The sequence below is a fragment of the Oenanthe melanoleuca genome, chromosome 1 (genome assembly GCF_029582105.1).
Source record: "Oenanthe melanoleuca isolate GR-GAL-2019-014 chromosome 1, OMel1.0, whole genome shotgun sequence".
Classification (NCBI taxonomy): Eukaryota; Metazoa; Chordata; class Aves; order Passeriformes; family Muscicapidae; genus Oenanthe; species Oenanthe melanoleuca.
Genome location: NC_079333.1, coordinates 28,728,894 through 28,847,720, shown reverse-complemented (window position 1 = coordinate 28,847,720; position 118,827 = coordinate 28,728,894). Strand labels below are relative to the sequence as shown.

Sequence of the window (118,827 nt, the reverse complement as noted above, 5' to 3'; positions counted from 1 at the left end):
TTGCCTCGTGTCCTAGAGTTTGGCACCATCAACCAGAGCCTCGCTCCATTCTCTTGGCACCCCCTTTAACTGCTTATAGGCATTGCTAAGGTCTCCCCCTTCTCGAGGCTGAGCAGCCCCACTCTCTCAGCCTTTCCTTACAAGGGAGCTGCTCCCCCAGACATCCTCGTTCGCCCCTGGACCTGCTCCAGGAGCTTCATGTCTCGCCTTACTGAGGAACCCAGACTGCACACTGCACTCCCGATGCAGCCTCGCTAAGGCCAAGTAGAGGGGCAGGATCACATCCCATGACCTGCTGACAAAGCTCTTCCTCATGCTCCTCCTCACACCCGCTCCTGCCCTTCTCCTCCTGCCCCAGACCGGGCTTTGGTCCAGCCCCTACTGCCATGGCAGACCCCAGCCCAGGTCCTGCCGTGCCCAAATGGCTTCTCCTGCAGCCCCACCTTCAGCCCTGACTGCCCACTCCAGGATGCAGACACCAGGCTACTGCCACAGGTGACCGGCCCCAGCACAGCCCAGGCACCAGCTCCGTCTGGCAGTGCGGCAAAACATCCACCACCTGTTGTGCTTGTCGCTGCTGCTGCTGCTGGCATGTGGTGTGCAAAGCCAGAACCCTTTTACTTCATGTGGTAGGTAAAGCTGTGACAGAACCACTGTGACACAACCACATAACCAATTCATTTGGAAAAGACCTCTGAGATCACTGAATCCAACCTGTGACCAAACACCACCATGGCAATAGGTCATGGCACTGAGTGCCACATCCAGTCTTTCTTTTAAACACCTCCAGGAACAGTGACTCCATCACCTGTCTGGGCAGCTCTTTCCAATATCTAATCATGCTTTCAGTGAAGAAATTCTTTCTAATGTCCAGCCTAAACCCCCACTAGCACAGCTTAAGCCTATGTCCTCTCACTCGAAGTCCTGTGTGTCTTGGGTTGCAATGTGGGATGTAACTAAAAGTACTTATTCTATCACCATCTGTTGAAACTAGGTGGGGCAGTGTTCTTTATCTTTTCCACACCAATCCTTCCTCCAGGGAAGTATCTTGTGTTAACGGCCCATTGAGTCCCACTGATATCATGACTGATAAAATTACATCATTCCGTTGTGAGATGCCCCACCCAGGGGGAGGAGCCAAACATTTCTACCTGGATATAATCTCAATTTGGAGCGCCACAAACAGCACTTTTTCCACTAGATTCCCAGAAGAGGACCAGGCCCATCTTCATCACCACTGGACCTTTAGAGTAAACTGCAGTTTCTCCAGGATTGTTGCTTCAACAGAGCCACATCTGTCACTCCAGGAGGACTGCAGCCACTATTTAATCAGACTACTACCAACACCCTGACTGACGAGGTGTCAGTCAGTGACGAGGTTGTATTCTGACTCTGTCAGCGTTTTTGTTTTTTTGTTTTACTGTATCTTCATTTTAATTTTCCTAGCAAAAGAATTGTTATCCCATATCTTTGCCTGAGAGCTCCTTAATTTCAAAATTATAATAATTTAGAGGGAGGGGGCTGGCATTTTCCATTTCAAAAAGGGGCTCCTGATTTCCTTAGCAGGCACCTGTCTTTCATACCAAGACACTGTGACATGTCCCTCATGCCACACGTCATACACCATCATGTGCCTGACATACCCAGCATGCAGCCAGGGCTGCACCATCCCTCCCTGCTGTCACTTCTCTAAAAGAGTAACTGGTGGCAGCGAACAAATATGACACATGCCCTTTATCAACCGACACACCTTGTTGATCAGTTTCTGTGGCACACCTACTCAGTTTCCTCAGTGCCACGCCCTTTTCATTCACAATGTTGTATCAGCTGTATGTTTCACATTTTCCTGTGAATTTCTCCTTCACCCGACTTTCAGAACCTCTGAGCACAACACACACACAATGCACACCAGGGGGACAACATTTGTGTTACTCAATAACCTGTGTTGCGCTCCCAGCTTTGCAAATATGGGATACTGCCACTGGTCATTCCCAAACACCCATCCTACCAGGAATGTCCCCATTCAACCCGCTTTCTTCCACCTCTTCAGCATGTGGCACTGCTGTCCTACCCATCTCAGTTCTCTTACCTGAATGACAGTTTGTCCATTTTGTCCTGCAAAGATCTGTGTCTTACTCCCCAAATCACCTCACACGTGATTCAGGCAGCTCTTCTGAAAATTATATGCTTAATGAGTATGAGGCAAGGGTACCTCACAGATGATGTCAGAGGCCAAAATCCCTATTTACCAGACATCATCCAGTGCTCTTCTGTCTGCTTGGGTTGCTTGCCAAGACTTCTCAAGGATGCAAGCCAGAGACCACTTCCAAATTCCAGGTTCCTCTCCTGACTCTGTACAATATTTTAAGAAAAAAGACACTATCAGTCACTTAAAAGCCAACTTCAAAGTACAGCTTGAGAATAGGAGGCAATCGTAGCATAGGCAAGTACCAACAAGGTAAACTAGTAATAGATAATAGATGCAGATAAGAAACACCAAAATGCTAGACAGCATTTTTGTTGTTTTGACAGTAACAAAATATTACTTACTGTAATGGAATTACTACACTCTGAAGCCTTCTAGAACAGAGTTCCCATGTGCATGAAGTTTGCACTTTCAAAAGTCGTAATTTCAGGCTGTGAGGTGCACAGGGTTTGTTTACACAAAGAATTTGCTAACAAAGAGCTACTGTGGTATCCCTGCTCTGCTGAAGATTGTGCAACAACTGCACATTGCCCAGCATGCACATGTATTTCAGAGTAAGAATTCTTGTAGATTCATGCATGCTGGTTTTAAGACAGTATAATGCAAAGAGGAAAGAAAAATATCTGCATTAGGATTTATATAACTACAGTGACACAGTTATAGCAGAATTTTTTTCTTTTATATTTCAATAAGCAGCCAAGTGGTAAGGCAGGTGCCTCCGCTGCTCAAACACAGTTAGCAGTTTGTGGAAAGAGGAGAATTGCACAGCTGGGGAATTCAGGAATGTAGGTTTTTGGCCATACAAATGCGTGTTTGGTTATAAGACATCTGAGAGGAAGTAATTCTACAAGTACAGGAAAAACACTCGTCATGGTAACAGTAAGATATTTGATCTCAAACCATTTGGGATACTTCAGCTGGGTCTTATGATTATCAGTAACAATTTATTCCTTGAACTACCACTTACCTTCGTAGCTCTCTCTCATGCAAAATGTAGCCTTGTATCCTTCTTATTACTGCTGGTTGAGCTGCTGGAATTGTAATATGTTGAACTTTGTCACAGGTTGGATACCATATATCTCTAGAACATTTTCCCATCATCTAGAAACTTAAGTGAGTTTGGAAAGAGTCATGAGAGTCTTTTGCCCTTTCTTGGAAAGGTAGAACAGAACAAATGGTCAATTTATTACTTATATGTGCTCACCTAGGATGTGCCTACTGCTGCAGGAGCTTTTGAGGTTTGTTTTTTTTTTTTTTAAAGTTGCATGTAGATGTTATCGTTCCCAAGAATTAGGCAAGACTTTTTTTTTTTTTTCTTTTTTTTTTTTTTTGCCAGTGAAGACAAGGTCTCTCCTGTTATCCATAAATCTCTTCTCAGGACAAAATTCTTACACAAGAATGATATTGGACAGTGCCCTCAGTGTCAGTGGTCCAGAATACAATGCTTCACCCTTTAGGGAAGAATTATAATTGTAGTATCAACAAGGAATGGATGCCTCTGAACACTAACAAGTCCTGGCACCTTTCTTTTGAGATTTTTCCCATGCACTCTGTAATGCATAATGTAAGGACTGGTCCAAAGCCTTAATGTATGCAAAATCTGATTTCACGGTTGATTCCATGAAACATCTTTTGTCACTGAGTTCACTACAACTGCAAACCAGCTGTTTAGTCCTGAAGCCAAAGCCTGCAGGATATTATCCCATTATTCACATTGTAAAGTTTCATATACTGTCTCTGGTTGGGTGTATGACCTTGTGATGGAACAATGATGGAAAGTCCAGCCTGCAAATGTTGCTAAGCCTAATTATTTATACTCATTTTCCTGTGTGCTGACTGTGTGCTCCCCTGTGTCTCCAGTAGCTACTCGTTGGGTCAGCTGAGTCTCATAGCGATGTTTCTGCTTCCCGCTTGGATGACTGAATAGCAAAAAAAAAAAAAAGAATGTGTAAGGCAAGGTAAATGCCTGTGTTCACACATGAATGCTTGGGTTCACATATGAACACAGATGGTCCAATGAAGGGAAACAACTTCTGGCCTGTGTTTCAACAGGAAAATGGCTGCATCATTCTTGTTTCATACCGTGTAAAATAAGGACTATGCCAAATGGTGCAAAATCATCTTTAATTTCATATAACCCCAGCTTCTCATTGGTTCTGCTGTTACACTAATTCCTGTTCTGAATTAACTACTGTAAGAAAATGGAGAAACTACTGCTAACACAAAGGACTCCCAGCTAAGGGGGTCTGCAGGAAGTTCCATGTTTCACTGCCCGAATCCCATACCGTGCCCTCCAGAATGTGACGCTGGGTCTGCCGCCCGTGTGCCTGGCTCCATGTGCTTCATCACACCGAACCCACCCATGTCTGAGTAAGCACAGTCCCTTGCCCTGCACACACGGGTTTCCCGTGCCAGGGGCGGCCCTGCTCCCCCCGGCAGCTCCAAGCCCTGCTGTGCGTCGCACCGAGTGCCGAGCTGCTCTGTGCCCCGGTTCGGGCGGGGACAGCCCGGTGGGGACCGCCCGCCGCTGCTGCCGGCACGGACACACCGAGGGCAGCGGGGGGGTCGGGGCGGGGGCTCGGGGAGGCTGCGGGTCCGGCGGGACGGTCCAGCCCCGGGCTCGCCTGCACTGCCCGCCCGCACCCGAGCGCGCACCCGCATCCTCCGTGCCCGTGTGCGGGAGCGGGCGGGGCTCGGGAGTGCCCGAGGCGGGGAGCGGGCGGAGGGGCTGGGGCAGCGCGGGTGATGCTGCCCGTTCTGGGACCTCTGGATCCCTGCTGGGATGGAGATGGTCCTGGGCTGGAGCGGCGGCCAGTGCCGAACGCGCTGGCAAGGGGAGGGCGCGACTGCCCGCGTCCTGTGCCAGGCAGTGGGAAGGGAGCCAGCAGGGTACTGCGGGGGAAATAATTATATTGCTGTAAATACTGGGATAAAATAACAGTGCCGTTTGCATGTGGTGGAGTAGAAGGAATGTGAACCCCCCTTCTTCCCAGCATTAGAGACGAGGCTAATGCTCAGGGTACAATCCTGACAAGAAGAAAAGGGCTTGCAGGGGCATTGAGAGACCTTTCCTGACAGACAGCGACCGTTTGGGGACATAAGGGAGGAAAGCATGCATCTCATTGAATAGGTAACTTTGGAGAAGGTCAGAGGCTTCTGTTATCCTTATTCTGGGCACAGTTTGAGGACTGAGAGACACAAAGAAGCTCGGGCGGGCAGAGTTGCAGGCAGAAACAAAGGAATGGATGAATAGCAGCTGGTAAGTTTCAAAGACTGGTATATAACTAGCAGCTCCCAGTTCCATAAGGCAGGAGTGCATTTCTCCCAACTGAGTTGCAGTTCTGCTGCAGGGAAAAAGAATTATACTGAGGAGCTGGACAGAAGGATGAATGTGCTTTCGATGGAAACACTCATTTGAAAGGAAAACACTTTGTCTGTATCTCTCTTCTCCGAGTCCTAGTCGTCTGCCTGGCCCCTTCTCCAGCTGTTTTTCTCAGTCTGCATCATTCCTTTACCATCTTGAGAAAGTTCCTGCCTGCCTGCCTTTGTTTCCTGGTCCTTTACCTCTTTTTGACTCCTGTTTTGCCCTTTTCTGTCTCCTTCTCCATTGTCTTTTGATGAATGCTGTTGCAGTGATGACTTTGGATTTCAGTGCCTGTTGGAAAGGATCTGATGCAACCACAGGGCGGCTATATCTCGCAGGCACTTTGCTGCATTAAGTCTGATAAACATCTGCCCTCAGAGCTAAAGAGCTTTCGGCAGCAGGTTAAATGTCCTCGAGTTTATCCCAGTCGTGTTAGTGTTTTCCTCTTGTGTCCGGCAGTTCTGTCACCGGAGCTGATGAGAACTGGCAATCTGGCCTTTTTTTCTCTCATTTGTGGGGAGCGGTTTCTTCATTCTTCTTCATCTGACTGATGCCCCCTCTCGGAGCTAGCAAGAGTGCTCACACACCCAGCTCCGCTTGCCTGCCTTGAGCCGATGGAGCTGCTCAGGGGGCGGGCGCCTGCATCTCCAATTCTGGTCTCCCCTGGCAGGGTCCGGCGCCATGATGGGAGCAGTGCTCAGGAGGGGACCCCTCCCCTTCCCTTCCCCTGCGCCAGGTGCTCAGGGAGGAGGGGGCCAGAGGTGCCTCGCAGGGAGGCCAAAACTAGGTCAGTGTAGCTGGAAACCGCAGCTGGTGCACTGCGATGGGGGGCGGAGAGCCAGCTGTAGCCAGAGGGGGATGAGTGGATGGCGAGAGGGGGATGACTGGATGGCGGGAGGGGGGAGGGTCTCCCCGCCAAGTTGTAGGGGCGGGACAGCGTCCTGCGGGCTGCTCGCGTGGCTGCCATCGCTGCCTCCCTGCTCCCCATCCTCCCCAGCCCCGCGCTCCCGGTTCCCGCCCGCCGAGCCCCTTCCCAGCGCTGCGCCTGCGAGAGGAAGGGATGGAGGTAATGCTGGAAGCGGAGACATGGAGGAAAATTCTGGGCAATGGATGAGGAACAGATGGAGAAATGTATATTTAAAAAAAAAAAAGAGAGAGAGAGAAGGGAAGCGTGAAAGGCAACAAACAATGACAACTGATGTTTCAGCAGCACTTGCTATTGGCTCAGTGGGGAGGAGGTCATCTGCATTCCTCACAGTGCCCAGGCAAAAGGACGCATCCCCCTTGCCAAAATCCACAGGGCAATGACGCTGTTGCAGCCAGACGCTGCAAGCTCCACCACCAGGAGCTTCGGCCGCACAGATGTACCTCGCTACTGCCCAGAGGTCATCCTGTTACCGCCCCTCGGAGCGCAGTGAAAGCCCATTTCGGTGCAGTTTGCAGCACGCTTTGTTTGACCTTTTGGGTGTTTCTACATCAACACTGCCTCCTCTGTTACAGCTCCAAAGAAATCCAGATTGCTAAAGTTGTGTCCTTTTGTCGTTGCTGTACAACCAAAGCCTTATTTTCTCTAGCTCCGACTTTCTCTCCTCCTCCCTTTCCCTATGTCGTTTCCATTTTCCCCGCCCGTCTCCCCTGCTGCCCAGTGCCAGCCTTGCCCGCGCTGCCTGGTTCCTCCATCATTCCTGGGCTCACCAGTCTGATCGGAGCCGTGCTGCCTGCACAAATGCTCGCTCTCCCAGCCATGCCCTCCCCATCCTCGTTTTCCAATCCCCCCTTCCTCTCTCCTCATCAGCCCCGTTACACCCTTCCTAGCCTGACGCTGGCAGCGTGTCCCCTCCCTCCTTCCCTCCCTCTCTGCTTCTCTTCCTTCCTCATCCCTCCCCCTCGTCTCCCTGCAGTGCTTCCCAGCCCTCGCTGCAGTGCAATCCATCACTCCAGCAAGGTCCTCACGCCAGGGGAGGGGAGGGGAGGGGGAAGCCTGGCTCCCTGTGAGGCGGAGGGCAACTATCTCCTCCTTTGCTAGGAAGTGAGAAAAGCTCCCAGAATACAGACCCTTCTGGAAAGCTGAGACCTCCCATCTGCTTCCAGCTATTTTATTTATTCATTTACTTATTTAGCCTCTTTGTTTTCAAAGAAAAATATGTTTCTGCCAACATTCCAGTGAGGGCGACTGAAAGGGAACCAAGGAGACTGAGAGAACGTTAGAGTCAGAAAAGCTTGGTCAGATAGAAAAACCAGGAGACAGTACTGGGGTGGAGGGAAAAAGAGGAAAAAGGGAAGGAAGGAAGGAAGGAAGGAAGGAAGGAAGGAAGGAAGGAAGGAAGGAAGGAAGGAAGGAAGGAAGGAAGGAAGGAAGGAAGGAAGGAAGGAAGGAAGGAAGGAAGGAAGGAAGGAAGGAAGGAAGGAAGGAAGGAAGGAAGGAAGGAAGGAAGGAAGGAAATCAGAAGAATAAATCCAGAAGGGCTGGGTAGATTAGATGCAGGAAAAAGAAAACATAGCAAAAAAACCCCAAGAATGAAATTGGAGAGAAACCTGAGATGGCAGGCATGGCAAGAAAACTCAAGGAGAATATGATAAATAGCCAGAAGAGCCTTGCTAAAGAGATTTGATTGATATGATGAAATAACATTTATATTTTAACAAACAAACACAGTGGGCTTTGATTTGAATGCAAATATTCTATACAGCTCCATGCAAATAAAATTCCAGTTTTGTTTTTTTTTTATTCTAGGAAAAATAACATAGTGGGTAAATAGTTGAAGTTTTTTCATTAAAATATACATATAATATACATAGATAAAAATAACTTTTTTTCATAAAAAAGATACATATCATGGCAGCTGCATTGACACACAGAGGCAAGAAATTATTAGACTAGTACCAAATTAGACTTTTCAGCTACCAGTTTTGCCCTTTACAGGTATCTTGATGTCAATACAGAATGGTTTACATTTGTTGCTGTTCTCATCTCTTTAAAGCTGAGGTGAGCTAAAGCAGTGCAGGCCCTTTACATGTAGACATTTCACATTAGGACAGATTTTCATTAACATTACTTGCCTTGGTTTCAGTCTGCCATTGAGTTAGAATAGTGACTACACCTGGGGAAGGTCACAAGAAAATTCAGGTGACCTGGTTGAAGTCAGCAGTACCTACAGGAAGCACAGTGATTTATATCAATGTGGTTGCAGTAATCCCCAAAATCTTTGTTCAGAATCCTGTCATGTCAACTGTAGAATAAAATATACATGAATATTTAAGTCAGACTCTACAGTCCCTGTGAAGGTATAGGAAATGGAGGGATGCAAACCCAAAAGTGGTGCTTCCTAATTTCCCCACAATGTAAACCCTCATCAATCTGTCTGCTAACATATAACATCATTTGCATTTCTTCTACTCAGTACAACTTGGTTTTCTTTCTCCAATATTTCAGAAGCAGGGTGAGGGCTGTCAATGCTGACACAGAGAAGGATTTCAACAGTTTGAATATTTTGGATGTGGCCAGTTTGAAAAAAGACTTTGACAACAGATTTTTCTTAAACATTACAGAATTTAAAGCAAATGGTTTTTAAAGTTGCCACCTTTACCCCCTTCACCAATGATGTCTAAAAGCTTACAAGGTATCCTATTTTTAAATATAAGTAATACAGTTTTGCTGGCTTTGGGCTGTTAGGGTAGACAGAACCACTAAAATCTGTTCCACCGTGGAGGACTACTAAAAGACAATAAAATGGGATTAGAGGCTGGACTTTATGGATACTGTATTGTTTGGAAAGCTCAGCTGTGACTTGATCTGTGCTGGAGCAGCTCTGTGAACTTGATGTAAGACACAGCAGTGACTTCTTCAGCCAGCTCTGGTTACTGCTCCAGGGCATGATTGCTGTGCTGCAACAGGAGGATTAATCCTGCTGGCTTTGCTCCAGGGCTTGTGATGTACAGAAGAGATGGGAGAAGGGGAGAGGGAATCCATCATGTCCTTGCTTGTGTTTTACTTGTGTCTGCAGCCTCATCTGTATATAAAATTGCACCAGTTGAATTAAATATGAAGTTTCTGTATGCTCCAGAGTCTGTATGGACACATATAACTAAGCCTGCAGGAAGGATTTATATGTTTGTTAAGCTTAAAGTGTTATGCATCCCCTGAGACAACGATTTTGGGAAAAGTTCTCTGAGAAAAGCCGTATTTGAGCTCAGCTCCTTGGAGAGAGGATGGAGGAGCAGGTGAAACAGCCAGGAAGAATCTGCCCTGAGACAGTACAAAGGATCAGAAAGGAAGGATGTTTGTGATAGTAAGAACTACAGAAAGAGCAGAGAAGGAAACCCCAAAGCACAACCAGTGAAGAAGGAAGGCCCTGACAGCTCACCATAACCACCTTGGCCATGAGAAGCCTGAATCACACAGCCAAATCATCAGCCAAAGAGCAGAGAGCTCACTGATTTCTTCTTCTTGTGCTCAGTTCTTCACAATGCTGAACTGATTTGAAGGAACTGAGTCAGTATTAATTAGAGCATGGAGTATCTTAGTGTATTTTGTGACTGCAAGGATGCCTGCCATCTGAGCACTGCCTTGTTGATTTGGAAATTAAGGGGTGAAGAATTCCTTATTTTTGGAGATGGGACAACAAGAAGTGTGACTATGAGTAAAAAAGAGACAAACTGTGTGTCTAGGCTCCTGTACTTGGCAGTGTTCACTCTTCTACAATGTGATGAAGATGTGAAGCTCCCAAAATTGTGGATAGATGGATCTGGCCTTTAACTCATGTCCCTTCACACTGATGACCTCAGCAACTGCAGGATGGTGTCAGACTTCAGGTATTAAAGGAGCCCATCAGCAGTGGGGTCCCAAGAAAATTCCTTTCAGCCCCAGTTCATGTGCCTACTAGAGCTGCATTAGTGACATGATGCATTCACAGATCTCACAGCAGTTCATTAATTTCTTATCACTTGGATGTAACTTAATGCCCTGTTACCATGAGGATATGTGAAGGCCAGGAAAACAAAAAGGAGAGGTAAAGGCCTCCAAGACCTTTGCAAACAGCATGCCCCAGGTTCACTTAACTGTCTGTTTAGATGCAGTAGTCTACAGGGTGAAAAGCACCAGGAGATTTTCATTTCCAGGAAGGCTGATTTTGTATCTCATCCAAAATACGCCACCATTACTACAGCATCCCAGATAACAGAATGGGATCAGTACCAACTGGAAAGGTAGATAAGTTTTTGCTGAATCACTGTAGCTGCACCTGATCTTAGGTAAACGCCTACAGGCACTTGGGTCAGCACTTGAGGGAATATAAGTATGGAAGTGTTTCCTTTATGAGTCACCCACACCATTTACTGTGGCACTGATACCTGAACTTTTAGAAGAGTGCTTTACTTTGAGTCATCAACTGTAGATCTCCCCCAGGATACCCTGTGATGGAGGACAGCAGCATGCAAAGCAGAAAACAGCAGCGTGAGTGAGAAGGGAAGGTGCAGAAGTATTCATCGCTCCCCGCCATGAAGGGCGTCCAGCAATCTTTGTCAATGTCATGAGCCAGGGAGGGAGGGGGAGAAAATCAAGATTATTTTCTGTCACAAAAAACAGGTTAAACAGTTGCTAATCCAGTAGGCAGAAAAACAGGAGAGCTAAGAGGAGATGCTTCATGAAAGCCTGCAGATGCAGAGCCGCATCTCTTGGAGAATGTGCTTGGACTGCAAGAGAAAAAAGGGGCGTTCGCACGGTGTGCTGCGGCTCCCTCCGGTGTCCACCGCGAGCAAGAGCAGCAGGACACCCCCAGCTATTTCTCTGCGGCTTGTCAGGTGTGTGAAATACTGAGCAGCTTCCCAGCCAGCAGTTCCATTACCAGCAGCATCGCCCCCATCCGCACCAAGCTCTTCAAATTGAGGGATTCTGCTGGCACAAGGGATCTACCCGCACCAAGCAGCTGAAGGAGAATATCTCCCAGTTTGAAAGAAGAATTTAAAGCTCAAAAGCAACCAGCAGAAACCTCACCCAGTTCTGGCTGTGGATCCTGTGCTCTGTGGGAGATGGTGGTACATCAACACATTGGTAGACGAAAACATTTGGCGTCAATGAAAGTTTCCAAATAAATGTGTTCAAATCTCACATGGTCTTCAGGATGTTTTTGTTGGCCTGTTAAGCAGTAACAAATGACAACACAGAGGCACAGAGAAAAACAAAAGCCAAATTAAGGTATGTGGAAAATTGCCCAAACATACTGCTATGTGGACTTCCAGAAAAAGCCAAGGATCTGAGAAGATTCCTCAAACTGGTGGGTGTTTATAACTTCCATCACACCCTTTTTGTTGTTTAATGGCCTCCTGAGCATTTCCAATGGGCTCAGTTTTAGCCCGTCCCTGAAAGTGGGAATGGTGGTGTCTTGCTCCAGTGAAACAGAGGAATGGTGTTTGGGTTCAGAGGGCTGCCCTGGTGAGCAGGGAAATGCTTAGCTTTCCCCACCCTCTCTGCACCTCTTCTCGAGTGGTCCACCACTGGTGCATCCTCCAGGAGTCTTGGGAGGACCACAAATAAGAAGGAGCAGTCGTTCTCCTTTTGAGCACTGCCACAACTGATGTTCAGCCACTCCCAGGTAAGAAGTGGTGGCTTCAGTTATCTCCTGTGTGGGCAACTTGGGTCTCATGTGGCAGGGAGGACAGTGAGCATTTCCTTGAGTAATTGTGTGTAAAGCATTATGAGGATTTTATTTCCAGTTTGCAATTAGTTGAGAACAAATGAGGGTTACCAAGCTACCAGGGTGAGCCTTAGGGGACAGCTTTTCCTTACAGGGTTTCTGTCTTTCATTGCTGTATGAGGTAGGGAGCTGGGGTAATTCCCTAGCTTTCTCCTTGGCTTCAGGACTGAGATTGTGTCTTGAAGGTCATCCAATGCCTCCTCAAACCCAGCAGAGTTGTTACAGAAGCAGTAAAGGAAAAAGAAGTCAGTCAAAGAAAGAGGACTGGGTCGGACCCAATGGCTATTGGAGGACGAGTTAGGAAAGAGTGGCTATTCCAGTGGGATTTGTGGGGCTTGCACCTCCGTCAATCATAAAATGCACCGTGCTTGGAAGCACAGGGGAGTCAGGAGGATGGCAGTGAAGGTCAGGTCTCATTCATCGTCTTCCTTCTCAGTTTGTGTCTCTCATTTTCCTGCTTTTTTTTTTTTTTTTTTTTTTTTTTTTCCCTGTTCCCTGCCTTTCTCAGGCGAGAACGGGGGCGGCGCTGCAGTCCGGGCCCCGTGGCCGGTACCTGTTCCCATTCCTTGTGCTCCCCGCCCGCCATCAGCCTGGTCCAACGGGAAGCCCCGTGCCTGCATCCCGCCGGGAAGCGCCAGCGGGGCAGCGGGGCGGTGTCACGGCTGTCGCTGCCCCCTGGTCCCTCTCCATCCCGGTCCCGTCCATCTCCACCCCGCTCCATCCCGGTCCCGTCCATCTCCACCCCGCTCCATCCCGGTCCCGTCCATAACAGCCCCGCTCCATCCCGGTCCCGTCACATCCCCGCCCCGCTCCATCCCGTCCCCGCTCCATCCCATCCCCGCTCCATCCCGGTCCCGTCCATCCCTGTCCCTCTCCATCCCGTTCCCGTCAATCCCGGCCCCGCTCCATCCCGGTCCCGGTCCCGCTCTATCCCGGTCCCGCTCCATCCCGGTTCAGCTCCTACCCGGTTCAGCTCCTTCCCGGTTCCGTCAAACCCGGTTACGTCCATCTCCGCCCCGCTCCATCCCGTCCCCGTCCATCCCAGTCCCGTCCATCCCGGTCCCGTCCATCCCGGTCCCGCTCCATCCCGGTCTCGCTCCATCCCGTCCCCTCTGCATCCCGGTCCCGTCCATCCCGGTCCCGTTCATCATGGTCCCGCCCATCCCGGTCCCGCTCCATCCCAGCCCCGCTCCATCCCGGTCCCGTCCATCCCGTCCCCGCTCCATCCCGTTCCCGTCCATCCCGGCCCCGCTCCATCCCTTCCCCGCTCCATCCCGGTCCCGCCGGGCGGAGAGCCGCGGGCAGCCCCCGGGCGCGTCCTGCGGGAGAACGGGGTGCGGGCTCCGCGGTGTCCCCGTGCCGCAGGCAGCCAGGGAAATGGGAGAGGGCCGGAGCGCTGGGCTGGGGACAGGCAGCAGCTGAGTCTGGAAAAGTGGCCAGAGGTAGCGGCCCGAGGCTGCATGGCCGGGCAGGACGAAACGGGACACCAGTGCGCAACGCAGACCCAAGAATCCATGGCTGGTGCTGGGCCATCCTGGGGGAATGGGAGGAGCCCCTTCGGAGGACAATAAACTCTGGAATGAGGGTGTGGGCTGCTGCTCCTCGCTCCCCCCCTCATTCCACATGCATGATGATACCATATCCCTCCATCTCGCTGGCTTCATGGGGTTTTTTCCTTTTCTTTTTTTTTTCCTCTTTTCCCAGAAATTGTATTTTGAAGACAACCAAAGGGAGAACGTGTTCTGGGTGTGGCTGCATGTGATTTACCCAATAGCCAAAGTGGGGGGGCGCCGAAGGGGAAAAACACAGCGTCTGCTGAAGGGAGTGGAAGCTGAGGGCTGCAGTAAGTGATGGGGACCCTGTCTTTTCTTTCGGTGCTCCTCGAATTAGTCGAAAAGCAAAAGAGAATGGAGGGAGAGAACGTGGGGGAAACGTTTCGTTGCATGCTGAGGCTGTGTGTGGAGCAGGGCTTAGCCACCTAAGTGGGAAAAGAGATGGGGACTGGAGAAAGGAGCTGGAAAGAGGAACAATGCACGTGGTGTTATAAGTTCAGTCTAGAATGTTTCAGAAATACCTGGAAAACTGGCCACGTGGAGAGGGAGACAGGAGGGAGGCTGGGAATGGTCTCGAGAGGAAAATAAGTACAATAAGCAAAGTTTCTGAGGTGTAGGGGAGGGTGTACCAGTTCCTGCCTTAGCTTTCCTCTGTTCCCTTTTCTGCTCCCCAGGGATGAAGACTTCTGGAACCTGTATACTGTTTTGTGCCTTAACACTCTTCTTGTCCCCAGCTGGTGAGTCCTTATGCCCAGGGAAAGGATTTCTTCCCCATCTGGGCCCCTTGGGAGTTTCCTACACAGAATAATGTGCAATGACCTAAGGACAGAGATTTCAAGAGGGGTACTGAAGGGGGAAACACTGAACAGGAAAGGCAAGGTGGATATAGGACTGTAAAGAAAAAATTAGAAACTGGAAACAGTTTCCCATCTGTGACACTCTCCAGTAAGTACTGGGAGTCACAAGAGACAGAGATTCTACTGCATTTATGTTATAGTAAGCAAAACATCCAGATCAGGCTGAGAAAGAGGGTTAGGTGTGCTTTGTGCTTACTGCTGTGCCACCTGTGTATTCATGATCTACAGGGCATTTCCCAGTGCTCTGCAAAATTTGTTCTGTCATAGTTGTGACACATTTGCTGTCACTAGCAGAGCCTGCTGAAATGACCTCATTCCAAGCTGCTAGGAGGTTTTGCAGTATTTGTACAGTTGTTTTGAGAAACCTCACCTCTGTAGTTCATACCATTTTCTGCTTTCAGTGGTGGTAGTTGTTATTCTGTTTTGTGTCTCCATTACCTTGTTTGCTTGGACATACTTGGCAAAAATTCAGATCAAATTAGTGTTGGTTTTTGGTTTGTTTTTTTTTTTTTAAATGCACCACAACAACAAAAAAGAATGAAACAAGAGGGCAGCATTATACATCATAGTCAGAAGACACAGGACAGGTAGTGAAAGAATTACTTCAGTCAATGGACAAAGCTTCATCCAGGAAGGACTGTATGTAGGAGAGAGATGACTGACTACCTATCACATTTAAAGCAGGTTATTCCAATACCCTCCTTGATCCTCCCCTCATGCTGAAACCTGATTCCACTCCAAATAGCACTGTTTCCTTTAAAGGTGCACAACAAACAATGTCATGTTTATGACTGTGAAGCAGGGAGGTGAGGTATCCAAGATATGAGCTTATGGGTTGACTACAATTTGAAAGAGGGAAGAAAAAGGCTGTGGTTTTTATTATGCATGAAGGAAGCCTGAAAAGAATATTTCTTACTTTTGAGTATTTTGTTTTAGCACTTCTCTTTGGGTTTGTTTGTTTTAACTTGGAAAATAACAGGAATCACCAGCTGGTCTCTTGTTGTTTCTTTTGATTTTGGGTAAGCTACAGATTTGGTAAGTTAGGGTTGTAGTTCTAGACCTCAAGGATGAATTTAATGTAGCTTGGATAAGAAAGTCCAGTTGTTTATAAGGCTTATTTATTGGGTACCATAGTAAATATAAATTTAAGTGATTGAAGGTGAGATAAGCAAATCACCCTTTTTGTGTCCTCACCTCCTATGCAGAGATTTCACTTCACTTATGTCCTTTTGTTTTAGAATTGGATTGGTTTTCTATTCAACCCCTTGGGGAAAACAAAATTTGTAATAGCTGACTTTTCAATGTTAGAAAGGAGGAAGGAGCCTCCCTGTCTTTTCTACATGTCTCTCCAAATCCAGCACTTCTGCAATGGTTTCAGGATTTGCATCCTTCTTTTTGCATCAGGAACAAATGAGAAAATGCTCAACACCATTTTCTTCTCTACTTGTTTCAATTAAGAGGTTAGCCAGAGCAGAGGAAGTTTTGGGCTGTATTAAATTGTGCACTTAAGTTATTATACATGTCTGGCTCTCCCTGGGTTAATCACCAGCAGCTGAGCCCTTGCTGGCAGCTGGGTGGGGAGCAGAATATCAGGGTCCAGCAACTCTTGTAGTGTTGTAGAGCAGGATTATGTAGGGGTCCCAAGAGACCCTCTGTGGCCTGCAAGTAACTGCCCTTGGAATGTGGAAGAACTATGACAAAAACTCCAGACCTGATAGTTTTTACCCACACAGTGCTCCCACTAAGAGCAGAAAGCTGCAGGCTGAGGTCACAGGACGCAGTGGGATGTACTGATTTTTGGGCTGGTCATGCACACATTCCTGCAGTGCCCCAGATCACTGGCTCTTTCCTGCCAGCTCCTTCCTTCATCCCACCCCAGTTATGCAGACATTTCCCTCGTCTGTGGCTAGCAGGAAATATTTTCCTGTTCCTGGCTGCTGTAAGGAAGCTGCTCTGTCACCCTTTGTGTTTGAACAAACAAACAGTCTAGCCCAGCTTCAGTTTCTTCCATGTAGCATGCACAGCCAAGCCTTCATCTTTCCCCTTCTCCAGTTCACCCAGAGGCTGAGAGGGGGAAGATTAACTGCTGTGTGTTTCATACCCAGGCTGGATGATCTGCCTAAGGAGCTACAAAACCTACAGTCTGCTTTTCACTGTAGCGATGACTCAATCCGTGCCCCCAAGTGAATAATTTCCATGACTCAGTTTCCTCTTTAATAAAATAGACATAAGGATTTTGCTCAGCCTCCTGAGCAGGGAGGCCACATGGATTTTTTTAATTTTTTTTTTTTTCAAAATGCTGAAAAGTGGTTTCAGAAGGGCAAAGTCTGGTAGCAGACCTGGAGATATTTACTAACTTGTCCCTCTGCCTAGTCATTGACCCTGGTGGAGGCAGCAGGGATAGGATCAGGACCTGCTGTATCCACCAGCCTCTAAACAGCAAATGCAGCCAGCAGTGCAGGTTGAGGCTGAGTCAAGAACATTTCTCCCTTCAGCAGAGGGCAGTGATGTCATCTGGATAGATAAACATTAAAATATCACAAAGCCTGCAGACTGTAAACTGCAGACTGTCTTTCTTCACACCTCTCTCTTTTCCTCTTGCAGACTGGTTTCCATGGATGGTCAATGGGCAAGAACCAGAAAGTGCAACTGGTAAGTGCTACAGGCATGTCAATGTGCTGAAGATTGCTCATGTGACCCACTTGTCCCATGGAGTTACAGCCTGTTTATCAGAAAATACTGTTCTTTGTTTCCTTGCCTCAGACATTGTGAGCTTACCTTTCAGTGAAGATTAAACAAGCTCTCCAAGACAACCTGCTAAGTACTACATGCTCTTTACAAGTAATTCTCTAGTGCAGGGGTCCTGAACACTTAGCTGAAGGGTACAAAGTTATGTTCACAGTCGAGGGTTGTGGGAGATCCACAAAAGACAGTAAATCTTCAACCACAAGATGCTTGGGGAACTCTACTGCTACTCAGAAAAATTCTAGGGAAAATGGTGCACAAGTAGTAAGTAAATGGTGCTTTGAAAGTGAGGCCATTGGGAAAGAATATTGACTGATCTTACTGGCTATGTTTTTGGGGGTGAATTGCTTTATCCCTCTGGACCTTAATCCATTTTTGCCACATGGTAAGGTAAAATGAATGTATATTTACATCATGCTTCAGCAACCAAAAGGACCACAAAGGGCTTGCCTCTTCTTCAAACCTGGAACCCCTGGCAAAGCCTGCAGACATCTCCCAACTATGAACCTGCAATGTGTAATATCTGGGATTTCCCAGAAAACTATTCAGAAGCCAGCCCAAAACATGTCCTCCAAGCATCCTTTCCTTTATGCTTTACCTCTCCATCACTACTCCAGCATTGCCATCAGTTGATCTTCAAAGAAACTCATGCACTGATGAATTTCTACAGCCAGGGCTAGGTTTTGGAGTTGTCTCCCTCCTTCTCTGCCATGGGTGCCTCAGCTGTCTGTCCTAGTGCTGCAAGAGCCCTCAGAACCTTAATTTCAGAAGTCTTTCTTTCCCATCAAGATGCCAACAGTGGCCATATCTGACAAGTGAAAATATGCATCCAAAATTTACTGAGGGTTGATACAACACATGCACTAAGAAATCCAGTCCTAGGCCATCATCTCCAGTCATCAGAGAGGGGAGTGGATATGGGTGGGTTGAGGGCATTGTGTTTGATTATGTATTTGTCTCATGATCCTATGATGGCAGGAGAGGTAGTTCAAGCTAGCTCTGGCTGGCTGTGTAAGGGACCATAAAGTAAAGACAAGCTTTTTCAAGGACATTCTCTTTCCCAGGTGGAGTTACCCCTGACAGCAGCTCTGGTAAGCTCCAATCTCTTGGTATCTTCATGCTTGTTTTTCCACTTTCACCACTCCTGCCTACACAGATGCAGAAATGACCCATTATGCCCAGAAACTCCTTGTCTCACTTTTGATGCACAGCAGAGTTCTTCCAGCACTGATGGCTGTCTGGGAGTCCTTTCTGTGCTCCATGCAGGAAGATGAATTTAGGGTGACTTAATGGTCTGTTCTCCAAGGAAATGCCACTCTCACTTAATCTACCAGGGCTCCCTGAAAATGTTTCCAGTGCAGTAAGCTAGGAAATTCAAACCTCACACATCCTTGGCTTCCAGAGAAGGTGGCAGGAACTAAGAGACTGAATGATGAGGGTGAGAAATCGGGCAGGTTCAAACAGGGACATGGGTTGTGTGTGTGTCTGCTGACAGGGAGCAGATGTGCTTCGGTTCTCAGGAGACAGAGAAAAACCCTGAAAGTAGTAAAGCAAATCCTGAGCATTGTTGGAGATGGGAAGTGGAGATTCTGTTCTTTTGGTAGTGTCTGGCCCACTGTGCCTGCAGCTGTGTCACAGTGGGGCAGCAAAATGTCTGTGAAGGGAAGGGTAGGTGGAGGACTTGGAAGATAAACACACAGAGCACACAGTGCATGTCCTTAGAGAGTGGCAGGAGTCAGGAGAAGGACACAGAGCTGATTGGAATGTAGGCAATTGCAACAATGGGCAATGGAGGAAAGGAGAGGCTCAAGAAGGAGCCTTCCCACTTTATCCAACCATCTTCACCATTGCCTTGGGATGGTTTCTCTCTGCTGGAGCAGTCTCTCAAACACATCCTCCTGAGGTGGTGAAGATCAGGGAGGGCAGGGAGAGGAAAAACACATGTGGTTGGTGCTATGGCTCAGAGAGAGGCAGCTATGCATGGCTGTTTCTGGGGAGTGTGCTCTGGCTGTATGGGAACTCATCTGAGAGTGGTGTCTTGTTCTCTAAAGCTCCAAAGTTTGTCCTCTGCTCATCAACTGGCTGCAGTATTTGTTGTGGGTCAAACTGCCATGAGACAACACTGGAAGAAGAAAGTGGAAGCACAATATTGTATCTACAAGATGTATGATCTTCATGGTTGGAATGGGAGGTGAAAGCAACTGTGTTCAGTGTATGAGACCTGACTGTAGGAGGGTAGATAGGACTTAGCATCCAGACCAAACTAGTGGTGACTGACCTATATCTAAAGGTAAAAAGCAAACTTGGGCTTCAATTGCTTCCTATTGAGGGACCAAGCAAAACTCTTCACAAGGGATGTGCCATTGGGACCCATCTTTCCTCTGCAGCATCCTATCAGCCCTAGCACACCCAGCATATTTGAGGGAAAGCCTGCAGTTACTCTGACAAATCAGACAAAAACAACCCCAGGATAAGCATTGTCTGTAAACCAGATATGAGATGGCTACTAGTCAGGACTGGTAAGCCATCAGCAGAACAGTGGCAGGAGGAAAGACTGGAAGCTCAAATTAAGATCTTTCAGTACATCTCTTTTTCCAGGTGCAGCTGTCACACCACCTGGGCTTCTTCCTCCTGGTGAGTTTATTCTCAGTTGGCATCCACATGTTGTGGACCCTCCTTCTCTCTCCTCACACAGTCCCTTGCACACCTGGAATCCTGCCTTCTCTGACTTCTGCTAAGCCCCACACCCAAAAGATTAGTTCTCTTTAACACATGTGTTTTGTCTATGCTTCTGGCTGACGACGTGGCACCTGAGCTGAAGTCCTCTGTAATTGCTCATAAGAACTTGCACTTGGAAGTCAGTTCTCTGAATGCCTTTCCAGTTCATTACTAGGTAAATTATAAAATGTACCAGTTTGCTGTGGTACAGATGGGTTACTTTATCAGAGGTAACAACAAACCAATCTCTTTTTTACCCCTTGTCATGGACATTAAAGAACCATTAAAGGTGGGTGTCATTGTTCCCTATGAAGGGCAGTCATAAACTCCTTTGCCTCTCGACTTGATAAGGGGTAATTACAGCAGCTAAAGAAATTTACCTGACTTTTTATGTCAGAATGTTCTTTCAGTGTAATTTTGAACAGTAATGGTAAGGCTTTATGGGAAAGTTTAGGCAAATTTTTAGCATTGCTGACTGCATAGTTGGCACTAGACTTACATTGGATTTGTACCTTATGGTTTCATGTCAGTAACAATGAAATCTTTTTCCGCATTAGAAGTTACAATGGAAGGCTCTTGAATGAGTTTTCCAGATATTTGTTTTGATTAAGCTAATTTCTAGGAAGGAGTCATGATAACAAACTAACTTTGCTACCCTCTGTCTTCCAGTTCAGTCTGACAGCGAAACATCAACGGCTTCATCAGGTTTGTTTTAAGTTTGCTGCCTGCACCCCCTCCCAGACCCACTTTCACCCACCTGTTAGCTCTCCAGAGAGGTTCTGTCTGGACACAGAACTTTTTAAATTGTTCCTTGAGTTAGAAGAACTTGAGAATGATGGTAGTGGCAGCTGAAGCCTTCTCCTGATGGCATGCCTGGGAAGGGAGGAGCTGGCAGGTCAGCAGACCAGATACAATGGGTCAATACTGTGTCAGTGTCAGTGGCCAAGACCTGGCATTTCAGAGCCACATGCCAGAAAATCCATTGTAGTTAGTCACAGGGTTGATTGCCCAGAAAAGAAAGGAGCTAGATTTGTGTCCCAAAATGTGATAATTACACATCTATTAGAAACACGTCTTAAATATGCAACTAAAATTTGCATTTTGTTTATGTGTGCCTGTTCCCTTTACAAAATATGCCTCCTGTATTCTGGGTGCCCAGTGGCCTTGGTTTGCATTTCATTCAACTTTCCCTTTCTTTTGTCTTGCAAAGCAAGGGGATCAGAAATGTCTACACTATTTTCGTCTTCTCTAAACCAACCCCATCTCTCACATGAGAGCAACAAAGAGGCTGGGGTAGTTCCCTGGAAGCCTGGAGGACTGTACCTAGTGATTAAGTTATATCTGTGCCTGAATGAGTGCACCTGGCCATGATGCTGGATTGCACCTCTGTGTTTTTGTGTGTGTTCTCAGACTGTCGTGAGGAAAAGTTCCCTTGCACACGCCTGTACTCTGTTCACAAGCCAGTAAAGCAATGTATCAGCTACCTCTGTGTTACAAGGTAAGAAACCAGCAGTCCCTAAGAAAATCACTAAAAACTGCCCTGAAAAGGTATGTCCAGTTCAGCAATTGTTGCCTTTGAAGACTGGAGGTTTTCTCTGGGAACCTATTGGTGAGATGAATCCTATCCTCAGAGCATCCTTTTAGGGTAATTATTTAAAACAGCACAATGACTACAGTCTGTGCACTGTACAGCACAAGGAGCTGTAATGTGCCCTATATTGCAATCCATATTTAAGATATTTGGTCATTTATAGGGCCATGAAAATGATCAGAGGTATGGAGCACCTCTCCTACAAAGACAGGCTGAGAGAGCTGGGATTATTCAGCTTGGAGAAGAGAATGCTCCAGGGAAAACTCATTGCAGCCTCCAGTACCTAAAGGGGGCTTGTAAAACAGAGGAAGAGCAACATTTTACATGGGGAAATAGTGATAAGATAAGGGGGAACAGTTTTAAACTTAAATAAATGAGATTTAGATTTGATGTCACGCAGAAATTCCTTACTCACAGGGTGGTGAGGCACTGGCACAGGTTGCTCAGGGAAGTTGTCAATGCCCCATCTTTGTGAGTCTTCAAGGCAAGGTTCAGTGTGGGGCCTGGAGCTACCTGATCCAGTGGGTGACATTCCTGCCTATGGAAGTGATTTTGGAGCTAGGTGATCTTCAAGGTCCCTTCCAGCCCAAGCCTTTCTATGACTCTAAGATTTCATGAAGTTTTACAACGATTACTTTGCTGTTGAGCAGCCTTATTTTAGGCTAAGAAATCACAACAAATTTAGGGTCTACCTGCTCATTAATGATATACATGTTTATTCCCTGAACCCCTTTTTTGTTTCTTTGTGTGCCTTCTGCTGCTGATCCTGGTGACCCCGCAGCGTGCGCCGCATGTACATAATAAACAAGGAGGTGTGCACTCGCATTGTCTGCAAGGAGAACGAGGTCATGCAAGGTGAGTGGTATCACAGGCTAGCCTAGAAGGATAGCTGCAGCCATCTGATAGAGTCTCCAAGCTAACTAGTTGGCTTAGACCCTGACCCACATGCAGTTGCATCCCTGGACTTGGAAAGAGTTCTAATGCAATGCAGTCTTGGACATAATACACATGCCATGATTAAAAAAATGGGAAGTAGATATTGTACTATTAAGAAATGTGATAGCTCTGTATTCCTCGATCTTGATCATGGTCTAGTAGTCCCAGATACACCCTTATTCAAAGTTGTACTCCTTTGAGGTTACAGAGTAAATCTCAGTGTTTCTGCTCATAAATAGAAGCAGGATCTAGTCTAGATTTTTATGCAATCTTTGTTGCAGCAAAATACAAGTGGTTTTAATATGTAATGTTACATGCATAAAGCCAGAAGGAAATTCATAAAAGCCTAAGGACTTGCTTTGCTTGCCTCATGTATATGAGGATTGAGCAGTTTCAACAGTTTTTGTAGATGCAGTAAAGGATGCACCTCTGCTGGGGAAGAATGTGAAGGAAGCTTTGCTTATCTGTCAATCTGTGTGTGTCTGCTTGTCTGCAGATGAGATCTGTCGCCAGCTGGCTGGCCTCCCTCCTCGACGTCTCCGCCGGTCCGGGCAGCCCCTGCCTCTCCCTTGCAGGCAGCTCCTGGAGCAGCAGCGCAGGCCTGATGCTCTGTGAGGAGAGGACAAGGAGGAGAGAAGTCATCATCCACTACCTACAGTCCAAGACAAGTGCTTCTTGTCTGTGATTCCCCCATCATTTCCTTCCTTCTATGCCTTCTTCTCCATCCCCTTCTCCAGGTGCTGCAGTGCACAGGGTACCCTCTCTGCTAGTCTGTCATGGTAGCTGTTGTCATCCTTATAATCTTTTGCTGAGGATATGGGATTCTCCCCTCTTTTCTCTCACACTCTGCCTGGCAGGCTGTGAGCTGCTCATTTCCCAGAGGTTCTTATAAATGTGCTGCACCTTCTCTTGCTTTGCCCCTGGAGAGAGACAGAAATGGGGACAGGACAAAGTCCTCCCCAATGGTACAGATGCCCTAAGCTGCATCTCATCTCACCTTGATGCCCAAGGACTCCTGCCCTAGATTTTTGCCTGGCATCAGCATGAGCTTGGATGTGGTTGCCTGAGCCTCTCCCAAGCCACTGAGTTTGTTGTGTGATAGCACATTCTCCTCCTTGTGTCTGCTGGCCTCAGGGAAGTGACAGAACTGGGAGATGAGCTGTCCTTAACCCAAGGCAGACCTCACTGTCCCTGGGTGGCAACAGATCATTTATAACTACCTTTGGGAAGTTTTTGTCTCAAGCCCATTGCCTCCTCACACACATCTGCTACCAAAAGGAAAAATTCTGGATTTGGTATGGAATTATATTTTTCTCAAGAAGATTATGTTGAGTCAGAGTGCTGCCTCTTCTACTCCTCCTCTCCCCTGTTCTTGTCCCTCCCTTCCCACTTAAGACATCTCTTGATGCCCATTCCAGGCAAGTTCCAGGGAGCAGTAATTACAGCTGCCTCCACTCCTAAGCCCAAGAGAGCCCATGAAGAGCCTGACATTACTGAGACCTTGCAATGAATTATCTTGTCTTGGTATCTTGTCTTGGTCTGGCTACCTCCACACTCTCCAGTTTCTGTGCCTGCTTTCAATCTCCAGCTGAGTTCCTACCTCCTGACCTGGAAGATCCTGCACAAAGCAGAAAGGAGTTTCAAATTGGAATTGGATGAGGGAGCAGAATCATTATCTGGGACTGCTGTTTACCTGAGAGCTGGGATTTTCCTGCAGAATCTCTGACTGTGCTGACTTGCACAGAGCCAGGTGCTGATGGGGAAGGCAAACATATCTGTAGGTATAAGTGCTTATACAGGCCAGCCTGGACAGAAGGACTCACTGTGGCAGCACTGGATGTCTGGTCTGCCCAAGGACTTTGTTTTCTAGATATATGGAGAACACTTCCAGGTATATGGGCAGTTTTCATGATGAGACTGGGAAGGGTAAGTGGGGAAGAGCAGTCTGAATTGTATTAATCACTCCATATGACTCTCAGTGACATGATTCTGTGAGACACCAGAGGATCAGCAAGTCCCTGTCTCCAGGAGCTCTGGGTTATTCCCCAGTAACTGAAAGCCAGAGTGCTAGATTTGGCATCCCCTCACATAATAAACTTCTGCAGAACAGAGACCATTCAGCCTTGCAGGAGCACAGCTCTGTTGCATGGAGCCAGGGTCACACAGTAGGGGGGACAGTTTGCTGCACAGAGACAGATGTCTCAGAAAAAGAGCAAAACAATTTGTGTTGGACCATCTCACCAGGACCTGCATTTCTGCTGTGTGCAGCAAGAGCTGGTTACATCCTCTGTAGGGGAAGACACCCTGTGCAGACAGATTCCATATGAGGTCAAAATTAGCTCTAGATAGGGTAAATCTCTCAATGTTAATCCAGTGCACAGGAGAAAGAATTCCAAATCATGCAGTGACTAGAACTTTGTCCTAGAAAAAGGACCACTGCACTGCTACTCAGAGGATGATGCTCCTCTCGGGTACTCCAGGCTCATGAGACCAGGAATGAAGGAGGGATTTCTTTGTACTGAGAGGGTGCATATTTCTGTGGAGAGGAGGGTACTGAGAGCTTGATCTCAAAGACATTCAAGCCACTGGCAGCCACTGGCTTCCATGCTGGGATACCTGTGAAAATTGCCCGTGGGGAGGAAGGTAGGATGGAGATGGGATGTGAGATCTTGGAAATTGGACTAGGTTAAGTCTGCACTCTGTATTTAGAGGTGAATATACATTGCTATAGATACATAACTGGGTAAGATAGCCACTGTACAGCATATAGAAATTTAACTTTCATACAGGTTGGGAAGTGGTTAGAAACCTTTCTGTTGCTTGCTTTCAGCAGGGACAGGAAGAGGTGCTCCTGTCCAGGAGAACTGTTTTAATGCTAGAGTCTATATAATCCATATTAAAAGAAAATTTATTTCCTGTTATTCTTGGCAACTCTCACGTGTTTGGGTTTATTTGTCTCTTGCTGTATTTTCTCCAGATTTGTGGGGAGACTTGAATCCAGGTCAAATCTATAGTTTGGAACCTTTTACTCCCTGCTGGCCTAGTCCTCTGCTGTCACCCTCCTTTTACTCATAAATCACAGGTCTTCCTGGAAACTCTTTTTTTTTTCCTGGAGAAACATGACATTTTCTCCAGCATTATTTTTAACTATGGATAGCTGTGCTAGATTTTCCTGACAATTGGAAGCTGCTGAACACAGGAATAACTCCTCCCAGCCTATGAAATTTGTTCTGAGAACACATCTTTTCACTGTGCACGTGCCATGACTTTCTGGTGGAGAATTAACATCTCCAAATAAAATGGCAGGATGACTGAAATAAGATAAAAGCTTTAATAAATATCACATAAGCAGAGAAAAACTTGTTCACTACAACCATTTAACTCAATAACAGGAAAAACTGAGAGACTACATTAAAAATTACACACCTAGGTAAAAAAAAAGATTAGGAAAATTTCCTTTTCATAGATTTTCTGACTTTTTCATAGTTTCATCAGGCACTGACCACATCATATTTTGGTTGAGAAGATGAAGCACTAAGACATGGGGGACTCTGACCAGCATCTTCATGTGCAAGCAGTCAAGTCTGCATTTAGATGGTATTTCTGGAACAAAAGTGGCTGTGGGCCAAATTACCCATTAAGCTGCCTCTGAGAGTGCCCCATAGATCTTCAGAACTAAACCACACAATGCAGGTTTTGCACAACACTCTCCTCTATGCCCCTTCCTGGCTGAGGCAGTGGTGTCCTGGTCTGGGACTGCTGTAATGGACACAGCCCCAGCCCCAGTGACTGGAGACACTGCTCCCACCTGCACAGGCCAGACCCTGCTCTGGCTCTTAAACTCAGCCTTTGCAGTGCTCCTGTATTGGCACTTCCCTGGCTGTGTGAGCCAAGCACAACATATGCCATCAACTGTTTGTAATTCAGCTTATTCTTCCTTTTCCCTTACACTAGAGTCAGCCCACACTTCATTAGCACTTGTCCCATACACAGATTTATCTCCCCTGCCACTCCAGCCTGAACTGACATGATATCTGGACATCACTTTCTCTTGCAAGCCAGGGAAGTGGTTTTACATCTGCCTCCAGGTAGGTGTGCTGCTCATGCAGCTGGGGCAGCCACAAAGAAAGCTGACAGAGCCCAGTTTCTGCATTTGTGGCTGATTTTCATACCCTCTCCTGACCTGGAGAGGGAGTTAGATGCCCTGAGGTCACTTCCCACACAATGGCTGTTCCTTGTTTTGCTGTCACAGCTCCCCAGTACCCATCTGTGTGACCAGTTAGAAGGCTGCTGTCTAAAGCCAGTGCCCTGATGTCTGCTCCCCAGTTTGGAGCAGTGCCTCACTGCTGGACATGTGGAGCTCACAGGCATGGGAAGGCTGTTGGAAGCAGCTGACATCACCTAGAAGCTCCTGAAACTTGTTGCCTGAACCCACAAGAACCCACAGTGAGAACAAAGAGCGTTGACTTTGAGCATCTTGGCTTGGAAGGATCCCTCAAGGATGTGCTGCTGGCTGCTGTGTGGGCTTGTCCTCCACAGAGGACACTGGTCCTTGCCACCCACCCAAAAAGAGCATCTCTACTGGACAAAGAATAGCTGGGTTGAAACAAAAAGGGACTTTAGCTTTAATTTTTTATAAAAAAATTGTTTGTTTGTTTGTTTTTTTCCAGGGGTATTAAAGTACATGATCCTGTAGTATTGACTCCTGACACCACATGGTGACATTGTATGACAGTGTACATTTGTCCAGTTGTGAACAGCTCCTTGACTGGGGCACAGGAAATCTGAATTCTGAATCTCTTTACCCCCTGCTCTCTGATCTTTAGCATATTGCTTTTATCTCTGTTCCCTGCTATCCTTAGCCCCTGTAACGCAGCAAGTTGGAATAAACTCACACAAAATAGAGAGCTGGACTTTAGTCCATCAAAAAAAGTTATTTAAAAATGTGTGGGAAATACCACAAAGGTATTTCATTGCTTACTTTTGCTATTAGTGTAAATTATTTTTTCAAATAAAAACATGTTCAATAATATGAGTTATATCACTTAAAATGCAACCAGCAAGTGCTTGTTGCTAGCATGCTGAATTATATTTAAAAAGTGAATTGTGAAAAATATTCAATTCATTTAATGAATAAATTATCTATCAGAATGCAGTTCAGGGCACTTTAATAAGATTACAATTTCCATACCAATACAGCTGGTCACAAATTAGCAAAAAGGTGTAATAGAGAAGCACATGTGATTCAGTGTGTCTAACTAATAAGTTATGTCAGATCTCACCTGCTTAAATATAAGAATAAACGTAGGTTAAGCTGTGCATTTTTTTAAATAAATGTGGATATTGAGATAGTAAATGCTCCCAGTTAAGATCACAGATAAACTTACATTGAAAGTTAGCAAACTTTCAAAGCTGCTCAGATTGCTCAGAGCCTTGTCCAAGTGAATTTTGAAAAATTCAGCAGGGGATGAATCCACAACTTGTTTAATATTGCACCATGCTTAAGATGGAGAATAGTTTCCTGATGTCAGATCAGAAATTCCTTTGTTGGATCTTTTGTTTGCTGTCCTTTTTTCTGTGCATCTCTGAGCAAACTCTGTCTCCCCTACAATGCTGCTGCAGACAACTTAAGAAAATAACAAGAAGAAATTTGTAATTAATACAAAGCACAAGTTTAATTGCAAAGCAAGGCATTAAAATTATTGAAATCAATCCTTTGGGGAAATTGTGTTTAAAAATGCAAAACATGACAAAAAATCAGTTGTGCAATGAAAGGATTTGCAGTCTGTGTCCCTACAGCAGGCCACTTTCTCTATGCTCACACAGCATCTACTCCCTGTCCCCAGGGGCACTGCTTCACAGTAGATTTTTGCTTCTCCTATCTAAAAGCTTTTCTGGCCTTGTTCCCATTTTTCCAAATTGGAATGGGACCAAGCTAGCCACCCTTAAGTAAATTTGCCTGTGCCTTACCTGTGCCTACAAAAAAATGATAGAAGAGAGGAATGGACCTGGTGTCCCCACGTTGGGCACGGACCAGGCAAAAGGAAATTACCTGGCTGAGTACATGAGTGCAAGATCAAGAGATGCCATGAGGACTTCCAGCTGAGGAAACCTTGTACAACTGCAAGGTACTCAGCACACCACTGACAGCCAAGGGACATCCAACACACAATTTTTACTGACCTCCCAAGACTTCAGTCTCAGTCTCTCCAAAAAAAGTCCTTCTCCAAAGACAACAGGGAAGTTAAAATCAGGATTTACCTCCCAGGCCCCAGGTGCAAGCTCTTTTTGTACTGAGTAGCACGAGCTGCAGCACTGCACAAACACAGCTAATCACAGGCAGCACTGGTTTGCAAAACCATAACCACAGCTAGAAGGTGAGCCTCATTGTGGAAAACTGCAGTGCAAAACCGAGTTTCTCCCTGTGGCTAGCAAATGATTGCAGAGATATGAAGCCAGTGACTTTCATTGAGGAGGGGAATGATGAGATCTGAAGCAGGATGTGGGATGCCCAGACCAGGGGCTGAGCTGCAGGAGAATGGAATAACACTGGAACAGAGGCTGCAGCTCCCTGAGCACACAGAGGGTGCTCTGCAGGTCAGCACAGAGTCAGGAGCCAAGTGAGATGGGCAGGGCATGCTGGAGGCTGAAGCTGCAGGCACTGCAATGGGAAGCAGCAGGGTGCAAGCAGCTCTGGTAGGCACCTTACCCCCCAGCTCTCAGCACGGGGTGGGCACGTTCTGCTTTCATCACAGTCTGTTTCTCTTAGTGTAAATGAAATAAGCATCCAACCATGTCATGGCCTCAAGCCAGAGAACACACTAGAGGACATTCAGAGTAAGATGTGGATTTTGGTCATTTCTTATCTTCATTCATGATGGGGAAGCCATGCCCCAGGTCTCAAACTGCTCACCCCAATCTAGCCCCTTTCCTGCCCTCCTGCTGGTGATCCCAGCAGGTGTCACTCTCTGGTAGCAAGGGCTGGAGGTGCTGTGATCCAAAGACATGGTGGAGGGTACTAATACAGGCAGGGAGAGAAAATAATTGTGGGGTCACAGGGCCAGAACTGAGGATTATTAGTTCCTGTAAGGAGCCCTGGGCTGGGCTGGCAGAGAGCTGCAGGGCAAGAATGAGAAGCACTCACAGGGCTGCGGTTGAAAAATGTATACTCAATTCAAGAGTTTCACCCTAATTTGCCTCATCCCCCAGCACCAAAACAAGCTCAACAATGAAACAAAAATAAACTGCAGGTCAAGTCTCCAGGTAAAGATTTTGCAGTGCAAGCCTGGAAAGCTGAATTACTAGTAAAACACACCATAACTAATAACCTTAGTGCACACCCTGCAACCAGCTGCCCTCAATTCTGCATCAGTGGCATCACTGACAACCCTGCAGCATGCAGCAGTGCAAGTTTTGTGAACCCACCCTCCCACACATCCTGAACTCCTGACTTTTTTACTTCCCCCTTGCCTCTCATAACCTGGGATCCTTGCTCTTGTCTAATTTAGATGCAGCCTCCATGACACTCACTCCACAGTGCTTTAGCTTTGCATTTGCAAACCCCACCACCACACCATCCCTCTCTGCTGAAGTCCACCCCAGGCAGACCTCACACACATCCTCACAGCTTTTATGGTGCTTTTGTGGCGCTGCATATTCCACAAAAATCACTGTTTTGTAATGAAGCAGCTGAACCTTCTCCCCAGGCATGGCATCCACAGCAGCATCACAGGATGAGTTGGCAGCTCTGGGGACAAGGCTCTCTGCCCCATGTCCTAACAGCAAGCTGCTCTACATCTAGTGTGGAGGGGATTTTTGCTCCCAGGACTGGAGTAATGGGAGTGGTGTGCCTGGCAGAGGTGTCTGAGCAGCTGCACTACCCTTGTGTTGGGTCTGTCATTCCGAACAGGGTGATTAATTTTTGTGGAGTGAGCACAGTGCAATGTGTGTGTAAAAACATTGATACATAGTCTCACACTTAGTATATGCTCATAGAAGTGAGCATGTTCTATGTGCTTACAGTAAATACACATAACAGCTTATTTATCTGCCAGGATAACTGCAAGGAGCTCCACCATTCCCCTGCTCAGGGTCTCTGTGCAAGCCAGGGGCTGTGGTGCATCAGCACTTGTGGAGCAGAGAAAGTTTTTCTGTTTGAGGTTTTCTCTTGAGGCCAGGGGAAGCAGGTGTCTGCATTTCTGGTGCTCAGTGTAAAACCAACCAACTGGTGATAGAGGTGCTACTTTCAAAAGGTGATTTCTGAGCAAAGGGTGAATGGTAAAAATAAATATATATTTATAATGGTATGCACCACACATGACTTCCTGTTGACTAAACAAGCAACCTCTCCTCTGCTTTGGGGCTAGATAAATTATTCACTGTATTTTTGCTGTCTAATTTCTTGGTAATTTGCTTTCTGAATCTTTCGAAAAAGTAATGGTGGCATTCCTCCTCTCACCCCACCTCACACCTGACCACTGCTCTTCAGCCAGCAGTTATTTCTCTGTTCTCACTCCAAGATAGAAAATAAAGCCCTGAGCACCAGAAATCTGAAGGGATACATCCTTCCCTGATCCAGAAAAGCTGGAACAGTGCCTCTTGCTAGATAACACTCCAAACTCAGCAGCACAAGGACCCTCTCCAGCCTTCCCCACCAGCCTTCAACTGGCCCAGGCTTTGATCAGAAACAGTGATGGAGGCATCTTCAGTATTTCACTCTCCCATCTTCAGGTCCCTCTCCACATAGGTTTTCATTGAGCAGAAAGGACAGAAAGCTGAAGCCTTCAGGGCATCTCCTTGTGTATTATCTCCCAGAGTATGCTTTACATATGTAACAGATTTGGCAATTTACAACCAGGGAGAAAGCTGGACAAGCAACCAGATCAGGGATCAGCGACTTTTCCATGGTTTTCCAAACCTTTTTTTTTTTATTTTTTTTATTTTTTTTTTTTTTTACCAGAGCAGGGGTGACATCTGCTAATCAGCAAAACCTTGCTATGGCAAGAAAGTGCAACTCCTGTTTTAGGCAGAACTGCATGGGAACTGAAGGTCCCTTTTGAAATGTCCCCTACATTTGCTACAAGACACTAAAACACATCCACACCAGCATGTTTTTGCTCTGGGGATTAGAGGCAGAGAATCTCTACCACTAACTTTGTGCACTTGCATCTCACGTGTGAGGGAAGTTACCAGACTAAATGAAGGGCATTAGAAAGCCTGTAGCAGTGTTTAGACTTGAGAGCTTTGCCATTAACTATAGTTCATCTGTTTGTTCATCCATTCTTTCTTTTTTATCTGTGGAGAGCACAGAAACTCTCAACATTTAAGGGAAGAAGCATGTTTTAAACATGGAAGAACGAATTCCACTTACAGGCAGGACCAGAGAAGGGATCTAGTTATACATTCTATGAGACTTGACATGTAATACCTTTGAGAAAATTATTTAAATTTATGGGGAACCAGGCTGGTCATGGAGATATTTCTTGACTCCTTTCAAAGTAGAAAATTTTATATAAAATTTTCTGCAATCTCTTGGCTATGAAATGGAGAACCAGCACAAGAATAAAGGTGAATTTACTTTGATTTTTTGAATGAAACACACAGTTGTGATGTCCTAGAAGTAGGTTTCCCAGAGTGTTTAGCTTTTTGGTTTTGCTTCTCTCTCTCTTTTTTTTTTTTTATGTCCTGTGTAACAAATGTCCTCTTCGAATTATTAAAAGAAAATCTAGTATTAAAGTGTGATGTGTTGGTCTGACCTAGGAGATTTGTCACAAGGTGCTACTAGAGCAAAGGCTGAGAGGGGACAGCTGTTTTATTAACCAGAGTGTTCTCTTAGACTCAATTAGGACAGGGATTCTCAAGGATTTCAGTCTCTTCTAGCTTTGGTCAAACACTAGGAGCCAGATCCTCAAGGAGGATAATTGCCACAGCTCTTAAGACCGATGCAGATGCCAAAATGTGTGTTGTGTCCTACCCAGGTATTTCCCTCAGGAGTAGGATGGCCCATGCCTGGGCCTTGCAGGAGTGCTTCTCCTTTTCCTGCAGTATGCCATGCTCCCCACTCTCAAAAACAAGTCCTGTCCAAGTGCTGAGCTAGAGACTCTGCTCTGTTCTGGCAACTCATCTCTGCGTGTTTTTGCATATACTGGTTTCACAAAGCCTTAGCATTCTGAAAACCAGTAAAATTAATAAGGAAAGTAAATCAAGCAGAGCAAAAACGAAGAACTACCCTAGCGTGAGGTAAACAAAAGCCCAGCTTCTCAGCCACGTCCCACTTGAGGCAGAAAGGGAGCAGAACTTCCCTGCACTGCCCATCCCTCGGCTCTCCTTCGGCCCTGCAGAGGGGATGGTGCCAGGGCAGAGCCTGGGCAGCCCAGAGCAGGCTGGCAGTGTGTGCATCCTGAGTGCCAGCCTGGCTGGGAGAGCTCAGACCTCAGTCAGGGGGTCCTGACTGTCACCCTGCCACCAGCAGAGCTAGGTGCTGGTGCCAATGCCACCTGGAACAACAGGATCAGGCCAGGGTCACTCCCCACTGGTGCTTTGTGTACAGCTTTGCAGTGCAGGTCTGCCACCACCCCTGCTGTGTTGACAGGCTCAGACACTCGTGGCAGTGCTCAGGTGCCAAAGTGAGGACAGTCACTCCCCACTGAGCCTGGAGCTGAGTCCCTCTCGTGCTCCTCTTCAGCTTCAGTGCTGCTCCATGCAACTGCCAGGCCTATTCAGGGCTCACAGAGGAGCTGGGAAAGTCTGCCAGCAATCTGGGCTCCCTGAGCTGCTTCCAGCAGGGTGCTCCAGGCTGCTGCACAGAGCTGCCTCTGTGGAGGAGCAGGGCAGGGTGGCCACCATCCCTGCACAGCTGCGTGATGCGAAGCCCAGAGGGATGGTGTGGTTTTGCTCACGTTCACACTAGTGGTACACAGGCTCTCAGGCCCCCCTCTAACCACTAGACAATGTTTCCTGCCTTGTTATGGTGTTGATATTATTTCAGAATAATTTTGCAGGCGGGGGGGCCAATAGGCAGTGCAGGGGGAGTGGTGACCAATGGGTGCTGAGCATCTTTCAGAACTGATGCCCCTTTGCATCTCAACACTTTTCAGCTCCTGCAGCCCCAGAGACCCTTCTAACTCCTCCCTCAACCACACCCCGAAGAAAGCCAGCAGGGAGTAGATAGGGGTGAATGGGGAGGGGACACACAGGCCAGTCCACATTTCTGTACATCAGGTCAGAGGTCTACACAGACAGAGTCTGCGAGATAACCTCCCTGTGATCCCATCACCTGAGAGAGACCCTGGGAGTCATGGACAGGTAAATTGAGTGCATCTAGTTTCTTGCTGAGTCTTTCTGTCAGAATTAACCTACTTTTCCCTCTGATGTTGACCATCCCTTTCCTTTTCTCCATCTGAGTCACTGAACTAACTCCCTGCTCTTGCAACTTGCATTTCTGTGTCTCTGTTGTTCTTTCTCTTTGACTGTCTGCCACCTGTACTCTTTTCCCTTTCTGTCATTTCTTCCTTGTGGCTATTCTCTGTTCCTTTCATTGTTTTTCTTTTCTAGAATCAAGGGATAGTAACAGAAGGATGCACAGTCAGATGCTATATGCCACTTAAGTGCCTCAATCCTCTACTTGCACTGTGAGCCTATTATGACTAATCACTCTAATCACTCTCCACAACTGCATACTATGCATTCACTTAGGGGGCTTCACTCTGATGTCATGAATCTTTATTTGAGGAGATCTCTGTTCAGGCCACTTCTTCAGTGCCCAGGTATAATCACGGCTCTTGTGTCCTTGCTGCTTTCCCTTGAGCTGTGCTATAGCCATAGGAGCTGCATGTTCATACCTAACCACACATCTGCTCATTTGCTCCACACAACATCTGTTCATTCATTATTCTGTTCACACCAGCCATATTCTGAAATGCTCCCTGGGGAAAAAAACCCTGGGATGGTGAACTCCAGAGGAAAGGGAGAAAAAGAGCTGATGTTAATGAACATTAATAGTTGAACAAATGTCTTCTGTGATTCAAATTGTCTTCAATTTTTTCTGAAATAATCTAAGTGATCATAATTTTATTTTTCTGTGGTTTGAGGTCATTTCTTGTTCTTCACTCTTATTTGCATCCACATGCTACTCTGCGGGGCAAAAACATTGAATAGAGAAAACTTGAACTAAATTAAAAAAGGGACAATTAGAAGAAGAATCAGAAACATTTTGAAAGCAAATGCTTTTGTTCAAAACTTTAAAAAACTAGAAAAGAGGAAGTCTGTTTTCCCTTATGTTTTTGATGTGATAAAAAGCATTTCTCCATATGGGTTTTAATGAAACATCAACATAATTGTAATTGTTTTTCACTTGGCTTATATGTTTCTTCAGCAAGCAATTGTTTTGTGCACAATGCTTCTGCTCTGTTTTCTGCAGTTGTGGCACACCCCAGGTAAGCCCTTTGCAAGCCTCTGGCCTATCTACAATTTTCTGGGTTATCCTTTCTGGACAACCGAAGGATCTGTCACCACAGAACAAATCCCCTCTCCAGCATCTCTGTTACTGGGCACAGTCTTTTCTGCATCCCTGTGATAACAATCTAAACCATAGAAACCTGTGGTGGACCACTGGTTGATAATTTTATGAGGACACCAATGTGTGTGTGTTTGTGTTTTAGGAATATACACAGGTGCTCATTTGTGAGTGTTTGTACAAAGGCAGGGACAGGGTGAATCTAAGGGGATACAAAGTGAGCCAGCTCTAAATGTGAGAAAGAAGATGAAGAACATACAGTGGGTATGGGAAACACACACACAACATGAACAGCCAGAGAAAGGGGTGATGAAATGCAGTGGGATCAGCTTGTGCTCTACTCCTGACACAACCTGCAAGCCCAACAGAGCAGGACTGCAACAGTGCTTACAGGACAGTCCTCCAGGAACAGCCTCAGACTGTTGTTGGGCTTAATTAAATACTTAATGGGACGCTTTACCCTCTTGAGTGAGCGCAGTCTTCTCTATGGACTTCCTTCTAACAGAGGACATGCTCACATGTGATGTGCTTCTGCAGGAGCCTGCATGGCATAACAGGGTATGTGTGTGCTTCCTCTTTCTGTGTGAGCAGGACAGGTATTTTTGCACTGCAGGCTGAGGGAGACGGGCAGGAAAGTCATTTGCCTGTCTGTGGGACAATCAGGGGAGTAAGGGTGCCTGAGGGAGAATGTGTCTGATGCAGGTGAGGAGCAGTAGGGAGTGTCACACAACATCACTAGGTAACACAAGGCAAGAGGATGTGCATGAGTATATGAATGAGTACCTGTGGTGCAGTGGCCATGTGTCAAGGTGCTCAAGGGACAGAAGCTCCTGGAGGAGCAGAGAGGATGCCTGGTAGCTGATCATCGAGTGCTCTGCAGTGCTCAAAAACTGGCAAACAGATGAAGGGTGTATATGTGTGCCTAGACTCTCAGATTTAAATTCCTAAGAAACCTGAATTCCCCTTTTCTACACTTGACTGGAGATTCTCCAGAAAACACAGCTCAGTATCTCTTAAACTTGCCCTATCTTTGTGCTGAGCATCAGCCTGAGAGTGGGAAAAGATGACAAAGGACATGATTATTTTTAACCTGTTCACTTCTGTTTTGCATTGCTGCGGGGGAGGTGAGTATCTCACCTCAATGAACCCAGCTGCCTGTGTCCCTCCACTTGGCAGCAAGGCTGTTAGATATGGCTGGTGACCACCTTACACCCTCCCTGTGCTCCTGCTGCCTCTCCCCAGCAGGATCCCTGGGCACAGGAACAGACCCATGCCAGTCTTGATGTCTGTCTGCTGTGGAAATGTATCTTGTGTCTGGAGAGGTGCCAGCATGCCTACCCTCTATTATATATTCCATTGGTTACTGGATGGCATCTTTCCCTAGTCCTGCACACGGTCAACTCTGCTCTGCTTTTAGGCAGTGCTTGGAAGATGTCTAGTCCAGTCTTCTATGGAGACAGTCAAATGTGATCTGCCCCTTGCCCAGTGGATTTTCAGGGTTTCATATAAGCAAAAATAACATCTCTTGATCACTGAACTCCACATCCTCTCATCTTCACAGGTCTTCTCAGACACCCTCATCCTTCTGCCTCATTGGTGTCCATGTTCTGGATATTTTCAGATATTTTCACACTCTGCCCAGCCATAGTTGCTGTTTGACTAATCACTATTGATTCACATACCATTTCCACTCACCAGGTCACCTGCTTCACCCCCATAGTCACGTCTGCATCCTTTCCCTACAACATTTCATGCAAATTACTGACCGAGAGGCTTGGATGCGAAGGGGATATTTTTGGTGCTGAGCCCTCAACAGAGACATGGTAAACTGCTGGCTGCGGGGTGGGGCTAATGTAAATTCTCCCTTCTTCTCCTGCAGCATCCTCATGCAGAGGAGACTCTTCCTGTACAACTTCAGGAACCTGCGCAAGGCCAAGGGCCGGCGCGAGACCTACCTGTGCTATGTCGTGAAGCGCCGGGACAGTGCCACCTCCTGCTCCCTGGATTTCGGATACCTGCGCAACCAGGTACGGGGACACACGGCCGCCCTGCCCTGAGGCGCCTGCAGCTCCGGTTTGCCTGGGGCAGCAGGGACAGAGGGCTGTGGCAGCAGTGCAGGCACCCTGGGCGCTGTGCTGGTACCTGTAGTGTGAGTGATGCAGCCTTTGGTGAAGCTGCACTTTGTGCTGCCCCGAGTGTGCCACCAGCAAGACATCCACACTCCCTGCTGGCTACCGGTCCGCCTGCCCTCCTGCTTAGCTGCCGCCCGTCCATCTGCACATCCCTCCACCGCTGTGCCCTCCTGTGCCTCTCTGGCCCTTAGGTCCTCCCGTGCCGTGTCCCCGTGTGTGCTGAGCCGAGAGCACGGCCCCACCTTGTTCCTCCCCGCCGCGCCCCATAGACACCACCCCTCCCTCCTTGCGCCGCTCCGGCCCTGCTCCGACATCCCCTCACTCCCTGTTCCCCATTCCCTCACTCCCTGTTCCCCATTCCCTCGCTCCCTGCTCCGACATCCCCTCACTCCCTGTTCCCCATCCCCTCACTCCCTGCTCCCCATCCCCTAACTCCCTGCTCCCCATCCCCTCACTCCCAGCCGCCCATCCCCTCACTCCCTGCTCCCCATCCCCTAATTCCCTGCTCCCCATCCCCTAACTCCCAGCTCCCCCATCCCCTCACTCCCTGCTCCCCATCCCCTCACGCCCTACTCCCCATCCCCTAACTCCCTGCTCCCCCATCCCCTCACTCCCAGCCCCCCATTCCCTCACTCCCAGCCGCCCATCCCCTCACTCCCAGCCGCCCATCCCCTCACTCCCTGCTCCTCATCCCCTCACTCCCTGTTCCCCATTCCCTCACTCCCAGCCCCCCATCCCCTCACTCCCAGCCCCCCATCCCCTCACTCCCAGCCGCCCATCCCCTCACTCCCTGTTCCCCATCCCCTCACTCCCTGCTCCCCATCCCCTCACTCCCTGCTCCCCATCCCCTCACTCCCAGCCCCCCATCCCCTCACTCCCTGCTCCCCATCCCCTCACTCCCAGCTCCCCATCCCCTCACTCCCTGTTCCCCATCCCCTCACTCCCTGTTCCCCATCCCCTCACTCCCAGCCCCCCATCCCCTCACTCCCAGCCGCCCATCCCCTCACTCCCTGTTCCCCATCCCCTCACTCCCTGCTCCCCATCCCCTCACTCCCTGCTCCCCATCCCCTCACTCCCAGCCCCCCATCCCCTCACTCCCTGCTCCCCATCCCCTCACTCCCAGCTCCCCATCCCCTCACTCCCTGTTCCCCATCCCCTCACTCCCTGTTCCCCATCCCCTCACTCCCTGCTCCCCCATCCCCTCACTCCCAGCCGCCCATCCCCTCACGCCCTGCTCCTCATTCCCTCACGCCCTGCTCCTCATTCCCTCACTCCCAGCCCCCCATCCCCTCACTCCCAGCCCCCCATCCCCTCACTCCCTGCTCCCCCATCCCCTCACTCCCTGCTCCCCATCCCCTAACTCCCAGCCGCCCATCCCCTCACTCCCAGCCCCCCATCCCCTCACTCCCAGCCGCCCATCCCCTCACTCCCAGCCGCCCATCCCCTCACTCCCAGCCCCCCATCCCCTCACTCCCAGCCGCCCATCCCCTCACTCCCAGCCCCCCATCCCCTCACTCCCAGCCGCCCATCCCCTCACGCCCTACTCCTCATTCCCTCACTCCCAGCCGCCCATCCCCTCACTCCCTGCTCCCCATCCCCTCACTCCCTGCTCCCCATCCCCTCACTCCCAGCCCCCCATCCCCTCACTCCCAGCCCCCCATCCCCTCACTCCCTGCTCCCCCATCCCCTCACTCCCTGCTCCCCATCCCCTAACTCCCAGCGCCCATCCCCTCACTCCCAGCCCCCCATCCCCTCACTCCCTGCTCCCCATCCCCTCACTCCCAGCCCCCCATCCCCTCACTCCCAGCCGCCCATCCCCTCACTCCCAGCCCCACCTGCTCCCCATCCCCTCACTCCCAGCCCCCCATCCCCTCACTCCCAGCCGCCCATCCCCTCACTCCCTGCCCTGTCCCTCTCTCCCGGTTCCCGAAGATGGGCTGTCACGTCGAGGTGCTCTTCCTGCGCTACATCGCAGCCTGGGACCTGGACCCGGGCCGCTGCTACCGAATCACCTGGTTCACCTCCTGGAGCCCCTGCTACGACTGCGCCCAGCACATCGCCAGCTTCCTGCGCTCCTACCCCAACCTGACCCTGCGCATCTTCATGGCCCGCCTCTACTTCTGCGAGGACCGCAAGGCAGAGCCCGAGGGGCTGCGGCGCCTGCACAAGGCGGGGGCACAGATCGCCATCATGACCTTCAAAGGTGAGCTGTGAGGGCAGGAAAGGGGATGGAGAACTCCCCCAGGAGAGGGGGAGAAGGTAGGGCAGAGAGCCAGGGATGATGGTGCAGAGTGTGATGTTTTAGTGGTCCTAGGAGAGGTCACTGTCCTGCTGAGCACCCTGTAACTCCCCTGTACCTTGCACAGATTACTTCTACTGCTGGAACACATTTGTGGAGAACAGGGAGCAGGCATTCAAAGGCTGGGAAGGGCTGCATGAAAACTCTGTCCATCTTGCCAGGAAACTTCGACGAATCCTCCTGGTAAGAGCCGATTCTCCTTCTTCTTCCAGTGCCTCTTCCCTCAGCTTATTCCTCTCTTCCTCACCACAATTCCTCTCTGTTCTTGCTGCTCATCTGCCACCTGCCATTTCATTCACTCATGTGTCTTCATCTTTCACATCTCTTATCTCCCAACTTTCTTCATCTCTCCTCTCCTTGTTCATCTCCCCTTCTTCCACCTCTCATCCCACCTGCTGCCATTCCTTCCTCATATTCATGGGTTCCAGCTCCCTTGACAACTGACCTACCATTTGTATTTTGTCCTGCAGCCGCTGTATGAAGTAGATGATTTACGAGATGCTTTCAAACTTCTGGGACTTTGAAGTGAAAGTCGTCCGCAATCAGAAGATTTCACAAACACTTGTTCTTTGATTCGCATCTCTCTCCCTCACAACAGAGTTGATTTACAACTCTCTCCTTTTCTCCTCTTCCCTTCTTACATCACTCTTCCTTCCGCCCCTGTGTCTAGAGATAAGACTGTCCTTACTTTTTATTTCCAAGGAGAATTAGGCTGATCTTGTGAAGACACCTTCCCCAGGCTCACACCTTATCCACTGCTAACTGGGAATAGCCAGGACTGCAGAGAGTGATTTGCCTCCCCTCAGTCCCTGCAGAGCTAATCCAGGTGATCCACTAAATGGAGCTCTGGGTTTAGCCTTGCCCTGGTGGGAGCAGACAGCCTGCAAAGCTGTTTGTGTGACTGTGTTCTCACTGGCTCTGTGCTGACCTGCACATTCATGAAGGCTTCAGGGAGCACAGTTTTTGACTCTTGGAGCTGCACTATGCTCAGCTGCTCTGTGTTCTCCCCTGTGAAATGGTTTATTTTTCCTTCTGGATGTTGATAGGAAGTTGAAAACTGTCACGACTGAAGCGGTACAACCTATGTATTAACAGCAAAGTTGGCCAGCTACTGGAAAGCTCAGCTGAGAGTGTTGAAGCAAGTCCTTGACAGCCCAGGTAGCTCAGCCAGAAAACCTCACTTGAAGCCAGCAGGTCTGTCTAATGGATGTGTGCAGAGCAGCACAGCCTTCACTGTGTGCAGTGCTCTTCACCCACTGAGCATTCCCCCCAGACCAGACGTGCAGTATGCTCCCTTCCCCAGCCAAATGCTTCTGCTGGAGGCTCCTTGACAGTCCCACAGTCTTCTGGTTTTCCACATCTATTGCTGCCCATAATATGGCAGCAATGTCTAGTTGGTGACCGTACTAAGAGCTGGCCAGAAAAAAATCCTGGCATACACAAAGCTATAAATAAATATATTCTGTAGGGGTAAAAATCAAACCCTCCTCCTGCCTGGCAATCACTCTATTTCCACTAGGGGACCCCATTAGCTCCTGATCTGGTGGACACTGTCTTTACAAGCCGAAGATCCGGGTTCATAGGTCATGCCTGCTCACCACCTAAATTACAGCTGGACTGCCCTCCCCAATCCAACCTCTTGAGGCTTTGACAAGGCTCAGTGTGTCCTACACTCTGGGTGTGCTCTGTCATTTCCTTCATGATGGCAGCAAGTTCTCTGCTCCATCCTGTTCCTCTTTCTGGGGGAGGCTAGAGGCTCCCCAAAACACCTCCTCTGGTGCTAGGCAGGAGGACAGCAGAGAGCCCTGCTCCTACAGGGCTCCTCCTGCCAGGAGAGGTCACCACCAGGTGCAGCACAAGCTTCCTACAACTTCAGGCTCCCGAGGCACCCTCAGCTGGAGGAATTTCGACCAGGAATAGCACTGAGAGCCCTTTGCAAAGCATTAATTTGCAAGCATGGTGTTGTATATTTGTTTCATATGGTGCATATTATTTATATAAATAAAGGTCTTACAAACAAGCATCTGGTTTTGTCATTTTTGTGGTCTCATGGATGAAGGAGGTAAATTGGACACAGAGGATTGACGCGCCATCTCTTCTTTCTGATTTCTGGAACCTGGAAATATTAAACTGTCTTCATACTTTTACTTGTAGCTTTGAAGTTATTGACAATGTCACCCAGCAGATGAAGGCAGATAAGTTGTTCTGGTACTTTGGAAATGCTACCAAAAATCTCTGAAGTTACTTGACATGCTTCTTTCATTGATGGCCAGCCTATTGTTCCCATTCATGACTCATATTTGACCATACTGGACACAAAAGAGCTGACCCAATATGCTTCACAAAACAAGAAGAGAATCAAAGATGTGTAAAGAATTTTTGCCTTTCAGCTTTTGATATTGCCCTGTACAACAGCACTGTCCTTCTCAGTGAAATTGTTAGAAAAAATCAGCATTTTCTTAAAAAGGAGTTGAGATACTGGCTTTTGCTTAAATTCTGACTAGCACTGAGTTGAAGATACCTGTTGAAACATGAAAACAGGTGACATTGTGTAGGAGGAGAAAAAAATGCAATGATTAAATGCAAAGAATCATGAATTACATTAAGAATACATCCTATGTTTAGATTCTTATGAACATAAATCATTAAGTTCAGAGTGGACTCTGGAGTAAATCCATGAGATTCAGCTATAGAAATTTAGCTCCTTTGCTCTGGAGATTGTTTTAACTGTGCTTTTTCTGTTCACAAATACAAATTCATGTTGTTTGTTACAAGATATGCTTTAATTTGGCTTTCTAAATTAATTCAAGCTCAAACACTTCAGGTGTCTCTGCCAAGAATAAGTCCCTGGAGGGTGACTGTTATGCAGTAACATTACTTTTTAAACCTAAGATATTTTTCTTGCTATGCAGACTGTGCATATAGTGAACATTTCACTACTGCTAGTGTGTTCTTGAGGACCACTTATCTTTGCAGCCTTATGGAGACTGTGGGTGGGCTATTCTAGGTGTCTCTCTCCTCCATATGCACCTGGGCAAAAGCTAAGCTCTCAAAGGGACTGTGGCAAATATACCTCCACTCCCAGCTGCCTGAGCTGTGGGCAGTGGATGTGTGGTTTCTGGGAGGGCATTTCCTCCCCAGACTGTGGGGAACAGCCAGAGCAGGGACCTTGTGCTGGCTGAAAAGCCCAGTCTCACTCGATCAACACTCCACGGTCTGCAGCAGTGAACAAGGCACAGGCAGGTTCAGGTAGCTGTAGAGGATCTGTCCTTGACTGGTGTGGCCAGCTGGGCATGGCACAGGGTGCCTGGCACCCTGCTGAGGGTGCTGCCTTGAAGGGATGTGGATCCATGCTGCAAACAGCTCCCAACCTGTCCCTCAGCAGCCCCAGAGCATGTCCACACAAGAGCAGGACACTGACATCATTCCCACAGCTGCACACAGCGTTACTCCAGGTCAGTACAGGGTGTCCTTGGGCTTTGCAATAATAAGAAACAGATTACCATTAAACAGTGCAAAGACACACTCCAGACCCTTGCAAACAGGCATGTCTTCTCCCTCCTTGCTTTCTCTTCCTCGCCTGCGTGCTGCTACTTGGAAATCAGGATAGAAAGGGGTTTCAGGGTTGTGGAATCTGGTCTCCAGCTACTTGTCCCTTCAGGGTGTTTTCAGCCTAGATGTATTTGTGTCCAGCATTGTCTTTGAGTACGTTTTTCTACTCTCCCTGGCGCTGACCCTTTAGTGTTCCTACGAGCAGAAATGTCATTATTTCATCACGTATGTATTAAATATTCACAGTGATGGAAGTCAGATTTGGTTCACAGAAGAAACATGAAGGGATTTGGCAGAGAAGAGACCCCTCATTCGGACAGCGTGAGATTAATGATGAGCACAGCCTCTGCTGGGGAAGGAGAAAGTGGGCTGCTGCAAGAGCAGAAGCCATAGCGACAAGGAGATACTAAAGGGAGGCAAGTATTCTGAAGGCTGCTTTTGGCTTTTAAACCTCTCACACACTTCTGTCTTAGGCAGGTTTCCCCTCAGGCTTCCAAACCCACATTACATATGGCTAAACCTCCATTATTGTTGCTGCTGCTGCACCCAAGTTCCAGCAGGGAGGGTGTTGATGTCTCCTCACTATAACCTTGTCATTAATTCACATTTAAGAACTATCCCACCCTACAAGCTGGCACTTTTTACCATTCCAGAGGGCCAGAAGAAGAAGAGAGCAGCTGCCTTTTGTGGTTATCTTTAAAGGCTACCAGTGTGGTAGATCCACCTCTAGGCCCTCATATGGCAGCAGGGGCACAGCAGGGATACAGCAGAGTGAAAACTCACTCTGACAGATAAAAGTAGTGTGAAAAACCTCGCTGGGCTGACTTGGAACTGGCAAGCTTCCAAACAGACCAGAAGAAGTTTGTCCTCCTGCCTTCAGTGAGAAAGGGCTGAGCCTTGGACATGGAGGGTTATGGACCCTGCTGTGCTAAACAGCATGCTGATCAAGTGATTTGATTGTTCCCTGAGGAAACAAGCAGTAAGCACTATAATGTCCAGAAAGAGGGTGTGTGGTATCCAGTATGAGGCCCTGGACAGGGAGAAGAAAACTTTAACTGTGCTATACATTGCTTGGAGTTGTTTTATTTGACTAACGTAGGAGACATTCCCCAGCCAGCTGTGCTCAGCCTTAGATACACTCTCATACTGCAGGGACTGGAGCTGCTTCCTCAGCCTGCAGCTTTTCTGGCTGCCTTAATGGTCTGCTAAACATCTGGAGATTTTGGCACAGCCAAAGGATGCTATAAGCATTAATAAACTGGAAGAGATAGGCATGGTTCCCACCAGCCCCTGCCTTGTTCTTCAAGTTATCATTTGTGCATGCTATGGATCCCAGCAGCAGCACATTCCCCAGTGGGATCACATAGTGGGCCTCCTGCTTGAAGAATCATGACATGTGGAGCTCCCCACATGATTCATTCAGATGATCTACATTATTTGCTGTTCAAATTCAAAATTGCTGCAAGACCAAACACACCTGTATCTTCTTTTTGCCTTCTGCCAGTAGAGAGAGCTCAGAGCTCTTCAATATCTCCTACCTCACCATTCCACTCCATGTTTCCAACTGGAAAAGTAGAGGCTTTTTACTTCATTTCCCCAGTTGGCAATGAACAGCTATGTCTCCAGAGTGTGGAACTACAAGGGAAGGCTGTGTATCAAGGAGTTGAACAAGAAAAGCAAAGTTTCCACAGTGTTGACATCTTCCCTTTTATTACACTGGTTTTGCAGTCGTAAAAAACGTTTACACTCATTAAAAAAAACTTAAAATGAAGTGTTATTACAGTATTGCATAAATAGAGTAAAAGCATGAAATATTTCCTGAAACATACACATGTAGCAGTAAAAGCAATCTTTGTAAGAAATTCTGAAAGCAAGGATGCATGGCATGATTACTTCTTTGGAACAGATCAGAGCATGAGAAATGTTACATGCTGGCCACTCAAGAGGGCACTTGCAGAATCTGATTGCAGGATCTGCAGATGTGGAAGTCCTGATTATGAGGAATGGTCTCCATCCCCACTGGACTCTCAGGAAGCTCTGTAAAGGCTGGAGTGTCCTGGGTGTCTGGCTGCATCATCTGAGCTTCCTGATGGCTTCTTATGTGCTCCTTCTGTTCTGTTCAACACTTAGCAATGCCCAGCCAGTGATAAGAGTCTTCTTTGGTGACAGCCAGAAACTTATCAAGGTTGCAGCAGAAAAGACTGCCAGGGTCTGGCATTTCTGGTCTTGTATTGATGCACAAACTGAGCTTGAAAGCATGGTGATGATGCTCGTTAGCATTCAGTTTCACAGAAATGGAGGAAGCCCCTAGGAGGAAGGAAAAAAAAAGTTAAAAATTAGATACCAAAAGTTTAAGCTGTCTCTTCAGCATGGTAGAAAATTTGAAAATAAAGCATCTACTCCAGGAGATCTCTCTGATCTTTCTTCAGTGTGTTAGACAATCTCCCTCAGGACACATTTTTCCAGACAGCAGGGTAGCACATCATAACTTACTGTGCCATGTATGCCACTCCTAGCAATACAGAACATTTAGAAACAGAAGCATTTAAAAGGTGGCAACTTGCATAGCTGGATGCAGGGGAAGTAGAGTTGGATCCTGTGGAAAGGCAGATTTTTGGGAGGGTTAGAAAGGCCCCCCCAGAGGTTTCTAGTATCACACCGTATTTGCAGCACGGCTAACTCCAAGGCTGGATCTGGCAGCTCAGAGGAAAGTTTTCAGTGTCTCCAGGGATGGAGGAGACAGCCTCTCCAGGTCCCACTACAGCACCATTGTCAGGAGAGACATTTTCCTTCTGTCCTGTTGGAATTTCCCTCATTGCAGCTTGAGTGTGCTACCTGGATTTCTCTCTGTTCATCGAGGAGAGTTTGGCTATGACTTTACTGCCTTTCTGCAGTGGAAACTGCAGTTAGATCTCACTTAGCCATCTTCTCTATAGGTCTAGGAAAGCCTGTTCCCTCAGCCTCTCCCCCTGGGGCAAGTGCCCCAGCCCCCTGCCCTTTGCAGTAGTACTCCACCAAATCCCCTCTGGATCCTCAGTGTCTTTCTGGGAGGCCAGGGCTTGATGCAACAGTGTGTATTTCTCTGGAGCACATGTCTGGAACTCATTCACCTCATAACAACTCTGTATAATTAGTAAAACAGGGCAGGATGTCCAAAAGGGCTGAGCACACAGACATTCCCATTCCTTCTGCAGAGGGCTGGTATTTAGTCAGAACTATTGATGGTGGGCTCTGTTCACCTTCATTTGAGGGGTGCCTTGTGTTTAGCTGAGACAGCAGAGCAGCTGAGCAAGTGCCTGACTTCCAGCAGGCTTCCCAGCCAGAAGGACTCTGCAAAAATCACCAAGGTTGCCCGGCTGGGACAGGCAATTTATGAGCTGGCTCTTTAAAACCGGGAGCTGAAGGGCAGATTCCCCTTGTAGAGCTGCCCAGGGACGGTGCTGAGTCAGCAGCAGTTTGTCAGCACTCAGGAGCTCTCAGCAGACAGCTCTGCTCGGCTCCCGGCAGGCATCGCACCATGCACTTGATCGTGCGTAAGATGCTGAATTATTTAATCATCTCAGGCATTGGGGGACTCCAAAAGGCTGAAAGCCAAGGGGAAAATGTCTCCTGAACCGTTGCATTGCATAAAGTACTCTGTGAGATCAGCTGGTTGACTGGGTATTGCTACTGACTGTGTATCCTGTCACCTGAATGTCTTACTCAGACAAGGGATGGAAAGGTCACGTCTTGAGGTACTGAAAGTCCTATGTAATGTTTGGGGTGGATGGGACTAAAATGAAGTGTAATCTGTGCCTTTTTCTCAACCAGAAATCAAACAAGGCATGCATAGCATCCTACAAACAGGTTAGTTTTGCATCTGTGACTCTAAATTCCTGCCTGCATCATTTTGTGTCTGTGACTCTAAGTTCCTGCCAGCAGTTTCATGCATCCCCTCCTCCACCTCCTGCCATCCATTCTGCACAGATAGACCAGCTCAAGCAAGAACAGGCTTGCCCCACAAAGGGTGTCTGAGCACCACAATTAACTCCAGCCCTGGTCTTCTCTTCAGCAGACCACTTCCTCTTTCTGAGTAGGCTATCATGCCATACAAATAACTTCTGCAGTTGCATGGATTGCAAGGAAAAGGGAAAGCAGATCTTGGTCATATGATATTCTCGTCTTAAACTCTGATCCTGAAGGTAAATCCACCCATCTGGGCTTTTGAACTTGCTCAGAACTTAACTATAATCCACGACCCTGTCCTGAGAGGCAAAAAGAGAGTACTTGAATCATGATTACAGAGCTGAAGGAGCTTTTGGGTTCAAAAAGTTCCAGTAAGCTGCAAGCTAATGTACTGGTAGCTGATTCATGCAAAGGGTTGAAATAGTGTACCCTTTCCTTAGTTAAAATCTGAGACTACTGCTAAATCTCTTCTGTGCTCCTGGCCACAGGAGGGGACACACCCAGGTGCCACCAGGAGGGACACACACAGGTGCCAGCAGGAGAAAGGGACAAACAGGACACACACAGGTACCAGCAGGAGAAAGGGACACACAGGGGACACACACAGGGGACACACACAGGTGCCAGCAGGAAGGGACACACAGGGGACACACACAGGGGACACACACAGGTGCCAGCAGGAAGGGGACACACACAGGACACACAGGGGACAAGGCACAATGTAGTAGCATGGTCCTTTGGCAACCTCTTGCCTGCTTGGCTCTCTGCTTACGCAGCATCAAGCCCATGCTTATTTTTCCTACTATCATTTCTGCTAACAGCATTGCTGGCATCATCCAAACCTCCTTTTCCTTGGACTTTTTGCATTTATTTTCACTCTTGGTGTTTTCTTCAGGTGTCTACTAACCAAAAAGATATGAAAGAGTTCCATGATATTCAGAAAGAAGTGTACACTGATGTTCTGGGGCTGATAATGAACTTCTCCAGGTTGGTGTGCAACAAAATTTCTCCAGCAGTAACTGTAATCTAAGAAGAGAGATACCCAGTCACTCTTGATGAAAGGATGCCCAGTTCTTTCTTCATTAACATGACAGTGAGTCATTTGTTTCTCAGTAAGAATACAGTAAAAAACAAAGATATTCATACAAAGGGTACACAAATAACTACCCAAATAAGCTAGTGGAAAGGGGAACCAAAACTCTACAGAGTAGCAATACGTCTAAAAATGAATTGCAGGGAGAGAAATTGATCATTGTGGTGGCTTGGGCAACCTTTATTACAAATAGCAGACTCTGGCATAAAGCCAAGAGAGAAGGAATCAGCAAGTGGCAGGAGTGAAAAGGGAAGTGGGACATGCAGTCAGAGCTGCTCAGGCTCTCCTTTTGGCAGCCTTGTGCTTGAGAATACAGCTTTGGGAAGTCAAGTTGCTTCAATCACCAATCTGTCTGACTTACCCAATGATCAGGGAAAACCTGGAGTGAACACTCTAACATTTAGCAGTTTCATATTGATCTTAGTGTTGATAGGATGGCCAGAACTTCTGTCAATGCTCTTGTCCTTTAATCCCAGTGACAGTACCCCCAGTATAAGCAATGTCCTTTAGGATTACATTTGACCTGGTGGTTTTTATAGCTCCACATTCCAGTGGTAAGTATCCACACAGGTGTGTGATGTTCATCTCTTATAATATACATTACTTTTTGTGACCTGCTTGTCTGGACTGTTTTTACAGCCAAACATCACCAGAAAAGCAAGACACACAAAAAGGCACATGTGCAAAATGTGTCTTCTGTGATGCACCCTCCTTTAGTCTCCTTTAGACAAGTTTCCCTTTCTTGCTCCAAAGGGAAAACAATTACTTGATGCAGCTGGCAAGCTGATCTGCATGTGTATCCTAGGAGGGACAGGTTCTGCCTTGCCCAGGATTTTACACTGCATGTAAAGGAGATGTGAATAGCTAGAAAAGCCTCCCACCCTCCATGTTCAGATTTGGCAAGAGGAAATGACCACGCTGCTCCTGCTGCTGTACAGGACTGGGGACGAAATAAGGCAGAAGAGAGTGACATTTTTGCACTCCCTAGTCCTCCCCAAAGCCAGTCATCACCTCTGTTACAAACTGAGTGCACATAAGCCCAGAACTTTCAATCCACACTTAGACAAAGAGCAGCTGGGTTACCTTCAGGATTCATGATACGCACAGGGACTCCATTCATTTTCAGGTTGCGGAGACCTTGTCGGTTCCGGATATCATGGGGCCTGAACAGCTTGGCTGCATATATTCTCAAGGTCACATTAGGGTGTGCCCTCAGGAATTCCAGAATCCTTTTGGAGCACCTTCCACAGGGACTAGTTGAGAGGAACCAGATGATAGAGCAAGCAGTTTGTGGCCTGTCATTGAAACGATTTTCCAAGAAGTTGATTTCAGCGTGTTGTTCAGGATTGTTTGAGCACCAGTTCCTCCAGATGGAACCTCCTCTCCACCTGATTTCATACAGCAGGTACACCACCCGTCCATTTTGGCTAGGTGAATAATTTCTTTGGAAGTCTCTCGGCTGTATCCTCCACCTGAAGAAGAGTGCCAGCAGTACTGTGATCCCAGCACCTCAGGGATGTTTGGTCCCATTGTGCACCGCCTACTCTCAATATCAGCCAGGACTCCCACTCCCAACTTTTCCCATCAGAAATGAGCAGCTTGAAGAATGTTGGGAGTTAGCAATGAAAATCTGGAATTTGACAAAAACTGCAGAACACCACAAGCACCTCCTTGAGAACTGTTGGGTGGGTAAGCAACCCCATCACCCCTCAGATCAGCACCAGACAAAGCAGTAAGGCAACTGGAAAAGGAAGACTGAGGAAAGCAATAGTAAGACTCAAATAAGGCACGAGGCTGTCTCTGGAAACTGCCATGTAACTCAGGCAGCACTGAGTGACAGAGCTACATCTCTTACCCTTGGTTGTTCTCTCTGGGTAAGGGACCTGTGTAGAAAAGATTTGTGGGTCACTGAGGATAGCAGGTCAGAAAACAGAATTTCCTCTATACTTCTGTCCAGACTCCTTTTAGTTCTATACACTCCCTGCCAAATCTCTTTTCTCTAAAAGAGCCCAATAAGTAATAACAGCACAGCAGTTTAAGCATTTTGGGATGCAGGAGGTGTACACTCCTACCTGGCAGCTGAACTTGATGGTTATTTAAACTCTGTACATGAACCCTTGCTAAATTTACACAACACTCAAGTTTAAATTCCCTGATCACAGCAGCACTGTGTCTGTTTTCCCCTGACTAATCAAAGAGCAGAATCAAATGTCTTATCCCTTTAAAACTTCCAAACCACTTCTACAAGACAGGCAAAGCTTGAGCCACTTTCTCATTGGTACCCATAAGCTTGGCAATCTAGACAAAAACATTTCCACAACCAACTTCCCATCTTCATTTAACCTGTAACTTTCTAAAAAAATTTTAAAAATATCAGTGCCAAGGAAAAAAATACCGGTACAGAATGGAGGGTAACAAATACACACAGGGTGGCAATGCAGACCTGCCTGATTATACATATTTTATCTTCCATGGTGGCAAGCAACTTTGACCCCATGACTCATCCCTTCCCAGCTGAGAGTCTAGATGAAAACAATTGCAGGTGATCAAGGCTACTTATTTATTTTGTGAAAATCCACCAATAGAAAACTTAAGGACCTAGGAACCATCATTTTATTTCAGAAAATAATTACTTTCTTTTTTTTAATTTTTAAGTGTATATAAAATAAAAATAATTAATTCTATTTTTAGTTTTTATGGATTATACATGATATAATAAAGATTTGTTTTTAAATTTACTTAAAATTAAGATACTAAGGGCATTTTTCTGCAGCTTAGCTCTTGAAGATGAGAAATTATGAATTATACAGCATAAAATTATATTTTAACAGGAAGAAAATAGTACTCCACATCAACAGAGAAATGATCAACTCCTTATTGACCTGATTCTTTAAGAAGAATATTCTAGTTATTTATCACAATGAAAATAAAATAGATGAATACATAAGCTAACTAAATTTCTCCATTCTTAAATGCCTTTGAGATCTCTTTTCACAGTAAAAGTTCTTCTGGATTTTGAATTCTGCCTGCCATAACAAGGTTAACAAAACTGTATTAATATTTTGAAGCTGGACCTAAGACTCAATGTATGGCAATGTATTCAAAGACATAAAACACAAATTCACATCTGTCTCCTGTGTATCCTTGTGCCAACAAAACACATTTGTGTCTACACTCCAGTCCTTTAGATGCAACTACAGTAGGTATTTACAGTTGAATATGGAGAAATAGTCCTGCCTTTCACAGAAATGTTCTTACCTCTGGCACCATCAGCAGCCATGGGTGTTTCTGGATTTGTGTGATGCTTCCTGGGAGACTGGTATGCCTTTATAAGTCTCACATTAGTTTCAGTTTCTATTCCTGAATCAGAATACTGCTCTTTGGTCCTTATTAATGCTGCTCAGCTGAGTATTTCCTTATGGTGACTCTCCTTGCTCTTACTAGCATTATCCAACTGCCTGAAGCAGAAAGCAAGCCCCTGACAGTAAAGAAATGCAAATGGGGGTGATCCCACCCAGAAATTGATCTGGCCTTAAGTACAAGGTTACCTTCCAGAAGCTGGAATTAACAGGTGGGCCACTTTTTGTAGCGCAGACAGAAATTACATTTCTTTGTAAACTCTGGCTCCAGAATCTTCTCTAGTCACCCCAATGCAACAAGAGAGAAAAGCATCTACAGAAAAGGCATCAAGCCACATAGCTGTGGCATGGCATGTCACTTTTCCCATACCCAGATGCCATGAGGAAGTTGAACAGAGCCCAGTGGAAAGAGGGAAACAGAAATTATGTGCAAAACCTGTGAGTCTGTGGAACTCCAGCAGGTGGTGGTGGTTCCTGCCATTTCCCTTCCTGGGACTTCTCCCCTGGAGTTCCAAGAACTGCTCACACCCCCTTGAGCCTGAGTCCTCACATAATCAAGGAAGACTCTCCGTGTGTGTGACCACAGGGCTGTGGCAGTGACTGGCAGCCACTCTCAGACTAACTCCAAGGAAGATTCCCAGCACCCAGGAGAGCTTTGGCAGTGAGGAGCCATCCACATATTTCTGAAATATCACAACTGAGCAGAGCTCTGTACTCATGTGGATGCTCTCAGAGCAGGACCTGAGCCATCTGTAGGGTGTCTGCAGAAGCTATTGGTCATGATACAAGTTCACTGATGTAAATAGAACAGACATTTTCCAGTGCCCTGAGAAATCTGCTCAGCATTATGAACTGGGCATCATCTTACTGCAATCAGTTCTGTAACTCTCACAAGATGCAGCAAAAGAATATTTCCCATTTAATCTGAAAAATTACTGAAACAATGCTAGTTTCTAGTGAGAAGCTTTCCTCTCACTGACACATCCAAAACTGGCTTGCAGAGGAAAGGGATTATAAAAGAACTCTTCACATGGCTTAGGTAGAATCAGTCTTTGTCAGTCACAGTTCCTTCTGGTTTTGTGGCACGATTATTTTTGGCCTGATGCACCATGTAGAGATTGCTTTCCTTGGTGCCAAGCCGGACGTGGGATTTTAAAGCTAAGAGAGTGATTTCTTTGTATTCTCTGCAGCAAGCTCCCAGCATTCTGCTGTCAAAAAGTATTCACCTTCCTGCCAGGGCAGAAAAAACCCCAGAAGTGTGGAGTTCAGAGGGAGTAGGGATTGAGGCACTGGCAGGACAGGTCATCAGGCCGTGCCAACACAAAGTCTGCCCTCCAGGCCTCTTCTGCTGCAAGGTCACTCCTCACTTCTCAGCACAGAATTGTTCCCTGGTGGTTGCATAATTTCCTTCCATAGAAGAGTGAAGGGGAGCAACTCAAACACTCAGAGATTGTTGAAAAAAAAAACCCAATTGACTAATGTGGTTTTCAGTTTGTGGGCATGACTCTCAGTGAGACTAGGAATGTTTGGTGCTGTAGTGCTCCCTTCACTGCCCTGTCCTTACAGCACATATTTACAAATAAGCAGGTGTGAATTAGGTTTAGAGATTATCAGTCTGATCTTCTAGGAACGACTTGATTAGTAGCAGTAGTTCCTGACAGAAAAGAAGCAATGTGCCACAGAAAGTGGAGAAAGAAAAATGTCCGAGCAAGGAATCAGCAGTGCAACATTTTCAGGTGCCTCCAGGAAGTTGAATGTGCTGTATGAGATGGTGGAAAGCCAAAAGGAAAAAAAAAAATAAATATTGCCCCGTTAGCCTAATGTGAGAAGACAAATCCCTTCCAAATGCAGTAGTTGCTTTAACCCTAACAAAATCAGAAAGACAAGGTTGCCACACAGTGAATTTCCATACTTCTAGAAGAACTTGCACATTCTGATTATGGGGACCACACTTCAGTGAATCAAGAGGAGGATGATGATCTCCAGAAGGATCATACAACTAGGTGGGAAACCTTGCAGTTCCTTGTTTTTTATGAGCAACCAGCAGTAATCCATCTGTGTCCCTTTAAATTGCTACGTGCCTGTAGCAAGGGTTATCTATATAGGTGGAGTCTTGTATCACTCAAAACAACGGTGGTAAAAATTTTTTTTCTATTTCTCATGCACTCAATCATATCCCCTTACAGAAGCTGCTTAAGGTAATGTAAGAGATAATTGTGGAGGTGGTTTGTGATGCTGAGCTATTGGTAACATCTGAATACATCTCAACCACTCCAGCAAAAGCATTTTTTTTAATAATCACCACCTTCATATGCATGTGGTTTGGAGGAACACACACAGAATGCACAGAATGCACAGAATGGTAGACAGACACTTACTCATGCCTCCTTTAATCACCAGGCTCCTTAGACCTTCATGAGAATATTCCCTTTGGTGGCAGCAGAGCCATGCTGTATGCATATGACCAGGTGCACCAGGGAAAATAATCTAGCAGCTTCACAGTTTCCTCAGAGCATTTTACAAAGGGCCTCCAGGGTGCACACAAAGTGATGGAGAGGTGGGCAGAGCATCGGGGAGCTGGGTCCCTTCAGATGCCTCCCAGAAAGAGACTGCAGCAAAACAGGTCTGCAGCATGACTACTACAGAGGGGTTGCCTGCACTCCCTTTTCTCAAACATCTTTTTGCTTAGCTGACACCCAAAACCCAAGATGGGCATCTGGTAACAAATTTGGACTGAGACAGAGTCCTAGAAATGGAAATATATAGAAGAAAATAGGGACAGCTAGATGAGAAAGAGGAGCACAGAAGAAAAGTTAAATCAGACATCAAAGAAGATAGAAAAGGACAAAGTTTGAATCAGCTAAGATCCAAATTTACAAATCTCTGAGGATTTTACAGGTACTGAGCTTTTTATTCTCTGGCTGAATGATCTGTTGGGAAGAGGTGAGAATCACCAAGTGGAGGTCTGGAAGCAAAGAGAAAGGTTAAATTTAAATGTGACAAAAGCCTGGGGCTTATGCCACACAGGCTTAAGTCTCAATCTCCACTTAGAGGCTGCCTCCTGGACTTAATTTGCAATGGTAAATCCTGTGTTAGTTCAAGTGTTCTGCTGATGACACTTGACAGTAAAAGGAAAATCCACTGTATGTTTACTTGGATTTAATGGAGTTTTCTCAGTAAGTATCTATTTTTTTTTTGAAACAAAAACCACAAAGAGCCTATTGAGATTTATTCTGTGACCTCCACACTTAAAAAAGTCTAAAAGGTGTTTTTGAATGAACCTTTATGTATGAATTCACACTCATGAAGCTATTTACAGATATTTACATGTACGTGTATGCACAATCATGCAATAATGCATATAAAAACAATTTGTAGATACACAAATACATCTCCTTGGCAGCATATTACTTTGCAACTCTGACTAGCACACCCACCCAGTACCTTTGCTTTCATTTCCTCTGCAGGCTGCACAGCATCACCACACCATACTGAGACTCTTGTTCACACGTGGAAACCGAAACATAGATTAAGATAACTGGTGGCACCCTGTCACTGCTGAGTGAGCTTTATGAGGCTGACTCTGAACAGTGAGGTGGAATGGCAGCCAGCCACAAGGATGTGCAGCCAGAGCTCTGACCTAGGCAAAGTGATAAATAACTGGCTAGTGGGACTTATCTGTGAGCTCACTCTGATTACAAAACATCCTGATATCCTGGTAATATATTTCTTTTACATTAACTAGTGAGATTGTAGAAATCAAAGAATTGCCCAGCTCATTAAAGATACCTCATGAGGAGTCAGTGTGAAAAGAAAAATCTGCAAGTGATTGTATCTGTATTTTGGAATGTTTTTCTGCTCTAAGCAGTCCTTCTACAGTCTTCTCAAACTACTTTGAGCCACTGAAGTTCTACATATTTATCTGTATGATTTTGCTTAATTTCTTTGTTTCAATGCACATGCTTTGTCAAAGCACAAAGCAGAACAATAATTACCCCAAACCCTGTGGGGATTAGAGTCCAGGCTCTGCTTGAGAGCCTGAGTCAGTCATCACACACCCAGCAGAGTTTTAAATATGAGGGGGACCACATAACCAGGTGGATTTCACTTGAGAGAAAGCAATGATTTTCTATAGCTTGTACCAAGGAGAGTATTCAGAGCAGCTCTAGGAACTTCCAGCTCTGAGATTTTCATTTCCAACCACTCAGGGATGACAACAATACATGGTTAAACTCTCCCCAAAATCCTCCTGGAAGATGTAGCTGTCATGGGAGGCAAAACCTCCACCAAAAGCAGAAAATATCTACCAGGATCGGGCATTACAACCATTGGGCACCATCAAGGATAGAGTTAATTTTTTTTCATTGCAGTCCATTCTAAACATATTAGCTCCTGGGCCATCTGTGGACACTGTGCCAGTGGAAGAAGCCACAAGTGAGGGCAGCCAAGATAACCAATTGGTTTTTTCTAAAGTCCTCAGGACCCCAAGAGGCACAGACCATAATAAATAATAAATAATGTCCAGCACACAGCTAGATAAGTCCATAGGGCTCTGGGTGAGAAGTTGGTTGATGGCTCAAAAAGTTACAGTCAATGGATTTCCATCAGGCTGGTGACTGGTGACCACTGGGGGCTCCTTGGAGCTCATTTTTACAGCCACAGATCTTCAATGTTCTTATAAATCATCTATATGGAGGAATCAAATGTAGGAAACAAAATCAAGTAATGATTTTTAGCCAATGATACAAAACTAGGAGGATCTGTGGATTCCCCTGAGGGTAAAGAGGCCCTGCAGAGAGATCTGGATACTGAGATGAGCATTTTATGAATTGTATGAAACATTGTATGAAATATTCCAAGAGCAAGTGCTGGATTGTCCACTTGGGACCAGGTAATCCTGAAATTTGGGTAATCCTGAAATTTATAGTGATCAGTGATGGGAATGGTGTAAACGGAATGAAGCTGCATTAGTGGATGTTCAGCTTGGACATGTGAAAAACGAAACCCACTCCTCTTAAATGTTTAAGAATTTTAATAAATGATAATAAGGAATAATCATAAAGCAATAGTTACAGCGTATACTGGGTGTGTGGCCACAGCCAGGCACACCCACTTCTTCTCTCTGCAGGTTTTTATGTTGTTACAATTGTGTTACTCACTCAGATGTTTTCCCAGATTTATTTAGAACTCCTTGGCTACAATATTGCTTCAGGTTTCTGCAGCATCTGCACAATTCAGTAGTTGCAGATGTTGGCAGTCTAGAGTGGTCTTCTGATGCCATTTTAAGATTGGTACTCTTCCTTTACCTCTTCTACTTCACTTATGCTCTCTTGGATATACATTTTGCAATAATAATCACATCTTAAAATACACCTTTCACAAGTCCACTTTTATCTTGGGAAAGTCTTGCCTACCCTTTTATCTTGCACACACCAATTAAAAATTTTATCATACTTAAAAACAATTTGAGACTTAGACTAATTATCTACAAGCTATTAAAATTTTATAATTAAAACTTACAGAGAAATAAGAAATATAATTAAAAATTATAGAGAAAGCCAGCTACTAGTAACTGTTTATAACATGGATGAGGATTTCAGTCATGTTGTTTAGTTTTAGGTAGTCCTGCGAAGAGAAGGGAGTTGGACTCGATGAACCTTTTGGGTCTTTCAACTTGAGATATTCTTTGATTCTAGAAATGAAGATTCTGAAATGGAAAAAAGAAGTATGACATTTAGATCCTCCAATAGCACTTTGAGCCTGCTGTGATTTGAAATAGACATGAGAAGCAGTCCATTAGTTGTAGCCCAAGATGTTACTTCTCCACATATGCCATATAAAATGGTTTTCCCAAATAACTAACGACCCACACAGCCATAGATTTCTTTCACTCTAGTTCACTAAAAATAGCATTTTCAGAAAATAATACATTGAAATCAAAATGCTGAAGCACTTATATTAGTTTTGCTAGATTTTTTTTTTTTAATATAGTCCTTCCCAGCCAAGGATGTGGACCTATTCATCCAAGCAAAGTCTCTTGTGGGACACAGGGACACAAACTTTCAGCACTGGTGTTGAAAACATTCTTCTCTTTCCTGCCTTTCAGGAGGTCTGGCACAAAACAAAAACAAAGGCTGAATTTTCCCAGGGTACAGACATTCTGTTTTGAACAGCTTTTCTCCTCTTATAGAAACTGCACCCTTCCAACCAGTCACAGAAGTTACTGAATGGAATCTAGATGGGACTTTAATGAAGTGACTGGGGGGTGTCAGACCACTGCAGACATTGAGAGAAAAGGGCTGAGTAGCACCATTGGCAAACTGAATCCAGTGCTCCACATCCAGGAGCAGAAAACCAGATCCAGGTTAAAAAGGAATCTGGTGGAAGGTTTCTGAGATGAGACTGGAGTTCCAGGTAAAAATCAAGAAATTTCACACCCTGGAACCCGAAGGAGAAAAACTGCACTCATAGTTTTTCCTTCATAATATTGTTGCCTTTTTCAACCTAAAAATGAAACCTGAGATAATTTCAGTATAGGAGGTAATATATAAGTGGATTTTTATTTGGAGGCCTCCAGGGAAAGCTATGCACAACGTCCACTAAAGCCCCTCCATGTGGGGTGAATATAGTTTTGATTGGCTTTAGGAAATTAGCATAACTGATAAAAAACACCGATTAGGAGAACAGATGGTAATGCAACTCCCCCCCAAGTCAAGCCCCTTCTCTGGAGCCCCCCCTTGGCACTAGCTGTATTTGTTTATGAAAATGTGTCTCAAAGACCTTGGGACCTTGTTCTCAACCTTGGTTCCCAGGAAGAAACAAGATAGGAGAGGCGCCTTGTATCCCCTGGGGCTTGGAGCTCTGGAATTTGTTTTGTCTTCCTGCTTAGGGAAAGGCACAGAAAACTGCTGAGAAAACCAGCAAGAATACAATAATAGGCTACAGAGCTCCAAATATATGTGCAAAGAATACAGAGAACACACCAAAGAATAAAAGGCAAAAGCCAAGATGGCAGTAATATAATAGAAAAATATCCACACTGCTTCTCTCCCAGTGGGACAAGATAGTTCCATGATTTTAGTACATTACTTTTTTCAAAAGCCTGTTGCAGTACTCTTTAAAGTCCACCTAGAGCTACCTGTGAACAAGGGCTTCTTTCCTGCTCTTTACAGCTCAGCTGCCCAAGACTGCAAATTATTTCATGTGACTCCCTCTACCTCGCAGAGAGTACTGACCCCAAGGATATCCTCCAGCTTTAAACGAGTCCTCTCCACCGCCGACCGAAAGCTCCCAGCCGTGAAATCAAAATAGCCGCCTCTTTGTAAAAAGGTGTCCCAGCAGTGCCTATAGTCTGGAGGAAGAGAAGCAACATAATGAACCTGAGTTTATTCAGATACCAGAGCTCAGGGAACAAGACTTTTTAAGCTCTTCCTCGTGTCCATATCACAGAGACAGCTTGGCCATGGATAGGTCAGCTGATGGATGCTGCTCACTCCATGTTTGGAACCAATGCCATTCACCTGGGGCAATTATCTTCCCTCCCTTAAGTGCAGAGCAGCCCATCAGACAGCCTATCCCAGAGACTGCATTTATTCCCTTAGGACAAGGGAGAAGAGAGACAGTGGGAGGCAATCTCCCATTCCCTCAGGAGTGCCATAAGGATGGTATCTCTAAAGAAAGGAGAATTCTCATACACATCTGGTTGCTGAGGGTCCTGCCCCTCTTCTCCTGTGCTATTTAAACATCCATTTTCTGCACGTGACTCTCACTCGCGGCATGGCGATGCTTATGCCCCCAAAGAAGCTGAGTGGGACACGGGCCACCACAGAAGCCAAGGCCGTACAAAGCCCACCAGCCCACCCCTCCCCAGCCCCACAAAGCAGGGGAAGCCTTGCCTTCCACATCCATGGCTCGGATGGCTGCTCCCGGGAAGTGGGCCAGCTGCCACAGGGCAGCACGGTTCTCTCGGACGTGCTCGTTGTAGACCCGCGCCACGCGGATGTCGACGTGCACGTTCTGCTGCTCCTCCAGGAACTCCTGGATTACATCGCAGCAGCTCGCACAGGGACTCCAGGACAGGTACCAGGTGATCTCACAGATGCTGGAGCTTCTCAGCTCGAAGATTTGCTCCAGGAAGTAATCCTCCACGTGGCAATCCTTAATTTCGTCGTTTCTGGCCCAGTGTATCCAAAACCTGCCACGCCCACCCCACTGCAGCTGGCACAGCAGGTACGTCTCATTCGGATATGTGCGGGGATCAAACTGCTCTCTCAATGCCCTCTTAGATATATACATGCTGAAACAGAAGAGACACTGGTTACAACTTTGTTTTCAGTAGTCCTGCAGTACATTGAAAAGGGGGAAGGTGGAGGAAATCGGAGGAGAGCTGAGAATAGCAAAGCAGGAGACAGCAACACAAGGAAAACGCACCAGGCAGGGTAAAGGAACTAAAGGAACCAAACCCTGAGACACTAATCCTCCCCTCATCTACAGCTGCATGCAGAATTTCCACTGCCTCCCCCCTCCCTGCCCCTGTCCTCTTCCCCATCAGTGTGAGTATTTCTAAAAGCTCTCCACATTTTATTGTGTGTCAGGACAGTTTTACAAGGTTCCTATGTAGCCCTTTTCAATGCAGGGAGCCGTTGTGAATTTTGTAAAAACTAATACGAAAAAATAAAAGAAAGAAAAGAAAAACACTGATACGCTATGAAGATGAATATTTCTCCTTATTGGATTCTCTTGCTGTTTATTTTTTCATAAGGATTAGCACAGTCAGCACCATACTATATGAGAGAAGAAGAAAGAAGTGCTCTATGCAAAAATATGCATCTCCAAGGATGGATATTTTCTGAGTTCAGAAAGGATCTCTAAATGTTGTTAGTTAAGAACCTTTACAAAGACTGCCAGTAATCTTGAATATACCTCTTATACTCAGTAACTATCCATAATATATAGATAATGAAGTCTCCAGAGGCACTTTGTGGCCTTTGTATAATTGTCTTATATAGAGACTTATATGAGAATGCACATCAGATATATGTTTTTACACGTTAGAATAATTCAGAATAAATCTAGTAGACAACTGATGAGATTCTGAAGAGAGAAGCAATAAGCCTGTAAATTGTTTTATAGATTAGTACTCATTAGTAACAAAAACCAACAAACAAAAACCCAAACCAACAAACAGAAAGCACAATAAAAAACACAAACAAAGAAACAAAAAAAGTCACATAACTCCACAAATGAAATCTTGCATGTTCTCTACCTGCAGGATTTATCACCTGTGTAAAAAACCTCTCATTTATAAAAATCAGTTGGATAAAGGCTTTGTATTCTTACCCTGTATTCTTCCACATCCCACACTAAAATACACATGGACACAAACCAGTTCATAAACCACAGGGTGTGTCTCTTTGTCTTCTCCATGTAGACTCCATTTATATAAATCAAAGAAACCACACGTGCAGATTTCTTTATCAGACTTTCTATTGAATTTATGTAAATGTAAATGTCACCAAATGTTTAATTCTGGTACAAAAATAACTGTTATATGTAATTTCTTTAGTAGGTTGTCAAAAAAACCCACTAGGAGAGACAAAAGCGAAGCACAGACTCAATCTTTATGGTTTCTCATTTTAGGTGTCAAAAGAGATGCACTTTTTCTATTTATATTATGTTATTTGGAAGTTAATGTCTATTAGCTTAAATTTCTGCAAAACTCAATTTTTTGGAACATATATATAATATAATTGTATCATATGTTCCCAGTAAATATATAAAATATGTGACTGGTTGAAGTTCACCAAAGAAAATTCATTAAACTCACAATACTCAAGCCAAGTCTGTTAATCTGGTTTTCACAGAAGGTACCTCTAAGATTTTGGAAAGCAATGCCACAACAGATTACAGAGATCTGATTCGCTCCAAGGTATCTGTAGATGTTCCCATCTGATTATAACACACAAACAAGTTAAAACTTGCAAATCTTACTTAAACAGGTCTTAAGCACCCTCTTACCTGTGTTTTGACCCCATAAAATATGGTAGTCTGGACCAGCTATTGCAATAGGTGTCCTGTGCATATTTTCAGGGACATAAAGCTAATTCTTTAAAACAATCCTGAAATACTCCAGTCTTCAAGATACAGACACTTTAGGGCTGTGTTAAGCTGAGTGAAATTTATGGTGTAATCAACTTAATGCAGTATGACCAAAAGTCTGCATTCTTATAAATATTTGCTACTGCTATGACTTGCTATTTTTAAATCGTAGATTAATGAAAATTTAAACAATACTACCAGAAGAATAAATGAGAAATTTTTAAATTGTGATAAAACATTCACACACTATAGAACATATACAGAGAGGCAGTGTTCATCTTTCTCCCCACGTCAGATAAAAGAATACTTAAAGTAAATCGAGAGTTTACAGATACATTGCCCAAATCCATGCAATCACCTCAATTCTTTTTAAAAATTTTTATCGTTATCACCAACTGTCCTTCTTATTCAGCATTGTTACACATGGTACCTGTATACACATAGAGCCTTACTCAAAAAAAATTGATCACATAACAGCTATTGATACTAATATGAGACAAAATTAATAGTTAGCAAATAATTAAAGATATCAAGAAGAAAACATTATTATTTTTCTTTCTAAATTTGGTTCCTCAATCTCATAGTGGTGAACCTGCAATCCTTTCAGAATCTGAGAGCTGCAAAGAAACACACTGTAAAGTGTGATTAATAATTTGAAAATGTTTAGAGGAATGTTTAGGGCAGAAAATGGCAGAAGGATGACAGCCAGCGTAACTGTCTCCTAGGCTTTGTTTTCTTTTTTATTAATATGCAGCTGCCACATAAATGTGCATTAGGCCTTGAAGATGTATTGACTGATAACAAAATACATTTTAAAATGTGTTATTTATATATTTCCTATTGTACGGTCCCATCATCCGCAACTTGAACAAGAATTCAATGAGATTATTTTAAAATTTACTAGTATTACAAAAATAGCTCCTAATACGAACATCTCTCTTATTAAAACTGCATAATAAACGGCATCATTATAGATATTTAATAATTTTCCTTTTTTTCCTCTTCGCACTTTTTATTAGAAACTATTTGCTCATTGCAAGATAATAACAGCAGTAATGATAATGCCTAAAAATACGCGAGCATAAATCTGTCAAAACTTCTTTAACCCGCATTTTTTTGCACAACAAGAAGAGGCACTCCTGTACCAAGCTCTGCAATAAACCTCGCCCTGCCCTGAACAGAAGGTGCTCTGGGACAGGATATTTTGGGTGACAACAGCTGTCTCCAGACCTCGAAGGTGCGCAGCAAGAAGAGGCAAAGAGGCGGCAATTCCAGCTTTTCCCGGGGCGCGCCGTTCCCGGCCCAGCGCCCGCAGCGCTCCCGGCGCCGGGCAGAGCCCGCCGCTCCCGGCGCTTTGCGCTCCCGGGACAGCCTAGAGCCAGCGGGAGCTGCCCCAGCAGGGCCATGACCGGGACAGCCCCGCTGGGGACACGCTGGGGACACGCTGGGACAGCGGTCCGGCTGCCCCAGCGCTGCCCTCGCCCCCCCGGGCAGCGCAGGGCAGAGCCCGCGGGGCACCAAGCGCTCCCCGGGCTGCACAGCCAGCCTGCCCCGCTCCGAGCTGAGCTGGGCTGCTGCCCTTCCAGTGGTGAGCCATTTGTTTTACCCTCTCAGCCCTCTCCTGGGCATGCCTGCTGCTCTGCCGGCGGGCCCCGCGGTGCTGTCCTGCTGTCCGTCCCTGCGGGCTCCCGGAGCACAGCCCCAGGCTCCGCTGGCACTCGGGGATAAAAGAGGAAACTTTGCCTGACCGCTGTTGGTGCCTCTTAGTGACGTGTCCAAAAATGCCTGCCCCCAGCAGAGCTCTCCTCTTTCCTCCCACCTTATCTGAGCTGCGGGGGGCCTGACACAGGTTCCCTGTTAAAAACCCGTGTAGTAATTGAACCATCTCTTTGGAGCCTGCTTCTACATTTCAAATGGATGGTAATGCTTCCATGGCAGAAAAACGGGATCTATTCTTCTGTGTAGGTGGCAGCTGTTCTGTGCGGCACACAGACCTTCCCTGAAGCACCTGAAGTCCTGCTCTGTGCAAAGCACAGATCTGCCTTGTGTGTCACCAGATCTTTGAATTGCTAAAAATGAGAAACAAAGTCTCGATATTTAGCAAAATTTGGATTGGTTTGCTTTATATAGATAGAGCAAGCAGCGCTCTGGGGAAAACGTGAGGGGTCACCAACCGCTGCATGCTCCCACCGAACATGGTTTGCAGCTCCCTTTATATAGTATGGTTTTCCTTGTAGTAATCAATAATTGTTATTGTTTTGTTGTAGCAATTCTGCAAGGTAAGCAGTGGTGGTCAAAGAAACTTCCAAACTTCCGTGGGACAGCTCTTCGGACAATTGGTCATGTAACCATCTGGTCTTGGTAGATAAAAAACAGAATAGGAAGCCTGATCTTTAGCAGATAGGTTGCAATTGATTACACAAAGGCAGGAAATCTGATTCTGCAAAAAAACCTTTCAGACTTATGGAAAACTCTTTTTTTTTTCTTTTACAAACTGGTATATACAATATTCATAGCAGGGATTTAAACAGAGTGCGTTTAATCATATATTTCCCTTTATCTAGGTCCATGTTCTTTTCTTATTTTAAGTATTCTGGTTTATACAAACTCCAGAACTTCTGTGATTAACATGAATCCTTTATCAATTATCACACCATACTGTCACAACTTTGTCAAAGATGAAGTGCTCACAAATACCATTCATGACAGGCTTCACCCACAAAGTATCAGCAAAGCTTCACCCCCTTCCCTATCAAACCCAGCAGGGCTTCCCCTCTGGTTTTGAGCAATGCTGCCTGAACACAGGGTGCCCATCATCTGAAGGGGTCTTAGATTTACCTGCTGTCAATACTCCTCTTCCTGTTCTGTTTTGTTAAAACTCATGTCTTGTCAGGCCTCTCTTACTGAGAGCCACGATGTACCCTGCACCATCTCTCTTGCACATAAGTGGTCCTGGCCAGGATACTAAGATCCACACGTCTTGGAATTGGACTTTGACTTCATCCTTGTGGGTCTCCTCCAACTCAGAATATTCTATGATGCTGATAAGTATATGGATAAAAGTGCAAAGGGGCAAAATCAATTTATTTTGATATTTGTAAAAAAAACCTTCCCATTGCGATTCTTTATGGTCTTTTTGAGTGTTGTTATAGGAATTTCCTGTGGAAATATTTAGGAAAGATAGTAGCTTCCAAGTCCCACTCAGTTCCTGCTGTTCACCTAACCACTATGCTGGAAGAGCACAGTGCAGCTCAGCAACTGTGCCAGCCCCCTTTAAAACGGTGGCCAAGGCAAACCTGGCAAGAGTCGCAATGCTAAAAAGACACCAAGAAGTAGCTGCAGTAACCAGCCACGTTCTCCTTGCAGATTAACTGCTCTGTGGGTGCAGAGAGCTCAGCTGGCTCCGTGCAGACTCTGGCTGGGCTCCTCAGCTGGGGCACAGCGCTGCCCCATCAGGTCTGGAAACACTACAAATACTTTCATGGGACAACAAGCCTAACCTAAGAAGGGCCAGGTGTGCTTAGAGAGCTGCAGAGCCCCTGCAGGTGTGTTCCTCAGGCGAGGAGCCTGGGAAGCAGGCAGCAACAGGACCCAAGTGACTCCTCAGAGCCTGTGGAGGATCCAGCTCTGCCTCAAGGTGAGCAATGGCACACTCTGTGTGCCACCAGCACTCCAGGAGAGCAGGTTGGCTCAGACCCAGCACTGCCTGCATGCTGAGCCAGCCTTGGACTAGTGCAGTTACAGAGCTATTTGTCCCTCCAGGAACTGGCCTTGGGGTTTTTTCTCATTACCTGGGATATCCCAAAATGGAACAAGTCGACATTAACAGGATTTCAGCTTCCATTACTCTTTCTGTGGAACACCTGAAGAAAATTGCTGTCTTCTCTGAGGGACAAGGAGCTCCACTGATTACAAGACTGATGCTGAAGCTACTGCCAGATGTTGACACCAGCTTGTGTAATTCTCTTGGCTTGAGTGCTGGCTGCCTGTCTCCAGCTGGGAAGGAAAAAGGAGCAGTGTGGGCTGTTGGCTAAGCAATTTATGCCACCCTAACCCAATGGGAAATCTTGTGTGGCTTGGAAGAGGAAGTAAAGGTATGCACAGCCAGTATCTTCATTTTGATATGTCTGTTTGTAAATGCATTGCAAGTGTCTGTGGCAGCAATGCAACCTTCTGAAATATGGAAAGGATCATAAGTACTACCAGATAAGGTCTGCTAGGAATGCACTTCTATCATAAAAAGCAGAGCACAAATGGAAGTTTATGGTGGAAATTCATGAATTTCAAGGTTGTGATAAACTCACCTAACTTGGAATGGAAAACTTAAATTTATAAGGAATGGGCCTCTTTGCAGCTTGCAGATTGAAGTGTTTTACACATTTAAGATAAGATGATGACACTCAGCTTGAATGGGCTCAGCAGAGATTTGATGGGAAAGCTTCCTACAGGATAATGTGCAAAATGGATTTGTTTACATGATCCATTCCAGTAACTCTGCTCTGACAGCAATAGACACAAAGCCTATGACATGGGATGAAGTCAAGACGTGGGATGAGTACCTTCCTAAACTGCTAAAGCTCTTTTCCCTACATTTTGCCTGTCAATAGCTCTCTCCAAAGATCTACACGGTATGTGATGGGCTGACACTGAGCAGTGCCTGTATCTCTTCTCCAAAAGCAATTCATCACCTCTAGGTCCACAAACAATGTGGCTTTTATGGGCGACCCCTGCGAGGTCTTGGTGGACAGACACACACTCACATTGTTAGGAATATTTTGATCAAATAATCGATTAAATTACAGTAAAGGGTTAGCCATGATTAGAAGTAGAAAATTGCAAAGTATAAAGTATAGAAATATCACTTGTCTATGTTTGGAATGTGTAACCTTACAAACCTCACCAAGAAGTTCCTGGACCCTTCTGTTTCAGTCAAAAATCAATGGAGTGCATCTTGCTCACCAGCTATGCTCCCTGCTGGGGAATGAAAAAGTTAATTTTAATATGTATAGGAGCAACTTACTTGGTATTAATTATGTGTAGAGAAAAACTTAGTTTGGAACCTGTAAGCATTTTGGGTGCAATAGGGAGGAAAGGGAAGAAGCTTGGTTTTTTTACATACATTACTTTTTAAGTTAAGAAAACAGTGGGAGAGGTACCAATTTTATGTGCCTGAATAAAAACAATGCCCTTGTTGGAAAGAGATTTATTAGGAAAATTGGATGCTTAAATAACTTTCCGTGATGTAGAAATAAAAATTCAAGTCTCAGAATCAAAAGCTGTTGAGGCAAAGATTTTTATGCTACAGGAATAAAAAAAGAGCTGGAAGAAATCCCAGAGGAGGTAGAGAATTAACTCCATTGGTACAGACAACTGAGATGCCTGAATGATCAAATGTGGCCAAACCAGTAAGGATTACTTTCAAACCTGAAGCCAAACCAGTAAAGCAAAAATTATATCCTCTTAAGTGGGAGGCAAGTAAAAAGTTGGAGAAGCTTATTGAAAAATTTTTAGAATATGGGTTACTGGAAGAGTGTGAATTAGAATATAACGAACTGATATTACGAGTTACAGATTAGTGCAAGGTTTAAGGGCTATTAATTAAAATTACCTGATATTTATCTAGCAGTGACTAGTCTGTACACACTGACAGCACTGAAAGGGGAATATAAACAGTTTGTGATGCTTGATCTTAAGGAGGATTTTTCTGCAATACCTCTTCACAGAGTTAGAAATTGTTTGTTTTTCAGTGGGGGGAGTCCAAACAGCAGGTGGAAAGTGCAGCTGACATGGATTGTACTCACAATAAAAAAAATAAAAAAATAATAATAATAAAAAGAAACCCAAAAAGAACAAGGGAAAAAAAAAAAAAAAAAAAAAAAAGGAAAGCTGGAAAAAGAAAACCTGGACAGAACTTTACTACAATGTGTGGATGATATTTTGCCAGCAATCAAGACTGAAAGTAAGTGCCACAGTGCTAGTGTAAGTCTATTAAATTTCTTGGGACTATTTATATACAGGGTGCCAAAGATAATGGCACTTATATACAAAGAAGCAGTAATATATATTAATTTTAAGATCTTGCAGTAAAAAAATAAAAAAAAAGAAGCTTGAGAAGCAGCTGAAAAGAAGCTATTTGCTAGACTCCAGAGCCAAGAAACACAAGCCTTCTTAGGTACAGCTGCTTATGGATTGCTAATTATGGGGTACTGACAAAACCCTTGCACAGTCCCCCCTGAAACTACTTGGTACAGACTCCTGAGAGTCAGAGGGTCTTTGAAGCCCTAAAAGAACCTTGATGCCAACCCCTGCGTTGGGACTCTCACTCTAAAACCAAACCATTTGAGGTGTTTGTGCAGCAAAGGATGCCCCTGGCACTAGGGGTACTGGGGCAGCATTTGGATCATGAAAGCATCCTGTCCAAACAACTGGACAATGGAAGTAAGGGTGGATACCTGAGAGAGGTGGTAGCTTCAGAGAAGCACAATAGCTCCTATGTACCACACATGGGCACAGCTGGTTTGGGACAGAAAGGAGGACACTGGATATTGCCAGCAGGATGCTGCAATACCAGGTTGCTCTATTGCAGCAGGAAAAGCTGAGCTTAAGGTAACCACTACTTTAAACCCAGCCGAGTTTCTCCAGCTTTCAGAAAAAGCCCAGAGAGCTTTGGATCATGACTGCCTAGTGAGAGGGAGGTGTTTTTACAAACAAACTGTGGGCCTGCTTGCAGATAAAGCCAGATACTGATAGGTGAAAGGAGGAACCATAAATTCCAGAAGAATTCAACTAATTGACACAGACTGTTACTCATTCAAGGTCGTGCTAAATTCCTGGACTGAGAAAAAAAGAAAAGAGATACAGAGAAAAAGAAGGGGGAGGGGAGGGGTGGTGCAGGCCGGGGTGCACATTAGAAGGGGTCTGCGTGAGGAAATTTGGGAAGTCTGCACCTCTCAAGTACCTCAGCCAAAGGGGAAAGAGAGAGGGAAATGAGACTGGGAAATCAGGATAAAAAGGAGGCTGTGCTCTCTAGCTGTTTGAGAGACCCTGTGGGAAATGTTGCATGGTCTCTACCATGGAGAAATAAAGTTTAATCAAAGTTACAGGACTCCTTTTCCTCCTTTTTGGACATCAACCTCTGGCATCTTGCATTAATTTTCCTAACACTGGTAGCACTGAACAAGTGTGTTTTGGCAGACCTGATCTCAAGAGCAATCCCATCCCAGGCCCAGAACTGGACCTGCACTCCAGAGGGAGCAGCGTGGCACAAAACAGAAAACAGGCAGCTGGTTATGCAGTAGGAGCCTTGGCTCAGGTGATAAAAGCCCAGGCTTTGCCTTTTAACACATCAGCACAAAAAGCAGAATTTATACTGAGTGCTAGGAAAAAAAGGTAAACATATGGACAGATTTAAAACATGGGTTTGGAAAAATACAGCAGGAAACCACCACGCATAACCAGGAGAAAAGGGAGCTGTTATCAGCACAGGGGGCTCCTAGTAAATACAAAGAATAAATTAGTCAACTACTACAGTGTGCAAAAGCTGAAAGCAGTGGCTGTGATGCCCTTGTAAAGCTCATCATTTGGAGATTCCCCATTAATATAGGGAGTCAATTCACTGACACAACAGCTAAAGAGGTTGCTGAAAAAGGTGTCCTTGCACTAATACCTAGCACAAAGTGGAATGTCTGGGAACAAAAACCAAATTATAGCAATCAGGACAGCCAATTAGCCCCATCATAAGAAGCTATGGAAAATCCCAGCAAGTGATCATGTAGGCAGGTAATTGTACCTCCACAATTAATGTGTAAGATAGCTAAGATAACTAAAGAACTAAAACACCATGAAACACATTAGGAAAGAGAGAATATGATAATTACTTTATAAAGGAATATAGTAAGTACAAAGATTACAGAAGTTAATAGATCAGTTGTTGAAAAATAAGTGATTTGTTTTGTAAAATAATCCCAAGGAAGGAGGAAGGCCAACTCCAGGTTTACTGAAACAGAGGAATTTACACACAGATTATTGGCAAATTCACTTTTCAGAATTGTCCAGACAAAATGATGATTGGTATATTTTGGTATTGGTAGATACTTTTTTTGGATGACCAGAATCTTTCTCCTGTCACACCAAGAAAAGTCTCAAAGATTTTGCTGAAATTAATAGTACTGAAACTAACCCTTAAGTTTTAAAAGATACATTGCTATCAACAGATCAGTAGGGCTAGGCTTGCCTGTACATCCTTTCTGACCAGGAGATATGGTGTGCATCAGAACCTGGAATGTTGGACCAATCCAGGAGAAGTGGAAAGGATTAGGTCAAGTTCTCCTGGTAACTTACACTGCACTCAAGGTGGAAGGAACTGAACATTTTGTTCACCAAACACAGGTAAAACCAGCAATCAGATATTAAATTCAGCAGAGACAATTATATATATATATAATTGTTTTAGTTATGAAACATTATTTCCTAGGGAGATGCTATTTATTGGATTTATATGAAGATTATTATTATTATTATTATTATTATTATTATTATTATTAATAATAATAATAATAATAATAATAATAATAATAATAATAATAATAATAATAATAATAATAATAATAATAGTTAGAAACTGGTTTTTAACATCTGGGAAGGGGAATGTGGTTTTAAACCTAGTGTGAAATTTTGGCAGATTATAGAATGTAACTTCTCTAATATATTGCCAATGCAAATCTCTGCAGGAAATCCTGTTCTGTGGGGTTTTAGTCATCAATTTGACAAAAATTTGGAAACTAATGTTAGTGGGAGCCTGGGGCAAGGTAAAAACTGAACAACAAGAAGTATCAACAAGAGATGGAGAGCCATTGAAATTGAAGTGTGATTTTACTAAGATCCCAAACTGTAATCGTGATAAATTGAAAGTGAATTGGGAAAAAGAGATAGAAAAGAATTGTTTTTAAAATTAAATGCATAGGTAAATGGCACAGTGGCTGTTATCATCACACCTCATCATCCTGAAGGATGGCAGACAGTATCATTGTTTGTTGAGTGAAGGTGATTTTTGTTGCCAGACCATGGAAAATAAGGAACAAGGAGGCCCAAGATATGACATAGTGTTACAAAGTCCAAAACAAGAACTGGTTTGTAGGGAATACTAAACTTTAAAGCAGGGGTGTTGTTGAGAATTGGAAAGAGACCAAGGAAATTTAATTTGCCAGCTCAGTCATTCAGAAAGAGGTGCACTCACCCAGATCAAGAAGAAAGGCAAAATGAGAATTAAAAGCCAAACAGAAATAGAGCAATTAATCCTCTTCCTGAGAAAAACTCCAGAGGAAAATTTGATGTTAGGATTAATCAAGGAGTTTGCCAACTTGCAGAGTGTATCACAGCTTACTGCTTGTTTACCAATACAAAGAGCAGTAGGTGAATCCATTCCTTGGGGAATTTTAACCATGAATTTCACTATTAAAGAATGTAGAAATGAAATCACACGTGAACAGAAACCTGTAATTGGATAGAAGGAGCAGGTAGAGAAAATCAGGAAACAATGGAAGTCTTCAGAGAATAGAGCTGATTGTGAGAAATTTCCAAGTTGTATTTACACCAAAATAAGTAGATTTCAGATAGTAGGATAGTGTTCTTATGATGAACAAATAAAGAAAAATGATGAGCCAAATGTTTATGGAATGGACATGTGGCAAAACTAATCAAACAAAAGTAAAGGAGGCATACTGAGACTCTGTTCTATGACAATGCTTTCTCAACTTCAATATATGACTAAGGTCCCTCAGTGTTTAACCTGGGATGGCTTGGTTTTTGCAAACTGGCCATTTGTGCAACAAAAGGGAATCTGATATCAAGTAAAGCAAAAGCCAGTTTCATGGTGGAAATGTGAGAGGATATGTAATTGTAGTCCTGTTGATAAGGTAGTATAGGCTATTCCCTCTTTAACTGCTGCTTTAAAGTATGGGTGTTTTGAGGCCTCAGAAATAACCTCCAATTGACTGATAGGAGGGAAAACTTTTTTTTTTTTTTTTTTTTTTTTTTTTCAGTTGCAGTAGAGCTACCATTAGAAGCCCTGGACATTTAGTATGAGCAACGAGTGATGGGACTTGGACAAATCCTTTGCCTTTAGATGGTAAAGTAAAGCAAAAAATACCATTAGGTATGCCTGTTGCCCGCTCCGAAGAAGACACAAACAACCGAAGTCGTTTATGCTTTATTGAGGGCCTGGGAGCCTGTGGACCAGCATCCAAAGACAGAGCCCCATCTCACAGAAAATTCACAGGGTTTTTATACGTTTCTTTACATGATTTCTTCATCATAACAAATTCTTGCTTCATTCTCAATACCTGGTACAATAATTTCTCTGACATTTAAGTTTCTGCCAAAAGGTACATTCCCTAGATAAATGGATACACTCCTTAAGATAAGTGATTATCTCTTAACTACACTGCTTACATTACAAAATCTGCCATAATAGTTCATCTGCAGGTTACATGTGGCCTACCAAGCCTTAGCATGACTACTACTAATGTCAATTAATGTCAACTATTAAGGTTCACTACTATCTTAATACAGTTTATTGAATCAAATGGCAACATGCCAATTGGGAAGAAAGCTCCTTTTAGGGGAACAGTAGAAAACCTGCAGTTAGAATAGGTGAGAAGGACAAAAATGGATGAAGGATGGAATGAACCTTCATCTGGAGTGAAAGTTGGGTCTTAGAGTGTTTCTTGACTCCTTTAGTAATATATAGGAATAAAGAATGGATATCAACTCACAGGACTCATAGAAATGTGACCAGGAAAGAATTAAAACTTGCAAGCAACCTCCAGGATGATTTTATAAAATGGAAAGTATTTAGATATGCTCTTGTTCAAAGAACATGGGTGTTGGGATTGTTATGGGTTTATATCTTCAAAAGAGCAGAGCAATTGTTGATTGCTGTAAAGTTGTTTATTATAAAGGCACATCAGTCTCAAAAGACAGAGAGTCCCAAGTGTTAAAGTCCATGCTAAAAGCTTTCTGGCATAGAGTCCTGAATAGAAGCAGCTCCCTGGTATAAAGTCCTGGCAGAGGCAGGAGCAGCAGCCCTCTGGTACAGAATCCTGGGAAGAGGTGGAAGATGCAGCCTGGTACAGAATCCTGAGCAAAGGCAGATGCTCCCTGGTCTTCCTTCTTCTGTTCTTTTCTTCTTGTTCTTCCTCTTCCTCTTCTTTCATGTGGTGGTAGTGATGATGATGATGGTGGACAAAGTGAGAGAGTTCTCACTTCAACACAAGGATTCTTATTTACAAATTACCCAATGAGCTAAAAACACCAATCTGAAGCATTTCTTCTAAACCTATTAGAATTCTAGTTTTTAATAATAAAGTTTATGCATAACTTGCACATATAGCCTATCAGTTCTATCTGGAGAATGTAAGCAATATTTTTACTATGCTTTTATTATGTCCAAAGCTATGTTTTTGAGCTCTCACTGAAACTTGGTTTTGAAGCTTGTTTTTGAGCTCTCACTGAAGCTTTTTACTCTAAATTCTAAGGCTTTTGCTCTTTAGGGCACTTAAAATATATTTTTACTTACTTAAAACTAAGGCTTACACCTTTATTTCATTTCTGAGTGGCTTAATGCACTATAATTTCTCTAAAGGTTTTTAATTTCACTCCTGCGTTCTGTTCTCTCTCTGAGGGACTCAGGCCTCTGTTTTCACACTCCAACATCTCCCCCCCTTCTTTGAACCATATAGATTCCCTTAACAGCTTCATTAATCATCTGTTGAATGCATTGGAGGAAACAAGGCACCAGGATTAGCACAGCTATTACGATGACTAAAATATATAAACCTATTCTCAAAAGCTTTTTCACCCATGATGTTGAATTCCATCCATCAAACAAACCATCCAACCTCAACCATTCTGTGACTCCTGTCATCTGCAGGCTACTTGGCCTGTTTTCTCCTCCTGGCTGTCCCTCTCATCAAAGTCTGGCATGGCATGTGTCCCCACTGCCCAACACCTACTGGGTTTCATCCAGCAGAACAACCAAAAATCTTCTTGGTGGCAAACACAGAGGCAAACTCAGCCTTGCCCTTGACTATTTCAGGAGGGTCTTGGCCAGCCCTGCTCCTTTCACCTGGTTATCAAGGCAGAGCTTCACCTGCTTCATTCAGTAACAAGTGGCTGCCAGGACAAAGCACACAAAGATTTGCATTAAAAATGTAACTACAAGGATAGCAGGCAAAACTCTATTTCTACAAATGAAAAACCTTTCCCTTGGTATTTGAAAAAATGTATCATTAAATGCAGACTGAACTAAAGAAGTATGATTACACCAAAAGGTCTGACTTTATATGTAGCATGATAAGGAGAAACATTCTTAACTAAAGCTTGATTTTTCCCTGTATAATAAATTTGGCACACTAACTAAACAAGTGAAAAAGAGTTTTTCTGGGGTTGTGTTGGACAGACATATGGCATTTAAACTTAATACATTAGCTAAAGTTACTTAAACATTTACTTTAAGTTGGCTAACAAAAACAAACAAAGCAGAAGCCTAGCACACAATTGAACCTCATATTTTTCTTGAACTATCCCCTGACAAAAAATTCTGCAATACTACTGATTTCAATATTTAAAAACCTAAAGTTCACCATCTTCTGCAGGTAAAACACAAGATGTCAGGTACAAGCTGGAATCTCTGTGCAATTCCTGCCTGTGTGTCTGCTTTTACTTATAGAATGATCAGTGTTTTCTTACATTCAGTAGGGTTTCACATTCCTTGCTGGAATCCACCAGTGAAAACACAAACTCTTTGCTCAAAGTTATTAGAGGAAATGGACCTTCAATTTGTCCTGTTTCTGGGTTTCTAATCAAAACTGAAGAATTTTCTTTTAATTTTGCCTGTGTGCTGTCAGAAAAATGCCTGAAGATTGGTAGTTCAGGTTCTGCAAAAGAACTGTTCAAAAAATTGTAAACATGCAAGACTTGACTCAATCTTATCTGTTGTGTTGCCTGTGCCAACCAACCTTTTGTTGGTTTTAAAAAACAGCACACATGAATTTCATTACAAATGTGAAAAGAACAACAATATAAATGATAACATGTAGTAAAACTAAAAACTTACAATCAGGGATGATTTAAATACAACAATTAACAATATTTTAAATGATAGGCTTATACATATAAAATTAGGTAATTATCAATCCTTAAAACACCATGGCATCACCCCAGAGTCTGCAAACAGCTGACAAGCCTTGATTCAATGAGGAATTAGATGATTATCTCTGGATAATGAGCATTGAATTCACCCTAAAATTAACTTCAGCTTTCATATTGATAGGGTCAAATAGCCAAATCAAAACATCTGGAATATTATTTTGATGCAGTAAACACCTGGGTTTACAAAATTGCCCTTCCAGGTAGAATTAAGGCCTGGCCACTGCCTAAATCCTAATTGGAAGAGAACTCCCTGATATATTTTTTTCTTTAAAAAAACAAACTCTTAAGGACAAAAGCTACAACAAAACATTTCAGGGTGAGAAAAAACCAACCAAACCCCTTCAGCAGCTTGTTCTCTCTGAAGTTTTTCCTCAGGATAGAGAGGCTTCCAACATGGCAAGCTGCTGGAGTGCTTCTGTAATAATAACAGATAATAATAATAATGGGACAAACCATAAGACTGGCAATTTCAATGAAGCTCAGATAATTTCCTTGGAACTCTGAAAAATACTTAAAATTATGAGACAGCACAGGGTCAGGTCATAGGAAACCTGCTGAAATAAGAGAAGAAACTAATGAAAAATGAAAATGAAGGAATGTTAAAAATTCCTCTTGGAACTAAAGGTTCCTAGAAACCTTTTGATTCAGGGGTGTGTCTAGAGTTTTCTAAAATTTACTTAGAATGTTGAGAGAGCCCAGGTTAAACAGTAACATATAAGAGACAGAATTACTTTGTAAAATGGAATGCATACTCTTGATACAATGGTTTTGCAATTAAATTTGAAAGCTAAATTAGAGTCTTAAAAATTTAGCCTATAGAGAAATACTGTTATTTCCAGGACACATAAAGGAAATTTTGACTTGAATTAAATTTTACAGTTTCAATGGTCCTAGAAGTGGTCCTGAAGCATTTCATTGATAATTTGAGAAATATAAACTAGAAATTTATTACAATTCGGTTTGAAGGAAAACTGGAGTACCAGTAATAAATTTGTGAGGCACAAATTTGCAAGTTTCTTCTTCATACAAATCCAAAACTGATTAAATCATAATGAGGCCATTGCAAAGGCTTAGAAGCTGTTTTTTAAAACAAATAACTATAAGAAAATTAAAACTCAATGTTGATATTTGAATAAGTGTCCACTAATAGTTGAGTTATTACAAATTGTTAAATATAGGTTGTATCTATTCAAATCAGATATAAAATGTTTTGTACCTTCATTATTTTAAGAATTTCAGCAGAAAATGGATCTTTTTATCAACAATCCTGTCAAAATTACAAATCACAGGTTAATGAAATTTTAAAAGGTGGATTTTAGCAGAGTGTCAATCTATTAACATCTTTTAAAACTGATCCTTTTATTCTTTTGACTAGAGTATCAAGAATCTCCATGACCCAAATATTTCTATTTTTGCTCTCCATTGAGACCAGAGATCTCTTCCCCATACCATGATAGGGTTTTATACAAGGAAGGGATGAATAGTTGCTTTTTTTTCTTCCTGGCCCTGTAATGAGAATCATGTGCTCACTTTGCAAACACAAGACAGCTCCTTCATGTCCTGTAAAGGAATTTAAAGGTGTTACTGAGCTCCAGTGTTTCAGCCAAAACATACAAGATGTCACTGGAAGCAGTTCCTGATGTCCCTCCCTGCCTCTCCACCCATGAGAGTGGGGCAGCAGCTTGGGGTTTGTGGATACTCAAAATAAAGAATTGATCCTTGCTGCATACACATTCCAAATGTGACACAAGGTGCAGAGCATGACCCGAACTTACTAGAAAACATAGAGGAAAATATACATGAGCTTCAACAAAATATGTAAGAAAATTGGATAGCTAAAACTTTTAGTGGGTTGGGATGGAATCTGAGCTCATGGGTAAAACACTGATTAACACAATTTTGTTAATAGTGTTCCTAGCAATTAGGTTGTTCTACTGTTGTTTAAAGAAGCAAATTAACAACAAGACTGCAGGGAATTGGATGATTATCCTAGCAGTATCTAGACAACCAGATGCAAAGAATCACTTCCAAGTCTCCTGCCAGCACGTAGTGAACAAGGTTCAGATGAAAACATTGAAATAATCTTCAAAATCTTCAAAGGGGGGAAATGCTATTGATATTTTAATCAAATAATGTATTAAATAATATTAAAGGGTTAGCTGTAGTTTTCAGTAGAAAATTGCAAAGTATAAGGTATAGAAATATCAGGAGTCTTGTGCTCAGAATATTTAACCTTACAAACCTCACCAAGGAGTTGCTGCACCCTTGTGATTCAGTCAAGAAGCAATGGAGACCACCATACCCACCAGTCATGCTGCTTGGAAACTCATTCCACATCCCACCTTGATTTTAGTATTAAGGCTTCCTCAGGAGAGATTGCCAATGATTGTTTTAGGCTAAGAATGTTGATGAAGTTATTAACAACTGGAACCAACCAATGCAAAGGTTATGTTTAAGAACACAAATAGCTATAATTTCTTAGATTAGTAAATGTACCTGGTTGATTCTCCCTCACATGATCTTGTCATGCAAACATTAGTGAGTGACACAAGGGTGTAAAATTAACACAGACTGGGACACAAGAACATAGCATGTCCCAGGTCAGGCTCTCTTTCAGTCTCTCAGTCTCCATCATCTCCTGTGTACTGCAAGAGCAGCATGACATGCTGACCTGGATTTCCTGCATCTTAGGGAAAGGGATTCTTTCGCTGTGCTGCTACTGCCTCATGTCATATTGCCAAGCCACAGGTCAAGACTCTCTGAGTGAGCTGCAACAAAAGGCTGGATGCTGAGGGCTTTCAGTTCCCAAATACCTGGGGCTGGAACTGCCTCCTCCTGCTGCTGCAGTGTCCTAGGACTGGATGAAAATTACATGCTGAGATAACATTTAACCCTCCCACCACTGAATGGTGGCTGCCCTCAGAAACAGCCAGTCCCTTCCTGGGAAACTGCCCAGACACCTGCTCTGTATCATAAAGCAGGTTAGGTCACTAGATGTGTAGACAGCCAACAAAGATGAAAACTGATGAGTGATCAACGTGCCCTCAGTCATTTTGCCTTAAGTGCTCTGGTCATATTGTTATTTCAGTGAAAGCTTGAACATGGCAATGAAAATTATGATGTGAGATCATCAGAATGCAGATAACTCAACTAGAAATACAAAACATCTTGTTCTGACAGTTCAGTCATGGGACATATGAGTCATGATGTTTTAGTTCAATTTGTAACATTCAATACGCTGCTCTTTATTACTCGATAAAATAGAAATCAAAACATAACTGCATTTCTGTAATTTATTTTCCTTTTTGGAAAATTTGCAGAGTATCAGAAAATATGCACATATTCAATGTTGGTCCTCCAACAGCTGACCCCATACCTATTATGAGTCCTGTTGAGGAGGCTTCATCACCTCACAGAGTTGGATAGGACAGGAGAATCTGTACAAGCCAGGAGCTTTATGGAAGACAGTTTCCACCAAAATTAGTGTATAAAAAAAATTACAGCTCTTCCCAGTACATCTCTCTGTAGCCTCTAGGATGTTGATGACCTTTGCTGTCAGATTCTGAAGGTTTTTCCTACATCTCAGCCCCTCTAGCTTCAGATCTGCGTCACAGCCACTCATCTGACATTAAATATTTGTTCAGGCCTGTGGGACAAAGAACAGGAAGGACAGTTCAGAGCTCAAAAGCAAAAGGCGAATAAATATCCCAGAAAAAACCTACTGATCCCTGTTTTTAAACTTATTTTTTCATTTTATGAAGCACCTACTTCCCTAATGATTTTCAAGGGGTTTTGATGCTTGGGAAAGACAGTGAAATAGCTTCCATTTTGAAAGCTTGTGTTTGAAAAAAGAAAGATGGCAGAAGTCTGCCTGAGCAGTATAATAGTATAAAGTATTTCCCCTCACTCTTTAAAGGAGGTCTCTATTTCCTGCATCATTCCTGTGCCATAGAGACAGTTCTCACTGCTAGAAGACTGCCCTAAATAGTGATACTTCCTCTTGTTTACTCCAGCTCATCAAGGAAACTCTTCCCATAAACAGGGAACATGAGTCAGCCAGGCAAAAGAAGCCAGGCTGGGATGCAGCACACCTCCATGCAGCTCTGCTTGTCCATTTGCAGGGCCCTCCCACTGCTAGAGGAATTTCTTGGAGTGGTAACAGAAGTCAGTCCAGTGCACCCCTCTGCACTGCCCAGCTTCCATGCTGCCTACACATCCTCAGCACAGCAGTGGGAGCAGAGGTGAGGAGACTTGGCAGGGCTGGCCCCTGCTGCTGCCTTAGGCAGAGCCCACAGCAGGCACTGCTGCTCCTATCCCTACCCTGAAAATGCCCCTCCTCACCCCAGCCCTTTGCTGCACCAGCTCTGGGGAAACCCCTGCCTGCCCTTGGTTAGACTCTAATGAGTGCAGGCTTCTTTTCAAATACAAATGCATGAGCAGGAGCATGGCAGAGGCAATGTGTTCAGGCACTGGAATTTGATCTCTGATCTCTGTCCCCTGTGTCATCTCCTCTCTTGGATCTGTGCGTCTCCAAAAGGATCCAAGCTGCAGCAGTGGGAAGTAGTGAGGGAAAGGAGAGACAGGGTTAAAGCGTTTCCCTAAGAGCATAGAGGCTGTGCAGAGCATGGTAGGGCAAAGGGTTTGGGCAAAAGCACAAGGCAAGGGAAAAAAAAATTCCAAGTGAAGTCTTCTGTAAGACAAGGAATGAGGAAACTTAATTTCCTTCCCTCTGGCCCTAGTTCATCCTGGTCTTTAGCCACAGAAAGATACATGAGCCAGGACAGTTTTATCTTGACTTCAAGCAACAGTCTGTCTGTACAGGGATTCTGATACCTAAAAAAGAAGGAACAAGGTGAGCTGTGAAATGGGCTCAAGTCCAAATCCCAAAACAACAGTCGGAATTATTTGGCTTGCATCATATCTTTGCAGATGTTTTGAAGGAGGAGAGCTCCACTTACTATCATACAATTATACATAGGACTGCAGCAGGACTATCTCTGGCTATTTGTTGTTGCTGTTGTGCTGCCAGCTGCCACCCTGCAGTTCTGTTATCGGGAGGGACAGGGTAAATATTCTCCTTCACGGGTGTTTATAATGTTTAATTCTAATCCAATCAGTCCTGAAGAAGGTAGTAAAGTAGTTTGGAGAGCAGTTCTGCAAAGTAACAGACAGGTTTTGGCAAAAACAAAAAAAAACAACCAGGCATGCAAGCAAACCAAACTGTGATATGAAGCAAGGTATCACATACCTGAGAAGTTCCATTTTCCCAGAAATACCTTCCCTGACTGACTTCAGCCAAGCTCAAAGACAGTCGGCCATAAATCAGCAGTTCTGTTTCCTGAAAAGCCTCACTCTATTTTTATTCTGACTCACAGCACAAACAGGGTCCCTCCTTCCCTCCCAGTCTCACTGGCTTCTACCCCACACCCTGTGTAGTCCTATAAAATAGCTGATAGCCTGTGGCATGCAGCAGGGATGCCACAGAACCAGGTTTAAAAGGAGATATGAAACCAAGCCTCACCCAAGACAGGCGACTCAGCTGGTCTCCACCTTTCCACAAAACCTTTTAGTTCTTTTCCCTATGAGAGCCAAAGGATCCTGGCCAGCTCAGCTGTCTTTCCTACATACATACATATCCTGTGTCTTCAGGATAGAAACCAACTCAAGGGGCTGCAGAAACAGATTGTATTTATCTGAGGAGAACAAAAGCTGGGACTAAGCACACCTGGGTGGAATTTATCTTTTGACAGATGCATCAGAAGCTTATCATAAGCACACAGACACTGATGCTGTAGCAAGTGCAGCTCACACATTTTCTTCTGCTGTCCCCCACACCTGTCTGTTACTGCCACAGGGGCAGGACAGCTCCCCAAAGGAAGTCTCTGAGTTTTAAATAAGAGATGAGCACTGTCTTAGTTGAAGGGACTGCTGAGCTGGTTAGTGTCCACAACCCACTGAAAATAGTACAGATATGAAACGTTACAGGATGGGAAAGTCCTCCTGGCCCTCTGGCTATGAACTCTAAATCTCACTGTTCTACAGCCACAGAACCTTCCAGGGATCCTGTCATCCTTACTGTTAGGGAGCTGTGAGGCTTTCTTCTAAGACACAGCAGACACAGCATATTTTGACACAAAAAAAAAAAAAAAAAAAAAATAGGATAAGCACACAGGAGAGCATAGAAACAGCTGAAAGTTGGAGATTAAAAAAACTATTATCAATTTGGCTCATTTGAGCATGCCAAGAAGCCTGATGCAATCTGACTGTGATGTAGGAGGCAGAGTTGGAGAGCAGACGAAGCTGCCAGGTTGCTACCATTCCCTGGTTTGATTGGACAGATTGCCACCATGCCAGGGAGGCTGTCACAGCAGCATGGTTGGTGGAAAGTTCTCAGTAGTGATGTCCTGTGGGAGCCTGGGGGGTGGATGGTGGTCAGGACAAACTCAGGCACTGTCTATAATAGATTCTGGTCTTGAAGTCTGCAGTTTATTGCATAGGGCATGGGTGAAAAGGGCCCTGCTGGGAGCTGCCAGCCACAGCTCAGAGCAGGGCAGAAAAAGAGTGGGGGGTAGGAGTTCTAAGAGATAAGAGAGGGAAATAAGAGAACAAAGTAAGGGAGTGAAGTAAGAAAAGTAAGAGAGCGATGTCAGAGAGCGACTTTCCCGTTTACAACACAATAAATCTTCTTCTATGTTGAATATTCTCATTTCCACTAACCAATCTAATACAAGATACAAATTCCCTAATATTTGCATGCAACCTATAGGAATCACTACATTACCATGTTTAACTGCTTTCTTATCTCTAAACCTTATCTTGGACCCTTCCTGTCACGCCTGGAGAGGGTCTCTGCTGGCTCTTTGGTATTTGCAGCAACTGGCATTATCTAAACAAAGGGAGAAGATCATCAAGCATCCACATTGCTATTCTCCAGCCACTTAGTCGAAAACTGCTTTCATTTCTATCTCACTTATGGTTTCCATATTCTCAAAATCTTTTGCTAGGCAATCATATTTATAAGGTTTTCCTGATTCATCCTTCCCAACAGTGTCCTTAGTGGTGCCAGCACCAAGCATGCTGACAGCATCTAACTATCCCCACAATGTAAATGGACAGTGGTGAAGGAGGACCGTAAAACCATGAGAATTAGCCCACTCCAGGAAAAAAAAAAATAAAAATGGTACCTGCATCCTTACAGCTGATGGCAACTACAGTTGCAACTGCAAGCAACTGGTGCTTCAAAATCAGCTCTCTGAGAGATTCTGTTTGTCTTCAAATGAAGCTTGCTTTGGTTAGTGGCCACAGATTGCTGCACATCACACAGAATCATGGAAATATAACAAGGAGATACCGTCATGAAGGAAAAATATACAGGAAGATGAGAATTTAAAATGACAGGCCATCTGGAGAAGAAAATGAACAGGAAAAAATGCAGGAGAGAAGTGAAAGCAAATAAGAAAGAGAACAAAAACAAGTGGAAAATCCAGAGGGGAGATCAGTGATGGGCAGAGGACTGACACATTTCCATCCTGACTGTCAAGGGGAAGAAAATGCTGGATAGTCCACATTACAGTTTACTCAGTCCATGCACAGAGGAGACAAGACAGAAGATCGTGACAGTTGGTGGAAGGAAAAGAAATCCTTCTCCTAGTGTCTGAAGCTCTCAGTCTTTGCCAGACTGGATCCTGGCACATGCTGCAGTCCTGCTGGGAGATGTTAGCAACATCATCCTAAAGGAGGGGAAGTTCAGCCTCCTTTCATTTAGCCTGCTTGATTTTCAAGCTAATGAGCCCTCCAGGACCTCAGGCCACATATCGCCCAGGGTTTACACCCTACAGATTAACATCTCCTGAAACTACTGTAGCTGAAGTGATTATTTCATTTGCACAGGGAATTTCTCCCAGTTGGGGCCTTTATTGTATGAGTATCTGTGGAGTAGTAACTCTAGCAGATGAGTCACTTGCCTGCAGCACAGGTAGCAAAAAAAAAAGCACCCACTGAGAATTTGAACGGCCTGCAGCAAGGCCAGGAACTGGTGACAGAGTCATACCGAAAGAAACAAGAGGAGTGAGTCTCAGCTGCCAGCGAGAACAGAACAGCCAAGACCACACCTCTACAAGATTCCTAGTGTCATATTCAGTCTTTCCTTTGCGAAAGGACTGTTGGAGTCTGGCATGCCATGCTCGAAAGGATGCTAGCCCCTCCCTCTGTGCAAACAGGAGAAGATGTGCATTTTGCAGCAATTAAGCTGGGCCAGCTTGCAGCCAGCAAGATGCCAGTTCAAACGCCGATTTACAGAGGCTGCGTCTGCGGTTTGCTGCCAGCAGCAGGAAATCGTGTCCAAAGCACAGGGGCGAGCTGTGTGCCTAAAGAAGGAAGCCAAGGGCAGAAAGGCACAAGAAGCGTTGTGCTGGGGGAGTAGCTGTGTTTCCAAGCTCTTATTTCGGGTGCGGAACTGTGTAAACACAGATTCCTGGATTCAGGTGCTGTTGTGGCTGATATCGCTGCACATCACGGTGGGGTTCGCCACGATCCCCGCATGTCGTGAGGCACGTCCTCAGCAGCGATAAGGACGGGGCCGGAGCCGCTCGGAGCCCGCGGGGGCGGCGCGGCGGGCACGGGGCACCGCTCCTGCTCCGCTGGCCGGCGGCACCGGAGGGACGGGATGCGGGAACCGGGACGGGATGCGGGAGCCGGGATGCGGGATGCGGGATGCGGGAGGCGGGATGCAGAGCGGGAGATGCAGGATGCGGGAGCCGGGATGCAGGGCGGGGGATGCAGGATGCGGGATGCAGGATGCGGGATGCAGGAGATGCAGGATGCGGGATGCAGGATGCGGGATGCAGGATGCGGGATGCGGGATGCAGGATGCGGGATGCAGGATGCAGGAGATGCAGGATGCGGGATGCAGGATGCGGGATGCAGGATGCGGGATGCGGGATGCAGGATGCGGGATGCAGGATGCAGGAGATGCAGGATGCGGGATGCAGGATGCGGGATGCGGGATGCAGGATGCGGGATGCAGGATGCAGGAGATGCAGGATGCGGGATGCAGGATGCGGGATGCAGGATGCGGGATGCGGGATGCAGGATGCGGGAGATGCAGGATGCGGGATGCGGGAGGCTCCCGGCGCGGCTGTCTGCTGCCGCTCGGTGGCCGCCGCACGGTGAAGCACGGCAGGGTCGCGGTGGGGGGATGACCCCCGGCCCTGCTGTTCAGCCTTGCTGTTCAACCTGTCCGCAGCCGAGCCGAGCCGTGCCTAGCTGGAGGAGGCCCAGGTGCCCCCTAAGAGACCCGTCTATGGAAGGCTGACCCCCTTCAGGAGCCCTTGTCCGCCTGTTGCTGTGCCCCAGCTCCGGCTCTCCTCCCTCATGCCAGGTCATTGCTGCCGAACCTGGATGGGCTCCCCGCCGCGGGGCTGGGATGGGATGGGAAACGTATATGTATATGGAAATTCAGAATGTTAAATAGGTGGAGGGGAAAACAGAAATATGTAGCTTATTTAGCAATTTTGTAAAAGCAGAGAAACAACTTGTAACAGAACACATAGGAATTTTACTTCCTAGATAAAGGCTATAAAGATAGGATGTATATTGTGAAAACTCAGTAAAGCAGGACTTAGGTGTTTTGAAAACTCAATAAAGCAGAACCTGTGATTTAAGAAACCAGCAAGGACGAGGCTCCTGGTTTTGGCCAGGACAAGCTGACCTGGGAGCTAGCCAAACCTCCACTGCGCCTGCCCAGAGACGGGATCAAACAGCGAACACCTGAGGAAGAACCTCTTTACTTCATCAAAAGACCCCCGCCCGCGACCACCAGGAGGCATGGCACCACAAAAAACTAATTATAATATGAAGCACAAGGGGGCGGGAATGGGCGGGCAGGGAGGTGTGGGTTTATGGGATCTGTTGTGTATTTAAACTTGAAACCTGTCCTGATCAGACACGCATGTATGGTGGAAAGATCCCTCATGTATCCTAGCTGGAAATAAAACATACCTTTACAAATTTACAAAATGCTTTACAAATTTGTTTGTAAAGTCCTTATTCTGCAACACAGGGATGCAGACAGGGTTACCCCTTTTTCTTCTTTTCAAGCGTGGGATGGACCTGATTGCACAACGCAGAACCCCCCGAGCAGCTGAGCACTCTGATGCTCCACACCTCCCAGTGGCTGTGCTTTGGGGCACGAACTAGGCAGCTGCCACACTGCCCTCCTGGCAGGGCATATCTGTCCCAGTGGGTCTGCGGGAGATGCTGTCATGGCACGTCTGTGACAAACCCAGCCAGCTTCCTCTGTGCAGTGCCCAGGGCTGGATCACCAGCCTGTACGCTCCTTCCCTAAACACCAAGGGCAGTCTGGGCAGGAAGCGATGCCATGGCAAATCCTCGCTTCCATAGAACACTGATCTTCACTTCTGCTCAGCCTTCACTTCTGCAAGCTGTCAAAGACTTGTGAATCGCCTGATGCTTGCTCCAGCCCTAGCAGGAGTGCTGGGCCACCACACAGCCTTGTGCCTCAGTTTCCTGGCATGTGGGTGGGGGAAACGACAAACAAAAGTAATTGCAATTACACAGTTTGATTACACAATTAACTGCTATGTGCACTGCTGAGGGTGGGGAGGTAGGCAGTGACCTGTTTCTGGGAAGTAATTAATTAAGGCTGTATTTTTCTTTTGTCAGTTATACTGAAGAGTTGATGTGTTATTTTCAGTCCTTCCCCATACCTGACAACTTGTCGATTTAGTTCAGCTCCATGGGTAAATAATTTTGCCACAGAGCTACCCAATGTCATCACAAAACATTTTCTTGCAGTTTTGACACCACTCTTTCACATCACTGCCAGTGATTAACCAGCATCTCAGCTGGTATTTTTTTAGCTTCAAATTGTGCAGACTCCATCATTATCCATAACCAAACCACAGAGTTAAGAGCTGGCTTGGAGATGTACCCTAGAACAGTGGTCCCTGTGGTAAAGTAAAGGTCTTTGATGTGGAAAGTTGCCTGGAGCTGTCTGCTGGTGAACATGGGTTTGTGATGGACCTAGCACAGTGCAACAGCAGACATCCCTCACTTAGCTTGGACATTTACTGTATGCTAAGTACTCTACATCCCAAAACACTGGATCAGACCCGTTGGACAGTTATACCTCTGCTGACAAGTCATGTAAAGGTAAACTCTCCTCCCCTCCCAACACCTGCTGGCAAACAGTGTAGGCAACCTCCTAAGTCAGCAGACTTCAGAGAGCACAGGGACAGGACTGGGAAGTGTTTCACCTATTAGCCCTGTTGACCTGCTTTTTCTTGTATCTAAGCTGTGTTTTCTAACCAAGGCTGGCCCCTACTTGCCAAGTTCAGCATCCTGATGAAACCAGTGGCCTCAGGCCAGTACGTAGAGGATCCTCTATGGCTCTGAGGTTGACAGCTGACATCTACTGGTCTGAGCAGTTCCACTGCACTGAGAGCAGGGAGCTCTCTAACCCTGTGAAAATCTAGTCTAAGCAGGAAGCAGAGCTGTCTCAGGGGTCACAATAAGCCCTTGCTACAGCATGCCCTGGTCACACTGCTTCACTTTTGAGTAAAAGGTGCACATTTCCAACACACACCTCAGATACAGACAGCTGAGAGCATGGTGTGAACAAGCCCCAAACCCAAATCTGCTGAGCCAAAGTTAAATCTTCCACAACATGTGCAGCTGTCTCCCTGAGGAGAGGATGAGAAAGAGACAAAGAACCACATGTGGCAGATCTGAGTCAGGCCATCGAATGCTCCACCGGAAAATGCTCAGACACCATAGTGGTGAAGGCAATCTAGGAACCTGGACCTAATAAAATTGTTCTCTGTTCTCTTTTTCTCTTACCTCCCCTCTGATTGTGGCTCAGCTTTTTCTCACTGTGCCTAGCTTTATTTCTTTGTCCTGGAATGCATGTATTGCCACATGTAAATAAGGGTCAGAGTGTGTGCTCAGGTGTACTGTTACAAGAATAGAAAAATCTCAAACTTCAGTGCCACCCAAGTCGATGTGTGTCCTTGATTGTCATGGGGCAATAATCTCTCCCTGCTCCTGGTTGCACAGAGGGAACAGAAATCAGCACCTGGCCCACTGGACTAACTCTCTTTTGGCCTTGACTTCAGGAGACTGAAACAAGATGTTCATGTGTTTCACCATAAGGGAAGTTTTAAAGCTACAAAGAGGATATTGCACAGAACAGCTGATTCTGAGAATTTGCTTTTTCTCCTGTTCCCTGGTACCACAGCAGATTGCTGTTAAGCAGGATGCCAGCAGATCTTGGCACTTCCATAACTGCATCATTCAGTGCTTGGAGAACAGCTCCAGGTGCTCCAAGCAGCTCTCTCAAGACACAAAATGGTCAGTACATGAAGAGGACAATGTTGAATCCCATGACGAGCTTACATGTATTCTCTGGGGATCAAATCACAGAAAAAGAGTGCCAGCACATTGCTTCACAAAGCAGGTGGACACTGACAGAAACTGAAATCTTCAGTGGTTTGTGTCAATGTGTTGTCTGGGAACTGCAGTGGCTGAGGAGAGATTAATTACACCTGACTTGACCATTTCTGCTGGAGAATTGGTGAAGTTTGGTGGGTGCAGTGAGTGAAGAGAGACAGCTGAGGTGCTACCATGTAAGAGGGTCCTGCTGGATCACAACTCAACACCTGCATCTCTGCACCAAAGCCATTAAATACTCTGCAAGGCTACTTTGCATCTGCAAGCACTTTTGACACTATTATTAGACTGTTTATAATTACAGTAAAACAATAGAGTCGTGAGTGGAGTTAAGAGAAGGTGTTCTCAGGCCTGTCTTAACCCCAGAGTTTGCATAAAAGACACAACTGGGGTTAAACAAGGAATTTTTAGCAAAATGTTTTTCTCAACACAGACAGTCGTGGCTCCATCACGACTAAGCTCTGCTGGATAAGCATTTTTATTTTGCCACAGTAGTCTGGGGGTCTGCAGTTCTTTCACTGTATAATTCTGTAACTTCTGACCTTGCACATGGGGAGAGATGCAGTCCATACTATGGCAGTGCTATGTTCCCCTGCCCACTTTCCAGGCTTCACTGGATTTAATTCCTAGACAAATGACACCCAGTTTAAAAAGCTCTCACTGTTCATCTCTTCTTTGTCTCTTTCTCTTTCCACCTCAGCCAAGCCGGCCACCTAAATATTGTCAGACAAAAGCAGGTAAATCTTTTTCTTCCGTCAGGTCAGGCAGACATCATCCACTTGCAAATCCCATTCCACAGCCCTGGGCTTACCCGGCTCTGCCATTCAGATGTAGAGCGGGTGCCAGCCAGGGAGCCTCAGGCTCTAACACTTGCTAATGGCTCATGAATGCATGTGCAAGAGCAGTCCTGGAGAAAAGCACAGGGTGTATAGTTGGGGGCAATGGCCAGGCAATGGGGGGATCCCCGTCTCAATCCCTGACAGATTTGAAAACCGAGCACCATTTTTCCTAATACTTGCCTTCGCTGTAATTAGACACTTGAGTCACAGGTGATCTGCTCCTTTGGGGACTTCCTAGGACTTTCAAAAAACCCAGATAGCACAGATTTGGCACAGTGAGCTGCCTGAAAAATACGTGCTAACTTCGAAGAATTTGGTTGAGGGATGTGTTAGAATTACTTCCAGCACTGTTAGAAGCACTGTGTGCCCACTTCTGGCCTGGAGGAGTGTGATTACAGCCACCCACTTGCACATAATCCTCATTAGTTCTGTCCTGATAGGAATTTACAATGGGGATCATTTACTTGGGATCATCCTCAGATGAGAGATGTGGGAGAAAGTAGGTGCCACAATATACAGTGAACTCGAAAGAGCCTGAGATTTAGCCACCATTTCAATGTCCCACTTGAACTGAAGGCTCTGGCAGCACTGGATTTTGTAGGAAGCTATCCCTCTGAGAATGAGGAAGACAAAGAAGTCTTAGGGAAAGGGGGAAAAAACCTCCTGAATAATTTCAAAGTTCATAAGTGATGTGTGTTTGGAGAACAAAAGACAAAGTGCTTGATGTAGAGCAGCCGTTCGAGGAGAGTGGGGGAGGTAGCTCATGCCATGCACAGGGCCTTGGTGCAGTGTGAAACACAGGATTTGTCATTGCCCCCCTTAAGGTGGAAACGGCAGAAAGATTTGGAGACAGCTCTGTGCTGTTTGCTTTTAGTAAGAGGACTCCTAGCTGAGCCTGTGGGAACAACCACACCAGGGATAGCAGGGAGAGGGGAGGATTCAAGCAGAGAGGACAATTGGAAGGTTTTTGCCTGATATGCACATCTTTCCATGTTCCCCAGGACTTCACATAGCCCTGGCTCCAAGCTGCTTGCAAGACTGCTCCTTGCTCCAGCTGGTGGGCACTGGTAGGGGATGCTTCTTGTGAAGAGTGCTTACAGCACTCGTAAAGAAAGAACAGACCTGTCAAACCCTAGAAATCCTGTTCTCACTAGCCTGCTTCCCTCCTGCTTCTTGCCTTTTCAGGGAGGCACTTGGCTTTGTGCAGTGGATGCCCTGTGCCAGTCTGCCCCTGCACTGCTAACAAAATGCCTCATCACCCAGTAATTCTCAGGGCATTGAGAGACTGGGCTGTCAGGGGGAGGGAGAAGATTTGTCCTTTTCTCTACCTGCTCCCCTAAGAGTCAAGAGAAAGGAAAGCTCTATTTTAATATGAATGAAGGCCTAATTTTTGTTATTCTTTCTTGATTCCCTTCCCTCTACAGTCTGTCATCTTGGGTCCAGGCTGCAGGCTATGACTATGATAGAGGGGACAGGCTGTCCAGAGCCAAGGGCTGGGCAGTTACTGAGGTCTGCAGGGCAGGAGTGCCTTCATACTCTTAACTTGGGGAATATTCACTTACAACAAAAATAAGATAATAAAATTAAAGGTGCCTGCTTTGGATGAAAGCTCAGACAAGCTCAACAGAACACAAGACAAGGATTTCTAGCTGCCTTCCCCAAGCACACACATCTCTGCCAGAGGATGGTGGTTCCCAAGAAAACCTCCGAGGGGCAGTGGGGTTCTGGCCATGGTTCCCTGTTCACTGATACCGAGCCAGCACCCTGCTGCCTGGCTGAGCACCACCAACAAGAGCAGAATGGCACCACAACATGCAAAGGCACCTCACAACATTCACCAAAACACAGGTGACCCACATTACAGCCAGCTACAGCAGGCAGGAGGGCACCTAATCTGTGTAAAATCTGAGACAACCACTCATTATCATTAACATTATCCTGTTGATCAAAACGAGTTTAGAGATGCTCTGAGGCAGGAAAACCCAGCATTTCTGACCCAGTGGTGTGAGCTCCAGAGCTGGATTTACAGCATTAGCCAGCTGGCGCTTCCCCAGCCTCCATCTATGTAAACTGGTGTTTTTGCATCACTTCAAAGCAAGGTTGAGCTCCAGCCCTCTGAAGGTAGTGACCCTACTGAGAATAATGGGAGATCCTTGTAGGGGGAACTTCCTGGATGAAGCACCTTCCAGCCACAATTCCAGCCACAATTCCAGCCACTATCTCACTGTGCTTAGACAAAGAGGCCAAGACTGCTTTTGGACCTGAGCTTCTGTCTCTTCAGCTGAAGCACTACAGAAAGGGCTTGTCAGAGAATGCCACAGCCCAGTGAGTGGCTGCATTCAGTCCCATACACTTGATAGGAAAGATGTGTGCTAATACCTTTACAAACAATTTCATGGGTGAAGGCATGGGTCAAGAATAAACCAACTTATTACTCACCTGACTAATGCTCCACAGTACACAATGAACACTTAATGAGCTAAGAGCTGAAAACGAAGGTGGCAGCCACAGAGTGAGGGGAGAGTGGGACACAATCCAGGGTCAAAAACCAAATTGCTCCTGCTATTTGGCCCTATTGGGAAAAACAGGATTAGACTAGATCTGACCTGTGTTGCTGTTTCAGCTGAAAACAATTCCAAAAGAAACACAAGTGGATACTTGCATGTGCTCTGTGAGTCATTCCTAACAGGTATCTTTTAAAAGCACATCAGCTCTAGACATTCGTGGGCAGTGTATCCAATCTGAAAGCTGATGGTGCCACAGGCAGATGTTCCAGACCAATCACCCCATCAGCTTCCCAAATGTCCACATCATGTTTCCCATAGTATTCCCTGTGTCTGTATGACTTCTGGATTTACCTTTGCAATATGTTTCTATGTATATCATTTATTTTGGGGAAAATAACTGCGTTTCTTTTCCTAAATAAATTCTGGCTTTGCATGGTATGGTTTTATACACTTACACAAGACTTTTTTCTCTCACAATTACATTTAAAAAGAGATGTTTGGTGACCTGATTAGAGGTATTGTTGGGGAGAGGGAGCAAATTATTCTCACTGGAAGGGAATATGTGGAAAAGCGATTTGGTGGTTAAAGCATACAACAAAAGGAATGGAGGACGAATGGGATAGAAAACGAAAATAGGAGCAAGGAATTAAAAATGGGGGGAAATTAAACCAGCTGGATGCTCACTACAAAGCAGGTCTGACTCTGGGACAGAAGACACGCAAAACCCGATCTATTTATGAAAATTGCAAGCTGTGAGCAGTTCTGATGCCTTTCCAAACACACACGCCGCTCTCCGAGGAGGGTTTGCTGGCAGAGGCGGTGTTACTCGGTCTGTAAAACTCTAATCCTTCTGCCGCGGCTGATCCTCACCAGCCGCGTGTCCTCGGACGACTCGGGAGTTCCCGCAGCCTCTGGGGCCGCCAAACACCAGCGCTGTGCCTTCTGGAAACCCCGCGGGTTTTCCCGTCCTTGCGAGGGGCTGGTTTTGGGGAACTCGGAGAGAGCCGCGGGGATCCCGGTGTCCCGGGACAGCCCTGCCAGCAGGGGACATGGGGACCGGCGGCTCTGTGCCCCGCAAAGGGCAGCAGGACGGCTCCGCATCCCAGGGAAAATCCCTTTCCGTTCGTGCATCTGCTCTGCCAGCACCGAGCAAGCGAGCTGCCCAAAACCCACAGCCCTGCTGCCTCTGCTTGCTTTGGGGCTAGAACCAGGTTCTGGCCCTAATTCGGCATTTGCATCCCTCACACTCGATTATAATCTCTTCTCCCACGTTCCCAATAGTCCTGATCTTGTCCGGATTCTGAGAATCTAAATCATTAATTAGGAGATGATCAAAAGCCCGGCAATGACCCTTCCTTCCTGGCTGAGGGGACCAGCTGGGGCTCGTTTCTCTTTATGGCTCGAGATGGGAGGTGGAGATAAATTGAGATCAAGGAAAGCCTTTCTCTGTCAGGTCCTAAAAACCTTTAACAGTGCAGCAGGTTAGTGGCTACACCTCTGCCTGTGTCCTGTTTCCTTGCACTGGCAGAGGTGGGGAATTTGCTTTTGTACAAATTTTTGCATTTGTACTTTTTCCAGGTGATTTTCCAGGTTTTGTAACTCCCGGGCTTTGAGATCCTCCCGATAAATTTTTAATTTCCTTGAAATAAGCAGTAATAGCTGGGGGAGGAAGTTGGCAAGGGGAAGAGTTTATTCTCCCCAAGAAGACTGTAGGCTGTAACTTCAAATCCTTAATATCTGTAAAGTTCTCTTACAGCTGCAGTGCTCTTGTCTCCTTTTGAATTTGACTAGGTGATTCCCATCCTTCCCTGCTGTGTAGCAAAAATAATTGCTTTTGTTTTAAGATACCACTTTTTAAAGTCTTAAATGGCGGGGGAAAGAAGCTTGGAAAATATGCAGAACAGGACTGCCTGGCTCAGGCTTGGGCGAGCCGGTGGGAGAAGCAGCCTGGCTTTCTTTGAGCATTCTTCCCCGCCATACAGACACCTCTACAGGGCCATCCCCCTGCCCCCTTCACTTGCGGGAGGTGGAGGGCTTATCAGTTCGCAATGATGGTTGCGATCTGCAATGCAGACGCACAAAATCTCCGCATGCCCCGCGGCGGGCTCCGGGGCCATTCTTTCTGTTTGGGTGGGGACCTGGGAGGAGAAAGAGTGTGAAATGAGGGGGTGGGGGTGTCTGCCCGGCTCTGTCCAACTCGCTCCGCTCAGGCCTGCTGCCCCGAGGGGCCAGCAGGGACCTGCCTCCCCCGCCGCAGCAGGGAGGGCTGTGCTCATCCCACCGCGGCACCTACGAGCCAAGCTGGCAAGCGGAGCCCGGTGCCCCAGCCCTCCCCCAGTCCCTGAATACCCTCGAAGTCCCTTCCCCCCTAGTCAACCAACTTTTAACATGACAATGGCCATGACAATACCCTCCAGCCTAGGCCAGCCTGGGGAGGACTTAAATGGGGTGTCCGTCCACAGGCTGCTGCTCGTCTCGACAGTTGCATCGCCTCATGCTCGGGGCTGGGGTACCCGGCCCGGCCATGAGCGCCCACCTGGCCACGCTGCCCTACGCGCCCTACCCCGGCGCGTCCAGGTATGGGGACTACTACTGGCTGCCGGCCGGCAGCACGGACAGCGCGCCCGCCCAGGAGGCTGCGGGGCTGGACGCGCTCCCCCTGCCCGCGGCCAAGACGCCCAGTTCATCAGGTACGTGTCCAGGGGGCTGAGCCATCGGGCTGTCCGGTGCCGGGAAGGGGCCGTGCGCCCGGGGCTGGGGTGCTGGGGTGCTGCCGTGCGCCCGGGGCTGGGATGCTGCCGTGCGCCCGGGGCTGGGGTGCTGCGGGCGGCCCCGGTGTCGGCGGGGAGGGGCGGCGGGCGCTGCTGCCCGCGGTGCCAGCGTGGCCGCTCTGCCCAGCGGGACGGGCTGAAGGGGCGAACAGACGCTGTTCCGCCGCCACGAAGCGGCCTGTGCCCACCTCCCCACGGCTGCGGGTCCCCAGGGCACCCGCGATCTTAAATTCTCCTACAAATCTGGACTTTAAAGGGGGTTTTTTTGTGGTTTTTTTTGTTTTGCTTTGTTTGGTTTTTTTGGGTTTTTTTCCCCTCATTCTGCTTCTGTTCCCTCCCCAGTTGACTCTCCAGCTTCCTCCAGCTCTGGGACGTTCACGCAGTACCACACCCCCGACTCCGCCACTAGCCCCACGGCCGCAGGGTCCCCGTCTCCCCACTCCTCCGCGCAGAAGGTCAAGGCGCAAGGCAAGGGCGGCGTGAAGAGCAAGAGCCGCACAGCCTTCTCGCAGGACCAGCTGAGAGCCCTACACCAGCGCTTCCAGAACCAGAAGTACCTCAGCCCCCAGCAGATCCGGGAGCTGGCTGCCGCCCTTGACCTCACCTACAAGCAGGTGAACATCTTGCTCTGAGCAGCACCTGAGTTGGGGGTCTCTTTTTGTGTTTTTCTTGGACTCCAGAGAGAAATTTCTTTCGTTATCTTGTAAGTGCTACTACTGCTTTCGTGCGAGAGCAGAGGGTGCGAAAATTTATGACTCAGTTTTTTTGCGTTTGGTTCCAGCACTATCCACCCACTCCATGCAGGTGTTCGAAAGGGCCTGCAGAGCAGCAAAGCAGGGCTATGCAGAGTCTGGTTACTTTCTGTATGGACATGTGTTGTCTCTGAATGCAGAAAGGTATCTGCCCCGCTGTGCAAGTGGCCTTTCCTAGTCGGAGTGGCACCGTGGTCCCTCCCTAGAGAGACGGTCCTTGCTGCAGCAGCTGCTTGTGTCTGACTAAAGGAACGACTCACTTCTGGAGTCCTGAGCCCTGACCTTGGCACAGCAGTGAGATAGTGCTTCACAACCTGATTTCTGCAGTTCCTTGGCCAGTGTTTTAGGTAGGGTTTTCGTGGTCGGGAAAGATCCCGGGGTGATCTGAGGAGTAGGAATGTTAGTTTTCATGCCTCAGCGCTGTGATTTTATAGCCGCCTGCATCAGCTGCACCTTGCTAGGTGCTGAAATAATTTACAGTATTAGAAGTCGGTCAGAAACTGGATTGTAGCGGAAATAAGGATGTTTAGTAAGCTCTTAAAGTTTAATTTCTAATTTCTTATGTCCTTTCTGCATCACTTCTAGGTGAAAACGTGGTTTCAGAATCAACGGATGAAATTTAAGCGTTGCCAAAGGGAGAGCCAGTGGGTGGATAAAGGGATGTACCTACCGCAGGTGAGCATCACCAGCAGTCACGGCTCCTCCAGACTGCGGGGAGAAATGTATCATGTCCAACCTGCTAATTCAGACAATGCACAGTAATACAATATTACCAAGCCACCTATGTTCCTCCTAATAGGCCTTACAATGGCATCTTTTTTAAGCGGGTTTTTCCCCCAGCCGGGTCTCCTGGACACGTTGAGCTGGAGATTACTAACCAGTCATCTCTGCTATTACTGGCCTATTGGGAGCACAATGGGCATGAAAAAGGCGCTATTGTTCGGCTTGGAGGAGGGGCTGGGGGAGAAAAGAGGACCCATCGCAAAGAATGGGCCTTTGGGGTGGTTCTGCACTGCTAAACGATCTTCTTTGTCTCCTAGAATGCGGCTCATCAGGCTGCCTACCTGGACATGGCACCCACGTTCCACCAGGTCTTCCCTGTCGGCGCCACCAGGAGCTTCCAGGCTGTGCACAACGTGCACCAGGCTTACAGCAGTGGACAGTCTTATGGGAATGGGCAAAATCTGTACTCATTCGTGTCTGTGGAGGATGTGGAGAATGTGGGGCTCTTTGGAAAAGGTGGGACGAGCTGCAATACCCAGCAAACCGTGGGTTTATTAAGCCAGCAAATGAACTTTTATCACAGCTGCTTTGACAATGTAGATTATGTCAGCGTGAAGGTAGAAGACTCCTCCAACTTCCAAAACACCTCTGACAGTGTCACACCGTATTCAAGCTCTCCTATACAGAATCAATGCCAGTTACCTTGGCATCCCATGGGAAACCAGAATGGGTATGAGTCTCAGGTTTGAGTATTTTTTTTTTTTCTCCCATCTCTTGTGTTTACCCATGGGATTTCCAGGGTTTTGACTCAGGAATACATGTTCTTTTCGTTTTTCTTGCCCTTCCTCCACTACTGCTGTTTTAATAACTGGAGGGGCTCAGCACTCTGCTGTCTGAGGCTAGTTTCCCGTTTCAGTGTGCCTCTCTGCTCATAGCTAACCCTGGGCAAAGATGCTTTGGGTATTGACAAGATTCAACCTCATTCATTGAGGCCAGTGTGCAATGTTGCAGCTATGAGCAGCAGAGGTTGTTAGGGTCTGTTTGTTCAACTCTCACCTTCTTTGCTGTCTCTTTAGCAGTTGATCTCTGAGCCTTGCTCTGTGTGTCTTGCAGCAGAGCTTCCACTGCAAAGGAGGTGAATATTTGTTGTTGCAGAATAATTTTTCGTAAAGTTCCATGTTCATGTTGTATTTTATTGTTTTTCTGCTTAATGTTCAATATTATTAATGTTAATGTTCTTACAAAGTTAATTGAATTGCAAATAAATTCTTTATTTTAATGTTGTGATGTCAGCAGCTTCCATTTGAGCAGCCAGCTACACAGGTTAGATCTGCAGTACTGAGGAATGGGAGGGGGAAAAAAACCCTACTGTGTTTCTCCTGGGGTGGGATCCAGCAATTTTTTAAAAGGAGCAAGTCACAGAAGTCCATCAGCCTGTTTTTAACGTGCAGGTGTGTAGCCTAGTGGAAGGAAGGTGAGGGGAGGCTCGAGGGCTAGGCAACTGCAGGACAAGCTGCTGGCTTGAAGTGATGTGCAGCCCTCTAACGTGCTTATATTAGCCCTTGAACAGCAATGATTAAAAAAAAAAAAAAAGTATTAAAGGAGGATGGAGCAAAAGAAGGTGTCCTAGAGATTGTGTGGCCGCCTGCTGGTGCTTCAGAAAGTCGCAACTGGAGGTCTGGAATCCTGCATAATTCAATATGCAGCTCTGTTTGGGTTCTTGTGCTGTGACCCCAAATGGCAACAGAAGTCTTCGAGTAAGTAACTACATCTCCTGCCTCCAGCACTGATACAAAACCAGAACCAAGTTGCTATTTCATCATACTCCAAACTAACAGAAATTGTCTTTGGGTTTAATCTCAGGTTCTTTAAAGTACACTGCACCACTGAAGCCCTTCATCTGAAAAGGGTTCATTCAAGGGTACTCCCACAGAGCACAATTAGCCAAACTAGCAGCTGACTGCTCAGGCTCAAACTGCTACAGGTTCTCTGCTGAACAGAACCTGCTTGTCTGTTCCTGAGGTAAGGTACAATAGGTACCTGAAGGACAGAGAAGTGGAGGCTTGAGCCTGTGTAGAGAAGGACATAAAAATAAGTCACATGTGTGGGTTGCCAATTTTAAAACAGCAGAAAAAGGTAAATCTGACCCAGAAAAGGGGGAAAGGCCAAGTTTATGTGTTTTGTGTTACAGAACAAGAGATCCTTTCCCATCCACATGGGAGATTAATGTCCCAAGAGCAGTGTGTATGAATTCTGGGTAATTTTCTAGCAATAGTACTAATTTAACAATTGCTTTGAAAAAATTGAAAAAAGCTGAACCATATAAATCACCTATACAAGTCGTATATACTATGCCTTGTCTTTCAGCTTTAAAACTATAAGTTTATGTTTTTGGGGTTCTTTTAACATGCAATCTTCAAAGAAGTAAGATATACAGATCTTTGCAGAGCATTTGCAGAGGATGCCTGCTGCTGTTTACCTGTGCTGCTTGGTATGTTTTGTTTCCATGTGTCTGCTGCAAGGGCAGCCAGAACTCTGCTAGCAGATGTCCTTCTGCAGAAACAGATATTGTTGCTAAAACTGCCCTGGGGCTGAGAATGATTTCTTGTGTTGTGGTTTCTTATTCCATGTACTTGCGGGGGGAGTGTTCTGTGGAAATTGAGTGTTCCCTCGTGGCTGTTATTCCCCTGGTTGCTCAGCCCAGGTTGTGTGCAGGTTTGGCAAGCACATGTAGCTGGAGGGAACATGTGGAGCAGCTGTTATGCAAGTTTTGGAGGTGGGGGCTGGAAAGGATTTCTAGTTGCTCGGGAAGTGTTTCTAGGGCCTGTGGAATTAAAAAACAGGACTCTACCTTTCCACAGAGCTGGTGATCTCACTCTCTCATCTGTTGCCTTCATATGCCTGAATCACACCACCATGTGAAACAACTGCACAGGTAATTGGGCACTACTACCAAAACTGGTGGAGATGCAGTTGCCTCCAGCCTCATATTTGCAGAAATGTTGGTATCAGTTCCTTAGAGGAAGAAAGTGCATGCCAGCAAAAGCTCTTTCTGCTAGGATGCATTACACTTCTATTAGGACTGCTGCTTCTTTTGACTGTGCTGTGTAACAGTGAGTTCTGCACACTGAAAACATGATTTGCCTTGCCAGCAAATCTTTTTAGGATCAAGATGATTTTGAGCTCTTTGTGTGTGTTACAGCTTGTGGGAATACATTCCACATTTACAATATCTGCAGTGGCAAAATAGCTGCAGATGTAGTTCCAGTGATGCAGAGAATCCCACCAAAGCCGAAGAAATTTGGGTTTGTACAGATTATGCAGACTGGGATTTTATTCTGTGATTTACTATTCAGCAGTCCCACAGGGCCAATGCCCAGCAGGTACAGTGGTGCAAGCAACCTCATTCCTTGCTCTCTGTGTTAATGTGGCCTGCAGGGGTTTTACAAGCTACATGTTTCTTCTGAGTGAACCATGAGCAAGTGCTCACAGCCCCAGTTGTCTCTCTAGTGCAGATAAAAGTAATGGTCTTTTCTTTAACAGGCTCTTCCCTACAGGCATATGTAAACACATTCATTTATCTAACTACACCGCATGACTCGAAGGCTGAGCTAACAGGGTTTTGGAGATTTTCAGTAAAGCACACATCTCTTGCCTGGCTTGTCATCAGAGGGCAGCAGCATATTGGCTGGTACTGAATAGTCATGAGGCATGAATGACTAAATCATTACATTTGGACATTAAAATAAAAGGAAAAAAATAAACTTTAAAACAAAATCCAAGAAATCACCATTCCAAGTCTTTTCTTACCTGTGAGGGCCATGGTGTCCAAAGCTTTGAAGAGTATCTTCAAAAGTTCATATCTTGCCATCTCTTTCATAACGAGGCTAGAATTGCTTTCTCATACTTGACAGAAGTCCATCTGCTGTCTAGCAGCTGTAGAGCGTCCAAAACCATTAAATTTTTTACAAATTACAACACTGGTACTTCTGCTTTGGGTGAGCCAAATTGCTTGGATACTAGACAAAGACCAGAAAAGAATCCATGTTCCCAGTGTCCCTCTGGCTGGCTGGGACTGAGGGACTCCCTCTAACAGAAGCTGCATTCCTGCTGTTTTTACACAGGATGTTGGGCATGCAGCTCCTGATACAGTAGACATCAATGATCTCCCTGTAACCTGCCTACTTGGCTTTTGGACTCCATAACCACCTGTGGCCATAAGGTCTGTCTTTGAATGATGGCCTCTGAAAAATTGTGTCTCTGAGGAAACAGCAATACTTGGTCTGGTTAGCACTACTTTGCTGAAGGTCAGTAGCAAAGAGATCACAGCTCTTGCTCTTACAGATAGCAGCTTTCTGCAAGCTAGTCCCAGAGCCTCCTGCTTATTCTAAAGCATCTCTGAAGAAGCACAGGGCATGATATGTGGCTCTTTTTCCAAAGAATTATTAGTGAGGACCAGCTGTAAACTCAACATTTTTTGCCTAGAGCAGCCTTTGATGGGTTGGCATGGAAAGCTTTTAGGCTGTATTCAGGTCATTAAACGGAACTGTTGGCTTGAGAAGAACTGAAAAATATCTTCATTCTGGTGTGAGAGCCCTGATAATTGCTGCTATTATAGTCCACCCTCCGATGTTAGCCAGCACCTTTTGTTCCCCACCCCTCTGAGGGTTTCAAGAACAGTCTTGCCCATCCTTAGCCACTTGCTGGTTGTAAGAGGAGAGGGTGGGGGCTGTGCAAAGATTCTATGACTCACTATGGAAAAGGCATTATCTTTCCCCAAATCATGCCGGCCAGGCGTTGTGATTCAAAGCCAGGCAGCAAATAAGCACAGTGCAGCTACTCAACTTGATCACTCCCCACCACTGAGATGGGGGAGAGAATCAGACTTTAAGTGAGAAAACAATTGGTAAAGCAAAAGCCAGCCGAACACACAAACAAAGCCAAACAAGGAATTCATTCCTCCTTCCCATACGTAGGCAGGCCACCTGCAGGACAACAGAGCCCCATCCTGTGTAATGATTCCTTAGGAAGACAAATGCCATCACTCTAGATGTCCCCCTCTTCCTCCTCCCAGCTTTCTACATTGACCCCAATGCCATACGGTATGGAATATCCATTTGGTCAGTTGGGGTCAGCCGTCCCAGCTGTGTCTCCTCCTAACTCCTTGAGCACCTCCAGCCTTCTTGCTGTCAGGGAGATAAGGAGAAGCAGAAAAGGCCTTGACACTGTGCAAGACCTGCTCAGCAATAATGAAAACATCTCTGTTATCAACTCTGTTCTCAGCACAAATCCAAAACACAGCCCCATCCTAGATACTGTGAAGAAAATTAACACAGCCAAAGCCAGCACACCATACAGCACACCTACAAAACCTACAAAAGAGTGTCTGCATGAGGGAGTGGAAGAGGGAACAAACAGCTGTGAGGCACAGGGACATAAATCAGCTTTGCCAATAGACCATGCCTCTCATTACCTCAGTCACAGAAATCACTGCCTTAATTTTATGCTTTTTTTTTTTTTAACCATGGCAGCTACTTCATTGCCTTAAGATAAATTTGTAGTCATCATCAAAGAGTGATAAAAAAGAGTGACAGAAAATCTGTGACGCAGGGAACTGGACGCCTGTTATTACACATACTTTGCTACACACATCTGGTTTTAGGTACTTAGACACCTACATAGTTAAGTTTAGAAATTACAGTCCCCATATTCAATACTGCTAGACAGGGAAAATTCTTAAGGTGGATGATAGTTACTCACCTGTTTCTTTGACTCAAGATATCTGGTATTGCCAAGAGCCATGAAGCCGATCCACTAATAATACAGAAAAATTTCTATTCATAGTTTCAGCATGAAATAACAATGGCATACAGTTGCTATGGCTATTTTGTTCCATCTGGTTTTTATATTGCAATGCTCTATTGCAGTGGGAAAAAAAGATATACATAAAATACATAATGCGTCTTAAAAAATACTCTTTTTTATTTGACAATACACACTGTTAGGTTTTCTGAAGGGGAGGCACAGAAAGATACAGACTAGAAGGAAGGGCTTATAAGATCATCTTACCAGTCTTTCTGCAAGCTACTTGTCACATGTCCTTCATTAGACACTTCATCACTTCACCTCAAGGCTGATATACACAAGTGATGGTTTACACTTCAGATGGATAACGGGCACGTGACAATAACTTCCCCAACTTCAGTTAAAGGTACGTGACAAGCACCTCTCCATACAGCCCCTGGATTCATGTGTTATGCACACACAACTGTATACATAGACATGAGATCCCCAAAGGACTCTATGCTTTCCCCTTAGACAAGTTGTAAGATCCATAATTAAGAAGATGCAGGGCATAACCTGGGTAGCCATATCTTGGGCTTTGCTATAAGGGAGCTTGTTGTCTGTGCCAATCAAGGAAGGAATATGTGTGTGCTCATATACGGGCACAGAAATGAAGGGCTCTGTGTCTGGACAAATGGGTCTCTGCATGGCTGCGTGTCTGCAGGCACACATCTGGATGCCAAAACAGGTTCTAGCTACAAGGTATCCCTGAGGTGGACAGCACACTAATAACAAAGGGAGAGATGTGAAGATTTTATTTCTGGCTGACCAAGTACCTCACATCCACAGTGCTTAGGAATGATAAAGATGATGGCTGGCAGTGGTTGGGAAAGGAGCCCCCATAGTGGCTGAGTGGTGAAAATTACAGCCATCACCTGTCTTTGAGCCTGGATATTCCATACTGCCAGGGTAGCTGTGGTAAAAGTCTACTTTGTGCTGGGCAATGAAGCCCACTGTCTGCTGGACGCTGCAGGTCCCCCCGCCTTTGCCAAAGACTCCTCCATCCTCGCTGGTCACGATTGTGTAGGCGTTCTGCCCTGCTCCATAGTGCTGACAGGGGGCAGGCATGGTTTGGATGTTGCCAGCTGTGGTGATGGGGTAGCCCTGGTGGAATTTGGGGTGCACATCCAGGTAAGTACCGGTCTGGAAGCCACTCTGAAAGGCAAAGGCAGAGAGTCTCAAGACATAACTCCTCCACTTTTGTCCACAGGCCTGACACATACTGGGGCTCTGTCCCTTCACATTTCATATTGTCTATTGACCAGCAGCAATGGCATGGAGGGCAAGAAGAACCATGTCCATTCCCATAGCTTCGGGGTGGATACACAATCATATATATATTCTCATATATACGTAAAAGGAAAACAGCTTTTCCCTGGAAACATTTCTGTGGCACAGCCAGCCCACTGCTGTGCTACTACCAGCACATGGGAGTGGTGCCAACTCCATGTCTCTGTGCTGAGCAAACCAGGAGGCCGGGTACGCTCACACTCGTATGCTTAAGCTGCCCCCATGGAGGAAACAGGGGATTGATGTGCCCAGACAGAAGAGCCGTGATGAGCCATGTGCTGTGCTCTTACTTGTGTGAGGCACTGAGCCCGTTCACTCCACAGGCTGTGCTTCTGGCACCTTTTCAGCTTCATCCTCCGGTTCTGGAACCAAGTCTTCACCTGGGTGGGGAAGAGAAACAGGAGAAAAATGTCAGCAAAGGAGAGGGAAAAATAAATGTTACCGAATTCACAAGCAGGAAGAACCAGAGGGAGAGTGACCAGATGGCAGAGATACATGGGCAGCAGCAGATAAAAGCGTTTAAGAACTCCCAGGGGGTGTTGCCAAGGGGAGAGGTCTGTCTAGCAGCCTCAGCAGGTGGCTAGTGCAACTGTGTGATGGGGGAGGGGGTGGCTCGGTGTCAAGAGACAGTGATAGTTGAGACAAACCGACTCATTCCAATCATGAAGGTGGATGACTGGTGTAAATAATATCCACCAACACCTCTACAAGCCCCCTTCACAACAGGCAAACTTCTAAGACACTGTTTCTGCATATTTGTGAACAGAGAAGGAATAGACTTGATCCTTGTACCCAGCAGTTCCCAAATGCAAAGCTCCTTGCAGGGGCGAATTCCAGGGCCATTTCCCCCCCGGGCTGTGTCTGTGCTGTGAAAGCAGCCTTTGCAGGGATGTGGATTCAAGGGAAGAGCAGACTGTCCCACCTGCCTTGTTCTTGACAGAACCAGTTCAGTGTGTGCCTTATGTGTGAACTTAAAATGCACATATAACTTTTTTAGTCCCAGGGCATACAGGCCATCATGCCCAGCTCCGAGATCCAAATTTCAGGCAGATTTTGGACTTGTAATAGTGAGCTCTTGTGCCCCATTGCCCAGCTCCCCCTGATTTAGGAAGGCATCATTGGAGGCAGCATCATTTCACCACAGGCAACATACCTGGAGATCAGCAAAGACCCCAAAGGGCAGTGATGTGTGAACCTAGCACCCACGGGGAGGAGGGAGCACGTGTAAGGCAGTCAGTGCTGAGTGTGGAGCATTATTAGATACTGGACAAGATAAGACCTGGGACACACTAGCAAGAGCTTTCAGCATGTAGCAGCTCCATGATTCAGAGAACAAATGCGTGCCAGGGTTTCTGTGAAGTTCACAGCGCATGGAAAAATCTGTGAAGTGCTGTCAGGCCCAGGGTAGAGACAGTTTGTGGTGAACAACATATTCATCACTGGGTTTGCAATTCTACTACAGGTGTTAGCAAGAGAACCTTGAACTGACCCCCAACTCGGGAGGCCCAAATGAGGTGCCACTGACCCCTCTATCTGCAAAAGTGCTTGTGATGTCTGGGCATGAATAAGCAGGGGAGCAACTATTAGCTGGCACTTTTGCCTCAGTCGCTGCTGGGGACTCATCCTTCCATCCTGGCACTTCCTTAAGTGACCACTCAGCCACTGTGAGATCAACACACTGTGGGTCAAAGTCTCTGTTCACCTGCTTGTAGGTGAGTCCCAGGGCCACAGCCAGCTCCCGGATCTGCTGGGGGCTGAGGTACTTCTGGCTCTGGAAGCGCTGGTGCAGGGTTTGCAGCTGCTCCTTGGAGAAAGCTGTACGGCTCTTGGTCTTCCTCATCCCCTCCACGCCATATTCTCTGCCCTTCTGACACTTAGCTGTAGGCTGTGGGGACGAGGGTGACGAATGTGGACTGGTGGCTGAATCTGGTGTGAATTGGCTGAAATTCCCAGAACTGGATGAAGCTGGGGATACTTCTATAAATAAAAAGGCAATGAGAAAAGGTGTAAGAGACAAAATGTTTAGCTGCAAGGGTATAAGCATGCTCCCTGCCTGCTGTAGAGCTCCTTGCCTATGAGACAGGAACCTCTTTTGAAGCAAAGGCTTGTGTGACCCTCCTTTCTTCATGGATCTGTGAGCACAGACAAGCACATTGAGAGCAAGCAGCCTCCAAAATCAGTTCTCTCTGATGCTCGTGGCTCCCTTTTGCCAGGCAGAAAAGTCAGGGCAGGGAGTGGTGCAAGAGTGTGGAGCACATTGGTTCAGAGTGAGCTCTCCTCCTCCAGAAGGCCTCAGTAATATTTCAGTCTGATTGTGGTGTAAAAATGCCTTGCCGTGACTGCAAGCATAGCTCTGGGTAGCTGGCTGGGCTCCCCAAAACTGGCTGCCCAGCAATACCAAGGCACTCAGTAGAGACAAAGCAACCTCTGACCGTGATGTATGGTGGGGCAGAGTAGCCAGTGCTCAGTGAGGAAGCAGGTAGAGAGCATCAAGCATTGGATATTGGCTCAGTCCTCTTGGCCTTTTTCTCCCACCACAGAGAGTGGAGACACTGTAGGTCAAAGGACCCGTTTGTCTGAGAGGGGCTTTTGGTGAGAGAAGAATGAAGGAGAGAAATTTCACATGGGAGAGGGAGAGGAAAGGTGGATATGTGAAACAGGTGAAAGGAGGCAGCAATCCTGTTCCTGAAAGGGAAATGGGAGACAAAATTCAAGAGCGCAGAGGAAGGCATTCAAGCCCCTTCTCATTTCTTCTGGTACATGTCTTAAGGGGTCTCTTGATGACAAAGTTGAGATAAAGACCTAAAGGAAAAGCCTCCTGAACAATCTGGGCTCCTAGTGAAGACAAAACCTGCCAAGATGCAAAGTCATTCAGGCTGCAGGGATAAGAAAATCCCCAGATTACTGAGGTCTGAGAGAGGCTAAGACCTTCTCAGGCCAACCTGACTGCAGTCAGTCCTCTTTCCCCTAACTACAATGATGAATCTGCCCATCCCTCCCTCCTCCAGCTACTCCTCTGCATCCTCCTGCACCCCCTCTTCTTCTACTAGAGGTGCAGTGAATGGGGCAGTGCCATTTCAGTACAAAGCTTCTGACTACTGAGCCCAACCAATGTCTCCCAACCTCCTTACCAATCATCCTGAGAGCTGTGACACTGAGACACCCTCCTCAATCTCCAGAACATGTGTCCAGAGCAAAGTACTGATGTCCTCCAGAGGAATGGGTTTCCCATCCATCCTACAAAACCTTTCCTTCTTCTGTCCTAAGCTGAGAGTCCACTAACCAATCACTCTCACACTGGGAAGCAGCACATCCCAAGGATTGCAAAGGGATTCTGTCTACATGCAGGAAGAGGCTGTCAGCAGAAGAGGTGCAAAGGCCTGTGGTGTTATGTGTATGGGGCTAGAATGCAGAGCCCTGAGGAAGCTGAACATCAGTGACCTGGCTGCATGGGAAGCTAAAACTTCATGTGGTATCACAGGATGCTTGGCTCCTGCAGGCTGTGCAGTAAAAACCTTCCGGGAAGGAAATGAGTATGCTGGGAACATGGGCCTGGAAAACAGGAAAGTCTCCTGTTAGACAGGAGCCACAGCAAGACACTGAAGAACTAAAGATCCCCCAGGCTGCTGTTTGACCTGTCATCCAAAGCCCCATGAAATGTATCATGTGCAGCTCGAGCTCAGGACAAAAGTGCTCCCTCTCCCATGAGAAGAGAGTAAAGGAGAGTGGAAGCAAGAAACATGAACAACAATGCAACAGACATGGTGAACATGAAAACCTGTGACAGACCCACTCCCACAAGCCCTTGACATCTGTAGGCCTTGACTTCCACAACTGGGCTGTCTAAGAGAGGTATGAGGGGAGAGTGCTTGAAGATGGGGTTAAAGTCTATATACCAAACACAACAAGGGCACAAAGGAGTCCATCTGCCCTGCCTTTGTGGGGCAGGCAGAATACAGGGAGCCTGAGCCTTTCTCCAAATTACATGTCACGTAGCCACATGCCAAGTAACCATTATCACTCTGCCTGAGCCTGTGGCTTTCCATAGCAACTGACAGCTTCAAAGTGGCACCCCAAAACCTGGCTCTCCTCCCACCCATTCACCTTGCTAGAGTGTTGCCCTGCTGACCATAATGTGAGGCTGGGGGAAACCTGCTCTTACCAGCTCTTCTATTGCCACTCACTGGAGTGGGGGAGGAATGGCAGGCACAGAAAATGTCACTGTGGTGAGGCCCGGGACTTTTTGGTTAAAATGGGGAAGGCAATGCAACAAGAGCACAGAAAGAAGAGGAAAATAGAGGAAAATGGCAAAATTAAAGAAGCAGTAGTAACAATGCCAGATTTGAAGGAGCAGATCTCCCAGCAGCCAGTGATTCAGAGCAGGCCTTGGCTCATGATTAACAAGCACATAAAAGCTGCAAGAAGTTTATAAGGGATATCACAAGAAGTATCTCCAGGATCTGTTTCTCTCAATGGCACATATGACAGCATTAAACTAAAAGGAGGTCCAGATATTCCTGCACCAAGAACTTCCATAAGAGCAAGCTGCCCTTCAGCTTGGAGCACAGACCTGACAGTGCCTGGACTCTCGCAGGCTCTTTTGAGGCTCAGGAAGCCGGCTGGCAGTCACCTCAGAAAAGCAGCATGGAAAAGTGGTGTGAGTGGCCAAGGTCACCTCCCCTCCTTGCCTACCACACCGCAGTCTGCCTAGCTCCCACGCAAGGAAACCAAGGCAGGGGAAGAAGAAAACCCGCTCGAAGGCATCTGAGCCCGGCCTGGGAGCAGAGGTACCCCGGGATCAGCCCCAGGATTTAGCCCTTACCTGCTGTGTGCCTCCTCGCCGCCGCCTCCGGACACGGCCCGGCCGCCGCGCCGGCCGCGGGCCCGGCCGCTGTGGGCGCTGGCCTTGGCTCGCCCCAGTGCAGCTCCAGGTAGCCCAGGGCAGCCCCGCCGGGGCACGCCTGGTACATGGGGAGCAGCGGGACGGGCGGGTCCCCCCTCCCGGCAGATGTCACCCGCACCCGGGGCAGCTCTCAGCGCCGAGCTGAGCGGGCCGCGGGGCGCAGACAGCCCTTTATAGCCGGCCATTCCCGGCCCGGGACCGCGGCCTTCGCCGGGCCCGCTCCTCCGGGCTCTTTGTCATGGTAAAGAGGCTGATCGGTGGGGTGGGGACAGAGCAGGGGGCAGGGAAAGGAGCCCGTGCATCAGGGCTGAAATATGTCCCCTCTGAATTCCTCCCATTCTGCAGGTTCCTCGGTCACACCTGAGCAGGGTCTGACCCTGAGGCCAGGACAGCTCCTGCTGATCGCTCCTTTGGGCTCTGCTGAGCTTGTCCCGGCTCAAAACCCCGGGAGCGCAGATGTCCTGTACAGTTCAGTGCCCTGGGAGAACACATCCCGGCCAGCCTCCACCGCGGGGGTGGACAAGGTAAATCTGGAGGTGAACCTGGTGCTGAGCTGCTCCGAACCGTGCCGGCCAAACCCACACCCTGCCCTGCGGTAACGGGGAGGGTTCCGAGACCTTTATTTGTGGCTTGTGTCACATTGACACCCCGCCAAGACCCACAGACACCCCCCGCTGACCTGGCAGCACTTCCATACTCCTGGTGCAGATGTCCGAGATGGAGGAGGCAGGGGGAGGAGTAAGAATTAGATCTGCAGACTAGAACATTTTTTTTTTTTTTAATTTAATTTAATTTTAACTGAGAAGGAATTTCCTTCATACAGGCCTTGGAGGGAGCCAGCTGAAAACAGGCTTGGCCCATCTTCAACAAGCCTGTGCCACAGCAAACTCAGGAACACAGGGCCAGACACATCCAACACCAGATCTCAATTTGCAGAGCAGGCTCAGGAATCTCAGCTGGCTGGAGACCAGGGGGACAACCAGCAGAGACGTTTTCACTGTGGAGCTAGGAAAAGATCTAGTGTATGTAAGGTGCACAGTTCACAGATTTGCTTGCCCATGGCCTTTCAAAGGCATATCCTTCTTTTATTTGTGTAGCCTTGGCTGTGGCCTTTGCCAGGCTGCTGCAGGTGGGTTGGAATAAAGGAGATGAAGAGTTTCCTTTAAGACAGGGTTAGTTGATGTTTCCTGACATATGGCCTACCCAAGGGGGACAGGCACCTGCCGAGCTGTTCATTAAATAACCAAAGATAAGTGACTGAACTACAGAATTCAGCTCTGGGCCTGCAGATTTAGCTTGTTTCAGTCCCCTCTCATCATCAGGTTTTGCTCTACCTGTATTTAGGAAAATCTTATTAGTTTAATCTCCAAAAAGACATTGTGAGTCTCTCACTCATGTTCATTTCTTAATAGAGATAGAAGTCCTAGAGTTAATTAAAATAATTCTTGCTGGAACCAGCCCTGCATTGTCACCAGGACACATGCATGCCTCCTATCAGAAGCTTAGAGCTGAAGGTGCTGATCCACAGAAATGTAAAATGATTTCAAATGAACAGTCCTTTCACCCATCTGTACCTCAGTACTTTACAAATGCCTGTTGCTCCTTTCATCCCAAGCCTGTGCTCATCCCACACATCCCAGTACCTGCCAGAAGGACAGAGAGGAGCACCTGCTTGCTGTGAGCACTCAAGAATTAGCAGGGAGAAGATACAAACAGTTGGGGGAAAGCAACAGAAATAGGAAGTAGAATTTAGATCAGTGTAAAAGGACATAGAACACCACTTCTACCAGGACTTGTGCTGTGCTGCTCTGTGCCCCATGGCAGGTCACTAGTCCTGGCTTACCTGTCTGTAGAGACACTTTCCCATGAGGTACAGACTGGAGGGAGCTAAGGACCTGACTTGACTCTGAGTTTAATGGTTTCTGTTTGCATGAAACACTTTTTTACTTCACAAACTGCAGGGATCGACAGACATATCCCTGCACAAGAGCAGCAGGTTTTTATGTTAAATTTACTTGAAAAACTTAAAGTAAAAAAAAAGGGCTTTTGAGCACAGGTGCCTCAATAGAAACCCAAGAACATCCTGAATATGTCAATTATGCCACAACAGCCTCTACAATTTGCTTTGGCTCATGTCTTCCTTCTGAATCATTCTACATTTCAGGCCTGCAGTGTCACAAGAGCTGTCCCTCACATTAGCACCAGTTACATGAGTTGTAGAGAGCTTGGGACCCCACTGGGCAGCTCCAGTACCACCAGTCAAGGAGAATATTATGCTCTCCTTCTTACTCATGCCTGGCCTGTTACCATTATACTGCTGTTCAAATCTTCATGCCCTTAGGTGCAGTTAGGGTATGAAACCAAGGTTGCAGACCTGGAAGGTATCAGCATCTCTTTTAGGACTGTTGAACCTGAAGACCTAGCAGAAAACACGATGTGGGTGCTGGTGTGGGTGGCAGTGGGTCTCTGTGTAGCTGTTGGGAGTTTCACTGGCTGAGCACTTCACACTTGATCTCATTGGTTTCAGCTGCCTCTGAAGGTGTCTGGGATCTTTCCTACAAAGTGCCCAGAGGCCATAATAAACCAGCATAGTCACTTGCACTACAAAGTCCCTCTGGGCTGCAGCTGGGGAGGAGGGTGGTGTCACTCCTGGGAGCAGAGCCATCCCCCCGGCTGGACCAGCAAGTGGGGCAGCACGGAGGGAGTCACCTCCCTGGGGGCAGGAGGGGGGACAGAGAGGCAGGGGAGCTGAGGGGGCCTCAGGGCCTCACTCCCTGTGGTTTCAGAGCAGCAGCATCTCTGAGGAGCAGCTTATGTCCCCCACATGTGACACAGATGTGGCTTGGCATCAAACCAAGGCTGATTGGTTTGGTACAGTTTTGTTCCAGACTGGGCCCAAATACTCACTGTTATCTGACAATGCTGAATATGGTTTTGGTTAATTATTCAAAGATTGTTAATACAGTTGTTTTAAAAAGAAGGCTTTGATAGTATTGTTTTATAATATTTCTCCCTTTTTTTAAAGCCTCAAACAAATGCCCTGCTTTGTTTAAACATTTGTAGGGTTGTTGTTGATTCTAATGGCTTAATCAAAAGATACTGTAAGAGCAGAAAACTAGAAAAATAATGCAATGTGAAGGATAAGAAGCCAAGTAGCTAAAACATTTCCACACTGCAACATTACCACTCTGTTCCCCTTTTAATCATTTTGTTCAGCATGTTAGTTCTTTAATTTTAACTTGAACTTGAATTTGCCTCTCTTAAAGCACCATACTTTTCTCAGAAGACTTTTCTTTTGGTGACTTACAATTTTCTACATTTTTTCTTTGCTCTCTGTCAGACTATGCTGTAATCTAGTTAGATCCATGTGCTCGCCTGTTGTCACAATGACCTTGTTCTCTTTATAAATATTGTTAATGAATCTGTGCCAAAAAAAGTGTTTTCTTCCCTGCTATTGCTGAACTGAGAATAGGCAGGGGAAAGAAGAATTTATTGAAAAAAATCATAAATGCGCTGCTATTTTGTGGAGTTTTAGGTGGGTCATACTGGGCTGAAAAATTCTGAAAGGGGTAAAATAACTTCCCATTGAGGGAATACAGCCAAACTTCATTTAGGGGATCATAAAAAGAAAAGAAAAAAAAAAAAAAAAGGAAAAGGATGCCTTTTCTCTTTTTCCACTGTTCTCAGCCTAAGGCTGGTCAGAACTGGCACTTTGCTGTACATAGCAGGCATCCAGAGTCACAAAAAAAGTAAGTTAAGACCCCTCAGGACAGAAAGCTGTAAGGGGATCTATGGTAACACCTACCTAAAAAGACCTAGGGAGGGTCTAGAAAGCTTGCAAATCTTAAATAACATTCGTAAGTGTTTCCTAGCTGCCTTCATTCTTCCTTCTGTAAATGTAATTTAGGACACAACTTCACATGTTAAGTGCTTTTGGATCATGAAGGAAGGGAATAGAGGGCCCCCTTCTCTTAAATTACTCAGAGTAATAAAAGTCCAACTTATTTTACTGTGCAAAATTTTTCAGTAACATCAGTGAAAGGTAAAAATTAAAATCTGTGCCACACCCATACATATATGTATGCATATACATTTAAATCCTCTTCCTCTCTCCCCTCCTCTTTCTTCTTTTATTTTTTTTTTTCTTTTTATCTGTGTAGAGAAAACAATTGTAAGGATTGAGAGATGAATGGGCTTAGTTTCCAGAAAAGCAGTTTAGCACAAGCTGTTGCTCATTATTGTGAGATGGATTTCTCTGCTCATACATCCTTCCTGGAGTCCTTCACACAGTCAGGCCCTCAAAGAGAAGTATAATTTGACACTTAAGCCAAGGGGAAGTTGAAACTGGAAAAAATGATCTGTCAGTGTTGCCAGCACTCCCACAGTCTCTTGGGTCTCACTTGTAGGATTTTATTTCCCATTTTGCAAAAAAAAAGGTGTGATCAGTGTAGGCGAAGAGAAGGCCTGGACAGTATTACCACATCTACCACTTTTAGTCTCATTCCAGCATCTCTTGGAATGTAGTAGATGTGTCCTCTGCTCTCACACATCCTTCACAAAGCCCAGTCTAGCTTCTGTCTCGTCTTCAGGTTTAAAAGGCACCTGTGGTTACTAGTCAAAGCAATCTCTCTGGCTGTATGGGTACAAGTTATAGCAAATAAGCTAATTCTTGTCCAGCCTGATGCTGCTGTGTGTTTCCCACTTCCCAAAGTGTCTGTCCATGCCAGGCATGTGCCACCAACTGAAAGATGTGAGAGTCCAGCATCAGAAACAAAAGGTGGAGTTTTCTTCCTATTCAATACGAGTTTTCACTTTGAAGAAATAAGTTTGCATGTAAAACTACAGCAAGGCTACACTCCAGATCCACCATGTCTAAGTCTCCTGCAATAATGGATCTTAACTGCTGTTAATGCCATCTGTGGTGTATTTTCTCCCAGAAAGGAGGGGAGGGTTTTTCTAATGCTTACTTCTTCTTTAGTACTTGAACTGTTTCCCTTTCTCTTTAACAAAAGCTGTGAGGATTTTTTATGGTGGTTATTGCCACAGCACCAAGCCGTCTGAAGTCTTGAAATCTCAAATCACGTTTAACTATTTTGTGTCACACATAGAATTTTAATCTGAATGTGCATATGGAGAAAACAGTCTCCCACCACTGGAAAACTCATCTGGTCCTACAGAGATGAGGTTCTTGCATGATACTCTCCAAACTTGCTCCTAGGCAAATTTTCCAAAGAATTCCCACTTAAGCCGGATTTAGAAAACTGCAGGTCCCAATGGCTCCTCTGCCAGTTCAGTTTTCAATACCTGGTAGTACATCCCACTTACCCAGCACTTTGATATTAGGTTTTGACCATGACATTTGAATTGGACTAGGCACAAGAAATGTTTTTCATGTTCCTTCCATGGTTTTCACTCATCTTGCTCCATGACCAGTGGATCAGTGCACAGTCTCATAAGGGAATGGTGAAAGGGTCTTCAATATCTTGTGAGGGTGTTGCAGACAAGTAGAGGGTGAGCTGGTAGGGAAAGCTATCCATGGAACAAGGCATAAAGAAACTGTTGGGGCACCTCTGCAAGGGTGTAAGTTACAGAGAGAGCAGGTGGTGGATTTTGGCAGGGGGGAAGAAAGTTGGACATTTCTCAGTTGCATTAAATGCAGACAAAGGCTGCCTTAAGGGGGTTATAGGCCCTGGAATATCCAACCTTGAAGACTCTTCGACATATCTAAAGCTGGAAGAAGAATGTAGTGTTCCCCTTTTCCAGTCACCAGTTCTGGTATCTGGGATTCCACCAGCCCAAATGTGCCAGGAATTAAGTCTCTCCAGGCAGAGATAACATAGCAGAGCCCTGATCAAGGGACTGATATCAAAGGAGCAAATCTTTCAGCCCCGGGGATGAATCATCAGAGCAGTTTATTCTTACCTTTTCTCCTCCTTTCATGTATCAGGTTCAATTGCAGCAAGGGCAGCACAAAAGGCTTCGTCATTCTTGGTGCTGAAAAGGCAGGGAAAACACAACCAGGAGGAGTGGAATTCACAGGTGATACAAGGCTGGGAGGGTGTTGGGAATACCACAGAGAACAAAGAAGTGATGCAAAAGGAACCTATCTTGCTTGGGCAGGGAGGAAGAAGAAAAGATGGGGGCTGGTCATGCACCTGAGGAAAAAGGATCCCAAAGGCTAAGTATTCAAAGGGAGATGTCTAGAAAGTTCAGCATGGAAGAAAATAAAAAAAAGAAGGTAGGCAAAAAAAATGCACATTTACAGCTGAAGTATACCAGATTCAAACAACAGCAATTTTATTTTGAAAACATTCAAGCATTTGACAAAAATCCTTATAATCTTATTTTCTTGAATGGGCTGGCTGAGGCTGCATGCAGGTTCAGGAAAGGGCCTGTAATTGTACAGCACTGGCCACTCCTTGGCTAAGCAGAAGCAGCTTGTCATTGCAGAAAACCTGTGCTTAAAATTAAAGGGCCCTGCTAATACTGCCAGAGTTATGGTGAGACTACACAAAGGAGGTCACATTCTGTTTTGTATGCCCTCCAAAATGTGGGAATGAGGAGGAAAGAGAAGCACCTGGGAAGAGCAGCAGGCACAGCAGTGTTATAAACCAGCTTCTCTCTGCCAAGCAAGTATCAAACCAGAACTGCAGCATCTCAGCCTCTGCTTCTCAGCAATCTGTGGATCTAATCTCTGTTTACACATAGGGGGAGATCTGTCTTGTCTGAAGGCATTCCCACTGCCTGTTCCACTCAAGTTGTCCTGCCTCCCACAAAGCAGGTGAGGACAGGTGGAAAGGGCTGAACTGGAAGGCAGAATTCTGGGAACTCTGATGAAAGTAGATGAGGTTGTGTGTCACTTCAGCTCCACCAGTTATTCACTATCATCTCACCTGAACAGAGATGAGCTGGAGGGCCAAGCTAGTCTGGTCCTCAGCCTCATCAGTGTTGGTTATGTCAGCTGGCTTTCCTGGGATATCAGTCACATGATTTCTGGAGCTTAATAAACTATGTTACTATGTTGTCAATGGGTCTGCTTCCCTCATGAAGCCAAATTAGCTCTCCAGGGAAAACAGGAGCAAGACCATTGACAAAGCAGAAAGATAAATTTCCTCTGAAGCCTGTATCTCAGGGGCACACCAGGAGCCACGGAATTGCTGCTGAGCTGCAGTCTGGCTTGGGCTGTGGTTTGCTGTTTGGGGATTTGGGTGGGAGGGAAGGAATTGCATGTTTTATGGGGTGGTGGCATGGCCCTCATATTTCAGAGTGCCCTGTGCTTTGGTATGTCATGATTTACCCCTGTGAGTTGTCAGCTGCCCTAAAAGATGTTTACTTATAAGTGCATTGCAGATGAATCTAAGTTTTGTGAGAATTGTGGGTGTGGGAGTGAATGTCAGCCATATATATATATATATATATATATATATATGTATATATATGTGCGCACACACATGGCCTCTTTGCAACCAGGGAAACATGCTCCCAGCATGTTGCCACATAACCAGGCACGTTTCCATGCCCAGGAACAGGGTAGCATGGAGTCAGCACACTCCAGTGAGGCTGCACTCCATAGCTTGTGTTTCCCCCAGGGCACTGTGCTGGAGAGGCAGGAATGAGGCACCTCAGGAGCAAGGAAGAAATTCATGGCCCAGAGGTAATCAGCTTGTGGGGATGTAATGTAAAACTCATGGAGAAGACAACGCGAATTGGGGGGTGTGGGGGGTGTGGGGGGTGTTGTCGGCCTGTGAAAGCATAAGCATGAAGAAAAGCAGGAATTTTTTTTTTTTTTAATAAGATTGTGGTATTCTTCTGGGAAAGTACCACATAGTAGAAGGAAGGACCAAGTGTGTTTAGGAGCACAAGAAAATTTTTGAAGTACAAGAGTATATGCAAGGACCCAGAGATGGCTGGGTAATGTGAGCCCATCTTCATCCACACTTCCAGTTTACGCATCTCTGTGCTGTTTTGGCCCCTTTTTTGTGACAGCTGAGCCACTGATGTGGACAAATCACCCAAAGACAGTGTTAGCAAGGAGCATTCAGTCCATCTAGCTCTAGAAATAGAGGCTTCCTTGTGCAAACATGCAGTCTCAGGTCTCTGGCTGCTGCTGGAAGAGACCTTGGCACTGCGTTGCACTATTCCTGCAAGGCATCAAGTACATCAGAGGCAAACCACAGGCTCAGCAGGAATTTTGTGTCCCCTTTGCTACAGAGATCACTGGGAATTTTGTGTGGGGGCTAGGTCATTCAGGGCATCTGAGTGAAAACCTTGACTCTGTCTGTTGCAGAGCTGGGCTTGTGTGCATGGCTGTATGATTAGTGTAATTCAGCTTTTGCCTTTAGTTTCCTGCAAAAGAAAGGGATTTGCAGATCTGCAAGCTGTGATCAAGGCTGTCAGAAGCCTCCCTAGATGAGGCTGGGCATGTGGACACTCTGTACCTTTTCAAGAATCAAGCAGTGTGTGTGCAACCAGAGTGCTCACACCCACAGCTCACACTTCACATGTGTGCTCAGCGTGGCTGTGCTCCAAAACCTTCCTGGAAGCACCCAGTTCAGAGAGACTGGGAGCAGGGACAGTACAATTGCTTTGGCTCCCAGATCTTCCAGTCAGCTGGCACTGCAGCTGCCCAGCACTTCCAGTCCTGCAGTCCTTTGCACTGTGTCAGGGAGATTACAACCTCTATTCCTTGTGTCCCTCTTTCATCTTTCCCTATCATGTTAGGCATGATAAGGAAATGAGGAACCACAGCCTGTGTTATGCCTCTGCACTGTCCTTCATGTCAGGGCACAGCACAAGCGATAGCACCCAGTAATCTGCACATCCAGGGTGCATCACAGCTTCCCAGAAGCTTTAAATTTCCATGATCTCTATTTTTAAAGTGTCACTAATGTGCTGACCCTACCTTCAGCAGGACAAAGCATGCTCTCTAAGCTCAGTTTAGTTAATAAAAAGGTAAAGTCCCAGTCAAGGAAAAAAACCAAAACTATCTTTTCAAGAACCAGCACTGTGCACTAAATCTTTGCTAAAGCCTAATTTCTAGTCAGCCCTGGTGGTTTTGGTTTGGCTACTCTGTCCTCACATACACGGTCAGTCAGGAAGTGGACTTACCAGTCAAGAAAAAATGTTTTTCTTCCCTTAATTCTATTTTCATTTTCTTATTTATTTTCTTTATTTTTTTCCCAATTACATTTGAAAAAATAAATCAGACTTGCTCACAGAAAAAGATGGCTCTAAATAATGTGTTTGGAAATGTAAACCTTACACTAATATGATGCTTTTAGCTTTCTTTTCTGTGTGTGACCAGAGCATTACAACACACACTATTACCTGTGAGCTACATATGATCAGTGTGAATGTCACCCGTGCATCAGATTGAGAAAAAGGAGGAGCACAAAGGTGGTGTGATGCTGCTCCACAAAAGTTTTGTCTCTTTCACGAAATAAGGAAATATACTGGCAAGTATTTCTCTCAACATTTCTGCATGGATAAGTTTTTCTGAGATGGACAAGCCCATGCAGGTTTCAGCAGCAGTGGTGTCTGCCCGCACTGGGCATTGCTGACATTGGCCTTGGCCAGTTCTCTGTCTGGATCTTGTCTTGCACTACCTAACACAGCTGGAAGATATCTCTGCTTTGTGCTGATAGCCAGGCTGCTTCTGAGTTGCCACAGTGAGACCTTCAGTCCAGCTGAGCCAGCTGTATCTTGCATGCCCATCAGTTCTACCTCCCTGTGGCAATTAAAAGGTCCTGTGCATTTTATCAGTTTCCACTGAGCTCTTTATGCAGGTTGCTCTGAATGGCAGCTGACAATAAATTCCAACGGCTGATACTCTGTGTAAAATGCGGGTTTTGTTCATGTTTCTCTTTGGCTTCATGTGAAAAGTCTCATTCTGCAGACAGAATCCTATTTTCTGTTTTGCAGGATGTGAGTAACTTTCTGTGGACACTGATTGCTCACATCCTGTGGGGCACTTGCAATCTAGTGTCTACATGGATCTAAGATACAGACTTAATGGTGTGGCTTTCATAACCCAGGAAAAATATACCAATGGTGTGCTTAATTGAAATTTTCAAAGGCCATCCATCATCTCTCACCACACCCACCTCCCTCATCGAGGTGGTTGTTACAACTTGACAGTGCTGATTTTACCAAATCAACTTCAATCTCTGTGCCAATATGATGCAACTACATGGCTGAAAAACTGCTGTGATGCAGCTGGAGATTACAGCAGGACGGGTCCCTGCTAAAAAAAACCCCTCAGTTAATAAATACGTGGGTGTAGAAACTCGGTAACAAATATTGAGGCAACATTTGTCCTTCCTGCTGTCCTCCAGCAGTGACTGTCACCGGCATGTAGCTCTGCACTTTTATTTGACAGTGTGAAGATCTGACTCAGATGGCATGAACCTTGCTCAGCGACTTCCCTGGGGCCATGCCTTTGCTAATGAAAATATCCAGGTGCAGGGAAGGGCGGGCAGTGTTTTGCCCGAGATCACCCAGCCGGTCGGCAGAGGGTGAGCAGCGAGCTGCTCCAGCCCTGCTCTGCCCAGGAGGTGGCACTGCCAGCCCGGCTGCCTGCACCAGGCGCTTCTTGCGCAAACACCGCCCGGCCAGCAGCTCCTGCTCGAACCGCGCCTGCCAAGCACCACCCCGCGATAAAACCTAAGTCATCTACCCCGTTCTGTTTGCTCCGCTTTCACCCTGATTGTCCTGTCTTCCAACAGGATTGCTCACGGCAAAAGCCCGGAGAAGACTTTGCAGACTGGCACAACTTCGTGCTGCACCCAAAACGCCCAGCCGCCCTTCCTCTCCTTATCTTGCCATCCCCCTTCCTTTCCTGCCTTTCCCACCTCTCAGCTCTGATCTGTCAGAAAAAGTGAATTGATGCTCCAAACATGTGCTGTGTCTTGTAGTATTGCTGTCTGCTTTTAACTTGCATACCGAAAATACTTGCAAGTGCACTGGTGTTTTCCCAGCCTTCTCATCATTGGCTATCAAGCTTTGCTTTATCCACAGGACAGAGAGGCCCAGAGCACACCAAGTCCCGTTTCTAGCTGCTGAAATAAGATTAGCCTTCAGCATGCCACTTATTCCAAAGCTGTCAGCATTTTTTGTTCATTCCCACCACCTCAGTGTACTTGGCATCCATCTCTGAATACTCTTGGATGGACATGAAAGAACTGTTTTGGAGGGAGCATGGTGACAAAAAGACAAAGGCTGCTGGGTGACTGCAAGTGCTGAGCTGCACGTTCTTGGTGGATATAGGCTAGAGTTTATTTACCTCCTCTGCCTCATGGCTTCCTGTTCCCAGCCCACCTTGCAGAAGTGATGCCATGACTAAAAAGTGGGGCCTCACACCAAGACACCTTAATAGTTAGCTGAAACTACCTGATGGCCACTCTACCTTCAAACAGCTCCACTCATACACACACCACTTTCAAGGATCCTCCTATAAAATGTGTTTTCAAACACCTTTGCCTTCAGAGATCTGACCACTCTTCACTGCATATTTCCCTCTCCTTGCACACACAGCTCCTTCCTGTGTCCTGCTTTAACTGCTAGACACACTGCCAGCAAGTGCCCCAGTTATCTGGGTATACGATAATCCTTTTGGCTACCTCACTACAGGGACCACTTTCTCACAGCTCTAGGACTCCTTTCCAGAGTCACTCCCTGTCTCTGCTACGTCTTCTGCTTTGTTCATCTCTCAGTGCTTCATCCCATTCCATCCTTCCTTGGCTCCCTCTTACTCAGTTTCCTAAACATCATCTTCAATATTAAATCAACCTTGCCCTGATCCACCAGTGCCATACTGACTGCTCTGAGATGGCAGAAAGTGCTCGCTGGGCTTTGGAAATGCAATGGCC

At 45.9% G+C, this 118,827-nt stretch overlaps 6 protein-coding genes across 6 annotated transcripts; 3 read left to right on the top strand and 3 right to left on the bottom strand.

Annotated features, from left to right (window-relative positions):
• The first annotated feature begins 13,889 nt into the window (after positions 1–13,889).
• Positions 13,890–25,583, top strand: MFAP5 (microfibril associated protein 5). Its single transcript, XM_056498870.1, is given in 10 exon segments — positions 13,890–13,935; positions 13,938–14,105; positions 14,490–14,552; positions 17,277–17,324; positions 18,482–18,508; positions 20,016–20,051; positions 20,805–20,840; positions 21,546–21,633; positions 22,508–22,581; positions 23,159–25,583. Coding segments are annotated over 10 exon segments (705 nt in total). The 3' UTR covers positions 23,278–25,583.
• An 8,275-nt stretch (positions 25,584–33,858) lies between these two features.
• Positions 33,859–41,630, top strand: LOC130256824 (single-stranded DNA cytosine deaminase). Its single transcript, XM_056498858.1, has 5 exons — positions 33,859–33,966; positions 37,056–37,203; positions 39,241–39,511; positions 39,675–39,790; positions 40,078–41,630. The coding sequence occupies exons 1-5, from the start codon at positions 33,959–33,961 to the stop codon at positions 40,129–40,131; spliced, it is 597 nt and encodes a 198-aa protein (XP_056354833.1). The 5' UTR covers positions 33,859–33,958; the 3' UTR covers positions 40,132–41,630.
• A 3,217-nt stretch (positions 41,631–44,847) lies between these two features.
• LOC130252243 (C->U-editing enzyme APOBEC-1-like) lies at positions 44,848–51,492 on the bottom strand. The gene is made up of 5 exons (XM_056489638.1): positions 51,456–51,492; positions 50,053–50,080; positions 49,281–49,669; positions 48,012–48,130; positions 44,848–45,466 (listed from the first exon to the last, which is right to left on the bottom strand). Exons 1-5 carry the CDS (start codon positions 51,475–51,477, stop codon positions 45,446–45,448), a joined length of 579 nt encoding a protein of 192 aa, XP_056345613.1. The 5' UTR covers positions 51,478–51,492; the 3' UTR covers positions 44,848–45,445.
• Positions 51,493–56,572: 5,080 nt separating this feature from the next.
• LOC130251676 (C->U-editing enzyme APOBEC-1-like) lies at positions 56,573–63,419 on the bottom strand. The gene is made up of 4 exons (XM_056488516.1): positions 63,261–63,419; positions 59,452–59,852; positions 58,792–58,907; positions 56,573–57,263 (listed from the first exon to the last, which is right to left on the bottom strand). Exons 1-4 carry the CDS (start codon positions 63,281–63,283, stop codon positions 57,249–57,251), a joined length of 555 nt encoding a protein of 184 aa, XP_056344491.1. The 5' UTR covers positions 63,284–63,419; the 3' UTR covers positions 56,573–57,248.
• Positions 63,420–93,201: 29,782 nt separating this feature from the next.
• Positions 93,202–95,918, top strand: LOC130256617 (homeobox protein NANOG-like). The gene is made up of 4 exons (XM_056498382.1): positions 93,202–93,367; positions 93,791–94,062; positions 94,786–94,875; positions 95,241–95,918. The coding sequence occupies exons 1-4, from the start codon at positions 93,202–93,204 to the stop codon at positions 95,670–95,672; spliced, it is 960 nt and encodes a 319-aa protein (XP_056354357.1). The 3' UTR covers positions 95,673–95,918.
• Positions 95,919–100,882: 4,964 nt separating this feature from the next.
• LOC130259176 (homeobox protein NANOG-like) lies at positions 100,883–107,201 on the bottom strand. Its single transcript, XM_056503208.1, has 4 exons — positions 106,880–107,201; positions 103,760–104,034; positions 102,348–102,437; positions 100,883–101,922 (listed from the first exon to the last, which is right to left on the bottom strand). The coding sequence occupies exons 1-4, from the start codon at positions 107,025–107,027 to the stop codon at positions 101,560–101,562; spliced, it is 876 nt and encodes a 291-aa protein (XP_056359183.1). The 5' UTR covers positions 107,028–107,201; the 3' UTR covers positions 100,883–101,559.
• Positions 107,202–118,827: the final 11,626 nt, after the last annotated feature.

Excerpts from the sequence above, each read along its gene's own strand:
- LOC130256824 (XM_056498858.1), top strand. Across the intron at positions 37,204-39,240 it reads TCGGATACCTGCGCAACCAG|ATGGGCTGTCACGTCGAGGT; the intron begins GTACGGGGACAC and ends CGGTTCCCGAAG. Across the intron at positions 39,791-40,077 it reads AACTTCGACGAATCCTCCTG|CCGCTGTATGAAGTAGATGA; the intron begins GTAAGAGCCGAT and ends TTTGTCCTGCAG.
- LOC130252243 (XM_056489638.1), bottom strand. The coding sequence starts at position 51,477 with ATGGCTGCTGATGGTGCCAGAG. Across the intron at positions 49,670-50,052 it reads CCCAGAGAGAACAACCAAGG|GTGGAGGATACAGCCGAGAG; the intron begins GTAAGAGATGTA and ends ACTCTTCTTCAG. Across the intron at positions 45,467-48,011 it reads AACTCTTTCATATCTTTTTG|GGGCTTCCTCCATTTCTGTG; the intron begins GTTAGTAGACAC and ends CCTTCCTCCTAG.
- LOC130251676 (XM_056488516.1), bottom strand. The coding sequence starts at position 63,283 with ATGCCCAGGAGAGGGCTGAGAGG. Across the intron at positions 59,853-63,260 it reads CCCAGGAGAGGGCTGAGAGG|CATGTATATATCTAAGAGGG; the intron begins GTAAAACAAATG and ends CTTCTGTTTCAG. Across the intron at positions 58,908-59,451 it reads CCGAGCCATGGATGTGGAAG|ACTATAGGCACTGCTGGGAC; the intron begins GCAAGGCTTCCC and ends CTCTTCCTCCAG.
- LOC130256617 (XM_056498382.1), top strand. The coding sequence starts at position 93,202 with ATGAGCGCCCACCTGGCCACGCTGCCCTACGCGCCCTACCCCGGCGCG. Across the intron at positions 93,368-93,790 it reads CAAGACGCCCAGTTCATCAG|TTGACTCTCCAGCTTCCTCC; the intron begins GTACGTGTCCAG and ends TTCCCTCCCCAG. Across the intron at positions 94,876-95,240 it reads AAGGGATGTACCTACCGCAG|AATGCGGCTCATCAGGCTGC; the intron begins GTGAGCATCACC and ends TTTGTCTCCTAG.
- LOC130259176 (XM_056503208.1), bottom strand. The coding sequence starts at position 107,027 with ATGTACCAGGCGTGCCCCGGCGGGGCTGCCCTGGGCTACCTGGAGCTG. Across the intron at positions 104,035-106,879 it reads GGCGAGGAGGCACACAGCAG|AAGTATCCCCAGCTTCATCC; the intron begins GTAAGGGCTAAA and ends TTTTATTTATAG. Across the intron at positions 101,923-102,347 it reads GGGCTCAGTGCCTCACACAA|AGTGGCTTCCAGACCGGTAC; the intron begins GTAAGAGCACAG and ends TTTGCCTTTCAG.